At 41.0% G+C, this 144,179-nt stretch overlaps 5 protein-coding genes across 6 annotated transcripts; 3 read left to right on the top strand and 2 right to left on the bottom strand.

Annotated features, from left to right (window-relative positions):
* Positions 1–9,330: 9,330 nt before the first annotated feature.
* paplnb (papilin b, proteoglycan-like sulfated glycoprotein) lies at positions 9,331–18,574 on the top strand. The gene is made up of 13 exons (XM_072449403.1): positions 9,331–9,409; positions 10,105–10,184; positions 10,688–10,797; positions 11,067–11,127; positions 11,220–11,322; positions 13,207–13,337; positions 13,627–13,944; positions 14,459–14,635; positions 15,844–16,009; positions 16,285–16,369; positions 16,603–16,770; positions 17,638–17,716; positions 18,242–18,574. The coding sequence occupies exons 2-13, from the start codon at positions 10,128–10,130 to the stop codon at positions 18,518–18,520; spliced, it is 1,734 nt and encodes a 577-aa protein (XP_072305504.1). The 5' UTR covers positions 9,331–9,409; positions 10,105–10,127; the 3' UTR covers positions 18,521–18,574.
* Positions 18,575–20,004: 1,430 nt separating this feature from the next.
* On the top strand, positions 20,005–22,632 carry erh (ERH mRNA splicing and mitosis factor). Its single transcript, XM_072451822.1, has 4 exons — positions 20,005–20,165; positions 20,615–20,702; positions 20,800–20,920; positions 22,381–22,632. Exons 1-4 carry the CDS (start codon positions 20,163–20,165, stop codon positions 22,481–22,483), a joined length of 315 nt encoding a protein of 104 aa, XP_072307923.1. The 5' UTR covers positions 20,005–20,162; the 3' UTR covers positions 22,484–22,632.
* A 1,743-nt stretch (positions 22,633–24,375) lies between these two features.
* smek1 (SMEK homolog 1, suppressor of mek1 (Dictyostelium)) lies at positions 24,376–48,490 on the top strand. Its single transcript, XM_072446657.1, has 15 exons — positions 24,376–24,596; positions 25,837–25,892; positions 26,218–26,316; positions 26,570–27,187; positions 29,521–29,598; positions 29,690–29,806; positions 37,274–37,390; positions 37,459–37,590; positions 38,620–38,722; positions 39,392–39,550; positions 43,280–43,449; positions 44,537–44,679; positions 45,474–45,664; positions 46,014–46,219; positions 47,322–48,490. Exons 1-15 carry the CDS (start codon positions 24,455–24,457, stop codon positions 47,445–47,447), a joined length of 2,457 nt encoding a protein of 818 aa, XP_072302758.1. The 5' UTR covers positions 24,376–24,454; the 3' UTR covers positions 47,448–48,490.
* Positions 48,491–50,180: 1,690 nt separating this feature from the next.
* LOC140361122 (uncharacterized) lies at positions 50,181–57,329 on the bottom strand. The gene is made up of 3 exons (XM_072446754.1): positions 57,077–57,329; positions 51,970–52,090; positions 50,181–50,853 (listed from the first exon to the last, which is right to left on the bottom strand). The coding sequence occupies exons 1-3, from the start codon at positions 57,267–57,269 to the stop codon at positions 50,244–50,246; spliced, it is 924 nt and encodes a 307-aa protein (XP_072302855.1). The 5' UTR covers positions 57,270–57,329; the 3' UTR covers positions 50,181–50,243.
* A 1,933-nt stretch (positions 57,330–59,262) lies between these two features.
* Positions 59,263–65,000, bottom strand: LOC140361080 (uncharacterized). Of its 2 annotated transcripts, XM_072446697.1 has the most exons (5): positions 64,760–65,000; positions 63,013–63,121; positions 62,684–62,790; positions 61,338–61,455; positions 59,263–60,936 (listed from the first exon to the last, which is right to left on the bottom strand). In XM_072446697.1, exons 1-5 carry the CDS (start codon positions 64,911–64,913, stop codon positions 59,658–59,660), a joined length of 1,767 nt encoding a protein of 588 aa, XP_072302798.1. In that variant the 5' UTR covers positions 64,914–65,000; the 3' UTR covers positions 59,263–59,657. The 2 variants fall into 2 exon arrangements, with proteins under 2 accessions (XP_072302798.1, XP_072302789.1); XM_072446688.1 differs by lacking the exons at positions 62,684–62,790; positions 63,013–63,121.
* Positions 65,001–144,179: the final 79,179 nt, after the last annotated feature.

Here is a 144,179-nt window from a genome sequence, read left to right on the forward strand (position 1 = left end):
CTTGGGCCTACTGACCTGAGCTGTTTGTCTAGCCGGGTTCTTCCTCTGGAGCAGGAACCTGGACTACTGTCTCGTTTTGTCTTGCTTGTTTCTGTTCAACAAGAGAGACTGGGAAAAGTGGTTTATTGTAAATGTAGCCTTTAAATGTGTCTTTTTTTAAGTAACAATTCAACTCAATTCTATTTATTTTTGTAACGCCCAACAGCAGTTGCTTCGGGGCAGTGGAAAACGGATCAAACAGTGTCCATAGGGATGAGGGGCGATGTCCCAAGGTCCCCTGTCCTAAAGTAAAATAATCGATCGAATAAGTGAATTTAATGGAAACATATCTTGCCTCTTCAATGTGTCATCTGTCAAATTTCCCTACATCAAAGCGTGGCGTTGTTGTTATAAATTAAAGGTGAATCCAGATATTAAAAAATAATGTTTTACCCAGATGTTTCTATCTATTCCAGACTCTCCCAATTTCCATCCCCAACTGGCTGTTTGACGAGTGGAATAAAACAATCTCAAGATATTTAAGGCAAGGCAAGTGTAGGAGACCGTTTGTGGGCATTGTGTGAATGTGTGTGTGTGTGGCTGCTCCTCCTCCGGGGAGGGGCGGGCTGTCACATGGTCTTGGGTGTGTGTGAGTGGAGATGTTAAATAGAATTCACCTGCGGCGCAGGGAGAGTTTGGTTCTGGGTAGCCGTAATTTTTGTTGACCGCTTCCGTTTCGCCTTTTGATTTCCTTTTTTATCAACTCACTTCATCAATGCAATATTCTGGCCTCTGTATGAATGACCCGCTTATGTTCTGCTTTTGCCTCCGCACCATTAAATCACCTCAAACGTAATACGGATCCAGCATCTTTGTTCATTACTCTTAAGCGCGTCACACAACATTACAGGACCCGACCAGCTTCGCCCCTCAGCGGCTCTACAGGAGCAGGAAGCCGCTACAGCAAGAAACCTCACAACTTGCCTTAACTGAAAAATTACTTAATTTCAGCTCAAATCCGAGCATTGCTGTACTGGTGTGATCCAGATTATGAAGATCAATGGAAAAATATTGAGATTAATGTTCTAATGTTGGGTTCCTGTACAGGCCATACTGGCAGATGACAAACAGTTGAGTCATTTGGAGGAAGTTAGGAATCCCTGGGTGAAATATGGGTTTATAACATAGAGCTAATCAAAACATACAAACTAAACAAAAACGTTAAAATCTTAAATTGGTTAGTTTATGATCAAGATTTTGTACCAAATAGTACAGACCTTAGAAGGTCTGGATTACAAAAGGTATAAAGGAAGATAATATCTTCACCAGAAGATAATCAAACGAAAAAGCTTTGCTATGTTGAATAATCCTTTAGTTTAGAGGAACATGACTTTTATAGCTATTTACAAATAAGGAGTTATTAAAACAAATAAATGAAACAAAAATAATGACCATTATAACCCTCTGACTGAAATGTTTATCAAGGCTTATACATCTGAACTTTCAAGGGGAATAATATCTAAATTATATCAATGCATTACTACTCTGGACAGCTACTCTTCTACATATGTTAAAACAAATGGTAAAGAGGCTAATCTTGTTTTGACAGTTGAAGAGTTGGAAAATGTGTGTATATCTCAGTGGAGAACCACAAAATCACATGTTTGGAGCGGAAAATATGTCAGGTTTTTTCACAACACCATGTACATCTTGCTCACATGGATATGCAAACTGTTGGAGAAACTGTGGCAGCTATCTCGTGTTTAAGGATTGTCCTGTTATTCAGAAATATTGGACTTAAGTTCACAATGCACTGTTTTTGACATTGCCACACTTCAAAATTTTAGAACAATGTATTTGTGCATCAAAACTCCTGCCATGAACACAATGATTGGAACTTTGGAATGTCCTTTTGGCGGCAGGAAAAAAAGCCATCATAAAAAATGGTTCACACAAACATCACCATCAATCAAGGACTGGACCAACATAGTAATGGAACCCAAACAAATAAATACAAATAGATTTAAAAAAAATAACAATTTGGACTTGGAAATTGACAACTCTGACCATCTTTTGACCGAACTGAACTTCTATTTAAAATTAATTGTTTAGTTGATGTCTATTTCTATTTTTATTTTGAAATTCACTCCTTAGTTATGTTCTATTTCTAATTTTATGTTTACTTTTTTTATGTAACAAAACAAAAAAGATAAAAAGAAAAGAAAATGCTCTTACGTTGAGAACCACTGGGTTAGCCTCTTGACTCTGACATCATCATGGGAGACCCGAGGATTGGGAAAGCCTGGTGGACCTGAGCAGACTCTGGAGAGTCTTATCAGTCGTCAGCATGTGTAGAAGTCCTCCCCACACAGACCGGACCACAGACCGGACACTCAGCAAGGTAAGCTAGCCTGTATGCTTATTTATACTATTTTGATATCTGACCTGTTTACAAAACTCATTTTGGTAACATTTAGATCAAGGACCACATATTAATGGGTATATGGGCACTATTAAATATTAAGAAGTGCTTTATAAACATTATCTAATGCTTGAATAACCAACTAAATTTGGCAACTAATTTGTATGGTTTGTTCATAATTATGTTATAATTGAATCAAAATCAAAAATTGCAAATTTGTTTACTTATTCTATAATGCTTTTGTAATTCTTACTTTTTGTGCGATCTATAACATAATGTATTTACAGGCCCATTTTGGCACAGGACTGCTATAATATTGCCAGAATAGCATCAAAATAATATAGCTACAAAAGTACCAAGATATTTCATTTTTTCACCCACCCCAATCTTTTTCTATTTGTATTCTGTCTCATTTTTGTTCTCAATATGAAAAGACATTCATTAAACCAAACAGTGTAATTATGTTGGATCTTTCCCCTCTCTCATTCCTGATTTCGCTCTTTATTTTCTCTCTCTTTTTTTAACTTTAATGTGGAAAATACTAGTTACAGTTACTTTATTGACAACATCAACAATGCAGCATAATTCCTATGGATATTTAGGTTGCTGCTATAGGCTAATCATAATTTGTCATCAGGCAGAAAAAAACAACAAAATAATTTTACTTTTGATGTGTTTTAGTGCCGATTACTTTAAAGTTATACATATTTAGTGAGCTTATGTGTGAACAGTGTGCAGAGAGCTGATAAGAGCAGGAGGCAAGGTCGTAGTCTTATCTTCTAGACATTTAAAGGGGCGACTCTTTAAATGTCTCCACACATGTGCTTTTATACTGTACACTCAAAATAAAAAACAAGTATGCCCTTTATAGATATAGTATTGGAGTATGAAGGCCTGCTGCCATGACAACAGCTGCTCTTTAGTGTGAAGGAACATCATGTGCTTTACCCTGATAACTTTGAAGTTAAATGATAGGTAGACTACACGCTTCACTGAAACGTAGTGAACATGGGTATATCTAGCATTTTATTGACAGATTAGCTTATTTTCCCAGTTTTTGTAACACATATAATTACTTCCTGGTTGGACATGAGCAGATGATGTGTCATATACATATTCATGTTGGCCTCTGGATTACGATATGAGAAGTCGAGGTTCCGACGTTTTTATCCTTGTGCTTTTTATCTCATGATTTTGATGTGACCTGTAATAAAATTAGAGTCCACTCTTTAACAGTGTTTGATACAGCAAACCAGTATGTTTGTGGTTTTGTCTGTTGTTATGTGATGATGAAACAAGGATCTGTGCGTCACACTGATTTAATGCATGGAGTCAAGAACACCACAACGCGCAAGGACTAACTACACAACGTTAAAATATGATTAACAGGAGAACCTATCATTTGCTCTTTAAGATCTTGTGCGCTTTTGTTGTCACGTTGCTGAACATTCTACATCATTTTCCTCGAGGGTCCGCCACTTGCATTTTCCTGGAGATGTTTCTTTGCTTGCGTGGATGGTTCACAATATGTTGTTAAACTGCTCTAGCTTACATCTATTTAATGACATGGGTTCTATTGGCAAAGAATATTCATAAATAGTCATTATAAAAATAAATAAATAGGAGCCAGTGCAGAGACCTGTGAACAGGACTAATGTGATGGTACTTCCTGGTACAGGACCCGGACAAACGCATGGTCTCTCAAAGTCTGGTTCAGACACTATACTGTTGATGGTTGCAATGTTTTTACATGGTAAAAAGCTGTTAAAGTTATTCATTTGATGTGGTTGTTAAAGTTCAAATCTGAGTCCATTATGAATCCCAGATTTCTAACTTGATTTGTAGGTTTTAGAACACAAGACTGGAGGTGACTGCTAACATTTTCTCTTTGTTTCTGTGGGCCAAAGACATTGACTTCTCGTCCAAGTTTAGCTGGAGAAAGTGGAGAAACTGCAACAGTAAATCCACTGGTCCATATTCCCCTCCTGTCAGTGAGAAACAGATTTGAGTCCAAACGAGTCTGTGCAGATCCGGATGTTTGAGTCCAATCCAAACACTAGTAGTATTTGAGGTTAATCTGTGCCCTTTGCCTGCTGTAGTAGCACAGGTTCTAATCTTCAGCCCCACGGAGCCGTTTCCTCTGACAGAGGAGTGTTTTTAGATTCACCACAGGATTAATTGGATTACGGGAGGGCACATGTCACCAAAAGGGCAGTTTGTGTTGTAAGCGATACGCTGTCTCTCTCAATGTTATTTTGTAGTGGCAAAGAGTAAGTCAACTGTAATAGCTACAGAAAAGGTAGGATATGCAATACTCTGTTGTGTTTGTAGACGAACCCACGTTGTCATGTATTTGTCCAGTCAACAGTGATCGAGGCAAGGCAAGTTTATTTGTAGAGCACAATTCAGACACAACAAAACCTTAATTTCTAAATTCAATTTAACAATTTTGGTGGTTTGAATCATACATTCTGTTTGTGTTTAGTGATCCGCCAGATGGAAAACCAAATCTATTGGACAACACTGGCAGACACTCCAGACACTCTTTCCATTATTATTTGAGACATTGCCAGCGCAACATGTGTCTCTGAGATGGGCTCATCTCTTTCAGATTGGTCTTTATTTTGTTGGTTGGTTTAAGTCAGGCATGTCCAAACTCCGAACAGGGGGCCAAATGCGGCCCTCAGACCTGCTAAATTGGTCCAAACAACAAAAAGTAGAACTTTTTACTGTAAAATTTGAAAAAATCAAGAATTTTGATGTTATACCAACCTAATATTAATGTTCCAAGTCTTAATAAAAGTGTGGAGGCTCATCGAAACAATGCCAAACGCTTAATTTGGAATGATTCCCTTTGTCATTGGACAAATTCGACATTGTCGGGTTGTTTGTGGCCCTATTTATGCTCCGGTCACTACATTTTCAGCTTTTAAATTTTTTTTTTAGACAAATGCATTATTACTAGATCTAGCTAGTTGGATTAAAAATGTTCTTTTGATATAGGTAGACCACATAGGTAGACTAATGACTAAATACACCACCACCACCACTACCACTACTACTACTACTACTACTACTACTACTACTACTACTACTACTACTACTACTACTACACATACTACTACACATACTACTACACATACTTCTTAAATTATATTACTCATGTCAAATTATGATATGGTAGTACAGCATTGTTGTTAATTTTATTTTATCCACAGTCTGTGGTGTTAAGCTATTGTAGCCACAGCTGCCCTGGGGCAGACTGACAGAAGCAAGGCGTTAATTTGCGCCATTGGCCCCTCCAACCACCACCAGTTGCTTCCTCTTACCAGATTCATACTGGCAAATGTGGGTGAAGTGTCTTTCCTAAGGACACAAGGACAGTTTGCACTAAAGCCACTGTGGCACCCGGTTTTCCCAGTTTTCATGTTCAAGTTCTAACCAGGCCCAGCTCTGCTTAGCTTCTAAGATCTGACTAGATTTCTAATCGTAGACAATACATATATGCTGAACAATTATTTGGAACTAACTCCACTTGCTTATGCTGTGTTTGCTTATGTAGGACACTATGGACTCAGAGAACCAGCCCAAAGGTGACGACTGTGAGGGTGCAGCAGCGGGGGCCGAGGTGGGGGAAGGGTTGGAGGTCACAGCCGAGCGCTTGGACCAGCTCATGAAGAGTATGGAGGTACTTCTGTCCGACGTGGAGCAACTGAGGGCACATTGCAGCCACCAGGCCTCCGAGCTAATGGAAGCCGCAGAGGAGCTCCACAGGCAGCAAGGGGAGCTCAAGGACAGCTACACCGAGCTGGCTCAAGAGATGGAGAAGGTGATGGAGACGGTGGACGACCTGTTCAGCACCAAGAGCGCCTTCGAGAGCAAGGAGAAGCAGACCCAGAAACTGTCCCGGCAACTCTGAGCCAGAATATGAAGACTGATATTATAAACAGTGACTTTTTCTTTTTAGCTTTTGTGTTATGCGAACTAGATTTCAGCTGTAGCAAGTAGTTTATGGTAATGCAATAATGAATTTAGCATAACGCTACGGAATCTATCATAACTGCTGTCAACTTCTTGTTTTTGCCATTGAGCTTTTTGTCTCATTCTACTTTCCAGATACTGCTACATCAGTAGTGTCATTGGCTCTGTCCTCAACCAAACAGACAAAAATAAATTTGAATTATTATTATGCTGAGGCTAACAATAATATAGGACCTTTACAGGATTTAAATGGATTTTGTGCCGTGCTTATATTTAAAGCTTATCATTTTATTAATCTTATTTATCTTAAATGTATCTTTCTTCTTGCTTTAGCTATGATTGTATTAGAAAAATATAGCTCTTGATATAACTTTCATGGAACTTCTCCTGCTCATTTATTGACATGACAGCTGCAGCCTGTAGGGGGAGCACAGACTTTCCTCAAGAATCTCAGTTTGTCTTGTTAATTTTTAGCCTAGATTTAAACACCCACGAGGTGGGGACCTGTCTCACATCCTCCCTGAGGTCCTCAGAGTCCGAGAGGGTTTATATGGCACTTACATTTCTGAGATGTACTTTGGTGCTAGGTCATGGAGAGACTTATGTACAAGTAGAGCTGCTTTAGGATCAGGACTGATGTGATGGTACTTCCTGGTTCTAGTCAGGAGAGACCAGTGAGCAGGACGTTACAGTATAATCTACTGAGTGGATAAATCTCTCCAAGTCTGGTTTAGACACTATCTTTTTGATTGTTGCAATGTTTTCCGATGGAAAAAAGCTATTGATGTAGTTGTTGAAATTCAGATCTGAGTCCATTATTACTCCTAAATGTCTTTCTTTGTTTACACATTTTAGAGAGGGAAACTGGAGGTGATTGCTAACACTTTCTCGTCCACATAGAAAAGGAAAAGAATAGACGAGTGCCCCCTTGTCTCACCCCATTTGTCGGATACAATTCTTAAATAGGATAAAATGTTGGAAAGAAGAAAGAAAAGGAAGACTACAATTTTGTTTTACACAACTTTCAGTAGACTATTGTAATATAAGGTATTCGCTTTTTAACACATATTGATTGCAACTACAAATTAGCTTTAAATAATCATTTCAATTCAAAGCTTTTTATATATAATCGGTCTTACTAAAGATGAACTGTCATGGATTATTGTTTCTTGTTTTGTTTTCCAATGTTTTATTTTGAACACACTCTTGTGTGCTTGTCTGTTGATTGCCCTAATGTGTTTCACCCATGGATGTATTAAAATATCATTCTCACCTAATAAGCAAGACCAGCGTGGATCCGATCGGTGTCGATCAAAGTTGATTTGAACGTGATGGACATTGGGGAGGTTTGTATTTGACTTTACCCCGACTTGCTGTGACATCACAAGTTGAAAGCTTGTAAAATCCAAAATGCATCAACCAGGTGGAGCAGCCGCAGCAACTACCATGTGTTATTAAAATTGTAATTTAAAGCACATTTATTTATTTACTAGGCAGTGGTTCGATCCTTTTTCACTTAGACTTAAGCATCGAACAGTCTGAAACTACACTCTGTTTTTTGAACGTTTGTTTTTCCTCTTCTCTATTTCTGTGGCTCAAATGCCTGACCTCTGAGGCTCATGATTATCTTCATTAAGTTTCCAGTTGACTATTCTGTCAAGTTTGTTATCATTGATGAGTGTGGAGAAAAAGCTATTTCAACCACTTTCAAGTTGTTGTTCGTCTTTACAGTAAACTTTTAGCTCTGCCTCCGTTGCAGCCACCAACTCTCGTCGATCTGCGCACCTAGTGTGAAATCTGTGTATTTAAGCCCCATGTTTCCTCTTGTCTTTTGTTGGTCCATTGTCGTTGTCCTGTCCACATCAGTTGTGTCATGTTGTCTGTGAGTTTGTTTAGTTTTGCATTTCATCCCTGGATTCTTTTTGACAGTTTTTTCATTAAATATTATTTTTTAGCAGTTTTGCATTTTGGGTCCTTCTTTTGATTTCTTCCATGTGATTTACTGACTAACAACTGCGTTAACACATAAAAAAGTAGTAGAAATGTACTGCAAAAACTTTGCCGTGTGCTGTGTATGAACAACACATCTGCTCCTGCCCACACACCTCTACTCCAGTGTTTACCATTGTGAAACTACTGTATATTTGGCCTACTTTTTTGGCTCTTCTCCAGCTGAGGAATGTCACCTCCTGCAGTGTCCCTGTCTCCTCCTGTTCTAATGTGTGTCCTCTGCGGTGTCCTCACACTAAATTAGGTCCAAATAGCAGCCTGTCGTCTGTGCTGTGTTTAGTGGTCATGGAGGTGGGACAGCAATGCACACATTGAGGAGTCTTTTAAAGCGTATTTAGTCACTTAGTTTTCCATCTTGGTTCAATATTTTTTTCCTTTCTTCTTTTGTTGTTTACAATGAACAAAATGTAAAATTTGAAATACACAAAAAACAAACTAAATCTTGGAATGAGTTAAACAGAAAACAAAACCAACAAACTTTCAGAAAATTCCAAAATTAACACACAAAATGTTGCCCATATGCTAAATAATCTTTTTACTTTCAGGGCACTATGTAACTTTTTTAGAGATGTTATTGTGTTAGCGTTCATGAGGCAAGCACCGTCTCTGTGGAGAAGTAAGAATGGATGTTTGTAAGACTGTTAAACAGAATCAGTTTTGCTGCTACGCTGCCGACCAACAGAAGAAACACCGACTTAAATAAACTTACATTTTAACTTATAAAAATATAATACCCTCCACACATTAAGTTAAATGCCATACCATTCATTCGTTATGTCACTGCAAAACAAACACAAAGGTACCAATCAAGACATAAAAGTACAATTTCTTGCTCTTACACCCAGGGGCGCCTACCTCAAGTATCCCTCCTCTGACAAACATGAGGAATTATGGTACAGTAAGTGTAGCCGTATGTGGTGATAGGGAGGGGCGAGCGAGAGGAGAGGATAAAAAAGTACAGTCCTGTCCCTTATGAGCTCTGAGCAGGAGGAACTGTCGGACAGAGAACTTTGTAAGGTAAGAATACTACAACTAAAAGTCTCTCATTCTAAGTTGTTGAAGTTTTATGTTACTTACTAAAAATAAACATGTCGGAGAAATCCCTCATTCATCCAGGAGTGTTCCATTGTAGAAAAAGATTCAGTTGTAGTCATCTGTCATCTTAAAACAGAGTCCAGATGACTGCAAACTGAATCTTTTTCTACAATAAAAAGAAACAGTTTCACCAAATATTTACTTTAAATCAATAATTTGGACTTGTAGCCTGTACTGCACATACCCTTTGCGATAGAGCCTGCTTGTTTCCACTGAGATTGTTCTATTGTTTTGGCTGAAATGTTCCACAGTTCTGCATTTCCACAGAGACAAGCTGGTGAAGCCATCAGTGCAAGTTACAGGTCTGATCTGTGGAGAGACAAGTCTACTCATAGTAAGAACACATATTATTTTCAAGGTATTTTTGAGCAATAAAGACAACATTAATTGAATAAATGCAAGATAGACAGGTTTAATGCCATAGTGTGGAACATTCAGGCAAAGCAATAATATTTCCCTGGAGATAAGTAGGTAAAGTTACATAGTGCATCTTTAAAATTAAGGATAAGAAATATGCATAATTCATATAGAGTTGGAATCATGTGTGAATTACTAGACCACAATATTCTTCAGTGTCCAAACTTTAATTACTTTCTATTTTGATATTTCCATGGCAGGTCCTGGTCTGAGGTTGGACAGCATGGGCGTCTTCCTGCTTGTTTGTGTTCTTCAGCTTATGCTCATTCCTGCTTTATCGGTAAGCCTCATTTTAAGGATACGCAAGAACAGAACATCATGTCCAGAATCTGCTAAAGCGGAAAACCAAAAAAATTTTGTTACACAGAGTTATGTAATAATGTGGACAGCAGGGTTTGCAGCTAAATGCTAGATTCTATTTCAGCTAGGAGCAGGTTGTTGCTGTGGTTATGTGGGGCAGGGAGATGGGAACGCTGTGTGCTCATGCGGGCACTGTGCAGATCTGTTTTTTAATTGTGCAGTATTTGTAGTATATCATTGCATATTTGGTGTTGTTCAGAAGATCATTTCAGTGCTGGGTGAAAAACTATTGTATTCTCTTTATATCTGTCCAATCATCTTGCTCTGACCATTGACTTGAGTGAATATGTGCGGCCAAGCACAAAAATGTATGACCTGAACCTACACAATAAGGGTTGGATGTCAATTACAGCAGGTTACCTGTGCACTCTGTTTCCTGTTTCCATTCTAAATCTCTAATGGTGTATGCGTATCTTCATATAGCTAATTCAGCCTGTTCATGACTACTGGGGCGAGTTCGGGCCATATGGACCCTGCAGTCGGACCTGTGGCACTGGAGTCTTCATGAGAACCAGGAAATGCATCACTTCCAGGTAAGATGGCACTTCTAATGCAAAAGGTCGCAGTTTGATCTCTGCTAATACATAGTGTTGCTGTGTCATTGAGCAAGACATCATCACCTTAAATATGTAGTGTCATTGTGGGTATGATACTTTAAAACCCAAAAGAAATATGGAGCTCTTAATATGATGTTTTTGCGTTTCTGACCAATTCACACATCTGGAAAGGTTTGACATCACTTTTCTTGTTAGCGACTTGTCTTTTACTGTTAATAATCTTTTTTTTTCTTCTTTTTTTTCAGAACGGATGGAGGACACAACTGCTTGGGATCCTCCAAGTCATACCGAATCTGTAACACACAAGTAACATAAAATTTTACATTCGCACTAACCAACTGACTTCCAGCTTTATCTCTATGTACCTGCTATCATAATTTCTCTGATTATTTTTATAGGAATGTCCAGCTGGCTCCAGAGACTTTCGCGAGGAGCAGTGTTCTCAGATTGACCGTTCTGGCTTCCAGGGCAAACATCACACATGGGTGCCCTACAATGGAGGTGAGACCAAATGCAACAAGCTGAATTCTGTCAGCCTTTACAGTCTATACCAGTGGTTTCAACCATTTCAATTACAATCAACTAACACCTGATTATGTTTAAGTGACAAAAGCTTTATATTGACAGTATTCAATTATTTCAACATTTGTCCTTCTAAGTGCAATAACTTATAAATCAGATGTTAGAAGTTTACCTAAATATTTGTTCACTTGATTTATCTTCTACTTGAGCAGTATTATTTTGAGTGTATTATTTTGACGATGCTCTTTCTTGACTTAAGTATTTGCTACATACCTTTGATACCGGGCCAAAGACTAGGGCTAAACCAGGTCTAAAAACATTTTACTCTAAATCAGTGGTTCTCAAACATTTAATTTAAGTACCACATAGGTAAATATTTACTATTTGAGTACCACCTGACTTAAAATAGCACTATACAACATTTAAACTAGGACTAAATCAGGCCTTACATTTGATTAAACCACTGCTTAAGTAAATCTACACATGAACTAATCCAGAAGGAGATCATAAATATAAATACAGTGTAGTATATTAACCTTACACTAGAACTGCAGAGGACATTACATACCATCAGAGGGAGCTCACGCACAGTTGTACCTGTACCACAGATTGAGAAGCACTGGTCTACTCTATGTGATTGTAATATTTATTTCTACTAGTCCAAGTACTGTAGTGTTATGAAATAGGGGGACATTCAAAGTTTATATTGATTAAAGAATTGGATCAAGATTTCAAACATGCCACATGACTATGGGGTATATTTTAATAGTTATGTGGGGCACCAGCCTATATTAGGCAATAACAGTTCTAAAATCAAACATCTAAATTAATATAACCCTAAACCAAATATATGCGTACGAGCAGGAGCTGTGTGATCAAGCAGGAGGTGGGATTTTGGCGTGTGTGTTGATGGAGCTGACACCTCCTGGGTTCAGGAGGCTGGCAAGATCTTATTCCTTGGCTCTGAGGCTTTCCTCCGATGATGAAAAGGCATTTGCACTGATCCACAGATGAGGCCATTTTGAAGATCGTCTTGGATCCAAATTTAGTCCTTTGCTTGAGTTTGCATGTTGCAGTTTAATGCAAATCACATCCAAAGATGGGCACAGAATTACTTCTGGGATGAGAGTAAAGTTAGCTTCCTCAGGAATTCCTCTGGAATATCTTTGTCCCCTAGCTTAGTTTAGCTAGCTTAGTTTAAGCACCGGACACTCAGTGTGTTTCACTCTCCTCCCCGGTTCTCCTATTGGACCTCCGGATGTTACAAAATTCAGCTCGATGGAACTGAGTTTTTCGTCGGGTTGGCTTGTGCATACAGTGTTTTAACTAACACTGGATTAACACTTGGATTTAACGGCCCCTGGATTTCGGTGCCAATGTTCAGACAATCAGCACACATCCTAGTACACTTACTCAGCATCAATCCAGTTGTCTGGTAACTTTCTGATTAAGTGAGTGCTTATCACCACCAAATTACACAGATTAAAACATCCAAAAGACATTTACAAATCAGTGCAAACAATATTGACATTATTTACATTTTACAGTGTAGATTCATCATGTGGGCAAAGTCTCTTTAATAAAACAGCATTGTCTTTTAGCTGAGTTTTAGCTTTCATCTTCGGAGAGAAAAGACTCTTCACTGTTCATTTTAATCCAGTTTCAAATTGAAAGCAGTCATTTTAGCAAAGGTTTATTCCATCGTTCGGAAAATGAAGACATCATAAAACCCCCCAAAGGACCTGCAAGAAGGGGATATGCTAGCTCACAGCGATGTCCAGCATTTCCTGTCACCATGGCAAAGCTCAGAGGTCCTCTCCAGGTTGCTGCATGATGATAAATAATGGTATTTTATTTCTGCAGCTTCTAACCCGTGTGAGCTGAACTGTACGCCCAGAGGAGAGAACTTTGCCTACAGACACAGGCCTGCAGTGGTAGACGGGACCAAGTGTTATGTGGGACGCAATGATATTTGTATAGATGGAGTCTGCAGGGTGAGTAACGTCAACATTTGGGAAACATTTATGGCACTAAACCTCATGGAAACACAATGCAATGCATAAAGACAATTAAAAACTCCCCTTGCAAGCCAAGACCACATGCATTTCTGATGAAAAACTTATTTGCTGCATTATTTGCAAGCCAGGTCCTTGAGTCTTGAATTCAAACAGTAGGCTCAACATCAGGATAAAACTCTATATGACCTCTTCTATGAACTTGTCTCACTTGCTATTTACTTCCCCTGCAGCTAACCTCTTGTTACTCTCACTTTCGACCTCATAGACTCACAGCCTCGGGGAGATCATGGGGCTGGACGAAGACTCAAACTCGGTGCACTCTTCAGCTCCGTTGGTGGTGACCCCTCACCTCAGGGAAACCCATACTCACGCTTACAAAGTGGACATGTATGGCGCCTGCTCTGCCACCTGTAATGGGGGCATGCAGTACCGCTCGGTGAAGTGCTGGATCCAGGACCCACAGTATCCCCGTGTGGTAGATGAGACTTTCTGCATCACCCAGAGGCTACAGAGACCAGCAAGCCAACAGGTCTGCAACATGCACCCATGCATGGCTGAGTACAGGGTCTCCAGCTTCAGTGTGGTAAGTAAATGTTTATGTGTATTTATATTTTACGTTAGTATGTGTTAACTTACAGGCTTTGTAGCAGATTTCAGTTTGACACTTTTTTTTTAGAAGCCAAGTTGTTTGTTGTTTTGTTAATTTTCAATCAGTGGAAAATGGTTGGATCAGCTGCATTTTGAAACTTATATGGAACAGAGGGCCACAAACAACCCAAAAATTATGTTTTTGTTCAACGATTCTGCTACCATCAAGATATTTGCTACAACAAACACTGTTAGCCCTGAACATGTGTCATTCTGCTTCATAATCATGTACAATACTGTGACACAATGTCAATTATCCTGGTGCAATATTTTCTGTCCATATAACAGCTGTAAATAAGAGTGTTATTTGTATTAAGAGAATAAGAGTTATCTGTCTCTTTGTAATTATACTTCTGTACCTAATCTGTGTTGCAACATTAAAATTTCCCCATTGTGGGACAAACAAAGGTTATCTTATCTTAACTCTAAACCTTGTGTATCCTGTCCAGTGCTCTGTTAGCTGTGGGGAGGGGCAGCAGACCCGGGAGGTATACTGTGTGGGTTCCTCAAGAGAACGGCTGCCAGACCACGCCTGCAGCAGTTTGTCCCGACCAGAGTCAGTGCAAACCTGCCGCCGACCTGCCTGTCAGACTCACATCACCTGGCACGTTACGGACTTTGGACTGGTGAGTTTTCTGCTCCTGAGAAGGACAGAGAAGGTTTACTCAAGCATGAAGGTCAACGTCATCAACACTCATCCAGGAGAGAGCGTTAAATAGACAGGATTTAAAAGTAGTCGTTATGATTTAAATGAAAATGAAAATCAAACGTTTAAGATGTACAATCTCTAATCCAGAAGCAGCTGGTCACTGCCTTGTTGGTATGATAATGTTCTGTTGTGTGGAAATCTTTCTGTTCCAAAGAAAGAATTGGTGGATGAAAGTCTGTATGATGGCTTTTAGTATTTTTTTAATTTTTACGTTATTTTACGGAACAATACTTGTTGTACTGTACTGTTGTACACTCTTTTTTTTAAATAAAAGAACCCTCTTTAAACAGATATGGAGGTTTAAGATTCAACCTACCGCCATGGAGCGGGAGTAGCCCTGAGTGAAAGTCAGTTCACAATGGGATTTTGATGGCCCATTACTGTTAGGATACAAAGAAGAGTGATCTCAAGTGAAACTATTAACGCCCTTATCAGGAGTTCCCAGAGTCCGCAGATTGAGAATGACACTTGGAAGAGAGTCGAAACTACAACTGGATTTTTTTCTACAATATTGAGACATCACATTAGGGAGACTTAAGTTAAGAGTAATTTACACACAAGAAGCTCATATTTTTTATTAACCCGTTAACCATTAATTCGTCAAATAAACAACATTGTTGATTGGTAACAGTAATGTAATTTCCTCGGGTTACGTCCTGATTTAGGAAGTAAAATTATGAACCAAAAAATTGGCCAAATGGAATAAAATGTGTAACCTTTTTAGCAAAATCTTAAATATAATTATCTCAACTATGTTTTCGTTAAGGTACAATCTGACTACTGTTTAACAGCCTTTAAACAACATCCTAGCATTTCTTGTTATGCAAAATGATAAATTGAGGAGTGAGTGATGCCAGAAAAATAGAGCCAAAACTAGATGCGGGTCTAGTGTTAGTTTCAGGTGCAAACACTTCCCCTCAGGACAGTTATATATATATATATATATATATATATATATATATATATATATATATATATATATATATATATATATATATATATATATATATATATATATATATATATATATATATATAGCATAGTTGTTGCATCAAGTTCTTCATAACTAATTACTGATTGGGGGTAGAGCGTAGTAGAAATAATGTTATATTCTTGTGTGTACAGTGCACTCGTAGCTGTGGAGGAGGCGTGAGAGAGAGGAGGATGGGCTGCTTTGACACTGATCTGAACCCATATCCAGAGACCCGGTGTGGAGCTGAGAGCAGACCACAGACTGTGGAGTCCTGTAATAGCCACCCCTGCCCTGGCGCACAGTACTTTTACCCCTTAGGTTAGAAATTCTGCCACGGCTACGTCCTTTCCTTGCAATGGTAAAGATTGTACCCAAATGCCCCTGTACTTAAAGTTGATCAAATGGTAGGTCAGGAGTAAATAATTTTTCCATTTAGAAGGAAAAATATATATTTATGCAAACGTTGGCTACTACTGCTACTCCTACTAATACAACTTTACAACTTATTTAACTGAATCCATTAATGTTTAGTCTATTACACAATGACTAATACCGTACCTACATTACTATTTCTACATTTATTCCGTCTATAGGGGTCCCAAGTGTCCAAGATCCTAGGACATATGAAACCACCATGCGAGGATTCGTCCCCCATGTCCCAGAGGACCCCACAGGCATGTGACAGCTTTGAGTAACTTTCCACTTAAGTAAAATTAGTTTGTTCAACTTTAAAACATGTCTGCATATTTCAAGCCCTGTCATACATCATTTTAACCATATGAAGGCTCTATCAGTTGAATTTTCCCTCTGCGGAGTAAAATGTTTTAAACTTAGCAATACAAATAAGCTAAATATACAGTGTGCATGTTAGGCCTGTTTCCAGTCTGACCAAAGTGACCATGTCCGTCTGTGTTTGCATGTCCAGCGTCTAGGCCACATGTAAACACTGCAGATGCCTACCCTCCTGTGGTAGTGCCGCGCTGTGCCCAAACATACTATGGCTGCTGTCCTGATGGGCACACCCCAGCAGCAGGGCCCAGGTATGGGGGCTGCTTCCATGACGACTGTGTGAGATCCAGGTAAGTGTGAATACCCCGAAAAGTAGAAAAACAGGGGTATGTATTTATTTGAAGACTACAGGGTCAGACTACAGGTTGATATACACTATACACTCCAATGTTTTTTGTTTACTGTAGAAATATATTGTTACCAAAAGGGATTATTCTCATTTTTATTTAAAATTAAATGCATAAATATATATTTTATTTGAGATAAAAGGTTATAATATATATATAACGAAGATATTATATAAATGTGTGACTTGATTATATTTTGTATTTTAATATTATTATTCAGTGTTTTATATTACTACAACGCAAAAGGAAATTCATAGTTTGTGAACTTTCTCAGTTTAACTGAACATGGAACATGGGTATTAAAACCTGTAGCAGTCAGGAACCTGTTCTGACCAGGGTTCAAACACCAATATACAGTGTCCAATGGCAAATCCAGTATACCACCAGAGCAATGAGAAGACTTATCTTTGACATAATAAAGAAGTTAGTGGTCACTGGTCACATGTGACTTGGGCAGTGTGGACACCTGCTGGCTTCTATTTATACTGTTTATCTGCTTGGATCTCATCGGTTTAAGTTTTGTGTTTGCTGTGAAGTGACTGCATTGTCAGCACTAGTTGCACTTTTGTTTTCTCAATAATGATATATACATGTTGCAGTTAAATATTAAATACCTGAAAAAAGAATAATATGTCACCTTTACGTTCATATTAAAAGTAATGACAATTCATAATGTACATCATGTAGCATGAAAAACAGATAATATATTGTAATTAATTTGCATTTCTGTCACATTCATAAGTCATGTGAAACAATGCCATTCCTTTTTAAAAAGAAAAAGAAAAAGAAGCTTGTGTTTCTTTTTTACAGATTCGGATGCTGCCTGGACGGAGTGACCCCAGCCCAAGGTTTTGGAAGAGCAGGCTGTCCAGAGTACCAGACAACAGCGGTAGGACAGCAGCAGCTTCATGAAAGTTGTTAATATTAGGTCAAATTTTATTACACTACAGTCGTCTATACAAGTGTTGACTGACAGATATCTCTTTTAAATGCCCAGAATTTGTAGATAGGGGGTAAAAACGATTGCAACTTGAAACGGTTAAATAATTAATACATTGTAAAACTAAAATACAAAAAACGTAACTATACTTTGAGGAGTATTTTTCTTTGTACTTAATACTTATTTATTTATTGTTATTATTTATTTATTTATTAGGTGAATTGAAGAACATACTTGGTACACACCGGATTTTAGCCATGGGCTAATTTCCATCTGTTATATATCTGTTATATTATATGTCGTACTTGTATCTGTAATTGAGTTAATTTGTAGTTATTTTACTTGACTACACATTTTCAATACTCTTTCTACCGCTGCACAATACATTTAAAGTCTCCAGATTAGTAATTATTTTCATTTTAATATAAATTCTTCCCCCTTGGTCTCACTGCTGTATCCCTGTGCTTTCTCCAGCCTCCAGCCCCATCTCCAGCACAGCGTCCTGCAGCGCCCTCTACTGACGTGTGCGCTTTGCCTCGAGACGACGGTCCCTGTGACACCTGGAAAGTTCGCTTCTACTTCGACTCTGCTGCGGGAAAATGTATCGAGTTCTGGTACGGCAACTGCGAAGGCAACGGCAACAACTTCCTCAGCCTGGAGGCGTGCCAGAGACATTGTGGCACCCTGAGGAGGGAGGCCCCGGCCCCTCGAGGAGGCTCTCCCCGTGTCACTGCAGTGCGGGCACGGGTATAACAGCTGTAAATAAAACCATTATACTTAACACTAATTTACAACGCTATTTGAGCCAGTACAACCATTTACTCAAAATGTTTCATATATTGATATGTCTTACAGCATTGTTTGGGATTGTGTAATTGTGACGGTGTGATGTACCAAAGTCTAATTAAATATACAGAAAATATAAATCATAACAATCATGTTTTTTTTTTCTTAATTTGGGATTGTCCTGAATTCCAATCTGATTTTTTGTGTTTCAATGTTTCCTCAAAATATAACTAAATTGTGTATAATTTGCATTTTTTTCCGTAACCCTGTTATTACCCTGTTATAATATATTCCATATTAAGGCTGTGCTCATCTTGAGAGCTCAACGAACTTGGTTAAACTATGCAATCTGCAGGTGGTAATACAGAAGCATCCCTGTGTTTTCCAAAGTTCACGCTTTCACTGTTCTGATCATTTGAGTGCTCAAATTGATTTTAAATTTAATCTACAGTATCTAAAAATAATCTCTAGAATCAGAATAAGGTTTATTGCCATTTGTCAATGAACGAAATTAACAAACATAAGAACTTGTTCTGGTGATTCGGTGCAACACAAACAACAAAACATTGAACAATGAATACAAAACAGCTACCAGATATATATATAAAAAATAGGTATGTAAAGTTAAAATAAGGTTAGAAATAGGCATGATATGTACATAAAAATAAAATATAAAATTATGTAGTGCAATAAGAAGTGAACCGTGCAGTGAGTGCAAGGTGCTTAGGCAGTGTTTATGAGTCCAACGGCAGAGGGAAAGAAACTGTTCTCCTGACGGGAGGTTCTGGTCCGGATGGAGCGTAGCCTAGTTCCTGAGGGGAGTGGCTCGAATAGTCCGTGTCCAGGGTGATCTGACCTGCTCGTCCCAGAGCCCTGGAAACGTACAGGTCCTGCAGAGATGGAAGTCTGCAGCCGATCACCTTCTCAGCAGAGCGCACAATGCGCTGTAGTCTCTTTTTGTCCCTGGCTGTGGCTCCAGCGTACCACACAGTGTCAGATTGGCTTTCCTCAGCTGCCGCAGGAAGTACATCCTCTGCTGGACCTTCCCGATGAGGGAGCTGATGGTGGACTCCCAGCCTCCCACTTGATCCATAAAGCACATGTGGACTGGTTGGGCAACTATGACTCCTCGAGCATCCAATGGAAAGTAGAGCTGGTCCAGTGTTCCACAATGAGGAGGAAAACCACTCCTCCTGTCTCCCAGGTTCGACTGCTATCCCTTCATTATGATTTCAGATGACTACCATTGTTTGGACTCACATTTGGGTCCTGACCATGACCCTATGGCAGTCCCAGGCAGTTTGGGAATGACTGGCCTAATATAAAATGTATTAGCTAATAGCCTGTATGGAATAATACATTTTAGACTCTTGAAATAATATTGTCAAAAATCATATGCATTTAAATTCAAAGCCTTTTTATTTTGAAAAGCTATGCCTTATCTTGAAGGCGCGATGACTTGCCGACCGGAAAACATATGTTTCACTTCCCCTGTGTGTTTTTCCTCCAGCTGCAGCTCGCTCCACCACGCACCGAGAGCAGCCTAAAAGCACCACATTTACTCCTTTTCCCCATCTGAATCCTCACTGCATCAGCACAGCACGCAAACATGGTAAGAGTAGTCTAATGTATATGTTTTGCGTGGTCAAAGTCTTTGTTTTGGTCGCATTAGCACCTTATAATTCATTCAAGCTAACCTGTGCTAAAGCTAACGTCGGGAAAAGGTGAATCAAGAAGTACGGGCCAATGGATTATAAATATTTTGTATTCAGTGAAGTGATCTAGTTATGTGTGATCGTAAAGTAACTCTCAATTTGAAGTTGTAGAAGATGTCTAATTTTTTCATGTGAATAAATGTTTGTTTTTTTCTTCTTCTGGGCCGTGAAATTTACCAGTTTTATTAAGCCTCGAGATGTGTCATTGTTCAAACGATTACATGCAAATTGTTCTTTATAATTAACTAAAATTGAGAATGCGTTTTCTTTGAATGGGTAGAGCTTTACTTGGGTTATGAGAACAATACATGGGGATATTAACTTGATTACTGTTCTGTTCTTTCAGTCACACACAATCCTGCTTGTCCAACCAACCAAGAGACCGGAGGGACGCACATATGCGGACTATGAGTCTGTCAATGAATGCATGGAAGGTACATTTTATATCAATGATATCACTTACTATGGTGACTTTATATTCATTGATTTTGCTGTTGATGCCGATCAGTAAATATAAAATGCCCTTTGTAGGTGTTTGCAAAATGTATGAAGAGCATCTGAAGAGGATGAACCCCAACAGTCCGTCCATCACTTACGACATCAGTCAGCTCTTTGACTTCATCGATGACTTGGCAGATTTGAGCTGCCTTGTGTAAGTATCTATTTGCATGCTACTCATCGGAGACCTGTGGCAAGAATTTGGTTGAATTTATTCAGATTTGTGGAGTAACTTCTGAGTTAATTAAACCCATGCTGAGTATTGAGTTCACGTGTTGCTTGATATGACGTTTCTCTATCGACCCTTTGATTGATACCGCTTATTTAAGCCATAATCTCACTTTATATTATTATTAATGTTTATAATATTTCTAAGACTAATCAGTCTCAACGTATGCCCTCACAAAATTCTCCTGTCACAACACCATTCCAATGAATCAAAGACAATCAGGATAAGTTATGTAATTGTAAATTAGTGTCACTGTTGCTTATATGTTTCACATGTGTTTCCGTATGTTTTGGGAGCTACTCTCATGAATGGTCAAGTTTTGGGATGTTAAATGATTACATAGATATACAGATTTTCTGAGATTACACTAATCCAGCATGAGTCACTGGGCTTGTTTAAGCAGAGCAAGCTGCTGAAGGCGGATGGCGCTATGACACCTGTGCGCCAGACATCGAAGCAGCTGAAGGTGCCTTGCAAGGCGGTGAAAAGCAACTGCCGCTTCCACTACAAAGCTTAAACGCTGATGCAGCGCTGTGTAGCACATGAAGAAACATCGCACTGACGGCTGATTGGGCCGGATCTTTTTTGATCAGAAATGTGATGCTCTGCTGTTCAGCACCGTTCCTCCTCATCTCATCTGTCTACTTGTATATCATCACAGATGGTGATGTACAAAATAGACGGCATAAGTAATATATGATTTTGATGTGCTAAAATATTTTTTTTATTGTTAGTCCTTTGTTTTTTGCTCTGGTTAATCTGGTTAAGAGTTTTTGATGTGTGAAGGAGACTGGAACGTTCACATTTTATTTAGTTGTATTCAGTGCAACACTTCGGGCTTGAGGAGCGTGAAACTTGATTCGGACTGTAAACTGTGGTTTCCAGTTAAAGGTTGAATGGACGATTTTTTTGGCCCAAATCTGAGTCTCATTTCCTCGGGGCGTGGACTGTCGATTAGTCCTGCCACGTATCGATCATAAAATGCACCTACTGCTCACCTGCAGCCTCGTCGGCTCGTCCCTTGAGAGCAGCCCGTTTACGCGTGTCTAAGCGCATTGATCTATCATAATATAGTTCCCTCAGTGTATGGGACAAAATGAAGACTGAGAAAGACTGTTCGAGCTGGCTCATGAAGAGACGGAACTCTACGGGAGACGAGAGATGTGATGCGATCCGTCGCGCTAATAAACAAACACACGCGTGTGTTGTATCAGTCCGCACGGGGGAGTGCGCATGCGCACTTCCGCCTGAGTTCTCAAATCGCCGAAAAATCGTCCATTACGCCTTTAATAACCCTTTATGTAAATGTAAAAAAAACATTCAGGACTAGCATATTTGATTCTTGAAACAAACTTGTACTATGATATTTTGCATGTGATTGACAGGTACAGAGCTGATACACAGACATACCAGCCATACAACAAAGACTGGATTAAAGAGAAGATATATGTCCTACTGCGTCGCCAAGCTCAGCAGGCAGCCAAGTGAAGGAGGAGATGACTGTCTCTCAAGGGGAGGTTTACTAATATATTTTTATTTTTAAGTCAGAAAAATATCTAGTTTGTTTTTTTGACAGTATATTTGCATACATTTTTTACATAAAGTGTATTTGAGCCTGAGCATTTTTGGGAGTTCTTCCCTTGGAGTAAACAATAACTTTCTTTTGAATTCCATACTATTTTTTTTGTTGTTGCTCTGGACAGGATTTTTGATTGCAAATGCAGATTTTATTCATTATGGGACATTGCTAACATGTTCTTCATCCCTTTTTTTCCCTTTGCATATTGACAGTTTTGTATTTTATTTTCAGTATAATTTTATTTTGTAATTTCCTGTTCTTGTCCTTTTTGAAATAAAGTCTTGTTTTCAGAAATGTCTTGAGAAATTTAGAACTTAAATAATGTTTCTGATGGCTTAACTTGATTGGAACATGATTCGAAACGTATGTAAAACTTTTTTGTTTTTGTGTGGAATTAGACAGGCTAGTTTGTTGTTGGGGAGGATATTATATCCTTTGCAATTTGCTAATTGCATCTACCGGTATTAAAATTGCTATTCAATTGTGATTAATCTTGCAGCCTTAGCATACACTATTATTCATAACATATGGGGGATTTCAACCAGTCCTTCTTGGCCCTACTTGCGTATCCATTACACTTTAGAATTTTGTTGTGTATCCATGGAAACTGTCCACCACAAATAAATATCCGTAGAAACTCCAGAGTGGTTACCAACCAGCGACCACTAGTTATTGGCCTGGTTAGAACCGGGTCAGATTAGTACTAAAATTTACCTGGTACCGCTTTAGAACGGCTAGTGGAAACTTTCCAAACCTGAGTAGAGTAGGGCCCATAGTAGGGCCACAGGGCCAAGTAGAGCTGGTGGAAACACCCCACATAAATGCAGTACATATGTACGGCATACCCAATTGATGTGAGTTGATTGTAAATTGAAATGTACAAGTGAGTTTGTACATTTCTGATATAGATACATCAAGGTTTGAAAAGGAATTGCATACAACAATGTATTTATGATAAAACCTACAATGTGTAAACCGTTGAGCCCCCAGTCTGGGGTAAACATTGAGGTGTGCACTGCCTCTTTAAAAGTTGCGGAACGCCCTGTGGTTGTTGTGCGGAAACCCCGTACTGACTCAGAGGGGACCCAAGATGGCGGAGTACTCACGGAGGGACAGAACTTATCTGAGCGAGACTCCGGCGATGAATGGTAGATAGTATTATTATGTGAAGCGTAGCATCCAAGTAAACCCCCGAGTACAGTTTGTAGGTTTGCATCGTTTTCGAAATGTCTGATTATCATTAGGGAGAGAGCAGTCTCTCCGCGGCCCCGAGCCAGAACATGGCGGAACACTGGGAGAGAAATGGCAGCTAACGCCACCTAGCAGCTTCAATAATTAGACACAAAAAGGCCAGGGAAAACGCTTGCTTTCCGTTTGCTATTGCCTAATAATGTCTGCGCTTAGCTTGGGTCATTCCGTTTTACATGTTCTCTTGAGCTTTGAAATGTGGAGGTGAAAGCAGCACTTAAAAGGCGCATCGCTAACGTCTCCCTGCGCGTACAGTGTCCTGTTCCGCGAGCCTGTGTTTTGGTTACCTGTAAACGTAGCTAAGTCATCCACGCGTACGTTTTTTGGACCATCACCCACACCATTGTCTTGCATGGCATTTTTGGTCCGTGAACTGCAAACACGCGCGTTTTTAAATGCTCTCTGCGGTGCACATTAATCGTTCTGTTGAATAGCACAATGATTTCAAAACACTTTAACATTTAGGGAGAAGTTTCTGATCCAGCTCCAAATCAATCCCCATTACCCTTGATAAAAGACTGTGTGGACCAAAGTGTCGCAAAAAGAAAAGGGGGGGAAAAAACAAAACCCTCCACATTCGGCATACATTTAGCGGGTCCGGGAGGGGACACGGGCCGCTGTCACTTGTCAGGATGACGGACACGCGGCGGAGGGTCAAAGTGTACACCCTGAACGAGGACCGCCAGTGGGACGACCGCGGCACCGGCCATGTCTCATCGGGCTACGTGGAGCGGCTGAGGGGCACGTCTCTACTGGTGCGAGCCGAGAGTGATGGTGAGTCGACGGGAACACATACACAAACACCCCGTTATAATTTGAACCAAACCAGGACTAAAACGTGTCGAAACCTACGTCTACATCAGGATTAAACTAGGTGCACATCGGGGAAAGGAGACCTCTCCAATGTTTGGGGGTCAGCCACATTAGATCAGAATCAAGAAGGGATTCCATGTTCCCACATTTGTTGGTTATTATGGTTACTGTTGGGGTCAGGATTCAGGGGCAACGCTATCAAATCTCACATCTCGAAATAATAAAATCTACAAATGTAAACCGAATATAGATGATGTCAATTTTAGTGATGTCTGTTCCTCAGTGAAAGTACATCTAACATAAAATGATAAATGCATAATGATATATAATACAGTTGAATAAAGTGTTATAAACTAATGGGGCATAATAATTTGCCTTGTCATTCTCTCTTGTTTGTACTTTCTCACAGTTCTATAGCCAATCATTATGTTTATGTAGTGTTTCTGTGACCGGGTTTATTTTAAAGCGTGTGGAAAAGGAACTACGGCGCTGAAATATATTAGCAGCGCCTGATGATGCTAATAAATTTCACTCCTTGGCAAACCTTTATGAGAGAAACTACAGTCTCCGCGTGAAGACTGCATGGAGTTAGTTTAGGACAGTTTATGTGCTCATTTAGCACAGGGCTGATTTGTATTGGTGATTTTCTATATTATATAGTCTAAATTTGACTTGATTTAGTTTTGGATTTGTCTCTCTTAGGTTTTTATTTTGACAGTTGAAAATAAACAAGAAAGACCAAAATTAGACTCATCTCTTCCTCCAAAGTCTGCTTTTACTAGAGAATTGGCTGTCACTAATCTGGCACCTCGAGTTCAGTCACAGACAGAGTGAGGAATGACCTTGTTATCTACTCCATGTCTACTCTTGCAGCCATGAGAGAGGGAAGTGTGCGTGCTGCTTTCCTAAATTGTCCCTCAAGTCTATATTGTTGACAGTTGACAGTGGTGCAGTCGGTCGAGTGTGCCCACCAACCAGCGCAGCTCTAACCTCGTCCCAGCACATACAGTCATTGTGTCCTTTGGAAAGACACTCCGTCCACTTTGGACACTTCAGTCGCCGTAATGTTGCAACAAACAGACTCTACTTTTGTTACATAATTTAATTTACACCTTTTCTCCAATTCTATCTTGAACTGTATTATCAGGTAACTACAACCTCTACTATTAGAAGTTACTAAACCATTGTGTTTATCTGACAGGTTCTCTACTGCTGGAGTCCAAAATCAACCCAAACACTGCCTACCAGAAACAGCAGGTGAGTGGTGACTTCAACCATGTGGACCAGGGCTATTCAACATAAGGCCTGGGGGCCAAATCAGGCCCTTCAGGTGATTTTAAAGCAATGTTGGTAAAGCAGTTTGTATGTTGTTTCTCACCAAAATGTATTAGCAGTTATTTTATTGTATAAACAACATTTATTGAAACCGTGTTGGGGATGTTTTGTGCAACCCAAACTTTTGTTACAGTAGTGGCGTGTTGTGCACCTCAGGAAAATTTGAATTTTAAAGTTGAATAGCCCTGATGTAGATAATATACAGTCTTGTTTGCCTGGATATTAAATTTGGTTTGGTTCTTCACAGGACACGTTGATAGTGTGGTGCGAGGCAGAAAACTACGACTTGGCGCTGAGCTTCCAGGAGAAGGCTGGCTGTGACGAGATCTGGGAGAAAATCTGCCAGGTAAATACTTCTTTGTGTTTATCTGCCGCTGAATATTTTATGAATAATACAAATGGTAGAATTGTCACGTTGATATAGTGCTTTTCTACCTTCAATGACACACACATTCACTCACCAGTGTGCGCAGACACTGGTGGGCTAAGGGTCTTGCCCAAGGACACAAGGCAGGCAGCTGCTGATTTGGCTCTTTCCTTTGGACCTAATGCAAATAAGAAGTATTTCTCATTCTGTGTATTGTTTTCTTTTCTCTTAGGTGCAAGGGAAGGACCCATCGGTGGAGATCACTCAGGATGTGATGGACGAGTCTGAAGAGGAGCGCTTTGACGACATGTCCTCTCCGGGGCTGGAGTTGCCCCCGTGTGAACTGGGCCGCCTGGAGGATCTGGCAGAGTTGGTGGCCTCCTCGCTGCCCTCTCCTCTGAGGAGGGAGAAACTGGCTCTGGCCGTTGAGAACGAGAACTATATCCGCAAACTGCTGGAGCTGTTCCGCATGTGCGAGGACCTGGAAAACAGGGAGGGCCTGCACCACCTCTATGAGATCATCAAAGGTATCTTCCTGTTAAACCGCACGGCGTTGTTCGAGGTCATGTTCTCGGACGAGTGCATCATGGACGTAATCGGCTGTCTGGAGTTCGACCCAGTGCTGCCACAGCCGCGCCCGCACAGGGAGTTTCTCACCAAAACGGCGCGCTTCAAGGAGGTCATCCCCATCTCGGACCCAGAGCTGAGGCAGAAGATCCACCAGACGTACCGTGTGCAGTACATCCAGGACATGGTGCTGCCCACGCCCTCTGTGTTTGAGGAGAACATGCTGTCCACACTGCACTCCTTCATCTTCTTCAACAAGGTGGAGATTGTGGGCATGCTACAGGTGAGGGCTGAGTGGCTTCTGCTCACTGAGGCTGCTGTTCGAGTTTACACGTGGGAAAAATGCTTGCAAATTTTAAATGGTTCTAAAAAAATATTTTTGTTTATGGTTAAGGCTTTTGCTAATAAGCAACGCCATCTCTAGGCCTGTCACAAATAATACTTTATCAACTTATCATTCAATGATAATCAAATGAAAGATTTAGCAATATTTATTAGGCTTGGAATCACAGACTCACCATACAATAATATCACAATATCATGATACTTGCGATAATCGATATATTGCTCATGATATTCTACAGTATCACAATTTAAAGAACCCAATATATTTTAACAATGCTTTTCTTTGTTAAACCATGACCTGCACATACTTCAGTAGAACACACCCATTTGAATCTAAAATGTGAATATGTCAAATGTTTTGCATAAACACATTTTCTTTCTCAAAACAAGCAACAAAATTGTAGCGCTATCACTAAATAGTTGAGTGAATTAAACCAAAAATTACTCATGATGATATATCAATACAGTAGCCAACGATACTGTATCAACAAATTTAGTGCGTCCCCTAATATTTATCATATGTACCCCATCAATTTAATAACTTATTGTAAATACTAACTTCTTTTATACATTTTTACGTTTATTTCCAGCTCATGCTTAACAACGTTAAAACAATATATCGCACTTTAAAATGTGTTATCGTGAGAGGCCTAGCCACCCCATGTATGAATAGAGGTGTGTTTATGGTACTAGCTTTTATTTTTTATGTTTTGAATAAGTTTTATATAATTGGTAATATTGTTTTCTGGTCTGGCATATAACGGAAGCACATCATAACTTAGTCAAATGAAGAAAAAAGTTTTCATGAAATAACATTGTGACCGAACGTTCTGGTTGAACTGGAAAGGAAAACCTCAGGAGCATCATGTTTTTGGACAAATGTGTTGTGTAGTCTTTGTTTCGGTGGCGTTAGTGCCAGTCACGACTGCGCACATCAGACTGGTCGCTTTGGGAGTCATTCATGTCCATATGACCTTTGATTTGTTTTGTACTGTGTCAACTCGGCACGTTTATGTATGCTGTCCCCATGGAGACGCTCCAGTGTTGTGTAAATCACTGAGCTCCTCCGGACGGGTCTATTAGTGCCGTGTCTTTGTTTACCACTCATTTAAACCATTCATATTCTCTGCACTGTTTCTATATTAGACGATCAAACACAAGTTGTTTTGTTATCCAATTGTATTCTTGGAAGATGTTCGGATGAAATTGTATCCTCATTTTCTTGTGCTGCACCGATATGACAACATTTTAGTTATTTAGTTATTTTCAACACTTTAGACAATGACTTTGACAATGACTCTTGGATGAGAGTCGAAACGTCTATTTTTTCTAACTGAGTCCAGATGACTACAACTGAAGCTTTTTTTACTATGGAACACGCCTGGACGAATGAGGGATTACACCGACTTTAGAAGAAAGAAGTATTGCTTTAAACCTTTTTCCTTCTTTCTGAAATGGGGATCAGATCCATTTTTAAATGTATTTAAATGCTATGTTTATTAGCACTCATTTTAAGGCTATAATATTATTTTTGTAAATTTAGTCTTCACACTTTTAGTTAAGTTAATTTTCTGTTTTATTAAAATTATGATTTTTTTTTTCCTGATCCTCTCCAGTCCGTTTGTCATGTTGCTCCGCCTCCTCCTGTAACCGCAGCAGTGAGCGTCTCCTCAGACTCTGTTCAGACTCTCAGAACTTTTCTCTACTCCTTATAACTTCAGTGCATGTGGGTTTAAGAAGGAAACATTTAACCATTTTTTTCCCCCTAAACAATATCTAGAAAATGGCAGATGTGTTGAATACATTTTATCTAAAACATTTCTAGAGCTTTTTAAAAGTCTGTGACTTTGTCATTGTCATTTCTAGGTGTTTTTCTTCCTGTTTCTGCCAAGTGTCGGCAGAGTTAACTCATCAGCGGACAATGTCGGCGCTTTTGGCTGTTAATATTACTCAATGAAGTGAACATCGACCGTTAGGATACTGGGTTGATGTATTGGTGCATCCCTATAATTTTCACTCGGCTTGAGTTCTCAAAATGGCTTATTTTGTTGTTTTAAGCCTAAAGTTTGACTTATTGTGGATTAGTAGATGGACATGGCTTTTTAATGCACAAATATTTAGCAAGTCTTTTGTTGTTTACATTTGTTACCAGCCTATTGTGTAAAATAAGTAATTCTGTGTCTGTAGTAGTTATTTAGTTGTCATTATTTCTAAACCTCTAAAATAATGTTATCCAATTTTAAGTGCACATTCTTTTTTCTCTAACATCAGGACGATGAGAAGTTTTTGACAGACCTTTTTGCACAGCTGACTGACGAAGCAACAGATGACGACAAAAGGCATGAACTGGTATGAGTTTTCTGAAAGTCAAATCCATTTCATTCTTCTTTATTCAGTTTCACTGGAAAATCCCACACTTTTTTTGTTTCTCTTTTTTTAGGTGAACTTCCTCAAAGAGTTCTGCGCCTTCTCCCAAACATTACAACCTCAGAATCGAGACTCCTTCTTCAAAACATTGTCCAACATGGGAATCCTTCCTGCATTAGAAGTCATCCTGGTGAGTGGCCTGGCTTGTGTATACCATATCTCTATGGCTTGTATTTGTATTTTATATGCACATCCCAGAATACTCTATTCATTTGTATATGAATGGGGTTGTACCACTGATTCCTAACTTCCTTTCCTTGACCCACCCTAAATCATGTTACGGTACACTTTATGGTCCCTGTTGGGAAATCTGTCCTCTGCATTTGACCCATTCTTCAATGCTGCCGGCACAAACCGTCAGGAGCAGTTAATTATTTAATGAAAACATACATTTTTTTGTTGTCATAATTTAAGTTCAGCGTCCTGTAAAATATATATTTTATTTAAATTGCTATTGCAACAGACCTTTTTTCATTCTGAAACCCATGGATACCCCTTTGATAGGGCCTTTGATGACCCTCTGGCCAAACAAGGCTTTGCGGACCCCCTGCATTTTCTGGGGTCACCCTTGGTGGTCTGGTTGGGGACCATTTACTCACACAACACATTCACACTAGAAGCCATGCAATGGCAAGAAGCCATTGCGAGTGACTGCATAATGCAAGGCCATATCCTGTATAGTTGCCATGATCATTGAATAGTAGAAAAAGCTTCAGTTGTAGTCATCTGGACTCAGTTTGAAAAAATAGACGTTTCGACTCTCATCCAAGAGTCATTGTCAATAACAGAATTTAGGTCGAGAACTCCGATATTAATACTGTTCTGTGGTAAGACCCGCCCATTGGGAGGAGCCTTCGTGAAGTAGAAAGAGTTGTTTGTTTCAACAGAAACTCTCCCTTGTATCTACCGAGCTAGCCTATTCAGAATCTTAATGGGCTATTAGAAACCTCTTTGTCTTTGTGAGACCCTGGCTCAACCACCCTGAGTACCTGATTAGCATCTGAATGTCCTTTACCTTTCCAGGGGTTCAGAATCCCATTATAAATAACAGGAAGATGAAACCTAAGCCCTCCATTTCTGTTTAAAGAAGGTCTTTCTTTTTTAACAAAAATAGCTTCCTTGACTCCTCTTTCAAACCATCTTTTCTCCCTGCTTAAAACCTTCACCTCACCGTCTTCAAACGAGTGATTAGAGGCTTCAAGATGGAGATGCACGGCGCTCTGAGGTCCTGAACTAGTATTTCTTCTGTGATGATAAAGCCTCTTGTGTAGAGGCTGTTTCGTCTCACCTATGTAACGTTCTTTACAACTTTCTTCACTGCATTGGATCGAATAAACTACATTGCTCTGTTTTTGAGTCGGCAACTTGTCCTTTGGGTGAACCAGTTTTTGTCTTAAAGTGTTTCCTGGTTTAAAATAAACAGGGACTTCGTGTTGTCTAAAAATTCTCTGCAGTTTTTCCGACAGGCCAGACACATAAGGGATAGAAACACCCTTCCTTCTCTGTTCAGTTTCCCTTTTGTCCTGCTTCTTGGTTCTCTTCACTCTGTTGAGGGCCCAAGCGGGGTAACCACAGGCTGAGAGGGCATTTCGGACATGTTTTTCCTCTTTCTTCTTGCCCTCTGAGCTGGTGGGCACACCTTGAGCTCTGTGTTGTAAGGTTCTGATCACCCCCAGCTTGTGCTGTAGTGGGTGGTTGGAACCAAAGAGCAGATACTGGTCCGTGTGTGTAGGTTTCCTATATACTTCTATTTGGAGTTTCCCGTCCTCTCCTCTGATCGTGGAACAATCAAGAAAGGCCAAGCGATTCTCCTTAGCGTCTTCTCTTGTAAACCTAATATGTGGGTCCACCGCATTGATGTGATCAGAGAAGGTTTCCAGCTCTTGTTTCTTGATTGTTACAAAAGTATCATCGACATAGCGGAGCCACAGTTTTGGAGCTATGCCTGAGAATGAGGACAGTGCCTTCTTCTCAAAGTGCTCCATGTACAGGTTGGCCACTATGGGAGAGACGGGCGAGCCCATGGCACAGCCATGAATCTGTCTGTAAAATTGTCCCCGGAATTGAAAGTAAGTGGTGTTCAGACAGATGTCCAACAGTTTACATATGTGTTCAGGTGTCAGTTTGGTCCTTTCCTGTAGGGTGGTGTCTTCCTGCTGCTGGTGGTGTCAGGACCAAACTGACACCTGAACACATATGTAAACTGTTGGACATCTGTCTGAACACCACTTACTTTCAATTCCTGGGACAATTTTACAGACAGATTCATGGCTGTGCCATGGGCTCGCCCGTCTCTCCCATAGTGGCCAACCTGTACATGGAGCACTTTGAGAAGAAGGCACTGTCCTCATTCTCAGGCATAGCTCCAAAACTGTGGCTCCGCTATGTCGATGATACTTTTGTAACAATCAAGAAACAAGAGCTGGAAACCTTCTCTGATCACATCAATGCGGTGGACCCACATATTAGGTTTACAAGAGAAGACGCTAAGGAGAATCGCTTGGCCTTTCTTGATTGTTCCACGATCAGAGGAGAGGACGGGAAACTCCAAATAGAAGTATATAGGAAACCTACACACACGGACCAGTATCTGCTCTTTGGTTCCAACCACCCACTACAGCACAAGCTGGGGGTGATCAGAACCTTACAACACAGAGCTCAAGGTGTGCCCACCAGCTCAGAGGGCAAGAAGAAAGAGGAAAAACATGTCCGAAATGCCCTCTCAGCCTGTGGTTACCCCGCTTGGGCCCTCAACAGAGTGAAGAGAACCAAGAAGCAGGACAAAAGGGAAACTGAACAGAGAAGGAAGGGTGTTTCTATCCCTTATGTGTCTGGCCTGTCGGAAAAACTGCAGAGAATTTTTAGACAACACGAAGTCCCTGTTTATTTTAAACCAGGAAACACTTTAAGACAAAAACTGGTTCACCCAAAGGACAAGTTGCCGACTCAAAAACAGAGCAATGTAGTTTATTCGATCCAATGCAGTGAAGAAAGTTGTAAAGAACGGTACATAGGTGAGACAAAACAGCCTCTACACAAGAGACTGTATCAGCACAGAAGAAATACTAGTTCAGGACCACAGAGCGCCGTACATCTCCATCTTGAAGCCTCTAATCACTCGTTTGAAGACGGTGAGGTGAAGGTTTTAAGCAGGGAGAAAAGATGGTTTGAAAGAGGAGTCAAGGAAGCTATTTTTGTTAAAAAGGAAAGACCTTCTTTAAACAGAAATGGAGGGCTTAGGTTTCATCTTCCTGTTATTTATAATGGGATTCTGAACCCCTGGAAAGGTAGAGGACATTCAGATGCTAATCAGGTACTCAGGGTGGTTGAGCCAGGGTCTCACAAAGACAAAGAGGATTCTAATAGCCCATTAAGATTCTGAATAGGCTAGCTCGGTAGATACAAGGGGGAGTTTCTGTTGAAACAAACAACTCTTTCTACTTCAGGAAGGCTCCTCCCAATGGGCGGGTCTTACCACAGAACAGTATTAATATCGGAGTTCTCGACCTAAATTCTGTTATTGACAATGACTCTTGGATGAGAGTCGAAACGTCTATTTTTTCAAACTGAGTCCAGATGACTACAACTGAAGCTTTTTCTACTATGGAACACGCCTGGACGAATGAGGGATTACACCGACATGATCATTGAATGACAAAAACACATGATGAAATCATGCCCGTGAGGTTGGCAGCCAAGCCCTGAAAAGGTACATTTACTGACACCTACTGTAGTTAGACTTTATTCTCCAGACTTACTCTTCAAGTTACTTTCCTCCGTTCTTTCAACTTTGTTGTTTAGCAGCCGTAGGCGTGACGCTATACATATCTTCACGTGACCTCATCATCGGGGTCACTTGACCTAGTAACACACGCCATCATTTTGCAAGGGGGAAACATCACCTTGACTACCGCGTGTCATACGATTATGCAGAGCATAATCGTGAGCTAAAGATATCACATGCTGGGCTAAAATGTTGTCCTTGCAAGATACCTGAAGGTTCGTTGGCAAACGATCCTCTTTGATTTTGGGCTACATGTTTTTTAGCCACAGAGTTTGTATTTGACCTTTTACTGCTGGTATCTTGTAGAAGGAAACCTCTTCTTCTTGCCAAGCATGATTTGAATATCAAAAAACTGAGCAACTTTTTTGCATTATTACTGTTTCGGGGTCTGAGATCGATCAGAATGACAGCTAGCTAACTCAATTGTCAAGGTGTTATTTGTGACCCGGCTGTTGTGACGTTGCGTGAATCTAATGTATAGTGTAAAACACATACTTTGAAGGCGTACAACGAGGGCTGCAGCTATCGATTATTTTAGTAATCGAGTAATCTATAGATTCTTTTCTTCGATTAATAGTCTTTTTTTTTTTTTTTTTACATTTGTAAACTATTTAAAAACATTATCGTAAATATTTTTTTAAATAAACGTTATATTATTAAACAATTAACAAATGAGGAGTTTCTGCTTAAAATCATACATTTTGTTCTTAATTTAGTCCCCAAAATGGCAACGTTTCACTTCATCAGTCAAAACTGTTCTGTTTGTATTTAAAGAATATATATGTAAAGGAATAATTAACTTGTCAACTGGCTGTTTGTCAACAGTTACAGTACCGGTAAATTTAGGGATGTCCTATTTATTTCCGTGATTGGAAATCGGGCCCGATCACGTGGTTTCAGACTCGCTCGAAATCGGACGTCACCTCCCGATCACTGATCGGATATAAATTTTACTCTTATTGGTTTGATCAGCGCGATACATTTCAAGCTTATTATTAGTCTCTGACCTTCGTATGACGCATGAATGGATAGTGACATAGTAAGTAAACTTTAGTTTTGTTTTGCGTCATGCGATCCTGCATGTCACAGCAGAGCGTATCACACAGATTAAGGAAAATGCTCAATAACTGTGGCATCGACAAGCAATGGGTTGATGTAATTTTTCACGACAACGCAGCTAATATGAAGAAAGCCATGGGTGAGACAACGTGCGGTTTGGGCGAGGGTGACATCACCATTCCGGAGCACAGACACGGGAAGCGGAGTGCGGGCTGATAGCGCGGCGTGATAGACACCGTGGCTACCGCGAGGATCAGAACACCCCTGGCTTACTCTCGACTCGACATTCAGACGGATTTCATCAAGAAAAACATACATTTTATTATTTAAGCCAGAAGAGTATTAAGAGTGCAGTTCTGAAAAGCACATTATGGCCTTACTTTATGACACTGTTGCACTTTTATTTAATACGCACTTTGCTTATTTGTTTACATTCCTCTTGGGTATTTTAAGTTGAGCTGCTATCTTTATTTAAAGGTTGAATGGACGATTTTTTGGGCATAAATCTGAGTCTTATTTCCTCGTGGCGTGGACTGCCGATTAGTCCTGCCACGTATCAATCATAAAACGTATCAATCATAAAACCTACCGCTCACCTGCAGCCGCGTGCGGCTCGTCCCACATTTCCACGTGTCTAAGCGCATTGATCTATCATAATATAGTTCCCTCAGTGTACGGGGCAAAATGAAGACGGAGAAAGACAGTTCGAGCTGACTCATAAGTAGACGGAAATCTACGGGGGATGCGATGCGATCCGTCGCGCTAATAAACAAACACACGTGTGTGTGTAGTCCGCACGGGGGAGTGCGCATGCCACTTCCGCCTGCGTTCTCAAATCGCCGAAAAATCGTCCATTGCGCCTTTAATTCAAATTTTGCAGTATTATTTTAATTTAAGCTACCTCAAAGAAAGGTGCACTGTTAAAGTGTTTAAAAAAAAACAAAAACTGGGGACAACCTGTTTATGTTGCATTTGTGCATTTAAAAAAAAAATGTGTTATGAAAGTATCGGATCAGGACTCTGTATCGGCAGATACTCAAAATCAGATGACTCGGAATCGGATTGGGGCCAAAAAAACCTGATCCCTAATTGAAATAAGAAACTTGTTTGTAAAACTTTGTTGAGTGAGGCCTGGTGTTTTGAGCTGTGACTCTGCAGTCATGTTGCAGCACCAGGTTCGTGCGCCGCTCACATTAACCTTTGTGTCTTCGACCTGTCATCGTAGCCGTTTACATGGATGTATTTGCTGTTTCAAAGCACAACAGAGGAGAGAGCGGCATATTTGAAACTTACGAGTGTGACTAGAAAGCAGAGTTTGTTATGTGCGAGCACACAGAGGATTGCGATTGTGGAGCGTGGGGGGGGGGGCTGGGGTAGGCGGTGCACGATACTGGTGCTACAGGGTGTCTACGGTCCCAGTCACACTGGGACCCAGTGAGTTTAAAACATGCCGCTCTCTCCTCTATTGTGCTTGTTGAACGTGGAACAAGCTCCGCAGGAAACAAAAACAAGTTGTTCTGTGCGCTCCACGTGCCACAGATTTGCGTGTTTTCAATTAAATATGTTAATTAAACAAACCATTGTGGCTAAAATATAATAATCAAAGTTTTTTTGTTATCGATTACTTGAGTAATCTTTGCAGCCCTACGTACAGTTACAGTAGTACTACTAAACGCACCTTTTCAGTTGGCTGCCAACCGGCATTAAAAGTCACACACACACACACACACACACACACACACACACACACACACACACTATAAAGTTGTAGGGAAACTTTTAACTTAAACCTAAATTAATAATATCATGATTGACGAAAACACTGCATACTTTGTAGTTCTAGTAGTGCCATGATTATTGCATGTCAAAAATTCAATTCAAAACTCATTCATTTTGGCGTTTGTCGGGTTTGTAATGACAAGTTAAAAGTTTCCCTATTAGTACTCATTGCAGAGTTAATGTAAACTAATCTTTAAATGTCTTTTAAATTGTCATTCTGGGAAAAAAACTATTACGCAGTCACTCGCAATGGCTTCTTGCCTTTTTTCCGTCTGCAAACTTTGCAATGTAAAAACTAATAGGGAAACGTTTAACTTGTGATTCTGAAAAAGCTACAAAACCGACACAACCAACACCGAAATGAATACTACCATGATCATTGAATGAAAAACGCTGCATACACTACAATTACTAGAACTACAAAGTATTTCTGCACTGTTGCCATGATAATTGCATGACGTAAACACTACAAGTACTAGTAGTTGTAGTTCTAGAACTAACTACTGCTACTATTCCGCCACTCTAAAAGATAGGGAATTATTTGTTATTATTATTAATAATAAAGATCTTACTAATAGTGACTGTGTAATGTATTACGCAGTCACTCTATTTGGGGGTAAAAAATGACAGTCTGTGTGATCGTCCTCTCATATCCTGATCGGAGCAACTCTAGACACAACAACAGTATGCACTGAACTAGAACTTACTACTTCTGCTTCAATACAGAACCTGGTGTATAGTTCCGATCCAAGTACAGGCCCAGCCCTGCTTAGCTTTTGTGAACAGACGAGATCTGGCCTTGACACTGGTATGGCTATAACGTAAGTATGAAGAGTCTGGTCAGGGTTAGAGATTCTCATTTATATCGGAATTTTTCACATTTGTTAGATCTGGTTCAGTCGGATGCGCTGTGTGCAGTTTGTTCAGGACCTCACATTTTCCCAATGTGTGTTTTTAAATATACTGTTTTCCCAGGGAATGGATGACGTTCAGGTGAGAGGAGCAGCTACAGACATCTTCTCATACCTGGTGGAGTACAACCCGTCCATGGTGCGGGAGTTTGTGATGCAAGAGTCTCAGCAGAATGATGATGTAAGATGCACATTACATGAGATGTTTGAGATGACATTTAGAGCTGTACTGACTGTGTGTGTCTCCAGGACATCCTGCTCATTAACCTGATCATCGAGCACATGATTTGTGACACAGACCCAGAGCTAGGAGGAGCCGTGCAGCTCATGGGGCTGCTTCGAACACTGGTGGACCCAGAGAACATGCTGGCCACAGCCAACGTGAGTCTGCTAAACTCGCATACAGCTACCAGGAAACCAGACTCAAATGTGACCATCTTACTTTCAAGGCCATAGTGGTCCTAAGTCCGCGGTTATTTTATTACTTGGGTTATGGATCCGCCGCACTTAGATTATTGATTTCTACAATATAAATAAAATAAATTATGACCACATTGGTCACAACGCAAAATGGCATTAAATTAAAGAGCGGTATTAAAGGTGGAATGGACGATTTTTTTGGCACCAAATCTGAGTCTCATTTCCTCGTGGCGTGGACTGCCAATTAGTCCTGCCACGTATCAATCACCTGCAGCCTCGTTCTGGCTCGTCCTCAGGAGAGCAGCACGTTTCCCTGTGTCCAAGCGCATGGATCTATTATAGTTCCCTCAGTGTACGGGACAAAATTAAGACGGAGAAAGATGGAAATCTATGGAGACGAGGGATGCGATGCGATCCGTCGCGCTAATAAACAAACGCACGTCTAGCCGCAAGGCTTTTTTCTGCTTCTGCACGGGGTGAGTGCGCATGCGCACTTCCGCTTGAGTTCTCAAATTGGCGAAAAATCGTCTATTACGCCTTTTAAATCAAAAGATAAGAGCGTGTGAAGCAATTTTTCCCCAAAATCCTGCGGGATTCTGTGACGGAGCCGCTCCGTCTGGCCGTTTACCACATTTTCTCCAGCGCGTTTTGCCGTGACTAAGGGTGCACACTTAGAAGCATCCGTTCTACCAATGCAAAACACGCTAAATCTACTGTTACACTCACCTGCGCGCTGCGTCTCCCCCCCTCCTCCCGTGGTGCGTTTTGGGTAAACCCGGAAGAAAACATCTTTTGAAACTGAAATTATATTTATATTTCGTCAGCCTGTGCAATATATTTCATTTAAAAATCCCTAAACCAAGTAATAAAATAACTGCTGCCTAATCATGGTGTCTTGATTTATATAAAAGACTATGCAGAAGGTCCAATTGCATTAAGGGCTTTTTAAGTGTTTGATGGGCATTGATTTGTTTGCAATTTTATTTTCAGAAAACGGAGAAAACAGAGTTCCTAAGTTTCTTCTACAAGCACTGTATGCATGTTCTCTCAGCACCACTTTTAGCCAACACCACAGAGGACAAGCCCAGCAAAGGTACGCTCTCATGGATTGGTATAATATTGTCCCTTTTCAACCCATTGGTCACAATAGTGCCTTAAAAAAAGTGTTCTGAAACTGAAAATGGACTAAAAATTATATACAGAAACAAATTTGCGGTCAAAACTTAAAGAATACAGTCTCGAGAGGGAACGTTTACTGTAAATTGTCACATGATCAGAGATTGCAACAAATTGTCCTTCCTCATCATTATTGACTGGTCTGATACATACTATGAGAGGAGATGGCCAGAAAGTTTCACTCTCAGCTACTAAAATGCTATGGTCCGAAGAACTTATGCTGCTTGTTCAAGGTTCTCTCAGGCATTATTATGTTTATTATGCTCCATCTGCCCCTTGTTTAACTGTGAAAACAACATATTTCTCTGTTGGAGACAATCGCACTACTGTACTGGATTAGATTGCAAACCGTTTCACTATGTCTCGGTGACTAGTTTCTAAGTTAAAAGCCATTTCACATTTACCAAATAAAGAAATCATTTTCTGCCAATTTAATTAACAAAACAAAGTATTGTAATATCAACTTTTTTGTGTATTTTTTTTTTTTTTTCATATAAACAAAATACTACATATGGCACCTCCTGGGAAAAGTTTGGGCATTAATGCATTATCCATCCTATTAATCCTGTATATTCTTCCCTGTCAGATGACTTTCAAACGTCTCAGCTGCTGGCCCTGATCCTGGAGCTTCTAACCTTCTGCGTGGAGCACCACACGTACCACATCAAGAACTACATCATCAACAAAGACATCCTGCGGAGGGTGCTGGTGCTCACTGCCTCCCAGCATGCCTTTCTAGCACTATGTAAGTATTCCCCGTTGTCCTGCTCTAGAGCTCTGGACTCCACATGACACATTTGCTTGGCCACAATGAATGACTACGAGCGTGCTTTTGGAGTTTTCTGTCATTAAATTAAGCTTTAGACAATGATTTGCCATCAATCCCCAACTCTATCACCGCTATCCTGATCTATCGTCCCCCAAAGCCCCACCCCTCTTTCCTCACTGAATTATCTGAACTCCTCACCATCGCATCCTCTCTCTCTGCCCGCCTCCTACTCACTGGTGACTTCAACATCCACATTGACTGCCCCAACGCCCCACTGACATCCGACTTCCTCTCTCTCCTGGACTGCTTCCATCTCACCCAACACATTGACTTCCCCACCCATACCAAAAGCCACACTCTGGACTTAGTCTGTTCCTCTCTCCTACCCATATCTAAGCCCCACCCCCTCCCCTTCCCTCTCTCTGATCATCTCTGCATCCTTTTCTCCGCCCCCCTACCCTCACCCCACAACCCCAAAAAACGCACCATCACCTACCGCAATATCAAGTCAGTCAACCCCCTCACGCTCTCCCAGCTCATATCCTCTGCTTTCCCCCCTGACTCCCCCCCCTCTTCCCCCGACGACTATGCTGTCATGCTCAACACCACCCTCTCCGACTCCCTAGCCCCCTGGAAAACCTCCTCCGTCTCATACATCAACCCCGCCCCCTGGTACACCCCTGAACTCCGCACCATGAAGCAGACTGGCCGCCAACTCGGACGACTCCTCAAAAGAACCCGCCTCACCGTCCACGCCGAAGCTTTCAAATTACACATCTCCTCCTACCGTGACGCTCTCCAAGCCGCCAAATCTGCCCACCTCTCCACCCTCATCAACAGCTCCCACCGGAGCCCTCGCACCCTGTTCTCCACCGTCAACAAGCTGCTCCAGCCACCGGACATCACTCCACCCTCCTCCCCTGACCTCTGCAACTCTTTCCTCCTTGCCTTCAATGACAAAATTTCCAAAATCAACAGCTCCATGACTGCCGTCTCCATTAACTCCATCACCACCCCCACCCCCGCCCCCCCCTCTCCCTGACCACCCACCCTTCCCTCCCCTCACCACCTTCTCCTCTGTTAACTCCTCTCATATCATAGACCTCATCACCGCTTCCAAAACCACCACCTGCTCTCTCGACCCCCTCCCAACGACTCTAACCAAGGCTTGCCTCCCTGCTCTCATCCCCCATCTCACCACCCTCTTCAACCAGTCTTTATCCCTCGGCCATGTTCCTTCCATCTACAAACTGGCCTCCATCACCCCCATCCTCAAAAAACCCACCCTAGACTCCGCCAACCTCTCCAACTACCGCCCCATCTCCAACCTGCCGTTCCTCTCAAAAACGCTGGAACGCATCGTCGCCGCCCAACTTCACACCCACCTCCAGTCAAACAACCTCTATGAACCCCTCCAATCTGGCTTCTGCCCACTTCACAGCACTGAAACAGCCCTGGTCAAAGTACTCAACGATCTCCTCACCTCTGCAGACTCCGGGGCCCTCAACATCCTGTTACTACTAGACCTCAGCGCAGCCTTTGACACTATAAACCATTCCATCCTCCTACAAAGGCTGCGCCAACTGGGTGTTGAGGGCTCTGCACTTGACTGGCTCACATCCTACCTCACCAACAGGCAAGAGTTCATTTCCCTCTCCGGTCACTCATCCACCCTCTCCCCAGTAACGTAGGGGGTCCCCCAGGGCTCAGTCCTCGGCCCCCTCCTCTTCATCTGCTACATCTTCCCCCTTGGTCACATCCTCCGCCAACTCAACCTGGACTTTCACTGCTACGCTGACGACACCCAGATATACCTCACCACCAAATCCACCCAAAACCCTCCCCTCAGCCACATCGAAACCTGCATCTCTACAATAAAATCATGGCTCACTCTCAACTTCCTCAAACTGAACAGTGACAAAACAGAGCTCCTCCTCATTGGCACCAAATCCACTCTCAATAAAACTGGTCCCTTTTCACTCAGCATCGACACCTCGACCATCACCCCCTCTACCCTGGTACACAATCTCGGTGTCATCATGGACCCCACCCTCTCCTTCACTCCCCATGTCAGCCACATCGTCAAGACCTCATACTTCCACCGCCGCCGCATCGCCAAAATCCGACACTGCCTCACCCTCCCCGCTGCTGAATCCCTCATCCATGCCTTCATCTCCTCCCGCCTCGACTACTGCACCTCCCTCCTCACTGGCATCTCCTCCCATTCCCTCCACAGACTCCAAATGGTCCAAAACTCCGCTGCCCGCCTCCTCACCCACACCCGGTCCCGTGATCACATCACTCCCGTTCTCCGCTCTCTCCACTGGCTCCCCATCAAGCAGCGCATAAACTTTAAAATACTCCTCCTCACCTTCAAAGCTCTTCACCACCTTGCCCCCCCCTACCTGTCTGACCTCCTCATCCCCCACCGCCCCACCCGAGCTCTCCGATCCTCCTCCTCTCTCACCCTGGCTGCACCAACATCCCGACTCAAAACTTTTGGCGACAGAGCATTCTCCCGAACAGCACCCCGACTCTGGAACTCCCTCCCCCAACCTGTCCGCCACTCTCCCTCACTCACAACATTCAAATCCCGCCTAAAAACATACCTCTTCACCCAAGCCTATGACCTCCCCTACCCTAGCCTCCTCTACCCCATTGCCTACTCTTCTACCCCCTGTTACATCCCCATCTTTTTCTCTCTACTTCTTCTGTCTTGTTCATTTTATCTGTATATTAATGTGTATTGTACGTGTTGTCCCCCCTGTCTGTAAATACCCCCCCTTTTTTATATATGTTCAGCGTCTTTGGGTCACTGAAAAGCGCTATATAAATAAAAGTTATTATTATTATTATTATTAAACATTAGCGACCGTCACCTGGCACGGGTGTTTTTAGTGTGTATAGCTCACGTAGATTGTGCCCTAAATCTGCAAAACATGAGGATTCATTTCCACCTTTTAATATCATCAGTGTTTCTGAAGATGTTTGTGAGAAATGTATTTTATTACTAAGTATTGTACCGGTAACGTTTATTGATACTGACAATTAAAATGGTGTGATATTGATATACATGTATAAAATGTTGTGCTCCGACTAGTGTGAAGTTGTTTTACATGTCAAAGTAGTAACACATGTCAGTTATGCAAACTGAAGAGAAATGATTGCAAATGCTTCGTAAAACAGAAAACAAATGAATAGACCAATTGGCAATGGCGACAGACATCACTGACGATGATGTCACCAATCACCAGCATTCCCTCACTCTAAGAGATAGGGAAAAATTGCAAAGTTGTGGATGCATCCTGAAAAAACAATAAAACAACGGGATACAGAAGGTAACGGCAAGAACCAGACAATGATTATCTACAAAACAAACTTGGAATGACGAAAATTGGACAAGAGATGTGACCTGTGATACGTGCCGAAACACAGGGTTTCTATAATAGTTGCAATAAATAGCTCACCATTAGTTCTTGCATTGTTGTGGAGTATTAACTAAACTGGTGTACCTTCCTCCAGACCATAAACCGTAATATGTACACTGCACTTTTAATTATTTACTGAAGCAGCTACAGTCAAATTATATTTTATATTGCAATTGTCTTTCGAGTCTTCCTTGGCATTAACTGTTGACTTGTGTTAACATCTTATCATTGTCACGTATGGTCATAAAGACTTAATATTCCTTGTGTGTTTGTGCAGGTGCCCTACGCTTCATGCGGAGAATCATTGGTCTAAAAGATGAGTTTTACAACCGCTACATCATGAGGAACTTCCTGTTTGAACCGGTCGTCAAGGCTTTTCTCAACAACGGCTCACGCTACAACCTGATGAACTCGGCCATCATCGAGATGTTTGAATACGTGCGCGTGGTGAGGAAATGGCATTCTGACTGTATATTGTTGTAGTGTTTAGTATCAATGGATTTTTGATTGCCTCATGGTTGTTACGACTACTCGGAGCAAAATCTCACGCGACAAGATTCATACAGTACTGTGAACTGTAATGTCCTCGAATTAGACTTTGTTCTGCATAATTTTGACGTAGAACAAATAAATGATCATTTTGGTCCTTGTTCAGTCATGTTGTTCTGGCTTAATTAACCACTGTACTTTTCTTGCCCATATTGCGCGCCTGAATAAAAGCTGCACGCGCAAAATTTACAAAGAAAATTGAACTTGTACATATACAATATATACACCTGTCAATAAACTGCAGGAGCCCACGTTGTAACATGAGATATTTACTCATAAATCAGAATCAGAAAGTGTTTATTGCCAATGAACCAAATTCACATGAAATAAACGTGGTAGTGATGCGTCTTTTGAACCGGGGGTCCCGCGGTGCATCTGCAGTCTGCTGCGGGACTAATTAGACTAATTTCTCAGTGAATATGAGTTGGATTGTAATAAAACACAGCATTTTGGAATTTAACAAACAAATGACACATCACAGCTGTCCTCTGTCCTTGATGACTCTGTGCGAGCGTATTTACCTGTGTCTGTGTCTTCACATCTGGTTCATCTGCTCCTGAGCTCGTACTTATTGAGTGTTGCTATGTAACATGAGATATTTACACAGAAATATGGTCCATGATGATGCACATGTTGTCTTTTGACCCGTGAGTCAGGTCTGTCCAAGAAAGTAATTTCAATGCGGCAGGTTCTAAACTGCAGATTGCCGTATATCGCATGTCCACAGGTGTCTTTGTATTCTGCCGCATCTAGATTCAATTCCGCATTAGACTCATTTCTCAGTGAAAATTGTAATTGTAATAAAACACACAGCGTTTTGAACCTTAAATATAGAAATCACGAGGTGTCCCCTGAAGTCTTCCACAAAGTCTGAAAAGTACTGTTTGTTTTTCTATAACCCTTTTACATTAAGTTTTTATCCTTCTTTGTGGTCGAGTTATTTCAAACCTGTAACACATTACATGTTTCTCTCGCTTCTGGTCAGGAGGACATAAAGTCTCTCACGGCTCACATCGTAGAAAACTACTGGAAGGCACTTGAAGACGTCTCCTACGTTCAGACGTTCAAGGGACTCAAGCTGCGATACGAGCAGCAGCGAGAGCGCCAGGACAACCCCAAACTGGACAGGTGAGGCTCGGCAGCAGTGTCGGTCTAAAACTAAGTTTGCTTCAAATTCTATCCTTATTTATCCTAATTACTGCGCTCAATTAAGGGCTCACACATTTGTCACGCTAACTTGTCCTGGTCTGCACACATCGATAACATAGTGGTCAAAATTGACAATGGCAATGTGTGGCATAAATAACACGCCTGTTGCTAAGCAAGTTGTACAATCTGTTGTCATCTTGTCTGCTTTACAAAGAGAACTTCACAGATCAAAACTGGGCTGCCCAGGGCCGTTCTTCAGTGATCATACGAGTGGCTCTGATGCATTCACACGTCTCATGGCTGACACTCGACAACAATTCATCACAACTAATTTAATTTTTATTCTTAAAACAGCTGAGAAAACAGCTAACCCTTTTATTATGGTATGTTTTTCCCTTGTACATTATGGTATGTTTTGAAATGTATTGCTATTTGATTTGTTTTTGGGGGAAGGCTAGCAGCCCTTAAATGGGCAGCTAATAAAACGACAATAAAACGACTAAACATTCCACCAGCTATTGTATTGGTTATGTTGTAACCTTTTAATTCCAAAAATATGTGCATGCTGCCTTCTTTAGCCAAAAAGCTACCATAATCCAGTTAATTTGATTTCCATCAATGTAAGAGGATAATGCTGCTGCATTAAGAGTGACAGTCAAACCGCTGAACCGCATTGGGCCTTTAGTTCACGTTGAGTCATGGTTTAAGTGTTCTGCACCATTTACAGTTTAATGTTTGAATTGCTCACAAGTTGCTGCCCTGTGGTGTCTCAGCATGCGCTCCATCCTGAGGAATCACCGGTTCAGACGGGACGCACGGACACTAGAGGACGAGGAGGAGATGTGGTTCAACACGGACGAGGACGATCTGGAGGAGGCAGAGGCTGTGGTGCCCCCCTCAGACAAGATGAAGCCCGAGCAGGACCTCATGGAGCCCATCAGCAAGTTCATGGAGAGGAAGAAGGGTAGGCCCTCTGCATTCAGCTCACAAAAACAAGCCCCATCCACCATCTGTGACAGTGGATAATATGCACCAAACATCTTATTATCGCCTGATTTCTTGTGTTTGTACCCCACCAGGCTTATTTGAACAATAATAGTAGTTATTTTCTTGATCAGATTTCTTTAGTGCATGTTAATGCACACCAAATATTATTCCAACAAAATCAGGAGTTATATATACTGTTAGAATTGTTTATTAGACATTTAATGCGCATAATGAAGTATCAGAATTACTAGAATAACTGGAATAAAGTTGTGTTGAATCAAACATGATATACAGAAATGACCATGTTTGTTGTTTTTCTCCTGCAGTAAAAGACTGCGAGGAGAAGGAGGTGCTGGGGAAGTCTGCGTTGTCCGGGCGACCCAATCCCAGCTTCAAACTCTCCTTCTCCGGCTCCACCAAGTCCAGTCTGTCCAGCCCCCCTTCGGCCTCTCTAAACCCGGGCTCTCCAGGCTCACCCGGGTCTCCAGGCTCAGGGGCACGTGGCTCCCCTCCAGCTGCAGTAACTACTAAGGTAGGAAAGGGAACTCAAGTTGTATTTACCGTACTTTTCAGGCCATACAGCGCTCCTGAATAAACGCTGCTCCAACCAAATACATGTAACGTGAGATATTTACACACACCGCTGGCTTTTGAACCGGGGGTCCCGTGGTGCATCCTCTAATTAGACTAATTTCTAAGTGAATATGAATTTGATTGTAATAAAACACACAGCATTTTGAAGTTTAACAAACACATCACAGCTGTCCCAACTGTCCTTGTGAGCTGATTTACATTGTCTGTGTCTTCACATCTGGATCTTGTGCTTATCGAGTGAGTGTTATGTAGTAACATGAGATATTTACACAGAAATATGGTCCATGGTGATGCACGGGTCAGGTCTGGCCAAGAAAGTATCATTCCAAGGCAGCAGGTTCTAAACTTCTATATTGCATGTCCGCGCTTCGCTTGTGTCCGTTTTAGACTCATTTCTCTGTGAATATCGGTCTGATTGTAATAAAACACAGCGTTTTGAATCTTAAAATAATTAAAATACAGTGACCACTGTCCACTGATGTTTGCTTCTACAGCGTGTCAAACGCCCTCCGGTGGCCGTTAGCCAGTAAAATCTATAAATTAGATGCACAGTTGTAATGACCGCAGTGTTCAAAGCCTGGGAAACGGTGACTTTATTGTTCCACACGTAAACATAAAAGCCGGCACTTACTTTCAGTTAGGTGACACAGGCTTGGGACACAACAACGATACCTGAACAGTCTCTTTCTGGTGTGATGGAAACTATCAACTTAAACGAGGCGTAGAACGTGAACGAAAAAGTAACGATAACAAAAACTATAACAAAACGTAATGAAATTATTCTTCCCCGTACTCACCCCGCCGCCATTATCCAAGGCAACCAAACGCAGGTGAGCGCTCTCACTAATGAGCACACACACACCTTAGTGCCGCAGAGTCGTGCTCGTAAAAACCCACATATGGCTCCTACACAATATTTGATTTAATGTCGACCAAATATCTGACTGACACAAACAATCTTTGATATTTATTATTATTATTATTTATTTACTTAATTGTTGTTGTGCCGTTGACTAAACTGTTGATGTCCTTCACTCCAGGGTGGTTTGGTGGGTCTGGTGGACTATCCAGATGACGATGACGAGGAGGAGGACGAGGAGGATGAAGATGGCGACAGTAAAGAGGACACTTTGCCTCCGTCAAAAAAGTCCAAAGTGAGCTCCTAAAGCCACTGCCCTCTGCCCCAAGCTCGAGCTCCAGACACTTGGACACAGATGAATGAAGCCACCGCAGCGCCCAGAGCTGGGGCTGTTCTGAGGAGCGGACTGCCACGCCTCCTCCCACCTCAGCCCCCCAAAGTGCCAATCAGGAAACGGACCACCACGGACACACCCCCGGGAAAGAAAAGCCACTCCCAGATTCCTACGCTTTGAGCTCTTCCCACACAGAAGAGGGACGTGGCTCTGATCCGCCCTCTGGTTCTAGAAGTACTTTTGATTTTTCCCATAGTGTCGAAAAAATGTGCCACTACGGGACGACTTTTAAGGCGAAATGGAAGACGTGAATTGCTTATGGGAAAAATGTATGTAAATTAAACTTCAGTAACCAGAAGCGTAGCTGAGAGCTGAGGAATCAAGGCGTCTGCAGAGGCATGTTTTAAGAAAAAGACTCGCCCATGGAGAGCACTGGGGCTGAACAATTGCCCCACGGCCAGCCCCCCACTCAGGGAAGGACTACACAGCGACCCCTACTGGTCAGCCAACCCACACCACCACTCGCACCCTTCCTTCTCGTTTCTCTCTTCTCTTTTAAGTCTCTGCTTCTGTCCCTGTTTTAATTTGTTTTATTGGACCAGGCGGGACAGTGTCTCTGTTTGATGATGTCATCAGTGTCGTTTCTCAGTGGACATTTCTTTCTCTGAAGAGAAACTCAAGCCAGCAGTTTCTTTTAAATTTCCTTTAAATTTTGTTTGTCTGAATCTCCTGTTTTGTAAATGACTCAAAGACCTGCCTTTAAATGTTCAGGACGTTTTCAGTCACACTTGAACAGGTTTTTAAAGACCTCAGTAGGTTGAGCTAGTTTTACCCTTTTGCCCTTTGAAACTGCAAATTTTTGGAAGAATTTGTAATCCCGTCTTGATTAAAGATTGAGTGGAATTCTAGATGTGATGGATTTTGTCATATCTTTTCATTTGCTTTTACATATGTGTGTACTTAGTTGTTCAGAATACTTGGGACCATTAAACAGATGCTGTAAGATATTCTACTACCTTCTGTCTACAGTCGTCACTTACCATTGTCACCACCAGCACACTTCTTCACTGTACTCATGGTCCTCCAGGGGGCGTTATTGCTCTTAGAGCAGTGGTTCTGGGTGAACTTTCATATTCAGATTATCTCATGTATGTTTTCCCAGCGTCCTCTAGAAACTCCTTTTGGGAGTCTTTCTTTCCCATTTGAATACAACACACAACAACATGGCTGACAGATGTTCCACAAGTGCCAAAGAGAGACAATATCACAGGTGAATCCAAGAAAAATAGATGTTTATAACATTTGGATATTTTAACATGTTCTAATTATGATGATCACTGTTTTAGCAGGCTATCATAAATGTGTGGCTTCACCCAGGTCAGTAACCTCAGTTGTTAGTCCAAACTGCAGGCTGGGCTAGAATCTAGATCCTTGCTCCTGGGAGACCTCTCCTCTGGTTCAATCGCCACTAATACAGACTAAAACACTGGACCTTTCCTGTGTCATTCCTTAGTTTCTCACACACAACTTTGTACTGTGTGCCTTAAACAGTATGGCAGACATCACATGTCTTTGTCTGCCAGCTGTAACTAATGATCCTACACTGACTTGTACTTTCATAATTAAACACTGGGTCAACTCAAGACAGAAAAAGCATGCATTCCTAATGTACTTTTTTTACACAAAGGCCAAAAGCTCAAACACTTATTCCTGAAGATCTGTAACATTACATCTGTGTAAACAGCAGGTCAATATAGTCAATATAAGCACACAATGAATATCTTGTCTAGTCCTTAGAATCTGACATTTTTTTTGGCAAGGTGTAGTATAATTTCTTCATGTCCATATCTCCAGAAACTAGAGGGCCTAAGCCTGGTGTGTCCAAACTTTTTTCACAACCCGACAATGTCAAATTTGTCGAATGACAAAGTGACTCATTCGAAATATTTTGATGAACCTAACACCTTTAAGAAGTTGGAACATTAATTAGGTTGGTATAACTTCAAAATACTTGAATTTTTCTAATTTTAGTCAATGTTGTTGTGGACCCAATTTAGCAGGTCTGAGGGCTGTAGTTTGGACATGCCTAGCCTAAGCTTTAAAGTTATAACACTAGAACGAGGGCTCTTTTAATAAGCAATGCCATTTGGCATGTCACACTATTGTGCACAGGCTAAATCAGGCCAATCCCGATCTAATAGTAATAGTACGCCACAGGACCAGCTCCATGTCGTACTGCTCCCTCAGAGGTTCTCTTATTCTGCTGCACATTTAAAGATGTGACTATTATAACGATGATAATCAGAGCAGGAAAAAAAATTGTGCATGAACTCCTAGGCAAGTGTTTCTCAAACTGTGGTACGTGGTACTCGTCGTGTGTTTTCTTCATTAGAGTACATTTAAGGTAAAACTACTGTAGCAAAGGTGTATTCCTATAAGAGCTGGTTTAGCCCTGATTTAGACCTGAAATTGTCCTGTTATCGAACTAATTTAGATCTCAGAAAGCATACTCTTTTCTTTGGTGGTACTTGGTGACCAGACTGAAGACGACAATCGACTTGACTATGAAGAGAGGAAGATGAATCTTATGGTGAGTCCACACAATGAAACTTGGCAAATACAGTGAAACCTTTTATTATCAAAACAATTTAACTCTTTAAATTGACAATTTCATTTGAAAAATAGTTGAAAGATTAAAGTTCTGCAATATTCATCCAATGCCTAAGTCCACACACGTCTATTCTAGAACGTACTTCAGACCCTTACAAATCAAACGGCAGAATGTTTTTCCATGTGTATATGTTTCATCATGTTATTTGAGGCTAGAGCAAAGTGCAACATATTTCTTGCAGTTGGAACAGCTTGTCTGTCACTGTCCTCGATGTGTGTGTGTATTTTCTTATGTGAACTTAGTACGTCCCTTCGGGCAAATGTTTTCTGACAGATTGTACAGATGAATGGTTTCACTCCAGTGTGAATTCTCATGTGTCTTAGTAAATCTGGTTTTCTCTTGTAGTTCTTCCCACAAAAAGAGCACTGGTGTTTCTTATCTTCAGTTCCATTGTTATGAGTGGTGCTGGTCTCTGCTTCAGACATATTTTGTGGGGATGGGCCTGAATGTTGAATTCTGAATGCTGAGCGTCTGACTCTGATCTGGACTTGCTTGTAGTGTCCTCCATCAGCCTGTAACTCTGGAGCTCTCCAGTCTTCATTGTCAGTGCCAGAAGAGTGCTCCATGTGTTCCTCAGTCTCTGTGTGAAAATCTGGCTCTGAGTAGATGTCCTCTCCCTGTGTTTCCTCTCTGTGCTCAGTTTGTCTATGTTGAAGAAGTGAGGACTCTTCTGTCTTCACACAGACAGCAGTGCATTCTGGGACAGGCCTTAGAATCAAAAAACACATGGTGATCAAAATAAGCACACCACAAACGCTGCAGTTATGAAGGTAAACCAAATGCCCTCTGTGGAGCAGTGTTCAACACTTTTGAGGCTTTGCTCAGAGGAATCTAGCTCTTCTCCCTGTGCGCCAACTGCTGCACCTCCAGCCGCGACTCCGTAAAACTGATCAAGTTTGGAGACAACATCCCCTTTATTGGGCTCATCGGCAATGAGTCTGATTACAGGAGGGAGGGAGGTGGACCGGCTGGTGTCCTGGTGCAGCGGTATCAACCTGGAGTTCAACGCCCAGAAGACAGTGGAGATGATCATGGACTTCAGGAAAGCCCCAGCCCCCCCTCACCATCTCGGACTCCCCCATCACCACTGTGGACTCCCTCTGCTTTCTCAGCACCATCATCACCCAGGACCTCAAGTGGGAGCTCACCATCAACCTCAAGAAGGCCCAGCAGAGGATGGACTTCCTGCAGCAGCTGAGGAAAGCCAAGCTGACAGTGGAGATATGATGGTGCAGTTCTACACGGCTCATTGAGTCCATCCTCACCTTCTCCATCACCTATTACTTTAAATAACTCATGAACAATACTGCATCTATTTTGTAATGCTAGTTTTGAACTGCTGTTCTGTTCATAATGTCCATTGTATTTATATTTAGCCAAATTCTATGTTTTTAGCATAGTTAAAGTGTTACTATTATTATTCTTTGTTTTGTGTTGCCCCATAACGTCAACGTTTGAACTTATTTACTGACCACTGCAATGAAACCATTTCTGATTCTGATGTTCAAATCAACTTTTAACCATGTTTAAATGGTCTTCCCTCATCATTAGCTAGTTGTTTTTGGTTTTGCACTTTTGCAAAGAAAATGTACATCTTTCTGCCTTTTCTCTATTGCTTTCATCAAGAGCCACATCCCAGATTGATGTGTAGAACTCTAATAAAGAGCAATATACATCGTCGTGGCCTCTGCCAGGTTAGCACGGGTTGACAATCTACACCAATGGACTGATCATTTACACTATCAATTATAAAGTGAATGCATCCATACTAAAATATAAATAACATGTCTAATCTAAAAAAAAAAACAAGAATTTTAGTCTTACAATGGAAGCCAATCTTCCACTTGTTTGATGCTCCGTTCCTTTGGCTCCTCTTTAATCTGTGGAGTTTCTGGGATGTTCTGGTTCTGACCAGGACCAGGATTCAGAGAAGGGATCTGGACACCTGCAGGAGACAATGGGGAGAATACGTTAAAACAAACGATACATTAAATTAGGATTCACAAAAGGTGACACTGTTTGCACTACTTGACTCTACTCTTATAAAACACACTGAAACACCTGGTCGGCTTCTCTGGTAATGTACACATTGTTTACTTCCTAGCTCACAGACAGAACGTTCATGGTAAGTCTAGATACCGGCGCAGGTTCATAACAACACTTGTGGTGTGCTCTAGGGTTGGATTTTAGGCCAATAGGCCTTGCCTATTGGAATTGATCTGCGGAGCTCATATTTCACTCACTAATGCGTTTTTATGGTCTGATTGGAAATAAATACCCATGTAACAAATTTACTCTATAGCGCCCCCTACCCATTGTGTGAAAAACTCAACATTGTCGCAGTCTTAGCATTAGAATTAGCATTAGAATTATTATTCTTTAGACTTTATTCTTTAGGCTTTATTCTTTAGACTTTATTCTTTAGAATTTATTCTTTTGACTTTATTCTTTTGACTTTAGGACTACAACGATGTCTGAGGAATAAAGTTGGTCTCTGAAACAACAACAACTATTCTACCAACCGCCATAAAACAACAACAACAACAACAACAACAACAACAACAACCTTGCTCAACACCCGGTCTGGAGAGACGGGAGATGGCGGAGGAGAGTGGATCGGGGATGGAAGACGTTCTGGACGGCGTGGAGGAGCAGCCTTTTCTGCCTGCACGTGCCCGGAAACGTAAAAAGTCCCTTAGCTCGTCCGAGGGTTCTGGGAATGAGCAGCAGGATGAGGCTGAGGCTATTGATGTCCGGGGTGAGAGCAGAGACTGTAAGGTGATCATAAAGCTTGCACAGGATAGTGCATCCTTTAAGGAGTGGAATTCAGTGGCATTGTCAAAGAGCCTAACTGTAGCTGTGGGAGTGATCAAGAGTGCGAGTGTCCTTAGAGATGGCTCGCTGCTGGTCGTGTGCAAGGACGCGGCTCAGCAACGGAAGGCGATTGGAACTAAACGTCTGGGTGGAAAGGACATTCTTGTGTCTAATGCTGAAAGAAACACGGTCAGAGGAGTTATCGTAGGTGTCCCTACGGCGACGTCTGTGGATGAAGTGCTGTAACTGTGGGGAAGAACATAGCTCTGCCTACGGGGGATGCAGGTTTAGCAAAAGAGCTGCTGAGGTGCAGAAAATAAAGGTCTCTCAAGGTATATCCTATGCAGATGCAGTCAAGAAAGTTTCAAGTAACGAGTTTAGAGTAAATACAGAGAGAGGAGCCAGCGCTGCTCCCAGCCAGGGCGAAATGAGAGAGGCCAGCGTGGCTCCCAAGAAGTGTGAAGGTTTCAAGAGTGGAGGTCCCAAGTGTGCAGGTTCCAGAATTAATGAGAATACCCTGGTTGTGGATAGAGAGGATTTTGTACTCTTTATGGTGGATGTTGTAAACTGTGCTGCTCAGACTCAAAGCAGAACTGAAAGGATCAGGATCATTGCTAAAGCTGCAGGGAGATTCCTTGGAACAAAGGAGCTTGATTGGGCAGATATAGAAAACAGGCTAAAGGCGCTAAATGGGAGTCGGAGTGATGGGGGTCTGCTTGTGGGGAGTCAGAGTGATCAGAGTGACGAGATGGGGGTGGGGGTGGTCTCCTGTCCTCGCCCAGTCTCGTAGACGCACGGCTACCAAGCGGCGACATCAGTGGACATATTAAAGCCTATAGAATGAAGCCTAAAGAATAAAGCTGTACGGTGGAAGCATCGAACGTCAAAGAAGGAGAGGAAGATGAAGAAGAGTCTCCCTGGAATAAAGCCGGTTGTTGTTGTTGTTGTTTTATGGCGGTTGGCATCCGAGTGTTGCATTACCGCCAGACTTTATTCCTCAGACGTTTTGTAGTCCTCAGACTCTGTCGTAGTCCGTAAAAGTACATATCATGACCTCATGGGCTTTGTAACACCAAAGCAATGGAAGGAGTACTTTTACGGACTACGACAGAGTCTGAGGACTACGACAAAGTCTGAGGAATAAAGTCTGGCGGTAATGCAACACTTGGATGCCAACCGCCATAAAACAACAACAACAACAACAACAACAACAACAACAACTTTAGACTTCATTCTTTATACTTTAGACTTTATTGCACTCTGCCACAACTTGGGTATTTTTGACCCCCTGAACATAAATGAAAAGTTGGCTTACTGGGTGAATGTGCAAGGTCATACGAGCTCTCACCCGGTGAGGGACTTTCTCAGGGTTGATGGGGGGCAGAGTGAGGCTGGCGGTATGGTTTTTAGCCAGGTAGGAAATGCGAAGGCGCGGCTTGCGGGGGTTGGTGATCTGCGTGTGAGCCTGTCGGTGGCTTTGTCTGCTATAGCTCCGTGGAAGTTTGTCCCGGCTCCTGTTGATGTTAGCTTGCATGGCAAGCTTAGAGGAGTCGCTGGGAGGGCACCGCAGTTTGCCGTTCAAGCGCTCATCGATAAGCACTCAGGTGATGTGTTTATTTATACCGACGGGTCTAGGGATCCTGAGAGTGGGCGTACTGGCGCCGCTTATTTTGTGCCTGACCTGGGGCTGGCGGTCAAGAAGAGGTTGACAGATCGCCTTTCTGTTTTCACGTCGGAACTTATAGCGATACGGTTGGCATTGGAATGGGCGGAATCTGCTTTGCAGTGTTGCGGCATTGTGGTGGCCTCTGACAGCCTTTCTGCATTGCAAAGCATTAAATCTGGGAAATCGGATTGCAGACAGGATGTGTTGAATGGCATCTTCTGTCTGATGCTCTCCCTGTCCAGGAAGGATGTGAGGGTTTCCTTCTTTTGGGTCCCTGCGCATGTGGGGGTGGATGGTAACGAAATGGCTGATGCACTGGCTAAACGTTCCCTTAGGCGGCCATCAATTGATGTGGCGGTTGAGTTAAGCAAATCTGAAATCAAGCCCGTTATCAAGAGTCATGTGGTCGGCCTTTGGCAGGAATTTTGGAGCCACTGTGTTACTGGACGGCATCTCTATCACGTACAGGGTAGTGTGGGTCCTTGCGGGTCTATGGGCAGGAACGCGTGGGAGGAAAGGGCCTTCGCCCGCATGAGGATTGGCCATACTGGACTCAATTGGTCACTGAGTAGGATAGGCAAACACCCGACCGGTCTGTGTGGTCACTGTCGGGTGCCAGAGACTGTCGAGCATGTGCTGATTTGCTGTGAGGCTTATAATAGAGAAAGGGCCGGGTTGGCCTTGTGGTTTCGGAATAATGGGCGGGAGTTCAATCTGCGGAACGTTCTGGCGATTCAGTCACAGGGTTTGTGTCAGGCTGTGGTTGCTTACTTATGTAGCACAGGGCTGGGTAAACGTTTATAGAGGTGGGGGGTGTTGGAGACTGAGCCGAGGATGAGGAGCAAGAGGATGTTCTAACGCGCTTTGACTTCATGGGCCTAGAAACGCCAAAGTGATGTAGGAAGGACTTCTAAAGGATAAAACGACAAAGACGTCCCATGACCTCATGGGCTTTGTAAAACAACAAAGACGTCCCATGACCTCATGGGCTTTGTACTTCCAAAGCACCGAACGTCAAAGAGGGAGAGGAAGATGAAGAAGAGTCTCCCTGGAATAAAGCCGGTTGGTCTCTGACACAACAACTATTCTAGTCACAAAGACATATCATGACCTCATGGGCTTTGTAACACCAAAGCGATGGGAGGAGTACTTTTACGGACTACGACAGAGTCTGAGGACTACGAAACGTCTGAGGAATAAAGTCTGGCGGTAATGCAACACTCGGATGCCAACCGCCATAAAACAACAACAACAACAACAACATAAATGAAAAGTCCCGGGTCACCGAGGCTCTCTCTCTTTCTCCCTGCTCATGTCTGCATTCAGCACAATCTTGCAATTTGTCAGGACAAACTACTATTTGAATCGCAAACTACGCAATTATCAACGGTGAATTACTGAGCTTCGTTTGGTATGCCGCAAAACGCAGCAGAAAACATGGACGGGCGGGAAGGCGGTGGCGCGGGAAGGCGGTGGCGCAGGAGGCGAGAGCCATCATCGCCGCTCCGCGGCTTTAATTTTAATTGTTTTTGTCATAGTTCAGTCTTCTCTATGGGTTCAGAGTCTCTCCTAACCACCTCTGCTTTGCTCCATGATATTGTGGAGCAGCCTCCTGTGCCTACCAAATCTACTCGTGGTACTTTAACCCCTGCTTGGATCAAGACAGTCTGTGATCGATGATAAGATACAGTCTGTGATCGATGATAAAACAGTCTGTGATCGATGATAAGATACAGTCTGTGATCGATGGTCTGTGATCGATGATAAGATACAGTCTGTGATCGATGATAAGATACAGTATGTGATCGATGATAAGATACAGTCTGTGATCGATGATAAGATACAGTCTGTGATCGATGGTCTGTGATCGATGATAAGATACAGTCTGTTATCAATGATAAAACAGTCTGTGATCGATGATAAGATACAGTCTGTTATCAATGATAAAACAGTCTGTGATCGATGATAAGATACAGTATGTGATCGATAAGATACAGTATGTGATCAATGATAATATACAGTATGTGATCGAGGATAAGATACAGTATGTGATCGATGATAATATACAGTATGTGATCGAGGATAAGATACAGTCTGTGATCAATGATAAGATACAGTCTGTGATCGAGGATAAGATACAGTCTGTGATCGATGATAAAACAGTATGTGATCGAGGATAAGATACAGTCTGTTATCAATGATAAGATACAGTCTGTGATCGATAAGATACAGTCTGTGATCGATGATAAGATACAGTCTGTTATCAATGATAAGATACAGTCTGTGATCGATAAGATACAGTCTGTGACCGATGATAAGATACAGTCTGTTATCAATGATAAGATACAGTCTGTGATCGATGATAAGATACAGTCTGTGACCGATGATAAGATACAGTCTGTGACCGATGATAAGATACAGTCTGACTGGGGCAGTGTGGCTCAGACTCACCCGCTGTGAGGAGCTCGACTCTCGGGTTCACAGCCGAGTCCAGAAGCTCCTGTTTCCTCTCTTTCTCTTTGGAGCGACGCAGTTCCTCCTCATATTCCGCTATCGTTCTTTCAAACAACGCAAATATGTCTTCAGCAGCCGCAGTCAGCCGCGCATTCACCAAAGCTCTCAGCGTGCGACTTGAAGCACACATTTTATAAATTGTTTTTAGCTTAAAAACGATAGCCCCAAGCTAACAACAGCGCAGACTCCGTTAGACGCGTGCGCATGCGCGTTCCGATGACCTTTGAAATCGTAAACATGACCTCAGACCCATGTACATACCATGGATCTATTATATTATCAGGTACAGCCATACCATGGATCTATTATATTATCAGGTACAGCCATACCATGGATCTATTATATTATCAGGTACAGCCATACCATGGATCTATTATATTATCAGGTACAGCCATACCATGGATCTATTATATTATCAGGTACATCCATACCATGGATCTATTATATTATCATGTACAGCCATAACATGGATCTATTATAATATCATGTACATCCATACCATGGATCTATTATATTATCATATACAGCCATACCATGGATCTATTATATTATCATGTACAGCCATACCATGGATCTATTATATTATCATGTACAGCCATAACATGGATCTATTATAATATCATGTACAGCCATACCATGGATCTATTATATTATCATGTACAGCCATACCATGGATCTATTATATTATCAAGTGCATTCATACCATGGATCTATTATAATATCATGTACAGCCATAACATGGATCTGTTATATTATCATGTACAGCCATACCATGGATCCATGCCCCAGACCTAAGAGACATGTTCAAAACATATATAGCGTTTACTAAAGAAACACTGTTGTAATGTTGATTTGTTATTAATTGCAAAACATTGGACACGATGGACATGTTCTTTATGCTGTAATTTGATAATGGTTTTTAAGACGATTATTACACCAGAAAGCACGAGCCAATTTCAATCTCTGATAGTCTGGGAGCTTTTTCCTACTATTATCCTTCATTAGCGCATACCTCAGGCCATACAAGCTCGTTTGGACCTCCCCTCGCTGGTGCTGGCTCATTCTACAAAACCAGCCATTTGGCCCCAAAAATGGTTGACAATTATATAACTTTTTAACACATTTCTTACACAGCCACATTATAACGGATGCAATTTATCTGACATTGTTTTAACTTCAGACATTTGCTTTAATTTTTTTTTGTTTATGTACAAAAACACATTTAACTGACCTAATTGACACTGACCAAATTTTGACTGCTCTGGAATGACACTATAGACTTCCAGGTCATTTGTGTGTGTGTGTGGGAGGGGGGGCATCTTTTTTACACACTATTATCCACTGCTCTTCACAACAGTGTTTCACCTGAGCCAAGACCACTTATAATGACAATGTTACAAATAGTAGTCATATTGTATAAAAATGACATGACAATGTATAAAAAGTATAAATATAAACCCAATAAATAAGGTTCAATGTTTGTGGATCATACTTTTCTTTCAAAAACAGTAAAAGTCCCAGTTATATAATGGCCTATCTTAAATTATGATTTCACCACATTCTTGAATGTGAACACAATCTATGAATGTAGAGGGAAAGGAAAATAGAGCAGACTTTTATGAATATTTAATCAAATCTGAAGTTTGGAGTAGCAATTGACAGATTACACAGAAAAAAAATTGGCAGGTGATGTTCACTTCATTTATATGCATGGTTCACTAGGCTGTAGGCGCACCGCACAATGTTTTATATATTTATTTAGCAATTTTCAAACTGTGCTCAATATTCCCGTCTTTAGTTAGATGTATGTGTGCTCCAGCGAGCTCAATGTCTGTGGCAATGCAAGATTACAGGTGGATCAGGGTGCGCTTCTTTGGTCCGTTCACATCGCCACAAATAAAGCGTGCTTAGCCAGAAATGCACCAGGGTTACCAGGGCATGTACACACTTGTTGTACACATCCTTATCTATTCAACACACCGAGGGCCACTGAGGGACATAAGGCTCATCTTCAACAGTTTACAGAAACTTGTATAACAAATTACGGTAAATGTTAAAACAATTCATCTCTTTTGCTAGCCCTCACATATAAAACAATAAAAAGCAGTCGCAAGTTGAAGCGCAGAGTTCTCCACTTAACTGCATGGTATGACTTGTCTGGGTTATTTCATCCAGTAAATGGGCTTTAAGGCATGAATTTGGCATTAGGATGGTTTAGTTGCATGAATATGAAACGTTTGTGGCAGTCTTCTTCGAGAAAGTCTAGCTGCAGCCCGTTTGGAGGAGGTTTGGCCACATAGTGAAATGGTGAAGGTCAGGGGTCGATAGTAGAGTATCAAACCCCAATAGAAGTGGAGCTCCCCTCTCTCTATGGACTTCAGCTTGGCCCTCGTTGTCCTATTACACAAGTATTGGGTATACAATTCAATATAATATAAATAGGTTTTATTTAAGTCCGTCAAAACATAATAGAAATCTAACACAGAAATTCTAGCTGATTTAAACCTATTTGGAGTGTTTAACCTTCAGTCACGTTCTCTTCAGCCTCTCGCGTGTGAGTTTTCATGTGTCCTTCAGTCACGTTCTCTTCAGCCTCTCGCGTGTGAGTTTTCATGTGTCCTTCAGTCACGTTCTCTTCAGCCTCTCGCGTGTGAGTTTTCATGTGTCCTTCAGTCACGTTCTCTTCAGCCTCTCGCGTGTGAGTTTTCATGTGTCCTTCAGTCATGTTCTCTTCAGCCTCTCGCGTGTGAGTTTTCATGTGTGCTTCAGTCACGTTCTGTTCAGCCTCCTCCTGTGCGTGAATTTTCATGTGTCTTTTAAGTTTAGAGTTTTCTGTAAACCCTTTATTACATGTTGAACAGCTGTAAGGTTTCTCTCCTGAGTGAGTTCTCAAGTGTCTTCTGAGATTACAGCGCTTTGTAAACCCTTTATTACAAAAAGAACAGCTGTAAGGGTTTTCGTCGGCACATCTTTTGCTGTGTGCATCTAGAACAGTCTCATTTGCAAACGTTTTGTTACAGGTCAAACACCTGTAAGGTGTCTCTCCTGTGTGACCTTTCATGTGTCTTTTCATTTCAGAGCTTTGTGTAAATGTCCTTTTGCAGAAGGTGCAAATGAAAGGTCTTTCACCCAGGTGTTTCCTTTTATGGTCATCTAGAGTTCCCTTTTGGGTAAATGTTTTCTCACAAATCGTACAGCTGTAAGGTCTTTCGCCTGTGTGTCTTCGCATATGTCGATTTAAATTAGAGCCTCCAGTAAATCCTAAATCACAGAAGGGACATCTGAATGGTTTTTCACCTGTATGTATCCTCATGTGTACATCTAAAACGCTCTTATGGGCAAAGGTTTTATTACATTCTGAACAACTGTAAGGTCTCTCTCCTGTGTGTGTTCTAATATGCTTTGTGAGGCTTGAGGAATGAGTAAAATCTTTCTGACAGACTGGACAAATGAATGGTTTCTCTCCAGTGTGAACTGTAACATGCATTTGTAAATGCTGTTTTCGTCCAAATGTCTTCATACAAACAGAACACTGGAATTTCTTCCCCTCAGTTTGTTCTGCTGTTCCCGATGGGTCACCGTTGTTTACAGTGGCACTGGCTTTGATCTGGACTTGGTTGTTGAGTTCTCCATCCGCCTCTGTCTCCATCTGTGTAGCTGAACGGCTGAGTGGAGGCCTGTCCTCGTCATTGTCAGAAGACTGCTCCGTGTCCCCCTCGGTCTCTGAGCTCAGGTCCTCTTCCTGTGCAAGTGACTCTTCTCTCTTTACAATGACAGTTCTGTACTCTGGGACAGGCCTGAAAAAGCAAATTAAAATTATAACACAAGTCCACTTATATAGGTAATACACTATAGAGAATAAATGATCACTGTCTCCACGGAGACTTATTATTATGATGTATAAAACCAGCTAACCCTGTGGTTTAAGATTCAAGTTTAAAAAATGTATTGTTATTGTCACAACAACAATTACGTTAGAGCATCAATCATCACAGCTGTTAAGTATTAGTGCAATTCATAAAGTGCAGATATGCAGGGTAAACAATGGCACTTAGCGGTTCATAATTATTTTGTTACTGCATTTGTAGAAAATGTGCACTGGGAGCTGAATCCAGAAGGAAAAATACTATATTGCAAGTCCAATCTCAATATGTCAGTAAAACTGCAGGTACGTGTGTTTAAAGTGGTTGAGACTCACAACTGCAGCTGTTCCTCTTGTTTGACACTCTGTTCCTCTGGCTCCTCTTTCACCTGTGGAGTCTCTGGGATTTCCTGGTTCTGAATGGGACCAGGACTCAGTGGGGGAATCTGGACATCTGCAGGAGACAATGGAAAATACATGAAAAAAAATGTGTCATATTAGTGCTGCAGTTGTACAGACCTGGTTAATACAGTAAAATTGTTGCTGCACTGTGCAGATCAAACTTAGACCTAACTATACTAAAAACTGATTCTAGTGGACTATAAAAGGTAAACAAATGCCAAGCAGGGCACAGAACGGACAGAACGGACAGGTGGTGGGGGAAAACATAGGCCAATGCAGCTTACATTTTATGGTTTTTCATAAATGTAAAAAGATCAAAAGTTTAGTAGAAGCCCGTTATTTTAATATTTACTATCATAGACACAAATTGTCTGAACATGATTAGGCCCAGGCAGTTTGTCAATGAGTGAGAGGTCAAAATGCAGTAGGACACCTCAGGTCCAAACCCAGCTCCAGGAGGAGCAACACCCGTGCACGGGGACACAATATTTGCCTAAAGTTGTATCAGGCTGCCCCTCTGGATTACCACAGTCTCGCCTTCAAGAACCAAGCAACAACACGGGAGACAGCTCGCCCTCTAACCGGGACCAGACATTCACATGTGACAGACACATGGGTTTAAATGGACAGTGGTCAGCTTCAGGACCTGGAGGTGCTTTTCAGAGTTTGGTTTGTGTGTCCTCCTCCTGCTTTAACTCCATATTCCATAACGGTAAGAAATATTAATTGAAGCATTCACAATAGGCATAAATGTGTCACATGATGACTCTCTGTTTTTGCTGTTATTGTGCATTATCAGCCTTATAGCTTTATCTGATGGATATAATCTGCAAGAGCAGATTAAAATGCACACTATGTGCCCATATTTTACGGCAAAAGAATGTAGGCTAGAGCATAAATACTCTACATGAGGAAGGATGGAAAAAATACCCAGTCCTTAGTGTAATATGACCAATGAGTACACACACTTGAACATTCAAGACAGGACCAACTCCGGGAGTCTTTCCTCGTGACATTCTTAACATAAAAGAAGTCAAGGCAAACAAATGTGCTTATTAGAATATAACCAAAAATAAACTATATTAGATTATTTTCTGTTTATGTTGCTATATTTACAAACAATGAACAAATATTAACAAAAGAGCTTGATGGACTTGATCAGCTGAAGGTTTTTCTCCAGTCTAATGTGTTTTGATGTACCTTTAGTGCAAATGTGGCATGTGTTCTTAAAAGGCAGAATGTTTTTGCCCGATGAATCTTTTGGGTAAATGTTTACTTACAGGTGAATGGTATCTGTCCGGACTGAACTCTAATTTGCATTGGTAAATGCTGTTGCAGCAGTGAGGACTCTCTGTGGTCAAAGACACCACTGGACTCTGGGACAGGCCTGAAAATCAAAAACACAAATTCAATGGATGTCATAATAGCAGACGGTGGTCAAAGGCTTGTATCTGTTAACTTTCCCCCTCATCTCTACTGTAGGCCTGCTGCTTTGTGCCATTGAGCAATGCATTTCAGGCTTTAAATGATCAGGGTGCATTTTAATGATCAGAGTTATCGGTGTGACGTCATGATTTACATGATCGTGATATCCTTAGTTGAGACTTACACTTGCAGCTGCTCTTCCTCCTGTTTGACACTTTGCTCTTCTGGCTCCTCTTTAATCTGTAGAGTCCCTGGGATTTCCTGGTTCAGACCTGGACCATGACTCTGAACACCTGCAGGAGACAACGGTTCACAGTAAAGCACAACCACATCTATACTCCACTCAGTTCTGATTGACTAAACTTCAAATTAATATCACCGCAATGAAACTTTTGAAAAGTGTCCAAAGTCGGGCTTGGACCTACTTCAATTAGTTGATCCATTCTAGGACAGTGTGTGAAAAATGTTTTTACTGGGTTTTTCATGACATTTTTAACTACCGGTATCTCAATATTTGAGAGCATGGATGTTACACTGCTCTTTTGATCAAAGTCAGAAGTTACAAAACATGATGCCCTCCTCTGAACTCTTGTCTTTTGATTGTGAGGTGCAGTATTCGAGCAAGCTTCATACTAGTGAGTTATAGCGATGGTCTTAGCCTCTGGGGGCAATGCTTCAGATTCCTACTGACCATAGGTATATCAGAATCTGCTAGAGGCGCCACTCTAATCCAGTCCTGCAGTAGTGCTGGCCCGCCTGTGACCAGCCTGCTGCGGGGACTGCGTTTGATACAGGTAAGATTATTTGACCAACATTTTTTTATTTTAATGAATCATAAAGTATAGTAGTTGTGATCTAATGCAACAAACCTCATTAAAATTGATTATGGCGAAGGATGTTTGTCTAGTCGAGGCATCTGCTCCCGCTTTCAGAAAATAATATGATGTGGTTAGATTACTACAGCTTTAGCCAGTCAGCATCATGTGGTGGTTGTATACACAATTGCACAGCAGCAGCACTGACCACTGGCCAGCAGTGGTCAGTGTTTTATGTGAGGACACTGTTGCCTCAATATGACAATCTTGAGACCTGAATAGCTTCCTTGCTTTTTGGGATAATTTTCTTATTCCAAAGGTATGACTCTCTGGGGTAGTAATACATCATGGCCTTTCTGATGGTGTAAATCAATTGTAAATCTGATACTTTTGATTTTTTTTTTCTGATATAGCTAATGACAAAGATCAGGTGATGCTTTACTTCTGTGACACTGGGTAACTTGTGTCTCCCACTGCAAATCCCTGCTAATGAGCGCGTCGAGGTATATATTGGTGGAGTCTGATTCTTGTCAAAGTAGGACTTTACAATTAAAATTAAATGCCCATCAAATTGAGCTCAAACGTGGACTGAAACATTTGCAGACTGTAATGATCAGTTTTCTTATGTTTCTATTCTCTTGCTCTTCTTGAACTGTCCTTTGCAACACTAGAAATTCCCCTTTGTGGGACAAATAGAGGTTCTTTGATATTAGTGAGCGCTGCACTGTGGGGCTCATTTACAACTACATTTCAATCCAAGCAGCAGCCTTTATCATTCTCCTCAAGGTAATAACCATGTTGTCATTTTCAAATATTCCAGACTAACCTTTTTCCAGATCAAACTCACAGATTAAATTGGGTGATTTGACAAGACACTGAGCCATTTCTCGGGATAAAGTGACTGGAGGCCTTTCCTCTCGTCCATCATAAACCAGCTCTGGCTTCTGCTTTGTTGAGGTCTTTACTAAAAGGAGTGGCCCTTTTATCTGCCTCACGATAACCTGACTAACTCTCCTGTGATCGAGACCATAATAGTGTTGTTACCCGTGATTATAAAACCGAAATGCAGGCCAAACCCTCGACTAGCAGCGACACCGACACCGCGCACAGACTCACCCGCTTTGTGCAGCTCGGCTCTCGGGCTCAGAGCCGCGTCCAGGAGCTGCTGCGTCCTCTGCCGCTCTTTCGCCTTGGATCGGTACAGTTCCTCTTCATACTCCGCAGAGAGACGCGCGTTCATCAAAGCTCGCAGCCTTTCGTCTCTGGACATGTTTACGAACTGTTATTAGCGTTCAGCTCCGACAGAACCTGACCTGTCCCTGACCTGTTGCTGCTGCTTCCATTGACTTCCGGTGTTTCCGAGGCGTGTGCTCGCACTGCGCATGCGCCGCCTCAGCTGTGTAAAACGCGTTGGTGAAAAGGGTATTTGACCATGGTAACCTAGCAACATACATCAAGTTCCAACACCATCCATTATTCTGACAGTAAAATGATCCACAAGAACCCATTTAAACTAATAATAAATACTTTAAGGCTGGGACCACCACAGTCCTACCCACGTTCTTTATGCTTTTGAGCCTCTTCCATCAGGATGACGCGACTTTAACTCTCACGGAGCACCTGTGGCAGGTTTCTTCTCCAAATGTTTCTACTCTGTGTCTTTTTACTGGTTGTTTAATCTTAGAATTAACATTCCTCTGTTTGCACCTAAGATTTAACCGTAGGTGGTTCTAGTAACTAGGATTTGGTTTAATTTTTAAAACATTGCCCGGATTCAGGGGAATTTCATCCAAATCCCCCAAATAACCATGCAAATGACACGGGACTCCCACAATCACATGGAATAGACATTAATAAAGTGGTAAACCTTTTAAAATTAAAATGAATCAAATCAAAAATCATGAATTGAAATAAAAGGAATTAGCCTTTTCAGTTTAAAAAAAGATATATATATTTTAATAATTGAGTGTCTGCGTAATGGCGCAGACATGTTCTTGTATTATGTATTATTCGCCGCGTTTCAACTCCTTAACGCTTTAACCGATTTCAACAAGTTATACCTCATTACGATCGCTTTCACAGTATTACGTGTGCTGTTACTTTTGACATTTGAACAACTTGTACTTTTTGCAGTATTTTCAAAAGTATTAGTACTTTTTCAAAAGTATTAGTACTATTTCCCCATGTGTGGACAATAAAGGATTATCTTATCTTATCTTACTTTTTCCCCATTAAAATGAATGGGGCATTAGAATTATTATTCTTTAGACTTTATTCTCTAGGCTTTATTCTTTAGCCTTCTGCCACAACTCGGGTATTTTTGACCCCCTGAACGTAAATGAAAAGTCACGGGTCAACGAGGCTCTCTCTCTTTCTCCCTGCTCAGGTCTGCGTTCAGCACAATCTTGCAATTTGTCAGGACAAACTACTATTTGAATCGCAAACCACGCAATTGTCAACGGTGAATTATTGAGCCTCGTTTGGTATGCCGCAAAACGCAGCAGAAAACATGGACGGGCGGGAAGGCGAGAGCCATCATCGCCGCTAGCGCAGCTTTAATGTAATTTGTTGTCAATTAAATCTGACTTTTTATCTTAAAGGCGGTATGGACGATTTTTCGGCGATTTGAGAACGCAGGCGGAAGTGCGCATGCGCACTCCCCCGTGCGGACTGATACAACACACACGTGGGTTTGTTTATTAGCGCAACGGAGCGCATCCCATCGCTCGTCTCCCGTAGATTTCTGTCCACTTCTGCGTCAGCTCGAACTGTCTTTCTCCGTCTTCATTTTGCCCCGTACACTGAGGGAACTATATTATGATAGATCCATGCACTTAGGCACACGGAAACGTGGGGACGAGCCTGACGCGGCTGCAGGTGAGCGGTAGGTGCGTTTTATGATTGATACGTGGCAGGACAAATGATTTATCCACGCCACGAGGAAATATGATAAAAAATTTGCTGAAAAAAATCGTCCATACCACCTTTAAGTAGTACCACCAGTACTACTTACACACATGTTGTACTCTTACACACATGTTGTACTTTTACGCAAGAGCGCAGACATTCGCAATGGCTTCAGCCATTGCATATTATCTAGTTTATTGTGTTATTATCTGACCAGTGACACAATGTTTTCAATAAAATAAAATAAAAAATCAATACAGAACTATATATTTAAAATTGACTTTACATCTTGAAATCATCTCACCAAATGCCTGCCCATGCTTCGTGACTCGCAAATTGGGGAACCACTGGTCCAAATGACTAACTTTTTCTACAGTGGAACATCTAATGACTTTGGGGCGGCAGTAGCTAACCCTAACCCAACCTGCGGTCAGATCCACTGGCCCGCAGGTTGGCGGTGCGATTGCAGCTGCCTCATGTGAATACTGCCGTTGTGTCCTTGGGCAAGACACTTAACCCAACTTGCCCCCCAGTGTCTGCGTACATCTGGGGTGTGAATGTGTGTGTGAATGGGTGACTGGTTCCTTGATGTAAAGCGCTTTGAGTACCTTGACGGTAGAAAAGCGCTATATAAATGTGACCATTTAATGGCTTCAATGGAGAAACTGGGAGTAGCCTGAGAAAATCACAGAATATGAACAATACAGGTGGTTTTTGCAAATGAAAACCACTCAAATACACGTTTGTGATATCAGAGCCTGGTATGACTTTACATAATTAGTTTGTTTAATTGGAGATTATCACAGGCAGTTTATATATTTTTGAATTAAGCCAAAATGTTTTTTTTTTTTTTTAGGCTTTACCTAACTTTAACAGGTATTTTTTTTCTATCTACAGAGATATTACATAATTACCATAGTAGCAGTAGAAAAACGATGGACCTAAATTAAAATGATAGCGTCATCAATGTAATCTGGTATGTTATTTATGAATGATTTAAATGAGCCTATCTTCATGCACTTCTGCAGGTGAAAATGTGGGAATAGCATTGTATTTGTATTTATTTATTTCAAGGCCAAAAGTTATAAAGGATTTAAACCCTGGCCAATAGAGGGCAGTGTAGACCAATGATCCTGCCTACTCTTTCTTTTTAAAGTCAACAGTCAATCAGATACATATGAATAATTAAAATAAGAACACAAATAGAAGAGAAAAATGTCTGGGCTAAAACCAAACTATAAATTAAAACATTGTATAAAATAAAATTCCTGCTCAACAAAAAATAAATAAAATACTATTTATTAAAATATAAGGTGATTTGAAGACATTGGTGACGTAGTTTTGGACACAATGACCCCTAAATCAAGACTAACTAAGTAAATATCAGGATCAAACCAGGATTAAATCAGAACAAAAGCAGGACTGTCAGTGAAAACCTATAGCCTAAATAAGCTAAATGCATTCATTCTGAAAGTTGATCCCAAATGTCCTGAACGCAGGTATTTGTATTAATTATATAATTACCCCAGCAGTTACATGGCTACAATGTATTGTATGTATTATACTGTGAAATGTGTACTGACACGTATGCATTAAAAATGCTACGCAAAGTTCTAGTTAGTGTTTTTGTAGCCCATTTTAGTAGCACTTTAGATCAGTCTTTTTGTAGGTGTAGGTGAGGCAGGAGAGCAGAGACAGAGGTGAGGTTGGAACGATTGGGACTTGCACTGTATATTAGAAAATAGAGAGTTTTGTCACAAAATAATGACACTTTTTTAAATGAAAGATTACGGTCTCATAGTTCTGATAGAGCTCAAGATAACTGCTAAAACTCTCCAGGAAAGGTAAAATCTGTTTGACTGGATTTTTGTTGAATGGATACTTGCTCAAATGAGTATATAGTTCCAATACTAGCTTTTATTATCAAGATTTGTTATACTTTTCACAACCCAAATATCTATATGGAAAAACAAATGGCATATTCAACCACTGTTATCGCTCATAATCTATATTTCATAAGCAGGATATGGAATGGGAAGTACAGCACATACACATGTGGTTTGGAGGAGAAATCCATCTGAGCTTGTCCAAACACGTCCACAAAGCACACCTTCATGGCTGGGCTGAGACGGAGGGAGCCCAGCATCACCATGGACAATCACCCGTGTCTGCCTGAACAATGTGCCTTCTGTTGGGGTGTACCTCAGCTGATCGACCAGCACGGGGACCAGAAGATTAATCACCTCCTTAAACTGTGGAGCGGCAAGCGGGACGTCCCATAGATACGGGGTCAGCGTCCCAAATAGTCACATCTGGTTTGCATCAGGGCAGAGGTGAGATGGGGCAAGTACTTTACAGGTTAAGATGTACGTTCAGACTCGGGGCTCGCTCAGTTTTAGCTTGGCCACATCAGGAATGACGGTGACTCATTATCTGAAGTGTTCCGGTTCAAAGTCAGTTTGTGCATAATAGTTGTTGGGTCTATGGTGACTGAACTTCTCTCTCTGGATGGGTGGGTGGGTTTCCTCTGGTTTGCCCCATCAACCCAAAACATAGACAGTAGGTAAAATCCTCAAGATAAGGTCCTGACCAAGCCAAGCTCAAGATCTGGAGATGGCCCCAACAAATTGCTCCAGTGGATTTAAAGATGGGTCAAGCGTCATATTAGGCTGTGTAATCTGGCATAAGTTAAAACTCAGTTGAGTTAAGACGTTTTCTGGATGTTTATGTATATTTAAAAGAAAACAGAAAGAGCCCACATGTCTCTTTGTTAGGAAAAGTATTTTCCATGAGAACAGGCTTCAGAGCCACGTGGACACGCCTGCACACACTCACTTCACTACATGCATATATACTGTACGCAGTGGTCTGTCTTTCATCTGTGGCTATATATATATCGTGAGAACGATGCGCTGGTGGCGGCTTTCTGAGGCTTACCTGGCTGTAAAGTGGCAGAAATGACTTGCCCAAATAAATCCAATTTTCTTAGACAGTCTCAGGTTGCAGACGGCCAGTTCCGCAGCACCCATTCAAACAAATATAGGCCTATGTGATCGAAGCTCTTTTTTGATCAAATTCCAAGTAGACTGTTCCGAGGTCGTCTGCGTTCACACCACACTCGCCCTGCACCAAGACCACCTGTAATAAGCACTCTCAAAACGTCTCCAGACTGCGACTGTCGTGTTCCCAAACCATGGATCTATAATATGGATTGGATAAGACACTGCCCCTCCTACAGCTTTCAAAAAAAGTCTTGTTTTGAAGGAATTTCTCTCTGTTATCGCAACATGAACTTTGAAATATTTATTTTTTCAAATGCCGCCATTGCACTGATTGGTCAAGTCTGATCATGTGTTGCATTTTCTTGGCCAGTATTGAGGAAGTCAAGCAGAAGAAAATCACAGTATTTGGTTAATCTTCAATATCTCATTAAAATTACGTGGCCCAAATGCACTGCTCTCGGGGGTTTTATGGAGGATGGTGCTGCGGCAATCACCAGGCTGATTCATCCTGGTGAGTAGGCCCAGTTTGTCTGCTCATCCGAGGGGAAGGATAGAGACTGTACTCTAGCTAAAAACTGCAGGAATCAATAAAAAAACACTTTGGGCACACGAGGCACCAATAGCACTGTAAGGGGGTTAAAAGCTTGGAAAAGTCGATTTTATATGGAGAGATTGTTTGTTTTTATTTAAAAAACTACTGGTTAGACTTTTTCTTCAAGAGACACATGATGTGGCAGATGATTGCTTCTGGAAACAAAACATTCGTGACCCGAAGTAGCACCTGCCACTTAAGCTGATCCAGATGCCCTCCCCTCGTCCACTCCCTGTATCAGCTCAGCCTGATACATTTTGGAACAGATCTGAATCTGTGCAAAAGCTCCTCATTCACACAAGACTGTTTACAATGCTAGCCTAAAGTGTGTGACCTCTGACCTGTTTGAAGTTCAAATGCTGAAATGTCAGATTTCTTCACGTCCTCGTTTGCCCTTTCTGTCCTCAACCTTTAATTTGTGAACAAAATAATCCTGTTTTGATGCTCTAGTTTATTAAGAAATTTCAGTAGCCTATAGTTTACCTCTCGCTCTGGAGGCGAACGGGCTTAACTACTTTCACAGATGGGGGACAGTGGCGCTGGATCAGGACTGTACTTTGACAGCTCGGGCCTGTGAGATGACAGATGCACTTACCTCTGGCTCACATCTGCACTGCACATATGAAAATACGGATGTGAAAACTACACTGGGATATGCAATTGTATCCAAAGTTCTCTTCCCATCTCAATGCCTGAATATCTTTTATATATTATCTTCCTCTATGTGACTTTTATGTACTGCTCGGAGCCTTGATTCCTGGAAAGTCCAAAACTTCTAGGAACAGCACTTGAGCCAGAGTGTGAACGACCAGTTATCTGCAGACGCAAAGATTTACAACCTGCCCCCCACACTTCCGACCAGCGCCTGCCCACATAGCACATGCATACAGAGGTGCGAGCTTTATCTGCGTTACGTTTGAATTAGGACGCACTTCTCAAACTCATATCCACTCTTCCTGTGCCCCTCCATACCAACCACTTAACATTTAGCCGTGCAAGAACAGCCTTGGATTCCTGCACTTCCCTGGGAAAAGTACTTTATTTGCCTTTGATTTAAGAGCGACAGCAGACAAGGAGGGGTGAGAGAGGGAGAGAGGGTGAGAGCTACCTTGAGGAAACAAAGACATCCGGGAGCAGTTTACGGTGCAGAAGAGGGGCTTAAAGGTGCTTAAGGTTGGAGCCAGCAGCACAGAAGGTTATCCACACAGGAGGTTATTATACTATTAATAATGATAAAATACGCCGAGATTTTAAAAAAAGATTTTCCCAAGTGTTGTTTAATGGGTAAAAAATGTAAATGAGCCATGATGCAGATTATGCACTTTAAAGATAAGCAAAGTGGCTCAGTTGGTAGCAGTGGCTCACAACAACACAGTGGCAGCGTCTGGAAGAAACTAAATAGTCCACATACCAAAAAGACATGAGCAGAATATATATGTTTTACTCAGTCATTTGGTAGTATTCAGAATACAGTGGTGTGGTATTTGATCATGTAATTTAGGCTTCAAACTGAGACACAAGTGAGGAAAAAAAAGTATTAAACATCTTTGGTTGTCTCTGTGATGGTTGCTTTTCGAGGCATTTGCCCCTTTTGCATGGGATTATACTGCTTTATTTGAATAGAAATGAAAAAAATAAATAAAATGCTTTTGAGTGTGTTTTTTAACCCTAACCCTAACCCAGTGTATTTTCACAAGGTTACTTAGTTCTGCGTTGACACCGATGTATGGTCTCATTCTCGCGTTTACAGTGTGCCGTTACGTGCCTTACGTGGTGCGGATGGGACAATTTAATTTGGGTGGATTTTCAGCGAACAGTGGGCTAGAAACAGTATTTTTTTGGAAAAGAGTCAAGATAATTTGGTTACTCACAGAAGCGTTTACCAGTATTTGTTTTGCAGGTTGCTCTTGTCACATTTTAAATGGTTGACCTGTGTTCACAGCAGAACAGACAGAAGAACACAGAGGACACGCAGAGGCCTCCACGTGTATCCCTTTGTGTTTGTAGAGTATTCTCCCCAACACTGGCCCTGAGCTTGATTTCTTGTCTTTCTGTCAGGAGTTTATATGTTCTTGGTTGATGGTTTACCCGCATCACCCTAAACATGCACTGTGGACTACATCTCCACAGCGAGGCAGTGATCAAAGGATGGTTCAAGTGCAACCAAGAAACGTTGCTGCGAAGACAATCAAGTCTACAAATCGAGTCTTCACCACAGCACCAGAACCAATCGATCAATCAACAATCAATTGACTTTATTTCTCCCCACGGAGCATTTTAAACCAACCATCTGCCTCCTCAGCCTCTCCATCTCCCCCAGTATGTAGACACTGTGTAATGTTATTTACCTACTGCATTGTGTGCTGTTCTTTCCCTTCATCACTCTTTGTTGCGCTCTATGTTCTTTATGTGAATGAGCTGCTACGTTTACACACACACACGGCACACTTAAACAAGATTTTTTAAATGCGGACCCAGAACTATGACAGAGGTGTCTTGATTTGATTCTCCCAGATCCCAAGTGCTAATGAGAGGTTTTTATTGCAGGTCGTGCCCTGGCCGTTTGGTAGTTAAATGCCTGTTTCAGTGTGAGACAGACAGGCCCCACATGTTTCACTCCTGATGACCTCCAGTACGATTCCTGCTTTTACAGACTGAAAAGTGATACCTGTAAAGACCTCATTCATTCTGTTTTATATGAGCAGTTTTCTACCGCCACAGCAACAAGTCCGAGTATTCAAATATATACACCACTACTTTTCATTGATTACCTTTTTTTAGTAAAAACAAATCATGAAAAGGCAAAGTGTCTGGCTCCCCTAATGTTAAATTATTACTTAATTAAATAATTAATGGGGGAATGTATTCAGGGTGGGAGTGTGAATTTACTGTTTTGCTTGAATTGCTTGGAACTTTGATTGGTTGAGAGTAGGATGTCAGCATTATCCCAAAAAATAATAATCTTGACCATTTTAGAGGCAAATTTCATCCTTTTTAATTCAGTGTAAATTAATTGTAAATGTAAATTACTTTTTTTTTATCCCGCGGTTTTTGTCACATAAACATGCATTTGTCATTCAGAAAGTTTGATTCCATAAAGCGGGTCACAAACCTGAAGAATAGCACTCTGTTGGACGATGGGAATGAAATAAATGCTGGTTGAATTACCCTCAGACAGACACAATCAATAGACACTTGGACCCTTGGACGGAGCCAATGTCCACCTCATCTCCTTGTCCTTTTGGCTAGAACATCTGAAGAACCTGTCACTTTGGGGTCTCCAACAGCTCTCCAACCACCTTTCTTTTCCTTTTATCCGCCTTTGCTGCTGCTCGCTGACTCTGGCTACAGTTAAGAGCCAATGAGGAGACAGTTGGGGTACAGTCCATCCGACGTTTCTGTCAACAGATTTAAAATGAATCTGTTGTGCATTCTTACAGATTCTGTGGAAAAAAAGCCTTAGACTTCCATGCTCTTTTTTCTCCCACATAAATTCTCATTATAAACATTGCTTTTCAAATTACATTTCATTCTCAATTTTGTAATTTTGCACGTGAGAGTTTGAATTCGCATTTGTGGATCGCTTAACACATGCATTCAGCCTTTTTGATATAAAGTCAACCGCAAAACTGTTATTACTCCCTTTTACACGGGCTCTATCCATTCAATGGACGTCTAAAGGTTTTCCTTATCCTGGTTATGCAAAACAATGTCTGTGTTAATCTCGGTTCTAGATCTATTTAGTATTCAAACTAAACATTTTGAACACCTGAACAAAAGAGTAGGTTAGTCTTAGAGGTACTGCTATTATTAGCCCTGCGCCACGATTGGCCCTCCTCTCTCCTCTCTCTCTCCCTCCTCTCTCTCCCTCCTCTCCCTCCTCTCTCTCTCCCTCTCTCCTCTCTCCCTCCTCTCCATCCTCTCTCTCCCTCCTCTCTCTCTATCTCTGTTCTCATTCACAGATCTTTTAATAGCGCAGCCTAAATGTGTTAGTATGTCTGTGTCAAGGACTATATGAGGAGCAGTCACTGGGGAGCACTGGGGACCGGTACTGGTGGATTCAAAATTAAATCTGATTGGTCGAACCATACACTGTTACCATAGCTTTTACTAGTGCAGATTTCACTGATTGAACCAAATTTTCTCATTGAATAAAAGCGTGTTTACTGATTGCAATGTTGATTTATCAAAATTACAAAAACAAAATAAATAAATAGATAAATGAATAAAATTTTACATGATTAAATGTGAATTTTATATTTTACGTTTTGGTTCTCATGCTGATTATTCAATCAAAAAGCAAATTGGCCTCCTCATTTTTGTTTAGAAGATCCTATGACCAATTTGTAATAAACCCAAAAAGGTTTTTTAATGATCAGTATAAGATGGCAAATTCAGATGGGATTTTACAGCTGTTTGTAGGATTCAAAATATTTATTATTATTTAATTAATAGGATTGTCATACTCTTAAACGTTCATGTTTTTGAAATAATACTGATAATAATAATCTGATATGATAATAACTAAATATACCATTATAATCTCATTAATTAATTTTGAAATTTAAAGCAGTGTTGATTGCATGTTTTGTCAACCAATGTTTTACTGTCAAATTCAAGTGGCTGTAAGTCCTTTGTAAAACTAAAACTAAAACTACAGCTTTGTGCTTTTACATCTATAGTTTTCCAACACTTTTGTATGAAGTCACGTGATCTTAAGAAGGGGAAGTGCGATCCACAGTGTCACCACTAGATGCTGCTCATGAACCACATACAAACATGTCACTAAATTGAAGTGTCCATTTGCTCTTTCTACTCTGGGTCATAATTGAATTGAAGAAAAAAACAGCCCAAACCAGGACTATAGGTCAGAACTTAAACTAAATCAGGTGTAGCTCAGTTAAGTGTAGATAATGTTTTCTGGTCAAAATCAAGTCTAACATGAAATAAACCAAACCTTTTGTATGAGCTTTGTTAAACTCAGATGTTCCAATCCAACTAGTTTAGACTGCTTTCAGACACTTCTCGGCGTACTAACTGTAAACCATGGCAGCTGCTCTCATCATTATCGTGTAACAGTCCACTTATCAGGGGCCATCCTCTCCTGACCTGTGTAATGACTTCAAGGGCCCCGCCGCAGGGCCCTATACAGTCATCAGAGTATGGTCACTGCCACCAACCATACCCCCTTAACCCCCACATGCATACAGACCTCCCTGCCTGTACTGCCTGTGTCTCTATTACACATAAGTGCGCTGATATTGATGGGGTCAGAGTGGACAGAACATGTCTGACCTTACAGACTGCTGTGTTCTCGACCCAACAGATGGTCCAAGCGGGAACAGAGGCTGGAGTCTTCTGCAAAGGCCAAGCAAGGAGGGACAGAGCACACATGATACATAGGGCCTGATACAAGACGTATTTATCATGTTATATTATTAGGAACTGCAATCATTTATCATCATAGAAAGCATCAGGGAAGTTTCCAAAGAGTTAGAAAAGAACTGTAAATCAGTGTGGCATTTCAAAGTTCAAATGCACATTAATGGCTGAGTTGTAATACAAACTTTCTTCTTTTTAATCAATCAGCACCAAACCTTGATACCTGGCTGAGTCTGTAACTTAGTCTGAAAACACATGTGTACCACTGTAAAGCATTTAGTTGGATTGTTTTGTCACTTGACAAAGGTGAAAGGACACTGCTCTATACATTTCTGTTCAAAGAGGGAATAATTTAATAATTTAATAAAATCGCCTCCTTCACTCCTCCTCATCTATCTCTTCTAACAGTGGTGAAGAACGTTTTATTCACCTCTGTTAGGCACCCTGCTTGAAGCGGTTAGGGTTATAATTACAAAAGGATTATAAAGGCCCAGAACAGGTTTAACAGTTAAACAAAGGCAGGGCAGTTTCAGGTAAAACTCCCCCCTGAGGACAGGGCTTTGCAGACCAACTTCTTCAGATTGAAAATTACTTTAATTTGGACAACGTTTGAAACATGATGAATCAAGTTTGATGAATGAAATCATCAAATGATGAATGAAATCTTCAAACACGCAGAATCACAACAGCAGTTGCCTCGAGGGGCGACAGTGAAGAACAAGTTAAACAATGTTCATCGGGACTTGTCAGTGTCCCAGCATCCTGTGTCCTTTGACAAATGTCCCAAGCTCCCCTGTCCTTAGACCCTCCTTCTCAGCCAGGAAAAACTACCAAACCTTTTTGGGAAAAAGTAGAAACCTGGAGGAGTTCCACAGTGAAGGAGAGATCAGACTCCCTCAGACGGACAGACAAACGAGAGATAGAGAGTGGAGCTGGAGCGACTTCAGAAGGAGAACCAGTTATTCAGGAGGAGAACCAGTTCTTTGAGGCAGATGAAGAACTGTTCAGTGTATGTGCTCGCTGAGGAGCATCTGGATCCACAGGTCATCGATGGGCCTGTTGCACTCTCAGCAGGCAAGTGGGAGAAGAAGAAGAAAAGGCAATGAACGAATTGCAAGTTAAATTAAATATTAAATATTGTTTGATAGAAAACGTAGTTAGAAGCAGAGAATAGTGCTCAAGCTGCCATCGAGGCATCATGTAGATGAACTCAGACTGGTGATGATCTCATGGACAGTTTTGTCAGTTACAGGTGCAAAGTGAGTTAGCTCTGAGTGTCTAGGTGGTTTTAGGGTTATTTTTTGCAATTTATAGATTTTTTACTGCCCTGAACTTTGTCATTAAAGAATAATGCAAACTCACTTGGATGTGGATGAGATTGTACATGTACAACCTCATTTACTTTAAATGTTCCTCGACAATGTCTATCAGCGTTTGGAGGAGTCCCAAATTCCATGGCATTCCGGTCGCTCAACAACAACACGATCCATGACCAGATTTGTCGCGATGGTGACAAGATTTTGTTTTATAATCTTAAGTAGCGGCCATTTTGTGCTGTCACCGTGATTTTGCTGTCTCCAGCTGTTTTCTTCAGCGTTTTCAGTGGAACCCACATTCGTTAAGCTCATACAGTAGCTCGTTGTCATGAAAAAAAGGAGGTCAATCCGGAATAAAAACATTGCGAATTCATGAAATCTAGTATTGGCGTAAACTAGGTCTGAGATACAAACATACAGATGAGGCAGAGGGAGGAAGTGATGAAGAAGCCGAGCGCTGTGGGGACAGTACCACATCGACCCGGGTCTGTCGGCCGCGTCACATTTCACCCCCTCAGCATTCACACTGGCTCTTAAGTTGTAGGTAATGAGATATATATAAGTGTGATACTGGTCAATGTTTCCGGGACTAGTTCAATTCCAATGGGGCTGTGAGGCTTAGAGGAAGAGGTAGATGCTAAACCGAATGACAACTGAATGTTCAATGCTTCCTTAAGTTTCCATGGGTTAGTGTTCTATTAGGAGTGTAACAATTCACCAATTTATTCTGTCTATCAATATTTATGTCTTACACTACATATTCAATTACTTTTCTTCGATCCATGACATGTATCAATGCTAGCTTGAATCTACTCTTTAAATGTTGTTTCCCATCAACAAATAAGTAAAGCCTCTATTGTGTTCATGTTTAATTATTGGTTGATTTCTAATACTCTCCCGGGTCTCAATATTAGTTGTACTCACAAACAGAAAAATTACTGTTAAGGAAATATAGTTTTAAAAGAGCTGTGTGGAATCAAACTGAATCATTACGAAAAAATCAAATGTTGCTTTGTAATAGTATTGTTGGGCCTGTTATTATACACATCTGGACTATAGTATATACTTTATTATTCTTAAAGAGAACTCTGTCCTCTGCATTTGACCCATCCTTCAAAAGCTTGGTTCATGATCAGGAGCTCAGAAAGTCCTGGGGCAGTGGCCGCAGGCATTCAAAATAATTAAAATTAACTAAGGCAAGAAGCTCGAACCACACACTGTGCTGTGATGCCGATGGAGGGCTCCAGATTCTCTCCGTTGGACAGAACTTAAAATAATGTATCTACTGTCAGCACATGACTTTATCGCTGTGAGGCAATCCACCATCAGGATGTGCATTAGTACGTCTCCTACTGGTGGTGGCAAAGGGAATGACCAAGAGCAAATAAACAAAATCTAGTTAGCCCCTGACAACCCAATGTAATAAAAGTGATTTGATGTCAGAAACGTTCAGAACGAGTCCGGCAATAATTTATGAATTAACTAAATGAAATTTGGAACATTTTGAAAATATTTTTGGAAAGTTCAGAGGGAGAAGAGTTACTAAACAGGATTCATAAAACAAGTTTGAATTAAGCTAAATTCAACTCCAGGTATGTTTTTGACGAGTGAACAAGGTTGAATTATGGCTAGAAGTTCTAAAACGTAAACTTTGATATATGTTTGTTTATTCAGCAGATACAATTGAACCACAGATTGAGAACCTGTGCCTGTGAAACCTCCCTTTCATGCTTCGTAATTTACTCATAGCCATGTCCCGTGAGAAAGTCCCACCCATGTGACAGACCAGCGAGCATGTGGCATCTCTCCACTACCTTAGACCCTTCCCCTATCTATATGCTAATGCTGAATCTTATATTATTTAGTAATAAAGAAAGGAAGGCAATGTAAATTCAATTTTAGCCTTTCAAGTGTTTTCTGTGGCCTATACCTCACTTTGTGAGCTTATTACTAGCCTCCTAATCCATCATCCCTATGAGCACTACTCACAACCTTCAGAGGCCAGAGTGGAGTTTTGCGGTCACACCACTGCTAAAAACAAATAGCATCCTAACAGCTCCTTGTTTCCTGGTTTGTGGACGTTGAAAAGGCTCTTTAGATTTAGACAGCACACAGCAAACTTATTTTGACCCTAAGAGCTGCTTCAAGAATGGAGAGAGAGGTCTTTGATATGGATGTCGTAAACTGAAAAGGATGAAGGACAAATATTATTCAAAATTGAGTTTGTTGAGCTTTTAACCATGTTCTAATATAAAAAAAATATGCCTGAAGTAGCATTTAGTTTCATCCGTGCTAGTTTGATGAATCCTGGTCAGAAATTCCTCTCCCTCTCCCTCCTCCATGTCAAAAACACTCCTCGATAACATTTTCTTGATCTGTGACGGTCAGAGAATCTTCTCTGCTGTTTTTAAATCATAAATCATAAATCATCACCAGACTCTGAATCTCTGCCGCTAAATCACAATCATTACATCTGGTTGCTTTTATCAGAAAGTCAGCAAGCAGCATCATTAGCAGTGTTGATTTTAAAATTGTGTAGTTCCATCTGTAGACTTTTTTTGTAGAAAAAACACTTAAGAAGTCAATATTGCACACAGAAGATATTTATTTATTTAATACAAGTGACAAGTGTCAATTTATTCTAAATATTAAGATCAACTATTTTAGCTTTTCCAATCATAAAACAAGTTTTTATTTGTTGAATCAACAAACCCCATATGAATCCCAGTAGACCATAATGTTGGAGAGGAGTGTACGGTTGAATCTTGCCTCTGTTTTGGCTCAGACCTCCTCTTCCTGGTCTCCACGCTTCATGCCTGGGTGCATTCAACAAGCCTTTGGTTATTTTGGCTCCGGGCCATTTCCTACAAGGCATTAGTGTGGAGCTGCTCTCAAATGAACTGCTAAAAACCTGTCTGTGTGCAATGTGGCCTGAGCTCTGTATGTGGTGTCTGTGGAAAATGAGGGATTTAAAGGCCCTTTCTAAAAGGTGCACAGTGGTGGCATTAGGAGCAGTTTAACTTGTAACTACTTTAAAGGTCCCATATTACGAATATTTTTTCTGCATTAGCATTTTCTGTTTTATCATGTAACATTATATGGAAAGTTATACAGCCCTGATTTCAGAACATACACAAGTTTTTTGTTGTAACTTATGGCGTCGGTATAATCCCTCATTCGTCCAGGCGTGTTCCATAGTAGAAAAAGCTTCAGTTGTAGTCATCTGGACTCAGTTAGAAAAAAATAGACGTTTCGACTCTCACCCAAGAGTCATTGTCAATAACAGAATTTAGGTCGGGAACTCTGATATTTATACTCTTCTGTGGTAAGACCCGCCCATTGGGCGGAGCCTTCCTGGAGTAGAAAGAGTTGTTTGTTTCAACAGAAGCTCCCCCCTTGTATCTACCGAGCTAGCCTATTCAGAATTTTAATGGGCTATTAGAATCCTCTTTGTCTTTGTGAGACCCTGGCTCAACCACCCTGAGTACCTGATTAGCATCTAAATGTCCTGGCCCTGGTCCTCTACCTTTCCAGGGGTTCAGTATACCATTATAGATACCAGGTAGATTGAATCTTAGCCCTCCATTCCTGTTTAAAGAAGGTCTTTCTTTTTTAACAAAAATAGCTTCCTTAACTCCTCTCTCAAACCATCTTTTTTCCCTGCTTAAAATCTTCACCTCACCGTCTTCAAACGAGTGATTAGAGGCTTCAAGGTGGAGATGCACGGCGCTCTGAGGTCCTGAACTTGTATTTCTTCTGTGCTGATAGAGCCTCTTGTGTAGAGGCTGTTGAGTCTCACCTATGTAACGTTCTTTACAGCTTTCTTCACTGCATTGGATCGAATAAACTACATTGCTCTGTTTTTGAGTCGGTAACTTGTCCTTAGGGTGAACCAGTTTTTGTCTTAAAGTGTTCCCTGGTTTAAAATAAACAGGGACTTCATGTTGTCTGAAAATTCTCTGCAGTTTTTCCGACAGGCCAGAGACATAAGGGATAGAAACCCCCTTCCTTCTCTGTTCAGTTTCCCTTTTGTCCTGCTTCTTGGTTCTCTTCACTCTGTTGAGTGCCCACGCGGGGTAACCACAGGCTGAGAGGGCATTTCGGACATGTTTTTCCTCTTTCTTCTTGCCCTCTGAGCTGGTGGGCACACCTTGAGCTCTGTGTTGTAAGGTTCTGATCACCCCCAGCTTGTGCTGTAGTGGGTGGTTGGAACCAAAGAGCAGATAATGGTCCGTGTGTGTAGGTTTCCTATATACTTCTATTTGGAGTTTCCCGTCCTCTCCTCTGATCGTGGAACAATCAAGAAAGGCCAAGCGATTCTCCTTTTTGTTAAAAAAGAAAGACCTTCTTTAAACAGGAATGGAGGGCTAAGATTCAATCTTCCTGGTATCTATAATGGTATACTGAACCCCTGGAAAGGTAGAGGACCAGGACCAGGACATGTAGATGCTAATCAGGTACTCAGGGTGGTTGAGCCAGGGTCTCACAAAGACAAAGAGGATTCTAATAGCCCATTAAAATTCTGAATAGGCTAGCTCGGTAGATACAAGGGGGGAGTTTCCGTTGAAACAAACAACTCTTGCTACTTCAGGAAGGCTCCTCCCAATGGGCGGGTCTTACCACAGAACAGTATAAATATCGGAGTTCCCGACCTAAATTCTGTTATTGAAAATGACTCTTGGATGAGAGTCGAAACGTCTATTTTTTTCTAACTGAGTCCAGATGACTACAACTGAAGCTTTTTCTACTATGTAACTTATGGCATTAAGATTTATTTCAAATTATCATTTATAAATGTAAAATAATAATGAGATGTTTTTATGGTGGGCAGGGGTTATGAAAACTCATTTTACCTGTGGCTCTTTGTCCTGGATTCTCATCTTTACTGGAGCAGTTCTCAGAAGCCGTCCAGCAAAAAGATTTAAGGAGTATGTCCCATGTCTATTTAATGTCCGCAGTGAAGACTGTGAGGTCTGCGCATGGACAAGGCTATTGTAGTACACAAGACACAACTCATCTGTTCCACTGTTCACCACGTTTCCCGGGCATCAATAAAGCCACGTGTGTTGTGTACTGTCCAATTCTACTGCCTATGAGCACACACTGTGTGTGCAGCAGGTTTGAATGTTTGAAGGATACAGACACAACCACACAACAGGATTTAGCCCTCACAAAAAACATGAACGTGCTATGTATTCAAAATGAGGCACACACCTTCGTACATCGTTTGCTCACGCAAATCATCATATTTGAGCCGATTTTTAACTAGTAATCTCATTTTAGCACCTGTTTTAGTAATTTAGACTACTACAAATCTGTTTCTGAGGGTTATGAACCTAAAAACACAAGAGGACAACATGTCATGACACCAACAGGTTGAACCAGCAGGGCCAGAGAGGGGGAGAAGGTTGTACAGATGAGTCAGAGCGCTGACAAGGGCCCAAACAGATCAGAAAACTGTACAACAGTTATAGTTTAGTTTTAGAGTATCAAGTACAGCATATGGGCCCTCAATGTGTGCAATATTTCCTAAGTGTATGTGTTAGACAAATACAACCATTTATTTGTTTCAATGACAGACGCACATATTATTTTTAAAATACTAAATATAAGTTAAGTCTCCATCTCACTATGTGTGTTCTCTCTCTCCTGTTTTAGGACACAGCGTCTGTGTTGGAGGAGTAACAGCTTTCATCACCCCCAGAGCTTCTGATCAGTCTTTATTTTACTAAAAACAACCCATTCCGAAATGATCATCAATATCAAATTGAATTATGCGTGCAATTACAAGGGATGCAATGCGACACGGGACAGCGCAATGTGGAAATACACTCAAAAAACAGACATAAAACAGACGTTCAGCCCTTTTCCCGAGTCCTGACACAGTCCAGTTCGACTAAAGACCCATAGACCGGATCTGAGAGCAGCTGCTGCAGGGACCAATCCAAGAGTGGGGCCTAGAATTCCTTGCGGTGCCACTGTCTGGAACAGAACGTTATGAACCCTTGAGCTCAGAACAGGATTACTCAGACAAACGTTGATAAGACTTCAGGCATTATAACATTGTTAATAGCTTTAAAAGTCTCAGATGTCATTTAAAGGTGTTCCACATAGTATTACTTTATGTGCTTCATGTATATCTAAAGTCATTTGCTAGGGTTTGACTCTAGATTTCCAGATGTCACAGTATATTTGCATATTATAATACTTTATATATAATTTTAGCTGCATAAACTGTATTGTGCAATGAACTGAACACTACTCTCCATTGTAATAAACTCTCTTCCTGCTTCCTTTACTCTCTCTCCATTTAATCAGCCTCATCTTTCGTTTATTGATCCACAGAGGAAGTAGTGGTCATGACTGGTGTGTATGCATGTGTGCGAGTGTGTGTACTGTTTAATTGTGTGTATTCTCTGTGTGGTAGAAGCCATGCAGAATCAGATTGCATACACAGTGCCAAGTTATCTGATTGGTATTTTTGCCTTGGCATTTACTGTTGCTCTAAAGCCGGAGAATGTCTTGGAAAGGTTGCATTTCATTTGACCTTTTGAAATATTCTCAAACCTATATTCTGATATAGTGCTGCATCTGTCAGAACGTTTTTGGCTTTCGCCTCCATAAAGGTGTATTTTTCTGGTGAGGTCCGCCATTTGCATTGCTCGCATTGCGCATTTATTTAAAGGTGTTTTTATTGCTAAAAAAAATCCTTTAAAAAGCGATCACCTCCACAGATCTGACCTGTGACTTGGCCTGGTGCTGTTTTCCATTCAATTTAGGAACATTCTTGGCAAAGCAATAACATTTCCTCTGAGAACAGTGGCATATATATCCTACAGTATGTGTTTGACCCTGCCGTCGGTCAGGAGTACTTGCTGTACTCCTGGGTTTCAGCTTCCTGTTGAGGTGATATCGGTGAAAGAAAAAAGTATACGAACCCTTCCTGAATCATTTTTTGTGTATTTACCACACTTTGTTTCAGATCATCAAACCAATTTTAATATTCCATAAAGCTGTCACATGTAAATAAAAACAAACGTTTCAGTGCAGTTTTACATGATCATTTTACAAACTAAGGGGGAGAAATCCAAACCTATTTGACATTGTGTCAAATAGTAAGTGAACCCTGAGCCAAATAACTGCTCCGGCCACCCTTTAAAGCAATAATTTACTTCAAATGCTTGTGATAAGGGGGGATGATTATTTTTGCAACACGGCGGAGTCATTTGAGTCTGCACTTTTTTCCAGAATTGTTTCGACAGCCATTTGATATTTTATGGTTTTTGAGAATGAACTGGGTCAAACCACAGCATGTCACCGTCCAGTCATTATCCTGCAGCTGAAACCTACAGCGTCTGAGCTAGAGTTGTGTGGCCTGGGTCCTGAAGCAGCAAAGTCCCAAACCATCACACTGCCAACACCAGATGTGACTTTAAGCATGGTGCTCTTTTATCAAGAGCGGCTTTACACCAGATGTAATCGGCCACACAACAACCACAAAGTTAAACTTTGTCTCATCAGTTAACAGGATATTCTTGGGGGAATCATCCAGATGTTTCTTGTCCCACCCATGGGGCCTTATTGCAGGCCTGCGCATTATAATACTGTCTAAGTGCAAAACCTAAAGAACAACAAACGGATTTGTCCCATTTAGCATGCTCGTTCTCATTAAGTTAGGCAAAGCACCGTACTGTACGCAATGTTGGCAGTTTGAATATTTTGCATTTACTACCTTCTACCATTTTCTTTGTAGAGGTTGTGCGTGCCTGTGGCTGACACATCCACCTAAGAAAGATGTACTTGTATCCATTTAATGAATTAGGAATATTTATCTTCTTTTTGTTTCTCAAACACTGGAACCACCTTGCTGGCAGACTTCCTGTCTCCGCTGCCTGTCTTTGTTAAAAAATAAACCTTTGTTTGAACTACAGCCTCTATTATACTATTCTTAACACATAAGAGAAAGTGCAATGCAGATTATTCTAGTAGGTGCTTGTTCTTCCCTGATGTTTTCCTTGACCAGGATTTTATAGTATAGTCTGCAAGTAAATGGTGAGCCAAAAGCACCAGATCAATAAAAAAAACTCATCCATCCTTCACCTGTCCATCTTGCATCTGAGGGAGCCTGTGTTGCAGTGAAACCTTTGACTTCATTGACTCTGCCCCACACAGCTCATTTATCAGGTCTGTGAATCAGTTTACACCTAAGGACTTGCAAAAACGGCAGCTGTGAATGAAATAGTTGAGACGTGATCCTATTCGGATTCTCGGCACCTTGTCCAGTGGTAGTGTGTGAAAATGACAGACACTTGGAATGACTAGAAGTGGGTTTAAAATAACATCATTGGTACTAATTGGTACATCTGATTGGAGCATTGGCTGTTTAATGATTGTACTTCCTCTAACATACGCTTTCCCTTTAGTACATCACTTTTTTCTGCATTGGCCAGCAGGAGCTATTAACATTGAGTGCGAATATAGTAGGACTTTGATCTTTCTTGACTGTACTGCCCCCTAAAGGCCCCCCCCCTCTCCCCCTCCCCAACACACATGTTACTGTAGTTTATAATGAGTAAAAACGTCCCATGTGTGGCTACTTCTGACTGCGGGTCACAGAACAGGCTCCATTAATCATCACCTGTGAGTGTGACAGGCGTCCGATTGGAGGCCTTCAGGCTCCTCCGACAGCAGCAGGCCCCTCTACTGTAGCTGGAGGGCAGAGGGGCACAAGGACGGACACATGCCGGGACGCACAGGGAAGCAGGAGGGATGGTGTGTGGGTTAGAGTGGGTGGAATGAGAAACAATTACGCTATTGAATTAAGCAACAATAATAGTGCATTTGATTTGATATAGCATTTTGTGACACTTTACTGTTGCATTATTCATTTACCCCACACTCGGTCTGCGGTTTTCCTGTGGAATGGGTGGCTTTTTAAGAGCTGCCGTGGGTCAAAAGTATTAAGATAAGATAAACCTTTAATGTCCACACAAGGGGAAATTTCGTTGTTATAACGCAGTAGAAACAGGAGGAAAGGACAGATTATAGGAAGTTTCAAAAACACACTCTTAATAGAACTCTTATGAACAAAACAAAAACTCTTATGAACAAAAACAAAAACTCTTATGAACAAAAACTAAAAATTGTCTGCGGGTTTGGCCAGTGCAATTTTCCCTGTAAAATGTATTAATTTTTGAATAAGCGTAATGAAAGTCCTATATTTCAATGACAAATCATCATATCGAAAGCTGTCCGTGGAGCTTCTATTTGAGTATGAGCGAGAGGAGAGGCAGGTCTGTGTCACTGGAGGAGTGCTACTTTCATAAATACAGTGGAAAATAGAAAGAAGAGTTCTGAAGACGGCCTCATGGCTTGCAGATTTAGCAAAAGAAGACAAAATAAACTTAGTTGGAATAATGATAATAAAACTATGCGCTATGTCAGTGGATACATATATTTACATGGCCAGAAAAATTGTATGACTAGAATAATCCAATAACATAATATCTGATCTGATTTGGTGTGTGTTTACATGGACAAAAAATGTAATTATCAAAGCTCCAGGAGATATGTCAGTTCATTGTTGTATCTTAGACAAAGCGGGCCATTGGACACATTGCACTCGCCAAAGAACAGGACTCCACTCACCCAGTACATGAACTCCTCACCCTTTCTGCCCTCAGGACGGAGGCACGGGGTGCTCAGGTGCAGGACGGCCTGACGTGGAAGAAGCCTGATTCCCTCGACCATCACATTCCTGAACAACAATCTATCGTAGTCTTTTTGTTTCCGTCTGCGTCTGTCAACAAGCTCTGTGTTTGGGGACAATACACTCTAAAATCTAAGTTTAGACAAAGCACAATGCATTTTTAAATACTCAGTGTCTCTCTTTTGATGGTAGGTTTCTTTAGCCACTGCTGCCATGGGGCAACTGTGACGGAGACAGGTAAAAACCATCACTGCAAGGACACAATGATACAATGCACTGCTCAGAGCTGGGTACTAACCAACAGCCTTCTGGTGTTAGGGCAACCACTCTTAACACCTTAGCTATTAAACCCCCAAACATTGCTCCAACTTTTACTTGCCCCCATCGCTCTTTCCCAACCTCCAGCAACAGCACATGTGAGCCAGCTTGGACCCCCTCCAAGAACAACCCGGGATATTTTTAATCTCACCTCCATCCGACATCAGCTTTTAGGAATGTCCCGCACCCCTGTCCCACCACGATACCCCCTCACTCACTCCCTCTCTCTCCCTTTCATTTGCCGCCGTTCTGCTTCCTATTATCTTTATTTGAAATGCAGATCTTTATTGACTCATAAGAAACACATGTTAGTCGTGCACGCATGCTGGAGGATTAGCATGCGCACAGACAAACCGTAGCATGCTAATTCATTTTCAAGGAAAGCCGATACGTACGTTCACTGTAAAATAGACCCAAGGTGCACTTCGGAAATAGCAGGAGCTGGAATGCATGTTGTTTTATCCCAAATGATAGGGTCGGAAAAGTTCAGGCATGTCTTCTGAAGGAGACGGCTTCCATTGATCTCAAACAGGACTGATGCTGCCCCCAGGTACAGGGAAGGATCCTGTGTAGCATGGAATTTGATTTGAGTGTGTAATTCCTGCCTATGGATAATGTGTTTTAACCAGGAGAGACTTTAAACAGGCATGGACAAACCTGCATTATCATCTTAAAATGATCATCTCCAAATTGTCCAGAATGCAGTCTCTTGACTTCTTACTGGTTCCCACAGATTTGAGCACATTCTGGATTGATTTTAAAGCTCTTAATGGACTGGCACCACATTATTTTTCGGAGCCCTTTGTCCTCCTCTATTTGAAAAAGTCTTAAGCATGATAGTGTGTGAAGAACTTTGGTACTTGTTCAGAAAAGTGCTACACCAGTTGTCCAGACACTGCTGTGTTGGAGGTACAGTATTCCTGCTCGTGGAGCTCTGTCTGGTCAAAATTTACTCCAACAGACAGAATTTGTAGCACTGTGGCCGCTCCGCCGACGCGCCTGCAGTGCTCATCGTGCAGTCTGGGCTCCTCTCGTTACTTTTAATGATTTGGAATGCCCTGCGGCCTGGGCCCGTGTGTAGTCTGAGCTCAGAATTAAGATTGTGTGTTTGCTACCACCGCAGCGTTGTGGGTTTGATTCCCAGCTTCGACTATTTGTCTGATTTCTCTACCCTCTCTCCTCATTTCATGCTATAGCCATTCAGTCTTAAACAATCTTCAAGCCAAAGAAAGGGGTGCTATAAAATTAATGATGATTATTATTATTATTATTATTATTATTATTATTATTATTATTATTATTATTATCATCAATACAAATAAGTAAAGCTGGACTTACACTGTGCAACTTTTGGGCCAGTTGTCGTGCAAAACGTTTAAATTGTGTCAAATCTCTGCTCTTCATGTAGTGTACAGGATAGTGGTGCTAACTGCAGCATTCAAAACATACTTAAAATGTGGTGTTGTAATAATATGGTTTGTTATGTTTCCTTATGGATGTGGCTCATGAGGGGTGGGTTGTTGTTATTGGCTCTGGTACGACTCGGTTGGTGCTGTTCAAGGGCACTTTCATTGCAAATATGTCTTGGGGGGAAATTGAGTAATGACAAAGACTGTTTTATCTAATGAACAAAATGCATGGAAATGAATAATAAAGATAAGTTAAGTTGAGGAGGAGATGCCGAGGAGGTTGGGATGAGGGTTATCTTTTGGTGTTCTTGATGCCACGAAGCGCTGAAAGGTTTTCTCCTGGGACCTTCCATTGTTTACTTGCCATGACTGGTGTGAAATTAATAAATATTTACCACAGGTTCCATGCCAAATGAAGAAATAATTAGAAATGGGAAACCGTTCTTTGAGTATTTGATGTGAAAGCTATGTTGTTTCTGTTATGTTTTGTAATTTAAAATATTTCAATCATAAGCACATAACTGCAATAACACAAGTTGAACTTTAACATCTATATTGTTTAGGAAAGATATCAGTAGAATAAGTAGATAATAGCTTATATCATAGTTTTGCATGCATACCCAACCATCCACTGCTCTGTTTAACCCCTTATGCACAGAAACATCTAGATGAAAGCCTTTTAAAACCCATATTAATTCTGCCTCACTTGAGCCTAAAACCATCTTCTCTGTGGTGGCTGTAACACAAACTACTGCACCGCTGCTTCCACTGGTCAACACAGAGGGGCCCTTTATGTGAGGGACAGGGGCCAGTACAGGGGCTGGGCCCGGGGGACTTACCCAGGGAGGAACTCTGAACCATGGGGGCCTGCTGTGCTCGACCACCCCCTTAGACATCCATCCACGCTCCTCCGACGCTGCTGGACCTGACTGGAATTTACTGTGACACGAGGGAAGCTGAATCCTCAGGTACACTGCAGAAAAAAGAAAAAAAAGAAAATGTGGGGTTAGTTAGTGTTTTTTACTCACTTTAAGATATTTTATGGCCTCAAAAGCTTGGTTGCCCTTGGACAAGGTGAAGCCTAAACCTGAAACTCAACTAATAGTTTTGGACAATTTGATGACCTTTCCATATTCAAGAGATACTGTAATATGTTGTTGAATTGGTAATTGCTATGGCAGTCAAAATATTTTATCCTTTAATCCAATATTGATATTACAAAAGAAAAATGTACATGAGTTTAAAAAAATATATATAATTGAATTTATGTGAGTGGTCTGTTTTTTTTTAATTTTTCCTTGGACTTTTCTTAAAGAAGCGATCAGTAACTTTTCCTGCTCATGTCTCACTTCTGTTGTTGCTTGGCCTTAATGTTCCACAGTGATCACACATAACTAGCGTTTAGTTCCATATACATGTTTTTATTGCAGCTGCTTGTCTCCAGATGTGGCAGTTTAGTGTCATCTGGAACATAACATCGTCATAACAGACAAACAAGCTCATAAATCAGGAATCCCAATTTACAAAAAAACCCCAAAAATGAACAAGTAAAACTTACCCAAAATTCTGAATAATCTAAACCGATTTAATTTGAGCACTTTTGTCTGTGTTTTTGCAGTGCAGCGCTCCATAAAGACATCCATTGGTGCTCTGGTAGGACCTTGTACTTGAACCGTAGCCGTCTCACCTCCCTCTCACCCTCGGAGGTCCTGGAGGTTTGAGGCTTCTAGGAAAAGCACCGTCCTTTCTTCACCTTTTGATCCCTAATATGTTCTCAGCTTTCGTTCGTACAGTGCGGCACTGTCAACACTTTTCCAGATTAACACGCAAATTATCATATTTCCAAGAGGCCTTACATGTCTTCAGAGTATTAGCAATGAAATATGCGTTCCCACAATTATCGACTTTTTCTTCCTCTTTTTTTTTCTTTGGTTATCGGTATTTTTGTACCACTGTAACTTGTCAGTTCCTAGAATCCTGGTTCTCAGGGGTGTAATTTAGGGGGGGAAAGCTTCCTGTGCAAGTATTTCAAACAGAGGTGGTTATGGAGCACGCCGGGTACTGCACTGGAGGTCTTACACATTCCAATACCAAAAAGGGGTATTGTAACTGTATGTGGACGGGCGGGGTTTGGGGTAAAGACCGGGTAGAATTATCATCGATGATAAGATTTTTTCTGCATTTCTAGGTGTAGAGTATTTCCATTACATATCCAAGTACCTACACAATTTAGTACTGCCCAAAATCACAAGGGCAGTTCCCAAACAGTTTTTCATGAACTTAAACCAAAACTATTTGAAATTGATTGGTCAATAAAAGTCAAGCAAATAAACCAACATTCACGGACTGTCCCAGAGAATCCCCTCTTCTTAGACCCTCCTTCTTGGACTGGAAAAAACTCCAATAACAAGTGGGAAAAGGAAAATCATCTGGATGAACCACAGTGAAGGACTGAGCCAGGACAGGACCAGGTCTAAACCATGGAAAGCTGTAGATCTGTCCAGGACTGATGCGCATCCATTTGCAGAACCATTGGCTCATCCAGAATAAGATACTTCATAGACTTTTGGTTGTTAGGGGAAACTCACCCAGACCCACAGGGATCATAAAAACTAAAAGCAGTTGAACAAACCATCTTGTTATGTAGAGTGTCCATTACAACAGTGGTTCCCAAAGTGGGGGTCATGAACCCCCAGTCGCAAAATGACTTGGAAGATGTTGATTTTAGAATTATGACACTATATTTAATGTATTTGAAATTTAAAACAGTATGTTATTGTGTCATTGTGTCACATTACGTAATAAGCCACTCAAATAAACACTATTGAAACTGATATTAAATGTTTTTGATCTTGACTACAGTTTCAGGTGGGAATCCTGGATTGGTTGCACAGTTATTTTGTGGGTCCCGGCCTGAAACATTTGGGAACCAATGCAATACATCAACAAGAAATGTACGGTCACACAGAACATGCAAACTTCACACCAAGGCTCCCATCGTCTTAGCGATCAAACCCGGATATCCTTGTAAATTAAATATTTTACTTAACCTATGCAGTAGACCCTTGACATTTAAATTCCTTGCAATAACTTAATTGATTTGTTTACACATTTATTTGTGTTTTCTAACTTTTAAACATACTCCAAACTGCTGTATGTTTTCTTCTTTGTCTTTTGTTCTCCCATGGCCTGACCCCGTCCCTTGACAGGACTCCCTAAGGCCATACTTGACTTAAACGGCATTGGATTTTGCCTTTTAAGCATCACAATCTCTCATATTATTTGCAATCGCTTGTCATTTGCCGCATTGCCTCCTCTCCCTCCACTATAGATTGAGATGTTTAAAAATGCATGCGTTTCAATGGCACAAATCTATATGTCTGGTGCTAGGGTCCCTGCAGTATGCTCTCTCGCCCCTCTGTCTGCTCCCTCCCTCTCTCTTTCTCTTTGTCCCATACATTGTGGTGTGCAGTAATGTTATATAGACGCATTACGTCACTGGTTGCTATCATTACGGTAATAGCCACAGAAAGAGAGGGAGAGGTGAACGAGGGGGAAGGGGAGAAGGGCAGAGGGAGAGAGAGAGAGAGAGAGAGAGGGAGAGGGAGAGAGAGAGAGATGGACAGAGGAATAAAGAGAGAGAGGTTTTGGTGGGGGAAGGGTCTCGGGGAGAGGAAGTTTTGCTGTGGTCTGCATAGGTAGTGCATCATCTTTTCTTTTGTCTGTCAGCCTGTTTCCCTCTCTCTTTGTCCCTGGCTTCTGTTCTATTGTTTAAAGATGTCTGTGCATTATTTGAGGTATGTTTCCTATAACCTCTGTGCACATGTCCCCTGAGTCTTGGCACACTTCTCTTGAAAGTACTTATAGCAAATCCAAGTGGATCTACATCTTTCCAACGGTCCAGGAGTGATGCAAACACTCCCAACAAACCCTTTTATTTTAATAAAGAGGCAAAATAAATAAAAACACGACTTTTTGACGTTTATAGACATATACGTTCTAAATTTGTGAAACAAAACCAATCAATACAATTCATTGTCAAGCTGCACATTTTTGGTAAGGTTATCGGGACATTCAGTGCCACACTGGTAACTGGTCATGTCAAAGAGTATGTCTTTATGCAGACTTCATAAAGGCCAGGGACGAATATAAGCACTAAAAGCTCAGAATCACCTAATTTGTCCACACAAAGGAGAAATTTAGATGTTGCAACGCAGTAGATACAGGAGTAAAAGAACAGTAACTCTACTACTACTAAACCCTTACAATCCATGAATAAATATACATACATATGCTAATCATTGTCTTGCATTTTATGCAAAAAAGATAATTGCTCTCAGCAATAAAATCCCATTGGCGTTTTAAACGGCAGCTGTACTTTTGTACGATGTAATTTATGTAAGTGTCAGCACCACTGCTGACAGTAAAGATTAGGATTGTTCTGAGTTTTTACAGATTGGAGTTTACATTTGTTTACATTAGGACTATAGCCACAGGTGACGTCGAGGTTACCTGTTTGGCATTAACCGATACGTGGGATTTAGATCTACATTTGATTGGTTTTTAGTTAATACTATTCTGTGACTTGCTGTTATTTTCTTCTGCCTTAGTTTTGCTTAGTCTCACATTTGTTATTGCAAAATTAAATTCTGGGGTTTATCTGTTGAATAAAACTACTGCTGTTTTTTAAAATCTAAAATGATAAAAAAAAAAAGCTCTTCCTGCTTTGTGCCTTGTTTTAGTCAAGCTTGCCTTTGTGTATTAAAGAGAACCTTTCTTCACTGGTTACACTTACTTAAATGATCTTTTGGCATGTGAAGACACAGAGGTTGTATCCTGAGTTGACAGCGGTAGCAGACAATGTGAGTGATAGTGACTACATTTAGTTCTATTAAGTCTGGTCCTGGTTTTATGTCTTCCGCCTGCAGCACTCCCTCGAGACCTCACTAATATGCCGTGTGCGTATAAATCTAGAAACACGTGAGCCCTGACTGCTGTAATGTCATCTTAAGAGCCATCCAAAGAGGGGGAAATAGTTGATACATCAAACCACAAGTCTTTTAAGTGTCCATGCAAAAGAAACAATGAGGAGGAAATGATGTTCAGATCAAACAAAAAAACAAACAAAAACAGGACAAATAGTTACGGGTCATTTAAAGAAATAAAAAATATGGTCACTACAAGAATAAAATCATAAACTTTCTGAATAAAATCTCAGTACAACGAGAATAAAGTTATAATTAAAAAAAAAAAAATCTCAGTGAAAAAAACTTGACACTTGAAACTTGTCTTGACTTGACATGAGCTTAGTAAAATGATAATTGTACATTTATAAAGAGAACATTTCAATAACAAATGCTTCTAACAGACATTGAATGGGTCAGCTCTATGTTCTAGATACATGGATCGTATACAAATAAAAATGATTCAACTAAAAATGTATTAAAATCTTTTTGACAAATACTCATATTATTTGATAATAACAATAAGACAAATCAGAAAGTACATACATAAGTGCATCAAACACAATCAATTCATCCCTTACATGAAACCTGCCAAACCCTTTGTTTCTCTGACTCACTCCCATCTTCAGCCTGAAGTTACTGCACATGTTGTATTCTCTGCATGTCAGGGCCAGGTACTTCTACTCCCTGACTAAATGATCCTTATACAGCCTGACACAAGCTGTATCACTATTGAAAATGCTTGTGCAAGTGGCGGACCCCCCACCCGGAAAGTTTCATAGTGGAAACAAATGATAAAGTTTAACACATAAATATGTACTTCTTGTAATACTACAATTTACTACCCCTACAACTACAGTCATTCTCAACTTACTGCTTTACTACCATATTGCCGGACCTGGAGTGCAACTCTATTACATCTGCCACTTCTGTGTTCAGAATATTTAGGTACACATGTCATGTACAGAAAATATATCCAAAAGTACATCTAAAAGGCTCTGGTTACTTCTGTAATTTGTTCAGACAGTTGCATTGTGGTCGCCGGTCTTCGTTGGCGGTAATTCACAGTCAGCTTCACTTCATGTCAAAGGCTCTGTACAGGACACTTCATAGGGATACTGTTCCCCCTCTGAGTTGGGGAGGGGGGTCCCATATGTCCCCATGCATTGATTAAAGTCGTATCAACTTCCCTGGACTGTTACTGCTGCTGCCACCACTGCAACTGCTCTCCACTATTAATACGCCTGTTGTCTGCACTTCTATTTGATGTTAAAATTAATAAGATTTACTGTCATATGGCTGACAGGTGTTCTCATACATCCAACAGAAGGAATACTACAAATACATAACAATGAGATAAAAATAACCCAGATATGGATCACGCAGAGCATAAATACATGCCTTGTATTTATATTTTGGAAGTATTTTAGTATGGACTCCCTGAAGAAGAGATATTGTATTTTAATGGGACTTCATGGATTAAAAAAACAAAACAAACTACTACTACTACTACTTCTACTACTACTACTACTACTATTAATCTCTTACTATCGCTACTCCTGCAAAAACTATGCCTGTCAAGATACTATGCTGTAACTTATTGTTCAATAGATGGAACAAGACAGTTTGGGGCTCAATATTTATCACGTTTTCTTTGCAATAGTAGGGAGATTTTGATTTATTTATTTGTGTAATCGAATAAGATTTGAGCTGTCAGAGAGCTTATATTTAACATTGTCTGCTATTTATTTGTTGCAGCTCATACTTTCAATCACTTTCATTCTTATAATTTACTGTGATATTTTCTGCTGCAATATATTGTGCTACAAAATGTTTTATTGTGACAGGCCCTACTGTAACTTCACCCACCACTTCCTCATGCGATTACCTTTATTCTTACACAGTTGCATATTTCCACTACAAACACACTATGCAGTTATTCCCCTGTTGTTCCATCGCTGACCCCTCGTTCTCCGATGGCGGTAATTTACTGTCAGCTTCACTCCATCTCTCCATCCATGTCCGGGGCACTTCATAGGGATCTACAGTTTCCCCTCTGCTGTTCTGTATTTGGGGAGGGGGGTCCCGGGCCCCTGGTACCGACAGCTGGGAGAGGAAGCACATATTTGGGTGAAGGCTGTATTGTCGGCAGCCATCATCTCTCATTGCCCCGCAGAGAGCTGAGGGCCCGGAGCACATTTTTCTTTTTAACGGCCCCTCTCGCCCCTCAGATCATCACTGCTCATGGGAACCGGCACTGTAAGGTAGCCCTCAGCTGTTTGGGGCCCGGACAGCAGATTTATTGGAGTATTTTGAGGAATTAAATAGAAGGGAAAAGGTAAAAAAAAATATTCTCACATCGCCAAATTCAAACATGAAGATGTATTTCCTCCTCGTCTATTTTTGTCATCTGTTGCTGTCAGCCAATCACAACCTGTTACACAACCTGCCTCTCAATCCCTCTCTCTATCCCCCTGTTATACTTTAACTTTAACAGCCCTGTCTCCACTCCTGCAGCAGAAGCAGCAGAACCAGCAGCCTCTTCAACATCTCCATCTCCTCACTACCTACCTTGCCTATTATGGTGTGTCATTTGGGATTGTGGTGGCTGTTGGCATGTGTCACACATCTATGCCGGTCAGCCACGTGGCAACTGTGGCTACAACAGCTTACCCCCAACGACTTGTCGGGATTGATGTTATTTAAGGTGCTCTTAGCTACTATATAGTATTTTGAAGTCTTGCTTCATCGCAAAATGGCTTTGGATTGATACACTTCCCCAAGATTTACAGATGTGAAGAACAGATAAGGTCACTATGATGAACCTCTGGGCTGGGCTGGGCTGGACACTGGTGAGTGTGAGGAGGAGAGGCTGGGAAGGGAGAGTGCAAATCATTAATATCACCCGTCAGTAAAAGTAGACTCGTTTGTCATTAGAGGTTACAGTTAACTAATTAACTATCATTAACTGTTTAACTGAGTGAAAACAACAATTAACTTCATTCTTTTGCTTACCCTACTGTTATTTAGAATATTCATGATAGTTATGTTAGTCAACATTTCATCTTGCTAGTCTATATTATATTTTAGCATAATCTCACTTCTCCAGCAAGTTAAATCATGAGTGTCTGGTCCCCTCGTCACAAACGTCCCTCTCTGAACTCCCTGTCACCTTTAACCAACATTAAAACACATTATAGATTGTGGATCATTTGCATATGAATTAAGCTAAGGCTGTTCACACCATATTTCATATGTGGCCATATTTGCGAGCAAACACCATTAATTAAAAGCATTTATTTGAAAGGTCCCCATGGTGTATGCAGGGATGATTCTAGCTCTGAGGTGGCCCTGTGCAAAATGTTCAGGGCCCTGATTTCTGTAGATTCTGTTTGCTCCTGACCATGCATGGAGGGTTCCATCCCAAATCCAGCACCCTGAGACTATACGCTAGCAGTAAGGAAGGAGGCCGGGGACTAGTGAGTGTCAGAGCCACTATCCAGGACGAAATGTCCAAGATCCTTAAGTACATCACATCAAGGACAAGGCTCTTAAAGATGACGTGCTCAGTGAATGTCTCAGACACTGGGGAACAGAGGATGATGAGGTGCTGGAGGGACCATTATGGGAGGACAAGCCCCTACATGGGATGTACCACCAGAACATAACTGAAGAGGCTGATATCACAAAATCCTGCCAATGGCTAGAAAGAGCCGGTCTGAAGGACAGAGGCCCTGATCATGGCAGCACAGGAGCAGACAGACAGAACGGTAATGGCAAACCAACCGGACATAGTGGTGGTCGACATTGGGTCAGAGGAAAGCCGTGGTGGTGGACATTGCAGTGCCATGGGATGGTAACATCTGGATTACCAAGGCCTCAGAGAGGAGCTGGAGAAGGCCTGGAGCGTGAAGGTATCGGTGGTGCCCGTAATGATCTGAGCACTTGGGGCATTGACCCCCAAACTGGAGCAATGGCTTGAGCAGATCCCAGGAAAGACATCGGAAATCTCGGTCCAGAAAAGTGCAGTGCTAGGAACAGCAAAGATACTGCGCCGAACCCTCACGCTCCCAGGCCTCTGGTACCCGAGCTATATATATATATATATATATATATATATATATATATATATATATATATATATATATATATATATATATATATATATATATATATATAATAGCGGTTGGCATCATGGCACATACCTGTGCTGCCTTTTTTCATTATAAACTGTATATTGCTTTGATTTGCTATATGTTGCAGACTTTAGTTTGATTCTTATTCTGTAAGAAGGTATGATGTCTGCTGATTCTGGAAAATGCACGGTTTTAGTTCTGTTGGATCTGTCTGCAGCCTTTGACACTGTCGACCATAAGATAAGATATTCCTTTATTGTCCCACATGGGGAAATTTCATTGGTGCAACGCAGGAACTTACAGAGGTAGATACAGAAGAACAGATCACTTATAGGAAGTCTGAAAAACACTTTCAGTAGAAGATTCCTATAAATAAAAACTCCCATGGACAAATAAATAAATAAATACATAAATACCATTGCATGTGATCACAACAGTAATTGCACATGAATATGTGTCACGACAGCACATCGATTGCACATGAACTTCACAGTAATTGCACATGAATTGCACATGAATTCCAACAGCAATTGCACATATGACAGAATTGCACATCAGTATTAGGTTAGGTCAGTATTGCGAGTGTTCAGTACTAACAGTGTTTGTTATAAAGTCTGACAGCAGCAGGAAGGAAAGACCTGCGAAACCTTTCCTTCACACAGCGAGGGTGGATCAGTCTCTCACTGAAGCTGCTCTCCAGAGTGGACAGAGTGTCCTGCAGGGGGTGACACTCATGGTCCAGCATAGATGTCATCACATCCTGTTAAACAGACTGAGGGACCTGATTGGACTATCAGGGTCAGTTCTTCATTGGTTTTCCTCATGTTTATCCGGTCGGAGCTTTAGTGTTGCTGCAAACCAAATAATGTCTGATTCAGCTGATCTGTTGTGTGGAGTTCCTCAGGGCTCCGTTTTGGGTCCCGTCCTATTTCTGCTTCATATAATTCCCCTGGGAATGATCATTAAAGAGTTTAGTGATGTGTCCTATCACCTGTTCGCTGACGATATTCAGCTATATTGCTCTTTTAAACCTTCTGAGATCCAGAAGCTGAAATCATTGGTCAGTTGTTTAGTGCAAATAAAACAATGGCTGAGTAAAAACTCCTTGCAGCTAAATGCTGACAAAACAGAAACTCTGATTATTGCCCCTGATGATGCCATTCCAGGGATAAACCAGTACTTGGGTGTCTTAGGCCAGACTGCAAAACCTAATCTTAGAAACTTGGGTGTTATCTTTGACAAAGACATGTCTTTAGAGCACCAATCTAAGCTGTTGACGAGGAACTGTTTCTTTCAGTTGAGGAAAATCTCTAAGCTCAGGAAAATGGTGTCTCAAAATGACCTGGAAGTTATAATATATATACAAGAAGGAACTCTCTCGTCTGCAGCTGGTCCAGAACTCTGCAGCGAGGATCTTAACCCGCACAAATAGAAGGGCCCACATTTCACCCATTCTTAAAGCCCTTCACTGGCTGCCGGTCTCCTACCGGATACATTTTAAAATTTAGAGCTTTAAATGGTCAGGTCCCTCTGTACATCAGTGATCTGATTAAACCGTACACTCCCTCTCGCTCACTAAGGTCTTTGGACCAGAAACTGCTGTTGGTTCCTCGCACCCGTTTTCGGACCAGAGGAGACAGATCCTTCCAGGCAGTTGCCCCCAGACTCTGGAACGATCTTCCGTTCTCCCTACGGTCACTGGACTCAGTTACTGCTTTTAAGGGCCAGCTTAAAACCTTTTTATTTAGTCAAGCCTTTTAAACGCAGTTGTTTTAGCGGCTGATTTTACTGTATATTGTTGTATATGTATTGTTCACTGTAAGTTTTTTGTGTTTTTATTGTTTTATTGTTTAAGCACTTTGTGACTTCTGTCTGTGAAAGGTGCTATATAAATTAAATTTACTTATTTACTTCAGAGGGGTTTGAGTATGTTAATTGCATTGTTTTTTTATGGACAACATAAAATAGCAATTTCTAAATGTCTCAGTCCCAAACTATTCCAGAAGAGGACTTCACCAGAAACTTAATCCAAGCATCAAGAAAATAAAAGTTGTGCAAAACAAGCTCGTCATGTCATGGAATAATAATAAAAACAACAACAACAACAACAACAACAACAACAACAACAACAACAACAACAACAACAACAACAACACACAAACAACTCCTGGCTGGTTTGTTAAGTAGAAGTTAAAAGTTGACATGGAGACGAGATTATTTGAGGTAATGCTGTAAAGACTCTATTGTCTTTGTGCTGCACTTGTCAGATGACTTGTTTGACTTTTCCGTCTGGAGAAAGCGACTGTTCTTCAGACAAAGGAGCCGAGCGCATGGATTTGTATTCAGCCCAGGAAGGATGGAACGATGGAGCGCGCCAGGGCATCTGATCATATTCTGAACCCGACGAACTCCCCTCTGTCTGCCTATCCCCTCTCCTCCCTCCTCTACTCGTCGTCTCTCTGCTCCCCTCTCATTCTCTCTCTTTCATTTTCATCTTCTTTCTCCTCTCATCTGCCTCTTCCTCTCCTCCCTCTGTCTCTCTTTTTCCTCCATCTTTTCACTTCTCCATCTCCCGTCTCCTCTCCTCATTTCCCCTCTCCTCTCTACTATAATCCTTCATTTCTCTCTTTTCTTACTCTCCCTCTTTATCCTTTCTCTCCTCTTGCCTTCCTTCCTTCCTTCCTTCCTTCCTCCCTCTTCTCCTCACTCCTATCATCTCCTCTTTCTTGCTTTGCTCTCTCTTTTTCCCCTCCATCCTCTCCTTTTCATCCTTTCTCTCCTCTCCTTTCTCTCTCCCTCACCCATCCTCCCTTCCCTTTCTCCCCTCCCTCATCCTTTCTTTCTTCCATCTCCATCCCTCTCTCTCCTCAGTCCCTCTTGCATAACAGGTCTGCTCCAAAGGCGATGATGTCACAGCCTGAGGCCCCTCCCCCTCTTCTTACTGTACACTGAATCCATCGTTGCCGAAAAGCGCACACGATTTCATCATCCACTGTACGGTGTTTTCTTGTTTATTTACAAGGTTTCTTTTTGAGTCTTTAGTCATCCCATTGTATATCACTGGACTCATTTAAATGACATGTGCATTGACTGTGTATGTAAACAAAGATATTTTTTTAATTAAATAAATAAAATAAAACTTACACAAAAAAAATCTAGTAAAATGTTTATGTTTTTTTCATGTACGGTGAATTAAAATATCCAATTAAATTATTCCAAACATTATTTTTCAAGATAATTACGCACATTTAGTTTGGTACATTGCTTAATCCCTTTCCAAAACAAGCATTCATAAACACGTTGGATTACATTTTCATAATACATATATTGCAACATTTTGAGTCAAAAATACTACTCATGACATCATCTTCCACTCAATGACCCCCTGTGCAGCTGCAATACTCCCAGTCGCCTCACGGTGGTGCCCAAACCCTGCACTACACCCTTTTTTCCCGTCCCAGACACATTGTCCTCATTGACTCCTGTGTGTCTGCAAATAGAGCTTACCATCTCACACCCGCTTACACCGAGCAACAAGGGAGCAGCGAGCAGTAAGGAAGCAAGGAGAGGAAGGAGGGAGGGATGGCAGGAGATTAGAGACTGCGGGAAGAAAAATGACAAAGAAGAAAACAGGGAGGCAGAATTGGGATCACGCAGAATTGATGATGTGAACCTTTCAGACGGAGGGCAAGGACTAATATGGCTCTGAATGAGTATTATTGTTTTGAAACAAATTCTGAAAAATTAACTAAGCACATTTTTCCAACAGTATAGTGGAATCTCCCATTTTTCCATGGTCCCATAACCATGTAATTTCAATGTATCTTATTTTAATTATGTTTTAATCACACATGTTCTAAATATGGCTGCTTACGAGGAAAAAAGAAATGCAAAAAATATCACAGGGACTGAAAAACATTGCAGATGTCAATGAGCAAAGGTGAGAGAAGTTTGATTTAGTTCTAAATGACCAACGAACTCCTCTGTTTCACCTACATCGCGGACATAAACACATCCACCGTAATTGTACAGTATGTTCTGAGCTGGAGGTGTGACGGAGGGCGAGGTGACCAGACTTCGGAAAGAATTGAAGAAGTGTGTATTCTGGATCCCAGGCAATACATACCATGTTCACTCTGCATTGTAGGTGCGACTTCAGCTCTGACAACTTGCTGAATGTCCTTCCCTCCCTCATCCTCTTTTCAGGCTACAGTCTCCTCAATTAAAATCATTTCTAATCTACAAAATAACGACTTGAGTTGTAAATGAGTCTGGTTCTGAAACTCTGAATTTCCCCCTAGTTTTAGGGAAATGAGTTGCGACCCCTGACCTGTAACTTTGCCTGGTGGCGCTTCTTTCTTCAAGATATGTTTGATTTCATAATGTGGAACACTCAGGAAAAGCAACAACAACCGTGGAGACAAGCAGGGGGCGGACCCTCCACCAGAAAAGCTAGTGTAGCAAGTTCTTTTTGCAGATAATATGTACAATTTTGTGCCAGTGTGTCATGTAGATACGTTTGTCTGAGATTAAACACTTAAACTAAATAAATCCACCTCCACTGGAATTTTAAAGTGCAAATTAATTTTTGTCCACGTCAGTATTAAAGGTCTAATATAATAGAAATCTTTATGATATTTTTTAGATGTTATGCATTTACTTTCTCATCCTAAAATCCCAAAAGTATCGTTGAGTTTCATTCATAGTTGCATCATTCTGCATATTTAGTTTGTTTCAAAAAGCTCAGTTACACCTCGTGGCATCATCATTCACTCACACCTGCACAAACATACCGACGCATTGAGTTTAAATCCAGAGTACAAGCAGCTACTGTTTTTCGCCTGTTTTGAAGGGCTTTAAATGCTTTAAAATCTGTTTCCAGTTTCTTTTGCGTATTTCAATTGAAACATTGATGATAATGTGTCCAAAAAAAGTAGTTAACGGTAAAAAAAACAGCGCTGCATTAAAACTCTCCGAGGGTGTTGTAACGGCATACTTCAGAGGCTGGTTTTATGTATGACATGATTAAGTATGTGTGGGACATTCGGGAACAATGGGAAGAAACCCAGCCTGAATGGATTTAACCACTGGGGGTCATTCACATTGAAGTGTGTGGAGCAGAAGACAGTGCAGTTATGTGAAGAGTGATGAGGTGTGGGGTGCGAAGGCCCATGAACAAAGGAGGCTCAGGAAACTGCAAGATCAAGACGGAAATATGGAGGACGGCAAGAAACTATGGTCGGAACCGCAAGAGACAGGGATAAAGAAAATGTATAATCTAGTATTGTCATTTTCACGTTTGAGGAGTGAGGAGACGGGGGAGACGGACTAACCGAGAGCATGTTGAGGTGCAAAACAAAATAGGTGGTACTCTCGACTAAGACCTTGGCTGAAGTTCTGGAGGGACTTGCGGTTTAAAGACATTGGTGAAACATTTAAGTTATTCCACTCCGGTCCATCGTGCTATTGCATAATCCAGCAGACAGTAGAGGCTGGTGCTGCTTCGTCCACAAGTGAAATGGAAGAAGACGAGGGCACTCAAGTCAGCACCTGTCCAGTGTTCTGACCTGGCCTCCTTTCAAGTATCAAGATTATTGTAGAAAAAGCTTCAGTTGTAGTCATCTGGACTCAGTTAGAAAAAATAGACGTTTCGACTCTCATCCAAGAGTCATTGTCAAATGACTCTTGACTCTCTGACAATGACTCTTGGATGAGAGTCGAAACGTCTATTTTTTTCTAACTGAGTCCAGATGACTACAACTGAAGCTTTTTCTACAATGGAACACGCCTGGACGAATGAGGGATTACACCGACATATCAAGATTATGTCCCGAAGCCTACTGAGTCGTCAGGAGGAAGACGGAAGAGGAGGTGATGGAGAGGCTGAAGAGGCTGAAGAGGCTGAAGAGGCTGAAGAGGCTGAAGAGGCTGAAGAGGCTGAAGAGGCTGATGGTTCAGATGCAGCGGTGGGAGGATGGAGTTTGTCGATACAGCTCAGGATTGGGTTGATAATTTTCAGAGTTAGCCAACAAAGATTTTAAGACGTATAAGTATTCTGACACTTTAGTGCGTTAGTTTATCAAGTTTTTCCTCAGCTCTTTTGCTTAATTTGAATCATTCTTTGGCAAATGTGGAGGATTTTGCTGATAGCTGATTGTTTTTGACATTTGAACCTGAGCTCTACACATTTCTGTATTTATTTACACAGACGCCTGCTGCCACTGGTGTTTATCAATAAGTTCATGTGTCACCTCTGTGTTTTTAAAGTTCCTGCATCTTTACCAGACTTACTTACAGTGGCACTTTGCTTTTCTTTTGATGTCATGTAGACTGTGACTGCCTCGGTGACAGACAGGTGACCAAAAAGCCAGTATGAATTCTGGTGCAACTTATTTTTGACATTCTGATCATATGATAGAATAACGTTATGCACTTTTAGCACACAAGCTGAAGGTACAGTGCATTTAATGGAGAGTCTGGGCTGATGTCACGATGAGGATTATGTCACTTTGCTGTTGTTTCGAGTCCCCCTCCCTGGCCACGAACGAGAAGAGCTTCAGACCACAGAAATGAGGAGAATTGTACAGTATTTTAAGTCGTATTATACTCGCAAACAGCCTTTTAGAGAAGGTTGCAACTTTTCCTGATTCTGCTCCTGATGTCACAAAGCCCCTGTTTGGAGCTGAACGACCCATGGTTCGTTTGAAGGCTTGAAGATATGAGCTGTTATGTCTTGCGTTGCATTGCAAATGACACGCTGGACTTTGACCTAATTAATTTCATGCCATTTTGTGGCTTCATTAACAAAGCCTGTGTTTGTGCTAGAGAGCTGTGGAAGTGGTTGTTGGAAAGCTTGGTGTTTCTAGTTTTCAGCAAAAACACATGTCTATCTGGGTCAAAAGATAATGCACCAATAAAGTATACTTAGTCTGTGGCATCGCACACAATCCAGGCGTTTTTTAAAACACATTTTTTACAGCAATAGAACCACTTTTTGGCTTTTACATCTCTCTCAAATCAACATAACTTACTTTCTCCTCCTGTTTGCTCTTTGGATTTACACCTTTTATGTCCCAGGAAGAGGAAAGGGAAGAGATAGGGCTGGAGAGAGAGGGGGTACAGGGAGTGACAGAGAAGAATGGAGAGGGAGGGAAAGAGAGAGTGAAAGAAGGAAGGAAGGAAGAGAGCGAGAGACAGACAAATGAGGAGAAAGTCGTAGATAGGAAATGTGAAAAAAGAGAGTAAGGGAAAAAGAGCGGAGGATTGTGTGGCTGGAAACTGTAACTGTGTCGTGACCTCCCCACCGTGAACTTTGGCCCTTGAAGCGTATGTACAAAGGGGTAAGGGAAACAGTAAAGTATCGGGATGCGCCCCGGGTCAAGGATTTTACGGGCCACAGACAGAGCCACAGACGGGACATGAGAAGGTGAGAAGAGGAGAGGAAGGATATGAGAACCATCACCTTTTACAACACGGTTCAAATCATCTGTTTCTTCATTTAGAGCGGTTTGTCGTGATTTAGTCCTAGCGGGTTAGGCCCATTTTAACCTTGTTTTAGACCATACTTAAGCTTGGTCAACACTAGCATGATTATAATTTCAATATCTATTCAAATCCCCCAAAACAATATAATCAAATCAATAACCAAAACCAAAAAAAACAAACCCAAAACCCCCCAAAAACAATAGTAATATCATAAAATGGCACACAACAACATTTGATAATTTATTTGAAACTTTATTTTGGACACAAATGGGTCCAGGCAACAAAAGGCAACAGAGGCAACAAAAACAATGTATGAAAGTATGAATTACATTTGTTTATTTTGTTTTTTTGAAGACTTTTTGAATATTACCTAAAATATGAAGGTCATTATTCCACATTGTGATACTGAAAGCTGCACTATTAGACTGACAGTCCCCATCCTGGGACATGTCAGCACACAAAGCCTAGTTTAGCTCAGCACAGACAAGCCCCCAAAGTCATTATGGATTTTAATTACTATTCCCCCTGGAGTATGCAAATGAGAGTGTTTCTGTGTCGCTGGGCAGATCTGTACAGCTGAGAGGAAAACACAGCCACCTCCTGTTACTCAGCTGCAGAAGAACGACTCATGTCCTACTTATGAGGTGACAGGGGTCAGAGAGGGTCATGAGGACGCTCAAAGTGTCTCACAAATAAGGATTTATTTTTATTACACAATAGATTCGTCGGTGTGTGGCTTTTGTGACATTTTGAAATTCAGATGAATTCACCTACATTGAATTATTAGAATTAATGGTAGACAATCCTAAGGTTTGTTGTTTATAGCCTACTGTCAATGTATCATGAATGTAGTAAATCTTTAAATGAATCAGAGTAAATGTGGGAAAAAGGAGTGGAGCATAAACACACAACCAACAGTGAAAGTGTTGCAATTGTGAACAGTTTTTAATCACTTGGCACAATCTTGATCTTCAACTGAACTTCCAACTGACTGCGTAGTGTTTTCTCAGCGACTACTTCTTAAGAAAGTTTGGAGTTCTATGGAATCTCTGCACACATCCATCGTGGAGAGTGTGCACTTCATGTGACTGCATGGCACAATCACATTTGTCTGGGAGCCAGAACACTCACGGCGTCAAGTCTGGACACCCCTCCCTCTGTCATGCCTCGGGTCAACCTCAAACAGAACCGTGCAATTACATTTGTTTATCACTGTGACACATTTGAAACAGAGAAGTTCAATCAAACTTCTCTCACCTTAGATTAAGTAGACGTTAAACATTAAACACCAGAGTTATGTGCTTCACTCACTGATTATGCAGCAATATTTTTTCCTTTTATTTTCTCCTCATTAGCAACCGTATTTGTTTTGATAAAATAAGATAACCTTTATTTGTCACACAATCGGAAAATTCCAGTGTTGCAACACAGATTAGGTACAGAAGTATAACAGATCATTTAGAAATAACCCTTATACTTTTAATAAAAATAACACTCTTATTTACAGCTGTTATATGGACAGAACATATTGCACCAGGATGATTGACATGTCACAGTACTGTATTGCACATGGGTATGACAGTATTGCACATGATTATGACAGTATTGCACATGATTATGACAGTATTGTACATGATTATGACAGTATTGCACATGGTTATGACAGTATTGTACATGATTATGACAGTATTGCACATGGTTATGACAGTATTGCACATGATTATGACAGTAATGCACATGATTATGACAGTATTGCACATGGTTATGACAGTATTGCACATGATTATGACAGTATTGCACATGGTTATGACAGTATTGCACATGATTATGACAGTATTGCACATGATTATGACAGTATTGCACATGATTAAGTAAGACAGTATTGCACATGATTATGACAGTATTGCACATGATTATGACAGTATTGCACATGATTATGACAGTATTGCACATGATTATGACATGATTATGACAGTATTGCACATGATTATGACAGTATTGTACATGGTTATGACAGTGTTGTACATGATTATGACAGTATTGCACATGGGTATGACAGTATTGCACATGATTATGACAGTATTGCACATGATTATGACATGATTATGACAGTATTGCACATGATTATGACAGTATTGTACATGGTTATGACAGTATTGTACATGATTATGACAGTATTGCACATGGGTATGACAGTATTGCACATGATTATGACAGTATTGCACATGATTATGACATGATTATGACAGTATTGCACATGATTATGACAGTATTGTACATGGTTATGACAGTATTGTACATGATTATGACAGTATTGCACATGAGTATGTAGATGAATGACGCGTGTTCAGGGCTGACAGTGTTTGTTGTAAAGTCTGACAGCAGCAGAAGGAAAGACCTGTGCATCCTCTCTTTCATGGACCATAAAGATCCCGGCCATCTGAACTCGAGGAGATGAAAACAGTGACCAGACTGATATCGATCAATCAAATCACAGAGAGAATATATAGAGGACACTAAATAAAGCTGAGAATATGGGAGGCACTGTAGAGTCTAGAAACAAAGTATGTTTTCTGCCTCAGTGCTGTGGACTTTCTGAAAGCAGCAGGAGTTGAAACACATAGAATAATGTCTGAACATACCATTTTCTGAACTTTCATGAAATTCTGGTGCCAAATGTTTTACCCATTCCCCCACATTCCCCTTGCGCCCCTGCAGCCCTGACAGTCACACCCCTTTCTCCTCCACTGTCCAGCCAGCAGGTCAGAGAGGTCAGGCCGGGCTTTAGCATGTCTGGCCCTTTATAACGTCTGGTCTTCAGCCTCTATTGCACTAATCTGGAGGTCACTTTACCCTATGGAGCTTACACTATGGCTTTGATGTCCTGCACGGGGAGGGCATCTGTATTTCTTAAACGTGATTGGATCGTGTTTTCCAGCGCAGGATTAACGGCTTGTTGACTTTGGTGTTTTTTCTATTTCCGACAGAGTTTTTTTTTTCCACTGGAACGATTGGTAAAGGTCGATAAGTCATGCCGTGTAATCTATATGGTGCTGTATCAAGTGTTGGCTTTACTAAGGAGGCTCGACCAGAGAGAGGAGCAGACAGACAGGATTATATGATTGATGTCCAAGAAATACACACAATATTTCACTGGCCGTGTAACTGATGTATAAATAAATGTATAAAAAGGATGGGAATAGCTTTGTCAAACACATAATCATGGTTGTTACATGGTAATTACAGGGCACATCTCTCATTACATATAGAGTCTGTTATTTTCTGATACTATGATTATCTTCACTTTGTATAAAATAATGGTTGGTGTTTTCTTAAATATAATATGAAAACAGGGCTGTAAATGCATCTGTTGCTATCATTCTATTATTCTGTACATATTACTACATTTTCATGACCAAAAGTTTAACACAGGCATTTTGCAATTATCCTCTCATTATGTAATAACTGTGGATTGCTTAATGCGGCAAATTAGATGGACAGACATTTTACTGATTTCGGAAATTCTTACAATTCTTATTAAGAAAATTATTACAAAATGTAGTTTTACACAATTTGTACACAATAATAATGTGACAATTTTATTACGTTTTTTATTGTTATTACACAATGTGGCTGCACAGGGTTGATGGGGAACTGGAGTGCCACAGGGAGAAACTAAACCATAATGAATCCAATTTATCTGTAACTGCCAGATCGACGGCATATCATTTGTTTATAACTGTTAATGGATTCTGATGAAACCTTCTTATTTTTATTTTTTATTTTTTTACATCACATCACTTTCCACCTCAAAAACACACTGCTTTACTCACACATTTGAGTGATCCTTTTTCCTTTTACTTCTGGACTGACATATAAACATATCCACTGAACTTCACTGAACTGTTCTCTTCAATGCGTCAAATCTACAATGTTTATTGATGTTTGCATTTAAACATATTTTAAGTTAAAAGTTATCCTTAGCTATTCTTAACTTTGAACCAGAATGAGGAAATTACATTTTATTGTACTTTTAAAACCATAAAAATCCCAATTTCACATCTTTATGTTTTCTCTCTCCACTTAAGTAACCGCCAAAATATGTTATTTTCATGTCACAGTAATGCAAACATAAATAATGTAAATCTAAAATGTCTGCCACCCACATCTTCTTCCCAGACAGGTAATAAAGTCCCCAGACACTGGTGCTGGTGGTGGTTGACCTCTGGTGTGGTGGTCTGCGGGTGAACCTGGGCTCGTCGCTGCTTTTTGTCATGTTTAACTACCAGGCTTTGGTTTTATTTGGAGTTGGATTTTTGACAAAGAGGTCAGAGTAGAAGCTCTATGTGTGAACGGGAACAGCTGTTAGGTTGTGGCAACAATTTAAACAGACAATAGTAGCAAGAAGGAAGACTTATTTATTTATTCAAAGGTTGATCTGACAGGGATGTCTTGTAAAATTCAATTCAATTCAATTTATTTTTGTAACGCCCAAAATCACAACAGCGGTTGCCTCGGAGGGCAAAAAATATTATTATTATTATTTTTTTTTCCTGCTCCTAATAGAACAGAACTGTTTTCGGAGTCCATCAAAATGTGCTTGCAAATGCATTAGTTCAGGTTCAAGTATAATACAAAAATGACTACAAAATTATACATGGACATGCAGAAATATAACTAGGGAGTCTTTTCTTTATCCAAGAGTGATTCTCAATCTGCAGATCTAGTCTGAGGACTCTGATGTTTATCCTACTCTGAGTAGGCCCTGCCCACCGGGCGGAGTCTCCTGATAATAGCCTGTCCTGTTTGTCTATTTGTTTGTATTGTTTTTAAGTTTCACCTGAAACTAATCTTCTTTGTTCCCCCAACAGCCCAGTAACAGACAATAGAAATCCTATCGTTAGCTGGCTGCAGCTCCCTCATCACATATGAGTACCTGATTAGCTTCAGAATGGCCATGGCTGATACTACCCATGGCTTCAAAATACTACTGTATATTCCAGACACATTAAACCTCCATTTCTGTTTAAAGGAGGGTTTCATCTTTTCTCCTGTTTAGAATCCTTCTTAGTTCTGTTTCCCTTTTGTCTTTTTTGTCCTGCTTTTTGGCTCCTTGTCCGTGTCCAGATGACTACAAGGAAATATTTTTCTACAATGGAAAACTCCTGGATGAATGAGGGATTACATAGACTCTAATCAACTCTTTTATAAATAAATGAATAAACTGCTGCAGAGGAAAAATATACCCTTATCAGACAAAATATCAATATCCAAGATACTTATTGTACATTTTGGGTCGGAAGTAGAAAACACCTAAAAATAAATTGGTTTCTATATTTAGGACATATACACTGAAAAAGTCTGAAATATTGAAAAACATGTACAATATTTCAATAAACTGTATAATTAATGTTTATAATGTACAATTATGAAAATATAGAAATTTAATATAATTAATTATATTGTATTATAACATCACTATAATATTATATAATTCTATAAAATAAAATATACACTTAAAAAAAAAAAGATTAACAGTGGAATTAACACATTTGTGCAATTTTCTTTTATCCCTACTGATAACCCGACATACATCAGCAACAACTCCATACATAGTAACTAATCCGTAGTACACAAATTAATATGAATATTCTGAATTCAAAACAAATTAATGGTTTTCCTTATTTGCACTATTTTCCAGCCTGTGACCTCAAAGATCCGAAACAACCTTGAGCGCCTGAATTGACTAAAACTCTACAGAACAGAGTCTTTACGCACCCTGACCTGAAGCCAAGCGCATATCGATTTATGTAAATACTGCCCTGTTTAACCTTTAGGACAAACCTGGACTTAATCCTCTGTAATCACACGGATCTTATGTCTTTTGGTAGCTGTCTGCACTGCTCCACTTTCCACTTCTTTCTCAACCTCAATTCAATTAAGAGATCCATTGTTGACTTTTTATTAAAGCAAAATGATCCAACAGTGAAGTTCAAAATCGTATTTATTGCATTATTCCTTCACTGCAGACACAGACTCACAGAGATGTGGCTTCCAAAAATCCCTGGACACCACAGATTACTCATTAAGTGTCTTGATTGTAGGCACAACAAAAATAAGAACTGGCTTGAGGAGGGATTCAAACCTCTAACCTTCTTGTTATTGGGCGACTATGTTACCTCCTGTGCTACTGTCGCCAGAATGCCAAGGCTGAAATCCCACAGAGCTCGTGCTGCAAAATGACTCGACCTGAAGAATCATCACAAGCGCCCACGAAACAACGTCTTACAAACACATGCAGATGTTTGACTTTCTATCTCAGCTGAAGTGATGCGACATAAAACACAAATCAATCCGTTGCTTCTGTCTCCGTTGCTCTGATTTCATCTGGCCTGTTTTCAATCGTCTATTGACATGTTAAATAATAATTTATGAATATTTACCCTTTCTTTACTTTCTCTACATGAACGTGCTTCTATGTAAAGCTGCGTACACGGGTTAATGAATGTGTGTGAATGTGTGAATGGTTCCTTGATATAAAGTACTTTGAGTGCCATGAAGGTAGAAAAGTGCTATACAAATGTGACTATTTACCATTTGACTGATGGATATTGTTGCCAAAAAAAAGTTGCTTTTGGTTCCGGATCGCTATTGCGGTTTATAATGAACAAAGTGTAAAATGAAGCATTAAGTGGAGTCAGTGGATTTGTTGCGTTAGTGTGTAGTGTTACCCATATGACTACTTTCTCATTTATCACATTCAATTCCTTGAAAAAATGGTGTATATTTAATCAGCGAAAGCAAATGGTTTTCTATTGGAATAAACAAGAACTGAACCCTTGGGAGTTTAACTGGGGACCTTTAAGGCTATGTAATCTTACTGATCTATAACATGCATTACTGAACAGATAACTGTCAATCTTTAACCTCTGAATTTAGGAAAAAAGGCCCCCCATAGCATCTTTCATTGGGCCCCCACAAAGCTATAACCACCCATGTGGGAGAGAGCGTTGCTGCTTCAATTAGAATCAGAGAAGTTAAAAACACCTCTTTAATCAAAATGTTGACTTAGCTCTTTTAAATGCAACACATTTTAAACTCTGTCAGATGTTTATGGTCGGCATCAGGCGCGGATCTGCCCCACACAGCCACCCTCACTGTGGGGTAAATACGTCCGCGTCAGCCTACTCTCTGCTTTTGATGGCCCCTGTGCAGTTACCCACAGGGAGGAACCAGCGCATCGGACTGTGGTGGAGACACAAAGCCCATAGAGTGGTGCTCGTGATGGGAGTCACTGTGCAAAACCTCAAGCAAACTAAAGAAATAGATAGTAATGAAAATAAACTAGGCTTAAATCAAGGCTGAACTGGAGGGCAGATCATCCCCAGACAACAAGATCTCATGTAGCCAACTCCTTTCTCTCTTTTTATTTTCTTCCAATGTTCATTAATAGGCAAAAATGCGCTTTAGTTTTAATTTAATTGGTTTAACTATGTTGTTTAATTGGTTAAACTATGTTGAAAAAATGTTGCTCTGAAATCAAAACCTGTTCTTCCTGGGTCACCTCGGGCAAAGTAATGATATAACAGTACGGTACATACGTTTTAAAACATTCCACATTTAAAAGCCATTTAGAAAAGACAATGTAGGTTAAAGCCCATGGTTCAGTCCACAGCCAGTGGAGCAGATCGGGGAGTGGGACAGGTGTGTGTACAAAGGGGAACACCATTTTGGACTGGCTTCACTAAAAACTAAAAATGTCAAATGCATCGGCGAAAGGAATATTAATGAATGTAGCAGGAAAGAATGATGACAAATGAAGTTGTCAAGATGAAATAGATTTTTTTGTCACATTTAGGAGTTTGATTGTCTCGCTTGTGCCTCAAAATTGTAAGAAAAAAATAAATAGAGGAATACAAAAGTGTGATGAATGAAAACTGGCTGTATTTTCTTACTTTAGTTGGAGAGTCAATGCAAATAGTTGAATAGTCTTGTCTTAAAAATATTTGTTTTTTATATGCTTGCACTTGGGAGTAACCTTGTCAACTATACTACACTCTTCTTTGGTCCCCATTCACCTGGCCACAGGAGGAACCAAGAACCAGGGCATAGGGCTGTGGTGGGATCACAAACTTGTGGTGGGATGCCTGTTCTGAATCACCTTTCTTAACCCCTCATGTAGCGGCATAAGATTATACCAGAAATAAATCCTACCAAGACTAATCATTACTAACTCAGGATAAAATATAAAAAACAAACCAGGACTCACAGGTCAGAGCTAGGTCCAAACTGAATTTAAAGCAAGACTAAACAACATCTAACGCAGGTTTAAAATAGAACAACATTACTACCAAGATCCAACCAGAACTACATTTAGTGTAATGGCACATAAACCTGTCCACAAAATGTCTAAACCAGGTCTAAAACAAGTGACTGTCCATGTAGGTCGAAACCAGGACCAACCCATAAATACAAAATCTTCACTTGGGACACGTATACCCACCAAGTCAAATCTTACTCACGTGCAATGAAATATATATTCCAGCCTAAGTCATCCTACTGAATTGGATGGTCTTGATGCAGTTAGCCAAAGGGAGGAACCAAGTAATAGGGCTGTGGTGGAGTCAAAAAGCCCAGAGAGGAGCATTTGCGGTGGGATGGCTGTTTTGAATCACTCCCCTCACTCCCAGCATGGCGCAGCGCATACTGCATCCATCAGCGCCATGACCACCTGATGGAGAAAGGAATCCTCACACAGGAAGTCAGCTGGTTTGTGTGGACTGGCTTTTTATATCACACCATATGTTTCCAGCTTCTGCATCAGCAACTGAGACCTGCCCCAGTCATATGGAGTCTGCTTGGAGGTTTTGAGGGCAGTGATTCAGCCTTTGTAGCCCACCATAAGTTCTCCTCCTTGGGTTCGTGACTTCACCACAGTCCCTTTGCTTGATGAGTTTGTGGGGCAGATGAGAGCCTTGTGCCCACAGCTGCCCTGGGGTAGTCTGAAAGAAGCAAGGCCGCATATCTGTGTCATAGGCCACTCCGACAACCACCAATCACTCACTGCAGTCATACACAGGACAGAGTGCATGGGAAGAGTCCTGCACGAGGACTTTGAATTCATTCAATTCATCAATATGTGTAAAGAAGTAGTATCAATAGTTGTTAATTAAAATTATGATATAAAGAAAAACAAGCATGTCCTTCACATCACTCTAAATATTGAATGTCATGTATTTAAAATATGTGCATTTATCAGGAACAATCTATCTGGATTAAATGTATGAAGTTAAATTCTAGAATACTCCATTTATTATCCATTACTTGTCTGTCATTTGCCTCTGGACCCATCTCCTCTCAGCCAAAATATCCAGAAAAATACATACCCTCGTCCTATCATTTCAGGTAAAACAGGCACCTGCCCCATCTCCACCGCAGCACTATCGGTCTCTCATTTTTTTTTTTTTTTTACCACCACCAAGTATACCCCAAAAAAGACCTATTCACACAGGATTGGTTTTACCAGGACGTCTTCAAAATGTAGAATACCCCACGACATTCATACAGGATGAGCACTATCACTAATTGTTTATATGAATGTGGAGCTCGCCTCATCATGGCGCACAACATCGGCTGCAGCGAGCAGCTAGTGTTGTTTCTGTTGCACATTATTGCAGCTAGTGATGGGAATGACATACATGGAGCATATTTCTTTCTCTCTTTAAACTTTTCACCTGACACAGTCCCTCAAATCCTTCCAAAAAGCCTGGATGCTACAAGGATTGTACTTCCGGGTCACATCTCTAGTGTAGTTTTTCTTTCTTTTTTAACTTTTTAATAGAATACTTTAGTAAAATGGACAGGAGAGGCATTTTTAATAAATTAGACCACCTGCCGTGGTCTAAGGGCCAAAGTGTACACACTATTCTACTATTTAGGTTGACGTTGGAGTATCTTTGCTGCTCAAGCTGGGACCCGCTCTGCAGAGAAGGGGGAATTCTGTTTATAAATCTACTCTTTTTGAAACCGGGTCCAAGTTTGTAATCCTCCTGTGTGTGTGGTTGTGTGGTCTTTGTGCTTTCCTCTGAGCGCTCTCTCAAAGTAAACACGAGCGGGCGTTTGCGAGGGGACATTCAGGGCGCTCTGATCTGCACCGAAACTATACACCGCAAAGGAAACAGACCTTGCCTAGAGAGGAAAGCAAACATGCGGCTGTCAATCACGGGGCTGTGATGTCATCAAGACGAGACGCCGACTAATGGAAAGCAGATTTGAAGTAGTTTATAATTGTTTTACAGAATTCTTTGTTTGCATTCACTACTGGACAAGACCCAAACTAAACCAGGACTAAGACAGGACCAACAGCAGTGCTCCTGTATTCATTTATAAGTGCCTTAAAATGCATGATTCCCGTCTACTCTTTCGTACTTAAGTTTGAAAATGAGAAAAGATTGTTCCGATGACCCCCTGAATCTTTTTCTATATTAGCTGATAGCTTCAAAGTTGACATTTATCGTAGTGACAGTAATTTGACTGCTGAAAGAATCTGAAAGAGTCTCGTGAAGATCTACTGCATTTTAGAGAACAGAGAAGCATTTCCTGGATTACCACTTAATGACATCACAAGGTGGCACTCAGGAGAGGAAGATGGACAGTTTTAAAATGTTGTAATGCAAATGAATGAAAAAACAAACAAACAAAAAAACACAACTACAGGTATGTTTTTGGTAAGGAAAAAATATTGTAACTACCAAATTTAAAGTTACCCCACATTTATACCAACTCCATCGCGTCTTCAGTGCATCACCTGCGTACTGTGTCAAGACAGAACCTTTTATTTCCTTATTTCTGGCAGACCAAAAAAATGTCGGACACTTTTAAATTTCACTTCACGGACTCAGCTGTGGTCACGCTTATGGAATATAGAGGGGAGAAAGCGGCTTTATATATTTACAAAGAACAACGGAGAGGAGAGAGGAAAAGGAGAGCGGAGGAGAAATAGAAGATTGGCGCCCGGTGTACACTGACTTCGGTGCGTGTACGGTGCGGGTACGTTCTGAGACCAGCGTGGGTCACTTGCAAGATTGTCTGTTACACCTCCACTATGTTCCGTTTGTGATGAACGCCACACAGATTCATGTGTTTTCACACTCGTCAAATGACCAAGAAGTCGCACCAAACCGCTGCAATCGACTTCTTGCGGATTCTTTCCAAAGACCTGCGCAGCTCCTGGACCTGTGACCATACGCTGACCATGCTCGGCGGTCAGTTTAACAGGGTGCATTGATTCGAAGCACTTTCTATGTCATTGAAACCTCCATTGAGTTACCTGAGTAACCGCTTCTCTTGGTTATCTGTTGTGGTCTATTTTGCTGAGGCACGCGATGGGGGTGCGACCCGCGCTCTCCTTGTCCCGTCGGGGGGAGAACGGTGAAGGGGGCAGGAGGGGTGCTTCTTACCCATTTTGTGCCAGCTGTTCAGAGTGAGGAGTAATGGCAGAACTGGCGCAGTTCCACAGGGGCCTCTCTCTGTGGTCTGCGCCCCCCAGCCTCCTGCTCTCGTCCTGGGCACGCAGCCAAGGCCCCTCCATCCTGTGACATCCCACCACCATGGTTGTACTCATCTTAGATTAGAGGTCTTAGAAAATCTGACCTGAGATTGTTTTTTTTTTTGTGTGGAATATTAATTGAGAATTTAACAAACTAAGTCAGTTCAAACACTAAGACTATAACAGGTACAAATGCCGGCTGTACACTGACTCAGACTTCAATCAATGCACCCTGTTTCACTAACCTCAGAGCACACAGCTACAGATTTAAACTGAAAGAAGTCTATTTTGGCTGCGCACTGTAGTGGCCTGGTGCTGTATTCAGCTCAGTGATCTGGCGTCAACCACATCTTAACCGGGACTAACATTTTTTGGGTTGATGGGGTGAACCAGAGAGCCAGGAGGAAACCCACCCAAACACGAGGCGAAACATGTAAACTCCCTGTCACCAAAAGCTAAACCAAGACTTAACCTGTACTCAACCAAGACTAAATTTGGAGTAAACCTTTGAGACTTAACCAGGACTAAACAATGTGTACATGTGGACTATAAGAACCCAACAAGAAACCAAATCAGCAAACTTAAAACGGGTATCAACATGATAGACCTCTATATTTCAAGAATTCGTTATGGATTCTCCCAATACCACATCACCCCCCAAAGAGCCCTCCGTCCACTACCCACCCACCTACCCTCTGCTCCACATTCCATAGGAGGGGGCACTGGTTTAATCTAATCCCGTAATAAGACACTCAGCTGTCCATGTAAAGCTAACTTTTCCTCAGCTTAAATCCACACTTCCGTTTTTTTCCCGTTCTATGGGAGGCTTCCAATGAGACCACATAAGGGATCATCTCAAAATGGGTTGAAGCTGAAAAGACTTAATTTTTTTCGTCTCTCTCTGGACCCCCTCCCCCCCCAAAAGACTTAAGACTGGCTTCACATAAAATTTTACGCGTTGATAAAACGATTGTAGCTTGATAGACCTGCTCACCTCTAGTGAACATCCCTGAACATCCTTTGGTAAGTTTATATTTAGAAGTTATGAACTCTCAAAATAATGTCACCTGTAGGGCATGTTTGTTTACTCAATCCACATGGTCCACGGGCCCTAGGGGCCCTAGGACACATCCCATTCAACCCAAACTGTGAGATGACCACATTGAGATGAGAGAGTGAGAAACTCATGTTTCCTGTCAAAACCTGTAATTGTCAATTGCCTGCGTTTAGACCTTAGACATGTCAGAATGACAGAAGCAGAACACGCGCTTTTGTCTCAGTGAGAATCTCACGTCTTCTGTGATTGGCCGAAACCTCATGCGGGTTTATTTTGTTTTCTTCTTCCGGTCAGTGCGTAGCACGTTACTAGAGCCAAATCTCTTGATAATTTTCTGTGCCGCGTCTTGCAGCAAAAAAGCTTTTCCAACTTTTCTGCACCAGGCGTGTTGGCGACGGCGACGCCCGCCCCACCCCTTGCGCGGGCCACGGCGCGCCGTCCTTCCCCGCGCACGCACCTGCCCCGCTCCTCGCACGCACCCCCCCCCAGACAAAAAATATTAAGTCTTTTCAGCTTCAACCCATTTTGAGATGATCCCTAACATGATGGATAATGTGTGATCTTTCCAGAATGTAAACCCAGAACAGACTTACAAATGAAGATATTGAAAAAAGTTGAACATGTAATATTAGCCTTTTAAACAAATGAGACAAATAACATTTGTTCATTTTTCCGTTCAGATTCTAGTCTCTTTGGGAGATTCACTGTTTTTGAAGGAAATATCCAAATTTATGATCCACAAATGTGTCAATCTCATCATTATGTGTTTGGGATTGGCAGAGACAAAATGTTTATTGAAATCATCTTATGTTCTGGATGTTACAGCTGCAGCACATTCAGATGCTGCGCGGGTCCTGTAAAACCAGGAAGTAGGATCACATTAGTCCTGTGCTCGGGTCTTTGCTCTGGCTTCTGTGGCTCAGAGGATAGACTTTAAAGCAGCTCTGTTTGTGTATAAGCATGATATAGCCACGACTTTCTCTATAAGGGGAGACATGCTGACACTAGACAGCTGGCATTGTCCTCCTTCTTCCCCTCTCCTTACATATCCATTCTTCCTCTCCTCCCCTTCACCCCCTTGCCACATCCTTCAGAGGGGTATAGTATTGCCCCTGTGCTGTGTCCCTGAGTGCAGACCAGTGGGAGGGACAGTCTCGAGAGGCCACATGTCCCTGTTGTTTTGGACCAGGCCTAAGCAAACTGCTCACTTTTATGTGTGTGGAGCAGATGTCGGGCATTTAAACTTTTACTACCACTTCTTCTGCGCGGACTGACCTACAGAAAAAGAGTTAAAGCTGGGTTGGCTTTGCCGTGAGTTGATTAACTGACTAGTTGAATAAAATGAAATAATTAAAAGAGGTGCTTTATTTAACATTTCGCCACCTGCTTGTCTCCATGTTGGTTGGTTTGCATGACGAGTTATGCATCCCTTAAATTTGTGTTAAAGTTTCACAAATGTGCAGCCAAAGAACATATTGTCTTCTTTTAAATGGCTCGTAAAAACGTTACTTTAATAATATAAAACTGTCATGCTTTATAGGATTATTAGCCTACTTTGACAATCAAGTCAGCGTCTAGTTATGCCCCTTCTTGAGCTTATGCAATATCATTATTATTTAAATCGAGTATGTTGAAAGGAAAAATATGTACTTTATACCAAATTAATTTATAAAGGGCACATATTTAGACACAACATGTTTATGTCAAGTTTAGCTCCCTCAATAAGGAGCATATTTTGCCAAATACAAAGCTATTTGTTGACATATGCTCCTTCTGATTACTGTGCCATATTAGGTTGTATTTAAAGAAAATTGCGGAAACAATTTTACAACTTTTCGTTTTTCTTAAAAATATTAAAACATTTATCTATCTGTGATATAAAATTACTATTACATGACCGTGTAAACATACAACCATATTTTTTGGCTTATTGTGCGTCTGTTTCCATCTTTACTCATTGTCAGTTTAAAAAGACAAACCTGATGCGCTGATGTCAAACACAGACTGGGGCCGTGGAGATAAATATAGATAGATATCTGGAGAAAACCTCCTTCACTCATCACCAATATTACCTATCCCTACAAAAGACCCACTCAACAAAATAATAACACATAATAACCTCACCTAAAGAGAGCATGAACAAAGACTTATTTCATAATGAACAAATCATGTATTAAGAATAATTCAGACTTAGTAACAACTTAATTAAGCGGTTAGGAGTTAGAATATGAATTAAGTACACTAAGCCTGAATCATTCTTTCAGGCTTAAATCAAACATTTTTTGAGTATGAATTTTTCAGTACAATTTTCTATATTCTATATCAAATAATTTGATATATAAACTCTCTCCATGCTGAAATACTCCATGTATGTCTGCATACTCCACTTTCCTCCTTTGTTCAGGAGGTGATTTGAGGTAGAGCTTATACATGCGCTGTACTCTGTGACCTCCCTACGCAGCACATGTTTATATGCATGAGCGCAGTGGAGGCACTGAGACAACAACACGCTAATGCTAATCCGCCTGGTTACTTCAATGCTCTGTAAGTTGTTTATGGAAAGCAAGAGTCATACTTAATACTAGCTTAGTTACTATGTTGATATGATGCTGCGTTTGTGTAGCACTTTTCTAAACAAAGAGGTTCATAGTGGTTCATGTCAAGAATGTATTGAGGCGTGTGCTGTCAGAAGCTTGAATTCACGTTGTGTTGCATTCACATCCGAGAATTTGGTGATGTCATGATTTCAGATGGAGCAGGAGCCTGTATAAGGAGCAGGAGCCTGGGAATGACTAAATGTATGATTTGTTTGGAATTGGCTTCACCATCTTGTCATATTAATCTTATGGTTTGAAGTCCTTTCAGCTGACAACTCTTGTGTCTCGGGGCTGAATAATGGCACCACTTCAAATTATTTCACTTTTGTGAATTTATACTGACAGAGGAGACGCTGAACTTTGTGTCAGTTTAGTGAATTGACAGCACACATTATTACTTATGGGTAGCCCTTCATTATGGCAATTTCCCTATAATTACTGTTGGAAATTTGACACTTTCCAACAGTATTTTTTTTGCCTGACCTAATTAATTGCAAAAAAATAGAAGTGTGGCGCATTGCTCTTATTTTCTTGAGTAGTAGTAAAATACGGTCACAAATTATTCTTACATGTTGCAGGTGAAATAAGTTAAATCATTTATAAACTGTTTCTGAACCTCTCAACATATAGAAAAGTCTCGTATTCAAATGCCAGTCAAAACTTTAATATTTATGTTTGGAATTCAAGTCATTTTAACTGAAGTTCAAGACGGTGAGTAACTTCCTCCCCGTCACTTGACCAGGAGCACCATATCACATGTAAACACATTGTCGCCTTTCTTGCTCCATCCTTGGGGCCCCTGTTGGCCTCTCTTCTGTCCCTATGCGGGCCCTCTCTTTGGTCCTTATCAGTTCTGGGTATTTGTGGCCTGGTTCAGTTTCCCAGGCTCCTACAGCTGATAACCCTTTAGCTGCTAATTTCCACACCACACACACCACAAAGAAAGCTAAGAACTGACCACTGAAGCACATGTGCTATGTATTTGGAAAACAAACTTGACCCAGTAAAGCGTTAATCTGTGTGACCACAAACAAGGGACACAATATGCTTGGTTTCAACTTGACTACTTACTTGCTGCTGCCATCCGGCTAATTATTCACGGTGATGAACTTATAAGCCCTTCACAACTTTCCGAGGCCAGAGCAGTTTCCTAATTGGTGGCCGTTGAAAATACTTTATAATTAGATGTAGACAACAACAAAGCATGGATGTAGTCTACATTTAGATAATTGGATAATTGGATCAGTCTCATTTTGAACCAAAGAGCTTATTTGACAGTATACAGTATATATTGACCGATTTTACTGCCTTACACCAAAAGATATGCACGGCTACACAGTCTCTTTAAACCCACCTGCCACTTTAACCAGTTTTACCACATACTACTAATAAAACAATACCAAAAGCTTTTTCAATATTAATATACATTTTTTGCCACTAATAAATCTGCTTCCGATGTGTAGGTCTCCAATATTCTCGCCTCATTGTGGATGTAGCTGTTACATAACAAACCCTGATTGTCTCTTTGCCTGAACTTATTAAACCCTTAATCATAAGAACATGTTTCTTGGCCATGATCCAGCTTTGGACCTGTATTCTAAGTAGGATTGTTTCCAAGCTTTACAAATTAACTCCCCCCTCCCTCTAGTCTTTACGGTTATGATTCACAAGCGGTGCAACCATATGAAAAAAAAAACAACAACTGCTGCGTGCTCTGCTCATCCACTGACCTGGTTTTAAAACGTCAATGAACTAATGATGTTACAGCAGGAGCTAACCCCATCAGCTGACTGTCACACCCCCCCGCACCCCGGCCCGGCTCTGTGCGCCCCGGCGTGGATCAGCTGATGGACCCCGGGCCATGCCCCACCCCCCGCTTTAAAGCTAGTCCTGTTGACAGCTGGCAGACTGGGAGACAAAAACAACCACACCCCCTCAACCCTCATATCGCTCCCCCATGTACCGTCAAGTGCAAATGAGTCATGCCATTTCTCCCTCGGCCTCTGGAGGGACGCATAATGTGATGCTACTGACATGTTTGATTTGCGGGAAGGATTTGGAAGGCAGTAAACTAGATACCATCACTGCTACTATTTTTGTCATTATGTATTTTTGCTCACATGCTATTATTACTACTGCGAAGGGAATCATTCAAATATTTAGCAGATATTTGACCAAGCCACCACCATCTTTATTCAGGCCTGGAAACATATGCTATTTTTGAACTAGAATTTTCCCATTAAGGGACAAAAGGTTCTCTTCTCCTCTCTTATCTCATCATATTCTTTTATATTTACTAAAAACTGTTTTAATCCATAAATAATACAGGTCCAAATGCATGCCAAACCAGTTGTACCTCATGAGAAGGTTATTTTATTTTAAGAAGAATCATGCTGCAAATGTTTTATGAATCTGTGGTAGCCAGCGCCCTCTTGTATACAGTATACAACACGGAACACAACAGGCTGAATAATATTATCCGAAAGGCCAGTGCTGAGGTCAGGGAGGTGGGACTCTCTCGCAGCTGTGATGGACAGGAGGATCTTGGGGCAGATGAGGTTCACACTGCCCTCTTTGCACTGCTCACTGGAGCGTCTGAGGAGCTCGATCACTGAGAGCTCAAACGCTTTCCCCCCCACGACCATCAGTGTATGACCCATTACTATTTCTATATTTATTGTAAAATGTGGTACATGTGATAAAATAACTACCCTTAAGTAATGGATAATCTTAAGCCAGCTCATTATATAATTAGAAGGTTAAAAAGATTTATAGTAATCAAATACTTTATTTTACTTTAGTGACCATATTCAAAATGTATTACCATTTTATTGTATTGTATTATGACTTTGTCAATATTATATCCCTTGTCAGACTATAACTTTAATTAAGTACAACTATTTTTTCATCTACTTAGGTTGAGAAGAGGAAGGATATCGAGACAAAAGAACACCTCATTTTGATATAATGTTTAAGCAGCAACGCAGCAAGATTCTTGTATGTATGTATATTTCAATTTTTTCCAAATGACAATAATCTGTGTTTGAATATTGTTTCATGCTTTCCCATTGGTTTCCGCGCCTCTCATAAACATTCCTGTTCACGTCCACAGTAAAACCATTCATCATTCTGCAAGGTTTCCTCTGACAGCCACGTAGTTAACCTGTAATAATGCTTGTGCAGCACTCAAGCCTCGACCTGGACTTGCCGACCTGCCCTGTGTCTGACCCTGGGGTGTGCGTGACGGCCATGGCGGGCTAGACCACTAATTTAGCGCCAAAACTGATCCCCAGCTCAGCAGAGGGTTCAAAATCCCGAATGGTCACTTTGGCGCGTTGAGTCCAGTGTGTATGTGCTGTGGACATTCTTGCAGTGAAGACGGATTAGCCAGACAAAATCTAGGTTAAAGACACTATGGTCCATCTGCTGTTTTGTTCCGTGAGATGAGCATCACCCCCCTCGCTCTCTCATCGCGGCGAGTCGAATCATTTACCGGGAAAGCAGACTGTAATTACGGTGCATGGCATCATACCAGTGATAAGCCAATAGGTCTACATAGGAAGCAATTTATTATGTAGCAAAACAAAAGCCACGTTACTACTGGTTTTCTTTAGTCTTTGTCTTTCTTTTCTTTGGCCCAAAATGTTTTAATTATCTTAAGTGAACTGTACTGGGCAGATCCTCCCTCTCAGCCAGTCTGGCTCTCTCCACCAGGTAAAAACAAGACAGCAAGAGGCAAGGCAAGGCAAGTTTATTTGTAGAGCACATTTCATACACACAGCAGCTTCACACAGCAGGAAAAAATGCATTCAAATTACAAAGAAATTACAGAAATCACAAAACAGTTTAAGACATAAAAGAGAAGAGTGTAGAGAAAATCATTTCAGTCAAATGCACAGCTAATAAAACAGTTTTTAGCTTGGATTTGAACATTGTCAGAGTCGAAGTGTGTCTCACATCTTCAGGAAGACTGTTCCAGATTTGTGCTGAAACGCAGATTCCCCAATGTTTAGTCCTGTTTAGTCCTGTTTAGTCCTGACTCTGGGCACCAGCAGGAGGCCGGTCCCTGAGGTCCTCAGAGTCCGATATTGTTCATATGGCTCTAACATGTCTGAGATGTACTATGGTGCTAGGCCATGGAGAGACTTGTACACAAGCAGCCATGCCCTGATCATGAAACACAGTTGAAATGGGGCTCATTAACACTTGTAATAATTTGGTTGAAATTACAAAACTAAAGCAAAATAGTCAAATCTACATGAATAATATTTCCAGTAGTCTTTATTTTATTAAATGTTGAGTGTCTTCTACTGTATAAGGTCTCACTTCTATTATTTATATTTTGCTGGGTCTTTGTGGTGTCAGTTGAAGCAGGGAAACACAAGATCCATGAGATGTTCCCAGGCGAGACATGTTCTCTGTATGTTAAGCTGTAAAATTATGTGTTTTATTACCATCTGACGCATATTGATGAAAAAACGAGTCTGATGAGGAAGTTAATCAAGACGCTCCTAAATGCAGAGGAGCAGATAAACCGCAGAAACGTGAAACCGCATCAGCCTTTTATGAACCGGCCCAACTCGTCCCAATATAAAATGGTCCTTTCTTGGCCCGACCCGCACCACGAGTTTGCTGCCGTGCATCACTGTGCGTCAGATCACAGACAACTGATGAGAGACTTCATTTTATAACACTTCACTTTTCTTCTCTTTAGAGCAAGTATTTGCATGTAACACCATCAGCCCATCGCTGCATTCAGTGAAGTTTTGTGCAGAGGAAAGTCAGAGTCCAGTGTGGGATGTTCTGTTCAGAACAAAAGCATCAAATCCATGTAAGCTTTATATTCTATCAAAACTTAAAATGAGCAATCAAATATTTCAATTCATTTTAAAACCTTCATTAGACTATTTGATATGAAATATTTGTATTGGTATATTGTGAAAAATATTATTATTATTATTATTATTATTATTATAATAATACTCTTTATGTAATAACATAATAATATATATTATAATATAAAAGTGGAATAAAATAAATGTAGTGAAGTTCCGGACCTCGGCTTGTGGAATTGTCTCAAACTGGACCTTGGTGAAAGTGAATTATTGACCCCTGTGAGGATCAACTTTCAATCTTGTTTTGGGTGTTTAACTTTATAACTTAAAAATAGCGGTTCTTTATCGACATAATATTTACTAAAATAGCTTATTATGTATTTTGATTGTGATAAAATGAATGTAATTGTTTTGGATCACTTCTCATTATCAACTCGTCATCTTATTCTCTGTTTTTTTTATCAAAGCCTTTTGTTTTATACAACTGCTACTACTACTACTACTCATTTGTTTCTGAGGCTCAGGAGTGGCGTTGGGTGCAGGGGATGACTGTCACAAATTGGTTGATTAAAAATCGCTCATTCTTGGGTCTAATCCGTCTGAAGGCGCGACTCTGAGCTCAGACGCCACACCAGCTGGTGCCAGCGCGGGAAACAGGCACAGCACAGAGTCACCAGAGGCTACACACATTTCCCTTGTTACATTTTTCATATGTTTTAAAATCCTTAAAATAAGAAAATGTCCATCTTTGTATTTGTATATATTTAAAGTGTATCTATTTAATGTCCATCTTTGTATTTGTATATATTTGTATCTATTTAAGTTGCAGTGTATCTATCTTACACTGCAAAAATGTAAATCTTAAATAGGTTCAAATTGCTTGAATTTTAAAGTGATTATTTTTTTGATTAAAGAAGATATTGATGAGTCAAGGAAAGACATCCAATAGAACCTGCTCTACTCAACAGCTTTTGTTGATTAAAATACCTTAAAAACTTGCATACTTACCTTAATATTTATCTTCGGTGCACTGCATTATTACTTGTTGCTTCACAATACAGAGACTAAATCCAAAACTATTACACCACTAATTCCTAAAAAAAACACATATTTAATACTTCATCTCCCATTCCTCGAAGGCTGCAGGAGTGTCCATTTCTTCCCCCACAGACTGTGTAGGATGTCAGGTCAGCGCTTCTGCCTCCCCCTCCACCTGCTGGATTGATGGAGCCCAGGGCTGACACAGCGGATCTGGACCCATCCTCCAGGGTCTGTTGAAAGGCTCACTGTAATGTGATCAGGGCGGGGCATAGGCCAAGGTGACAGAGGCAGGAGAAGAGAGGTCTACTGCCCAAGCCCAACCAAAGAGAGGGGAGATAACGTCTTTATTATGTGATTTTTAAATACATCTTGTTCACCAGTATGCAATTGTATTCCATGTTTTATCACCGTCCTAAAAGGTAAATAATGCATGCTTCTTCTTCCACTGTCCCATTGAATGCTTAAGTTAAGTATCAAACACCATCTGCTGGTAAGAATGAGAATTCAAGCATTTTTGTATTGACCAATCGGCCACATTGTAAAGATAATGAGGGTGCATGAATGATAAGAATAGAGGGTGCTGCCCGGTGGTCGAGTGGTTAGATTACAGCACATGTATACCAGGCTCCCAAGTGCAACTGGCAGCAGTGTTGTGAGTTTGAATCCCAACTCTGCATGTCCTCCCTTCTCTCTGATCCCCAATTTCACGCTTACCTTTCCTGTCTAATAAAGCCTTCGGGCCTAAAGAAGGAGGAGCACTTTCTGTTTTATTTTTGTTTTAATTTGCATAAAGATTGACAGGTGAAAAGAACATCAAACATGAGATGGAACAAACTTAACACACAAACTGACATTGATAATGAGAAAGATTGGCTTTGATCCGCAGACCTTTAGCGCTTTGGCACGATTCTTTTAATGGCAGAGAGGCTCCAGGTCCAGAGGCACGAGGGAAGCTGACATCACCCAAACATAACTTATGGTTTCTTTGTAAAACAAATCTAAATTGTACCTGAATTATATATTTTTTTATCATTAGCCTAATCTCAGAAATTCACAAAAACACGTTTAAGTCCAAGTTTGTGGCGCTGTGACATGTGGCTAAAGCGAGAGTAAACATAACTACTCAACCGGTTTATTCACAGATTTGTCTACATTTATTCAATTTGTGCTGCATTCTAATAACTCTATACGGGTTTGCATAACGTTCATATTTTCAATAACGTTCATATTTTCAATCTTGCCATGGGTGCCAATGAACATGAAACAGCAGTCACTATGTTCACTAGCTTTGTTTTGTTTGTGCTGTCGATTCAACATACAAAGTTACCTTCACTTGAAATATGGCGGTTTATCACAATATCAAATCAGTGTTTTGTGAGTAATTATTATTTTTTGATTATATATTTGCTTTTTGCCGCCTTGTTGAGACTGCATTCCATCTCATCCAATCATCAAGCTCAAAATCGGGGGCCCAGTAAGCCAGACCCTGGGAGCTTCCAGGAGGATCGACTTTGTATTATTTGAATGGGCAGGTACAGTTCACTTGAGAGACAGCTGTCAGAAACTTTTGTTTTTAAAAGATGCTGTGAGTAGACTCCTCTCTCCACAGATCTGACCTGTAACTTGATCTGCTGGTCTAATCTAATGCTAAAAGACAGGAGGTAGACCAGCTACTGAAAAAGGCACTTACAAATACAAATACATACATACAAATTGGGTTAGGATCAGAAATGTGGTGGAAACCATCATCAATTATAGACAATAACTTTAATTTGCAAAAAAATACTTCCCCTGAATTCTGAGTCAACTGTGTGCAACAACGCTAATGATTTACTTCCTGTTGAGACACTTAACTTACAATAACACCCACAAACAGACACTTTAATGTATCACAACTTTCTGCTCTGTGATTGGTTAATAATGCATTTAACACAGTTTTAAACCCAATGAAGTGGCCAATTTGAAGAGGAAGGTTCTCACCGGGTGCTGCTTTGAAGACACTGGAGGTCCAGGGTCATTGGTGAGAGGGAGGTGGGTGTAGTTTAAACTCAGAAGGGTGAGGGAGGAAAGGTGAAAGTTCAAGGCCTTGTCCAGTAAAGTCATGGTTGGTCCGGTTGTCGTAAATCGTCTCTTCTATTTGGGGGACATTGCAATGATGAGTTAATGATGCAAAACAAGAAGAGAAGGAATGGTACATATTATGCATTATTTGTAATGTCATTGGCCTTTTAGGGGGCGCTATGCCATTTTTTTTTAATTTTTTATACATAATCCCTAATAATCGTGCCTACATATATTGTATTTTTTGTTCTGGACCAGAATAGAATTTTTGTCACTAGACGCCGTACTAAACCACAAACCTGTAAATGTTCTCGGTTAAGAGTAAAGCAATGAAATAATGTGAATTTAAAAGATGTTATAGCAACTCTAAAACAATGACATGCTTCAATACGATTCAGATACATGGCAACACATGCTCTTGTGTTGCTCTTAACAGGCTAAAGTGTTCAAGATTTAAATGTTCTGGAAATCTCACAGATTGTCCCAGCGTTACACTTTTACAAATAGCTATTCACAACATCCCATTCCAACTGTAATGGCACAGACACATCCATCTTAAAGATCCCATATCATGCAAAACCGACTTTTCAGAGCTTTTAACCTTCTTACAGTGCTATTGGTGCCCCATATATGTGCCCAAAGTGATTTTTTGATTGATTCATGCAGTCTTAAGCTACAGAACAACATCTCTCCCTTTCCTTGGATGTGCAGACAAACGGAGGCTACCTACAGGGACGAGTCATACCTACAGGGACGAGTCATCACTTCCCTGTTTCAGCCACACCTCCAGGAAGCTCTTTCAAATGTGATTATTGCTTTTATTCTTTGATATCTTGGCATTCCCGTGTACCCCTGTGTCATGTGCTGTGTAGCGACACACGCCTCGGCCTCTGTTTACATTCCCACCGTCTCCACGCTAGGCTACGTCACGGGGTGGGCGGGGAACGCACGCTCTCGCTGAGACTACGTCACGGGCGGGGGAGGCGGGGGAGGCAGATCGCTCTTCACGAGGGTGGGGGCGAATCTCAAACTTAGTCATTTGCATTTCCGGGTTTGTGAGCGGGGTCCAAGATATGGGTGATATTTCATAACTATTATGTTATGGGTGTTGCACAACACTTATTATTATCAAATATACCCTTAGGGTAGACTACGAAACGGAAAAAAATAGCATGATATGGGATCTTTAAAGTTGAACATAATACAAAACTACCCTATCTATCTAACTACTATCTCTTTCTCAGATCAAGAGAACGAAAACAAAGCTACACATTAAAAGCTACACTAAAAATGCATTTAATTACAGTACTTGCACAGTACACTCTGCTGTAAAGAAAGCTTTGAAAAATAATCTGAATAATTAAATGATCTGCCAATGTTCCCAAAGAATTTCACTCTTAAATGCAATGTTGTAAAATATGTTGGCTGTCATTTAAAACTATAATAAATATCTTACTTAACCCGAACTGGCTCATGTGGAAAGCTGTGAAACAAGACGCAGTGTTAGTGTGGAATAAAAGAACCAGAACATCCATCTAAACATTACATTTGTAATGTATGTACTGTAGGTACAACCCTGTGTGTTTATTGCACATTAGTATTGCGTAACATAACCTATGTGCCAGCATGTCAAGTTTAAATCAACTTGTAATGCATTTTACAGGGTTGTTGAAGGCTCTGAAAATGCTACTTAAACTTGTGCTTTAAACCTCTGAACAATGCAGCCAAACTCTGATGACAGTAGCTTGAAGGCATGTTTTACTGTGGGAAACTCAGTGACAAAGTAACAAAGACAATTATAGACAGGTTTGGTGACACAATGTAGGATGAACCTGAGAACCTAAGGAACGTAAGGAACCTGAGAACAGCACTTCCTTTTTTCATTTTATTTCTGTTTATTTGAAAAACAGATAAACATTACTATCAAACAAATATCAGCCCAGAACCAGGACAAAACTTTGCTGCTCATTGTGCCAGTTTCAAAGCATGTTCCAAACATTACACAAGTCCAGTGTGTTACCCATTGAACCTTCCAAACTAGAACATATTAAGAACAATCAATTGGTGACTTGTGCAGTTTGCTGACATGGAGCTGATCATTCAACAAACAATCCATCCATTTTCTCCCGCTTATCCGGGGCCGGGTCGCGGGGGCAGCAGTGTGAGCAGGGACTCCCAGACCTCCTTCTCCCCAGACACTTCCTCTAACACTCTCACACTTATTGTGATTTATCTCCTATATTTTGTAAATATAGTTAGTATATTTTTTCTATTTTACTGTACGATAGGGACACGCGCTGGAATAGTTTTTTAATTCAACTGTTTTTGACTTTTTTCGGCTGGATTTGAGCGTTTTTCGTTGCGTTCGTTGTGTTGTTGTGACGTGAGCTAGCTCCGAGCGAGCCCACCAGCCCCCCCCCCCCGCGCCCTCCGGCCGCGCTAAAGTACGGCGTGTCGTCGGTACACGTTTATATACACGTTTATATGAAAGAGGAACTTGACGAACGATCGGGACACGCACTGGAATCGCTTTAAATTAACTTGTTTTGACTTTATTCGGCTGGATTGAGTGTTTTCGTCGTGTCGTTGCGATGTGTCTTGGCTCTGAGTCCCCCGGCTCCGGCCCCGCCCCCCGGCTCCGGCCCCGCCCCCCGGCTCCGGCCCCGCCCCCCGGCTCCGGCCCCGCCCCCCGGCCGGCGCCGTACCGCGTTTCCACAAAGGAGGAACTCATGAAACTGCGGAGAACAGTCGTCTTACCCGGAGATCGTCACGTTATCCCGTCGCAATACTGACCTAACCTAATACTGATGTGCAATTCTGTCGTATGTGCAATTGCTGTTGGAATTCATGTGCAATTACTGTGAAATTCATATGCAATCTATGTGCTGTCGTGACACATATTCATGTGCAATTACTGTCGGGATCACATGCAATGGTATTTATGTATTTATTTGTCTATGGGAGTTTTTATTTATTTATAGGAGATCTTCTACTGAAAGTGTTTATCAGACTTCCTATAAGTGATCTGTTCTTCTGTATCTACCTCTGTATCTACCTGCGTTGCACCAATGAAATTTCCCCATGTGGGACAATAAAGGATTATCTTATCTTATCTTATCTTAACTCCTCCGGGGGGATCCCGAGGCGTTCCCAGGCCAGCCGAGAGACATAGTCCCTCCAACGTGTCCTGGGTCTTCCCTGGGGCCTCTTCCCGGTGGGACATGCCCGGAACACCTCCCCAGGGAGGCGCCCAGGAGGCATCCGGAACAGATGCCCGAGCCACCTCAGCTGGCTCCTCTCGACGTGGAGGAGCAGCGGCTCTGCTCCGAGCTCCCCCCGTGTGAATGAGCTCCTCACCCTCTATCTCTAAGGGAGCGCCCAGCCACACGGCGGAGGAAACTCATTTTGACCGCTTGTATCCGGGCTCTTGTCCTTTCGGTCATTACCCAAAGCTCATGACCATAGGTGAGGGTAGGAACGTAGACCGACCGGTAAATAGAGAGCTTTGCCTTTCAACTCAGCTCCTTCTTTACCACAACGGTCCGATGCAGCGACTGCATCACTGCAGCCGCTGCACCGATCCGATCAATCTCACGCTCCATCCTTCCCTCACTCGTGAACAAGACCCCGAGATACTTGAACTCCTCCTCTTGGGGCAAGGACTTCCCACCCACCTGGAGAGGGCAAGCCACCTTTTTCCAGTTGAGAACCATGGCCTCGGATTTGGAGGTGCCGATTCTCATCCCAGCCGCTTCACACTCGGCTGCAAACCCTCCCAGTGCATGCTGCAGAGATGAGATCCTGTGGTCTCCAAACCGGACACCTTACAACCCTCGACTGCACCTAGAAATTCTGTCCATATAAACTATGAACAGAACCGGTGACAAAGGGCAGCCCTGGTGGAGTCCAACATGCACTGGGAACAGGTCTGACTTACTGCTGGCAATGCGAACACAGCTCCTGCTCCGGTCATACAGGGACCGGACAGCCCTGAGCACCCCCCAAAGGACACCCCGAGGGACACGGTCGAAAGCCTTCTCCAGGTGCACAAAGCACATGTGGACTGGTTGGGCAAACTCCCATGAACCCTCGAGCACCCGATGGAGGGTATAGAGCTGGTCCAGTGTTCCAGGATGAAAACCACTCTGCTCCTCCTGAATCTGAGGTTCGACTATCGGTCGGATTCTCCTCTCCAGTACGTTGGAATAGACCTTACTGGGGAGGCTGAGGAGTGTGATCCCTCTGTAGTTGGAACACACCCTCCGGTCCCCCTTCTTAAACAGAGGGACCACCACCCCGGTCTGCCAGTCCTACAGCATCCAGAGACTTTAGGTACTCAGGGCGGATCTCATCCACCCCCGGAGCCCTGCCACCGAGGTGGCAGGGCTCCGGGGGCAGACGATGTCCTGTTCTTGTCTGTAAGTTTCAATTTTTTAATATTACAGAGACATTTGTGCACTGCATTTGTGCCATAGCAGTTCAGTGTGAAAACCTATCCTGGATCTTGAACCAGGATTCTGATATTTTAATCTCAGGGTAAACAAAAGGATCCAAACCAGATACAAGGAGAACTGACTTTTTTTTTTTTTACTTGTGCTTTATATTGTATCACAAAACATAATTTATGAAAAAAAAACATTTATCTGGCCTAATATTTGTGCATAATGAGCTCAACTGGAATTTCAAGCACTGACATGTTGAATTTCAGAGTTAATGGCTTTGGTGGCACCTCTATATCCCCATGTTCTCCTTGTATCTGGGTGGGTATCCTTTGGGTGCTCTGGTTTCTCCCATCAACCAGAAAATATGAATTATTTGAACCACTGAAGGATGGATAAAATGGAGACGAAAAAAAATTCAATGGGGACAATAAACTATGTAATTAACCTTAACAATAAAACAACATGGTTTTAGTAGTATCCCCGTTAGCTGCACATGTATGGCAGTTCACCCTTTTCACCCTTCTTCACCCTTTGAAAAGCTAGTCAGTTTAGAACGTTTAGGATTCTGAATTCACTTGAGTACTTGAGTTATATAATTTTGAATAAAACAGCACTCTTATTTAAGTACTATTGTCTACTCTCCGTAACAGCTCCTGTTAACTGTCTCTTAAAAGTGGATTTACCAGTTCAGGCTTCCTCTGGCTGCTGCCCGTGGTGGAGGAATGGAGATGACCTCTGACTAAAGTGCAATGGAAACAGAGCAGTTATGTGTACAAGGCTTATGCAGAGATTACTCCAACAGACAGCCACGTAGGTTTGGAAAGTTGCTGGTCATGGACGGCATCAGTGACCCGACCAGTGAGCAAGATGAACAGGTCTCTAAGTAAGCTATTTCACAACAGGTTTTTGACATTCTTTGTCTGTTTTTCCAGTCGTAAAAGGTCTTTGAATATCTTGAAAAGTGCTGCAGTAAAAGTGTCATATATAATGCGACAGATGAGGCTGAAATGGTAAGGTGAGGCGGAGCGACAATGCTACCATATTTTTCAATTGAATTTTAGTGGAATCAACAACTTAGTGCATCATTTGACATTTTCCCATATTTCTTTTCAAACTTATCTGTTTTATATTCACGTCTTGTATCCCACCACCACGACCCCAGTCACTCCTCGTCCCCTCTGCACCGATGACCTTTCCCTCTACCTGGCCTTATCTCCGCCTCAGATGGACCCATTTGTCATGCGCTGGTTCTCAGGGTGATAAGCTCCATGGCCTGGCCCGCTTTCGCCTGCGCCGCTCCCAGCTGAGAGAGACCATGTGTTGACAGAAGGGATTCCAGTCTGGGCCTCGAGTTTGCTCAGGGCACACACAGAGGAGGAGACAGGTGAAGAAAGAACATAGTGTCAGCACAGCAGCGACTTTCAACGGAGGTGTAGTTTACAAGCTGAAAGACCGACCTTGGGATTGTGTACGAAATAAGATGTTTTTAAATCTGATGGTGAATATGAATGACGGCAAAGTGGTGGTTAGGGCTGTAGGCTTATAGAAAAATGGTTTCAGGTTCAATTCCCACACCATTTGGGGTCTCAAATTTGCAGCCCAGGGACCATATTTAGTGACCCATATCCACGTTGGCTACATTTGAACAAATTCCCTGCTTTAAATTTTCATCCGCTTGTCTTCAAATGAGTAGTTTGTGCCTTTTAGGAGAAGGTGGATAGTCAATTGTCCAAATTATGCAAAATAAGGATTCTAATACATCTTTCAACACTAGTCGTCTATCTACTATAAGATTATAAATGGATGAGAATAACATATAAAATGAAAATTATGTATTTTATGGTTTGGTTGCTATAAAATTCTTTCTTCAAAAATTATTCTTGATTTACTGCAGCTACTGTCAGCTTTACACAATCTGCAACCTTTGCCTCTAACCAATAACCTCTCAAACTGTACACATTTCCCCTCTACCAGTACTGTACTGCGCTAGCTACTGTACATGAGATAAAAAAAAAAAATTGGCAAATACCAGCATTTGCCAGGTTAAAGGGGCCTGATTTTTTTTCTATGTACTGTAATTTTCGGCTACAAAGCACTCCTGAATAAAAGCCGCTATAAGCCACAGGTGCCCACATTTTTACATGAGATGTTTACACATATAGTACATGGTAGTGATGCACCGGTTGTATTTTGAGCCGGGGTCTCGCAGCGGACCTAATTAGACAAATTTCTCAGTGAAAATGAGTTGGATTGTAAACAAAATACACAGCATTTAGACAGAAGCTTAACAAACAAAGAACACAGGACCGGTCTGATACACTGCAGGTGGATGAATAGATGAAATGCAGGTGGCAGAACCCTGTGAGTAGCCGGCCACGCCCCCTGCCACGCCCTCACTCTGCTGAAACGAGAGGGGAGAACTAAACAATTATGCAAAACATTTTCCACAATAAAAACACGCTGCTTGTTACGATGACATTTCACTGAGCAGTAGTGGTACCGTTTTGCAATTTATACTAGATCCACCTCTAATATTAAGCAGTTTTAATACTCAATACGAGAAAAAAGCACAATATGTCTTCTTTAAATATTTTGTGCTATCATACCAATTATATTTGAACCACATATTGAGGGCTGGGAATCACAAGATATCACAGATAGCGCAAGTGTATACACATTTTACTATAAAGATAAGATCACAATATAATTATAACAATGATGCTGGTGCTTTCTAATTATATAATGATTAAACAATGACAAAACTTGGTCCGAGCGGGATTCATCCTCCATGTTGGTGGCTCTAACCAATGAGAAATAATCTACTGTGACACTGCAATGTTCTACTGAGCATAATTTGTGGGGAAAAAAGTTTCCATATGTATATTCAGCAGAATATACTGAATATACTGAATGTGCTTATGTTTACAGCTTTAGGCGCAGTTCCCTTGAGCTTGTTGTCTGGTGTATTTTTCTGTGTTCCCCAAATCCACTCTCAATTAACCCCTGAACCCCTGATCACCCCGGGACATTTTTGTGGTTGAGACCCATTCTGAGCCCTTCATTAGCAAGGCATTAGTGTCAAAGATGGGCTCAGTGATAAGGCTAAACACCATGCAAGTCCTCGAGCAATATTTGTGGGTCATATTTACTGACTTTTTAAAGGAACACAATCTTTATTAGAGTTTTTATTACATTATATTTCACATAGGTAATATAAATATAAGTAGTGAGTAATTTGGACAATTTTTCCCAGCTATGAATAAGGTTCGTAACGTGAGAAGATTATTGGTCGAATTTGCGGTTCAGACAGGTGCTAGACAGTTGCATCCTATCACCACTACTATTTCATATAACGTTAAACTGGGTAAAGAGACAAAGGCAGGGATAACATAGCAACTCATTTAGTCACTATCTACACCATTATTATGTCTAATCATGTCTATTGTAATGAAATAACAATACTGAACATGTATCATTGGTCAATTAGCTGTAATCTAGATTTATCTGGAATAATATCGGGTTAATTAAAAATATAAGAATAAAACGGCTGAATTTACTGTGCGATTATTTGAGAACGATACTCTTCCATCCATCCATCTCTGCCTGTGGGGGCCTTCATGCTATTGTTTCGGAAAGTCTCCCTTCTGACACCAGGGGTCAAAGGTTGGCTGTCAACTGTCAATCATGGCTAGCTAGGCTGAAATGGGTGTCTATGCTCCCGGGCACATGCTAACTTAAATCACCATCACCTCGTTAATGCCTGCTTTGGGTAGTATTTTTGACAAGATAAGCCGGCCCACCTCCCCTCCTGGTGGACCAGCTTATCTGGTGTCCTGGTGCAGCAGTAACAGCCTGGAGTTCAACGCCCAGAAGACAGTGGAGATGATCGTGGACTTCAGGAAAGTCATAGCCCCCCAGGGCTATGACTTTCCTATCTGACAGCGGAGATGATGGTGCAGTTCTACACGGCCATCATTGAGTCCATCCTCACCTCCTCCATCACCGTGTGGTACGCTGGAGCCACAGCCAGGGACAATCAGAGACTACAGCGCATTGTGTGCTCTGCTGAGAAGGTGATCGGCCGCGAACTTCGAGAACGTCTCCAGGGCTCTGGGACGAGCAGGCCAGATCACAGCCGTTCTCACCCTGGACACGGACTTTTTGAGCCGCTCCCCTCAGGCAGGAGGCCACTCCCCTCAGGCTGGAGGCTACGGTTCATTCGGACCAGAACCTCTCGTCACAAGAACAGTTTCTTTCCCTCACTGCACTGTCACTTCCTATTGCACTATGACATAACTTTATACTTTATATTTATTATGTACAGATCATGCCGTTCAGTATTCATTGTTCAATGTTCTGTTGTTTGTGTTGCACCGAATCACAAGGACAAGTTCCTATGTCTGTAAATTTTGTTTATCGACAAATGGCAATAAACCCTATTCTGATTCTGATTCATATCCATGAAGCTTTAGGGCAACGGGAGATATGACTTGAGAACGTGTAGGGCAAACATCGAAAGAAAAATGGATGGACTAGTAATAAATGCTTTTAGTGTTACGTCTAAGAAAAAAACATAACAAATTATTCAATTAAATGTTAAGGAAAAGTGAAAAATATTCTTTGTTAGTGGTGAAAGTAACTATCACTTTTAAAAGTGATGTTTATAACGTATTGTAAATTGTATAATAATAATAATAATAATAATACATTTTCTTTATTAGATTTAGAGTGTTACAGTTATTGCAACATGTGGACCCACTGGACAGTTTGCTATAATAGCCTTCCCCAGTCTCATTCCCATTTCACACTGCACTGTCCTGTCTAATGGCCTACAGGCCAAACAAATATTTTTCAGAAGTGCTTGTGTGTTATATTGGTTGGATCATAGGCCACTTGTGCATCTTGCCCTTCCACCTCAGCCTTGGCCCTGTGACCCACATATCTCCTCTAGACCTAATTCCACATTCCCATGGCGCACAAATGGCCTCCTCCAACTGATCATTAACACCACATTGATGCATGATGCCATGTGTGTAGTGGTGTGTAACAGTGGTGTGCAGATTTAATGGTGTCTGTTACAGAATTGGACCAGATGAAGGACCTTGTTGTGACATAGGTTTAAATTTAACCCCAGTCCTTATGTGTGTGAGTGCATAGACCCATTCACACATCATTCCCAATAAATCACCATGTGCAGATTGCTAGAACACTCAGCTCTAACCCCTATTCACACAGGCATAATTCCCAGAACATTGTCCGCTCTTTTCCCACTTTACCTGGCATTTGTCTCTTTGTTGTTCCATCACTAGAACAATGTGCTTTAAATTGCATGGAAAATGGAACTTGACTGCACAGTGTAACCATGGAAACCAAGCTCATAACATAAGAAACAAGCAGTGGCACTGGCAATTTTCTGACTTGTTTTACACATACACCTTGCATTATATACATTAATGACTCAAAGCAAGTAATATGAACCAGCAACGTGCTCCAATTATCAATAAGTAACTGTTATAGTATTGTCTTTGTTCTCATATGTGTATGTCATTTCCTTTGTTTAGTTTTCATTTACCCATATTGTTGGCTGTAACATGGATTTCATTTGTACTATTTAGCTTGTTACAGAAAACCACACATACTTCAATGACAAGAAATTCAATCTACTCTATGTCTGCTGGTTCATTACTGCATCTGTCATCCTGGCTTCAAAGTTGTGTCCTGGCCGACACCCTAGGTTGAATTAAGCAAATAAGGTTGTGTATCGAAGAATATAATAAAATATAATTCAGACTTTGCTTCCCAATAGCTAGTTTACACATTCACAAGATTATGCTAATAAACAATTATCAGCATGACACACACAAAGTCCGTGTTCTTGAAAGCTTTGAGGGTTTGTCCGGTGCAGAGGGTTTGTGGATAAAGCTAAGATATAAATGTCTGCAAATGTTTGTGGCAAATTGTCGCTGCTGTGTCAGTGACTCGCCGCTGTAGATTAGAATCAAAAGCCCATAACTTCTGTCTTCTTAAAGTATCAACTCTTTGCAGTGACGTCTTCAACGTGACGAGAACAAATAAGTCACGTGACTGAAACCCATGGATTGGTTTACAAGAATTGAAAACATGTTTTGACTGTTTTGATAAGTTTTTTGATGTCAATCATTATTGTTTCTTCTGTTGTCTATATTGCACGCTTAGCTCTTTGAGCAAAGGGTGACAATTCACTAACCTTTATTTAACCAGGGGAGAACCCATTGAGAGCTAGACCTCTTTTTAAAGGTTGACCTAGGGCAACGTAAAACATAAGGCACATTTACACAACTAAGCAACATTTAAGAACAAATAAAACAAAGTTTAAATTTAAAAGCACAGACTGTTTTTTTTTTAAATTCTCTTTCTTTTTTTTCTTTATCGCTCAAAGACCAGTTCTCCCAACCTCAAGTCCGCTTAAAGGGAGTTCCAAGCTGCAGGAGCTACATAGGAAACAAGTGGGCACACAAGTAGGTAGGTCTACTTTTACATATACATTTTTACACTAAAGACATTCAATGTGTGAACCTCCTGGCACCCAAAGAAGGCCATCCGGCCTTGGAATAGAGTATGCAACTTTCATCCTTGTGATTCCCAATTCTAGTCATTGCCAAATTTGCATCTGAATTAAATCTGTAAATGCCTAGTCACTTCTGCGCAAGCGCACCAATGTTGATCTTTTACTATGGCAAAGCGCAGGTGAACAAACTATATCTAACATGCTATTGACCATTCTATCAATTAAACAATTGTTTCTCTCTTTTAGAGCTGAGGACACATTTTCAGTTGTGCAGTCGCTGCCTGAGTCTCGTAGTGTGTAGCTGGACTGAACTTGTCACAGTAGCAGTAATTTAAACATGTAATAAAGACAATTTTTGGTCCGGTACTACAGACTGCTTAATGACACATTTGCAAACACAGAGCCCAGTAACTAATGAAAATGAGCAAAGGACGCACTGGAAACAGCATCTGGGCTATTTAATTTTTTCAGAAAAGAGAGATACACAAACAATTGCAACAGCGAGGCTGTCTGCCCAAATCACTTTTACACGTACAACCAAAGCTGAAGCGCATCAAACATAGATGGTGGCACTTGTTTGTAAATCAGCCCTCCTCCTCTTTTCCTCTTGTGTCTGACGTCCTCATCGTTTGGACACAGCTCCAAATGACACAGGTTTTCCTTAGATAAATCCATAGTAGTGTGTCCAACTTCTTCACCTCTGTTGTCACTTTTAAGGTCCATTCATAGATTGTATGTCAGTCTATGGGGCCATTAGAGACTCCTGAGGGAGTTAACATCACAGCTAGCCAGGCTTGCAGCTCTCTGTTTTGGTAGGGACGAGATCACATGACACTGTGACAAAAATTCAGTCAGTGTTTGCTCTCATTGACAGTCGCACTTCACAGGGGCAAGATGAGTTTCAGGAGATAAAGCTCCCTTTTGCAGCAGACACCTGTACACTCGTGAACAACCCTTACGCGCAAGTCATGGGATAAGAGACGAGGGTTGAGAATGGCTTACATGACTTTTATCTTTGAACACATTTATTTTAAGTTAAATATGAGCGAACTAAAGTTTCAACTGACAAAGAAAACTTTAACCATATCTGGTGTTGACTCTAATTGGGGAATGACAGTCCTCAAAATTGCAGTAGCAACGAGCGTGTCACGTCACTTCAGACCTATGAACAGATTGCATTGCCATTTTATTAAATGTATCTCTATCAGCAAACAACTTATCGCAGTCAGAACAGGGAGTTCTTTGCAAATAAAACCATGATATTTTCACCAAGCATCAACAATTGAACGAGTACCTTAACTAATTAAAGGATTGGGCGGATTTTTACGGACATCACACTTCTTTGTCCCCATAAACAGCAGCACACAAATTCCACTTCATCATCATGTTTATTAAAATGCTATAAAAAGATATATAGTGAAAACCATTACACACTGTCCTTTGCTTATACAGCATGTTGGGCCCAGGTATTAGTCATAAATAATAGTAATAAAATTATGAACTATTAAATATTTACTATTATTTTTTACATTACTGCTACCTACCTACCTACTAACTACCCACAAAATATATACATACATACATACATACATACATACATACATTCTGGACAAACAACCGACCCACCCAAGCTCACCCTGGAAGTGTCACCTCTAGGTAGGAAAAGTGGGTGTGACTGAGTATAAATAACTTGAGAGTGTGCATGTTTGTAAAAGGCTTATACTGAACCTGGTTTTGTTCTATACTCTTTATATAAAGCTGGATGGAGTCTGGTTGAACCCAGCTTCTCTGCTTTTACATGGTTTAGGAATTGCTCAGTTAATAGTATAGACTTGTATACTTTTTTTTTGTCATTTTGGCTCCACTCACCAGGGTCACCATGTGCTCCACTGGAGAGAGATGTGGGATGATTATATGGTCGTCTGGAACTGAAATGACAACAACAAAATGAACAAACGTAACAAGATAAACCTGGCAAGACTTGGTATAGCCCACCAAAGCTTGACATGGGTTAACTATGTAATTTTTATAATTGCTTGTCTCCATGGAGATGTAATTGTATTGCCTGGAAGGTTCCACAGTATGGCATTAACTAACTATTTTTTTTCCATTTATAAATGTTATTGCTCCAAAATACCTTGAAAAACTTTCCTACAGTGGGTGAATATATTAATTTAATTTCAAACTGGGGAGCATTCCGTCCAAAACAATTATATCTCCATGGTGACGGGAAAGGTTACAAATTGCACCTTTACCCAAATCATATGATAGAATAAGGTTGCCACTTGATATAATCTCTGTACCCATTGCACACTTTTATGTCTGATTTAGTCAATTTCTTTTTCAAAGGCTGGTTGCTAAGAATATATTTATATAGATTTTTCTTAATAACTTTTTCCAATTCAAAAGATATGAAATTTTGTTTTGAATTGTTAATTGCTATGGCAACAGTCCTAATTTCTCATCATTGAAAACTCCCCTATTTAAAATCAATTGTTGTCTACTCACCTTACAGACAGTGTGCATGTGATCTAAGGACACTATGAAAAGGTTTTGCATTTCTCCATATTTCTATTTTCTCTCAGATCTTTAAAAAGCTATTCGTTTGATGTTATTTTTCAGAACCCTGAAGGCTAGTCGCTCCACAAGCAACTGAGGAGATGAAAAGGCTAGCAGTTAGCGGTTAGCACGCTCAACCGTATCGCATATCTAGGTGTGTCAGAGGTGAGCGGGTCCGTGTCAATGCGCAGGTGAGGGGCTAATCTTTAGTCATGTGACCAGTGTCCGTCGTAACCAGCACCTGAGGAGGAGGGGCCTGAACTGATGAGGAAATCCAACAGAGCCTAAGGTGACAGGTGAGGGTCAGAGGGCAGCCAGGAAATAGACCTCGAGAAATGTGTGTCAACAAAAAGATGATAGAGATGGAGTAAACATTAGTGTAAAGAAGAAATAAGCTTCTGGTTCTCGCGTATTGTTATGAATGTGAAGACATATTTGCCGATGATCTGATTGGCCTACAGGTTCTGTTGATGGGCAGGTTGGCTCATTTCAAAGGTTTTCTTCATTGGATTGTCATTTTGTGAAAAGCGGGGCACTTATTGCTCCAAACTGTCTCATTGGTTATAATAATTGTTTGTATTTAATCAACAAAAAAAGGAATATATACATATTTTGTGTTAATAAAGTACTTAATTTGTTATGCATTCTTGTTTTAAATGCGTAACTTTTTCAGGTAGGAAGCTGTAACTGTCTTTCCCGGAGATTTTATTGTCTTACCTGGAATGTTCCACAAAACGGCAATAATCTTGTGGAGCAGGTGACACCACCAGGCCAAGTTACAGCCCAAAGGCTTTATTAGAGATGCCAGTTTAGCATGAAAAGGGAGCGAGACGTTTGGCCAACAGTTCAGGCTTGGAGGCGAACCCACAATGCAACTACACGTGCAAAGATTCAAACAGCATGGATGTACCTTTAGTAGTAAAAACACCTGTAATTGGATAAATGCAAGATGGTTAAATTTAATGCCAGTCTTGACAAGTCATGTGATGTTCTAAATCAGGGCTTGCGATCCACCAGTCGATCTCAAAGGTACTGTGGGTAGATCGCATGAAATGAAAATGCACGTCAACCTATCATCCATTCCATAACCTGACTGATATACAGGGAAGCCAGTCAAATCTGACTTTTTCTGACACTTAGGTCACTGCGCATGCGCAAACAAAGTGCCACAAAACTAACAAGCTAGCTAGCGAGTTACCTTCACTCGCGAGGTTTATTACACTCGCATCAAAAACTGTAGCACTGTTTCACCTGAACTCATTTGAAATGGAAGATGAACTTTGGGCACTACACATTCAGCTGAAGTCCAGAGCTCATGGACAGTTCCGGAACTTACAGAGGAAAAGTACCCGACATGAGGAAATGTGCTTCCTCCTTGACTGCATTATTCGGCTCCACTTATTTATGTGAGTCGGCCTTTTTACAGATCAAGATCATTAAGTCAAAGTGCCGTTCCACCATGACTGATAATCATTTGGAAGTGTGCTTGATTCAATTCAATAATTTCTCCCCTAAAGTATTAAAAGTTGTCCAAAAAGTTGGTTTCATTTCATTTATAATAAAGCTGGTTCCTTTCTCAACAGCAGTTACCTTATAGACTGATAACAAATGTACTACAGGACTCCACTTACCACACTCCACAAGGTCATACAAGGACATTTATATCAGTATTTGCACCTCTTTTATTGACTTTTGCAAGCGGATCTCTGGCTCATTCTTCACCAAGAGCTTAGGGGCTGATTATGACCATGAATGAATAACTTCCTCCGTGGGCCGAGCGGGTGTGAGTAAGTGCATGTGTTATCTGGGAAAGTGTCTTATCGGGATCAAACGCGGTGCAGTGGCATTACCATCGCAGGCACGGCGCTCTTTTATCTGCCCTGTCGGCATCATAATTCAGTCCACACAAAACGGAGTTAAGTTCAAGGAGCAAGGTAAAGCTAAGGTTTAGAGAAGGGAATTCACCCCGGCACCTCTAATGGAGGGCAAACATCAATCTGAAGAACGTCTTTGACTCCAACGTGTACATCTATTTTTAGAGATGTTTAAGTCCCAGTCAGTTCCTTTGTTTACTTTCTATGCTGCAAAACAGATATTTAAATACAATATAATATAGTTTTCAAAAACACTCGCACAATATAATGTATTTTTGAGATAAGTTATAATTGAACTTATTTTCTCTTGAGGTCACCTTTTGTTAACTAATACAACTGGAGGGAGAATTATGTTGGATGGCGTCACTCAGGGCAACTTCTGATATAAGGTGAATAGTGAGCTCTAGAGTAGTGGTTCTCACACTTTTCACACTAAGTACTACATTTGGCTTTCCGTACCACCAGATCAAAATCCAGACTGTATCAAATTAGGACTGAGCATGGTTGCAAAACAAGGTAGTTACAATGTCAATACTGATCAACCCAAGTCTAAACCATAAATATATTTGTCGTATTTATTCAACTGGGAGTACAGTGCATCTGGAAAGTATTCACGTTTTTGTGGTGTTACAGCTTTAAAAGGGCAACTTAAAAGAAGGTTAGATTTCTATGCAAATGGATTAAAAAAACAGCAACAACCTAAACCAGAAAACAAGCCCCTGTAATGACACTCAAAATTGAGCTCATGTACATCC

Source organism: Eucyclogobius newberryi, unplaced genomic scaffold (genome assembly GCF_026437365.1).
Source record: "Eucyclogobius newberryi isolate DKJ021-1_F unplaced genomic scaffold, fEucNew1.0.hap1 SCAF_1, whole genome shotgun sequence".
Classification (NCBI taxonomy): domain Eukaryota; kingdom Metazoa; phylum Chordata; class Actinopteri; order Gobiiformes; family Gobiidae; genus Eucyclogobius; species Eucyclogobius newberryi.

Coding starts and splice junctions, on each gene's coding strand:
- paplnb (XM_072449403.1), top strand. CDS start 10,128: ATGGGCGTCTTCCTGCTTGTTTGTGTTCTTCAGCTTATGCTCATTCCT. Junction 10,185..10,687: donor TGCTCATTCCTGCTTTATCG/GTAAGCCTCATT, acceptor ATCTTCATATAG/CTAATTCAGCCTGTTCATGA. Junction 17,717..18,241: donor CAGAGTACCAGACAACAGCG/GTAGGACAGCAG, acceptor TGCTTTCTCCAG/CCTCCAGCCCCATCTCCAGC.
- erh (XM_072451822.1), top strand. Junction 20,703..20,799: donor TGTCAATGAATGCATGGAAG/GTACATTTTATA, acceptor TGCCCTTTGTAG/GTGTTTGCAAAATGTATGAA. Junction 20,921..22,380: donor GCAGATTTGAGCTGCCTTGT/GTAAGTATCTAT, acceptor TGTGATTGACAG/GTACAGAGCTGATACACAGA.
- smek1 (XM_072446657.1), top strand. CDS start 24,455: ATGACGGACACGCGGCGGAGGGTCAAAGTGTACACCCTGAACGAGGAC. Junction 37,391..37,458: donor AGTCTCAGCAGAATGATGAT/GTAAGATGCACA, acceptor GTGTGTCTCCAG/GACATCCTGCTCATTAACCT. Junction 38,723..39,391: donor AGAGGACAAGCCCAGCAAAG/GTACGCTCTCAT, acceptor CTTCCCTGTCAG/ATGACTTTCAAACGTCTCAG.
- LOC140361122 (XM_072446754.1), bottom strand. CDS start 57,269: ATGTGTGCTTCAAGTCGCACGCTGAGAGCTTTGGTGAATGCGCGGCTG. Junction 52,091..57,076: donor AGTCGAGCTCCTCACAGCGG/GTGAGTCTGAGC, acceptor TGTCTCCTGCAG/GTGTCCAGATCCCTTCTCTG. Junction 50,854..51,969: donor GTGGAAGATTGGCTTCCATT/GTAAGACTAAAA, acceptor TTTGATTCTAAG/GCCTGTCCCAGAATGCACTG.
- LOC140361080 (XM_072446697.1), bottom strand. CDS start 64,913: ATGTCCAGAGACGAAAGGCTGCGAGCTTTGATGAACGCGCGTCTCTCT. Junction 63,122..64,759: donor AGCCGAGCTGCACAAAGCGG/GTGAGTCTGTGC, acceptor TGTCTCCTGCAG/GTGTTCAGAGTCATGGTCCA. Junction 61,456..62,683: donor CGGACAGATACCATTCACCT/GTAAGTAAACAT, acceptor TGTCTCCTGCAG/ATGTCCAGATTCCCCCACTG.